Here is a 141,409-nt window from a genome sequence, read left to right on the forward strand (position 1 = left end):
TTCTTTTTAATTCTTTAGACATAGTTTCCTTTAATTCTTTTAACATATTATAATAGCTGACTTAAAGTTTTTGTCTAATATGTCCAATGTTTGTGCTTCTTCAGGTACACTTTCTATTAACTGCTTTTCTGCCCGTCTGTGGGCCATACTTTACCATTTCTTTGTATGTCTCTTAATTTTTTGTTGAAAACCAAACAGTTAAAATAACATGGCACCTGTGGAAATCAGATCACCCAGGTTTGTTTTGTTGCTGTTTTGTTGTTGTTGTTGTTTTTTTTTTGGTCACTTTCCTGGACTAATTCTGCAGTCTGTGTACTTTTTCATGTTTGTCTACTGAATCTCTACTTGGTAAGCTTAATGGTTGCCAAACGACTGGACAGATTTCCATAAATTCCATGAACCAATAAATCACCCAGCCTTTTTGAAGGTCTCTCTGTGTGTGTTGGTGTATGGCTTCAATTCTCTGGCAGGCAGTATGCAACCATGTCTTAACCTTCACTTTATGCTTTTATTGTACAGAGCCTCAAAGTCAAAGGTGAGAGACTACGGCCTTCTCAGATCTCTCCTGGGCATTTGTGTAGCCCTGCACATGCATGTGGCCTTCTAGCTCTCCTGGAATATTCAGGGCTTTTCTGAGCCTTCTATGGGCATCTCATTCCCCAGGTTTTTCTTTTTAATATTTTTGTTAGCAGCAATTGGTAATGCTGCCTCAGGCAGCTGCACTGTGAAACAATTGCTGCTAATTATTTTTGACAATGCTCTGCAGACAGGACTGTTTGCACAGAGTGAGCCCTGAGTTAGGTAAAATAAGACAAGCTCTAAGAATAGAGCTTCTCGGAGAGTTTCCAGACAGGTGGAATACTGACAAATTCTCTGGTGGTGGGGCTTTTGGGAAGTTAAAGCCTGTTTTTGTCCTCTCTAGTGGTGGCTACATTGCTGGTTTTCACAGCTATCATAGTTGCAAGGCTGTTGTTTCTCAAGGTGAGCATGGAGCTGCCAAAAAGGATTGGAACTATAACAAGTTGAAATATCACAAAGCTCTGTATTACTGAGATTAACCCATTATTGTTGAATAAACACTCTTCAAATTTTGCAAGTCTTTGATATTTTCCAGAGTTCTGAAAAAGTTGATTTTGGGCCGGGCGCAGTGGCTCGCGCCTGTAATCCCAGCACTTTGGGAGGCCGAGGTGGGCAGATCACCTGAGATCGGGAGTTCAAGACCAGCTTGACCAACATGGAGAAACCCCGTCTCTAATAAAAATACAAAATTAGCTGGGCTTGGTGGCACATGCCTGTAATCCTAGCTACTCGGGAGGCTGAGGCAGGAGAATCGCTTGAACCCAGGAGGCAGAGGTTGCGGTGAGCCGAGATTGCGCCATTGTACTTTAGCCTGGGCAACAAGAGCAAAACTCCATCTCAAAAAAAAAAAAAAAAAAAAGTTGATTTTGACAGTTTTTTTTTCACAGATATTATTGCTTGAGGCTAGATTTTTTTCCCATTTTTTTATTGCTGTAAAATACACATAACAGGGCCAGATATGGTGGCTCATGCCTGTGATCCCAGCACTTTCAGAGGCCAAGGCAGGAATATTTCTTTCTTTCTTTTTTTTTTTTTCTTGAGACGGAATCTCACTCTGTCACCCAGGCTGGAGTGCAATGGCATGGTCTCAGCTCACTGCAACCTCTGCCTCCCGGGTTCAAGCGATTCTCGCACCTCAGCCTCCTGAGTAGCTGGGACTACAGGCACCTGCCACCACACCTAGCTAATTTTTGTATTTTTAGTAGAGACGGGGTTTCACTATGTTGGCCAGGCTAGTCTCAAACTCCTGACCTTGTGATCCGCCCGCCTTGGCCTCCCAAAGTGCTGGGATTACAGGTGTGAGCCACCATGCCCGGCCCCAAGGCAGGACTATTTCTTGAACCTACCAAGTTAAGGCTGCAGTGAGCCATGACTGTGTCACTGCACTCCAGCCTGGGCAACAGAGTGAGATCCTGTCTCTTAAAAAACAAACTAAACAAAGCAAAACAAAAATCACATAACATGAAACTTTCCTCTTAACGATTTTTAAGTATACAGTTCAATGTTATGAAATATATTCATAATGTTGGGTAGACATCACCACCATCCATCTCCACAACTCTTTTCTTTCTTCTTTTTTTTTTTTTTTTTTTTTTGAGACAGAGTCTTGCTCTGTCGCCCAGGCTGGAGTGCAGTGGCGCAATCTCGGCTCACTGCAAGCTCCGCTACCCGGGTTTACGCCATTGTCCTGCCTCAGCCTCCTGAGCAGCTGGGACCACAGGCGCCCGCCACCACGCTCGGCTAATTTTTTGTATTTTTAGTAGAGACGGGGTTTCACCGTGTTAGCCAGGATGGTCTGGATCTCCTGACCTCGTGATCCGCCCGCCTCGGCCTCCCAAAGTGCTGGGATTACAGGCGTGAGCCACCGCGCCCGGCCAGGATTTGTCACTTTTAAAAGAACTATCTTTTGACTTCATTGATTTTCTCTATAGTTTTTCTTTTTCTTTTTTCTTGTCTTTTTTTTTTTTTTGAGACAGAGTCTTGCTCTGTTGCCCAGGTGAGAGTGCGGTGGCACGATCCCAGCTCACTGCAACCTCTGCCTCCCAGGTTCAAGTGATTGTCTTGCCTCAGCCTCCCAAGTAGCTGGGATTACAGTCGCGCACCAACGTGACCCGGCCTCTTTTCTCTATTGTTTTTCTAGTCTATGTTTTCCTTATCTCCCTTATCTCTGCTCTAATCTTATTATTTCCTCCCTTAGGCCAGCTTTGGGTTTAGTTTGTTCTTTTTCCCCTAGCTTCTTTCTCTCTCTTTTTTTCTTTTTCTTTCTTTCTTTTTTTTTTTTTTTAAAGAGACGGAATTTCACTCTTGTCCCCCAGGCTGAAGTGCAATGGCAGGACCTCGGCTCACTGCAACCTCCGCCTCCCAGTTTCAAACAATTCTCCTGCCTCAGCCTCCTGAGTAGCTGGAACTACAGGCGCACGCCACCACACCCAGCTGATTTTTGTATTTTGGTAGAGAAGGGGTTTCACCATGTTGGCCAGGCTGGTCTCAAACTCTTGACCTCAAGTGATCGGCCTGCCTCGGCCTCCCAAAGTGCTAGGATTACAGGCGTGAGCCACGGTGCCGGCCCCTAGTTTCTTAAGCTCTAAAGTTAAGTTGCTGATTTTAGATCTTTCTTACTGTTTTAATATAAGCATTTATAGCTATAAATTTCTCCCTTAGCACTGCTTTTGCTGCATCTCGTAAGTTTTGGTGTATTGTGTTTTTAATTTTCATTTACTTCTAAGTATTTTCTAATTTCCTTTATGTTTTCCTCTTTGTCTATTAGTTGTTTAAGAGTATGTTGTTTAATATCCACAAATTTGTGAAATTTCCAGTTTTACTTCTGTTCCTGATTTCTGACTCCATCCCGCTGTGATTGGAGAAGATACTCTGTGTGATCCCTATCTTTTAAAATCTATTGGTACTTAATTTGTGGCCTAACATATGGTCTATCCTGGAGAATGTTTCATGTGTATTTGAGAAAAATGTGCAGTATGTCGCTGTTGAGTACAGTGTTCTGTACATGTCTATTTGACCTGATTGGTTTATTATACTGTTTAATTCTGCATTTTTTTACCTTTTATCTGGTTGTTCTATCCATCATTGCAAGGGCGGGTATTGAGACCTCCAACTATAATTGTAGAACTGCCTATTTCCACCTTCAATTCTGTCAGTTTTTGCATTATATATATATGTATATACGTATATATATTTGTATATACATATATATTTGTATATACATATATAATACATATATATTTGTATACAAATATATATACGTATATACAAATATATATGTATAATATATATGTATATACAAATATATATGTATAATATATATGTATATACAAATATATATGTATATACAAATATATATATGTATATACATATATGTGTGTGTATATATATATGTATTTTTTTTAATTTTTTATTTTTTTGAGATGGAGTCTTGTTCTGTTACCTAGGCTGGAGTGCAGTGGTATAATCTTGGTTCATTGCAACCTCTGCCTTCTGGGATCAATGGGTTCAAGTGATTCTCCTGCCTCAGCCTCCAGAGTAGCTGGGACTACAGGCACATGCCACCACACCCAGCTATTGTATTATTAGTAGAGATGGGGTTTCGCCATGTTGGCCAGTCTGGTGTCGAACTCCTGACCTCAGGTGATCCACCCACCTCGGCCTCCCAAAGTGCTGGGATTATAGGCGTGAGCCACCACGCCCGGCCTGCATCGTATATTTTGATGACCTGTCATTAGGTGTGTAAATGTTTGTTATTGTTATATCTTCTTGCTGTATTGAACCTTTAATATGTAATATCATTCTTTGTCTCTTATAACCCTTTTTGATTTAAAATCTATTTTGTCTGATATTAGTCTAGCCACTCTACTCTCTTTTGGTTACTATTTGCATGGAATATATTTTTCCATCTTTTCACTTTCAATCTATTTGTGTTTTTGGATCTAAAATGGGTGGCTTGTAGACAGCACATAAAGGATCATGCGGATTTTTTTTTTCATTCTGCCAATCTTCGTCTTTTGATTGGGAAATTTAATTTATTTACACTTAATTATTGATAAGGAGGGACTTACTTCTCTCATTTTGTTATATGTTTTCTTTTTTATTCAATTCAATTCAATTAATTAATTTTTTTTTGAGACAGAGTCTTGCTCTGTCATGCAGGCTGGAGTGCAGTGGCATGATCTGGGCTCACTGCAACTTCCATCTCCTGGGTTCAAGCAATCCTCCCACCTCAGCCTCCTGAGTAGCTGGGACCACAGGCACGTGCCACCATGCCGGGCTAATTTTTGTATTTTTAGTAGAATTTCGCCATGTTGGCCAAGCTGGTCTCAAACTCCTGATCTTAAGTGATCCACTCACTTCAGCCTCCCAAAATGTTGGGATTACAGGTGTGAGCCACCATGCCCAGCCCATTATGTTACATGTTTTTGTATGCCTTATAGCTTTTCTGTCCCTCTTTTCTTGCATTACTGTCCTTTTTGTATTTTGGAGTAGTAAAATGTTTAAATTCCTTTCTCATTTCTTTCTGTGTATATTCTCTAGCTATTTTCTTCGTGGTTACCATTAGCATTACATTTAACATGATAATCCTGTGTTAGTACTCTAATTTGAATTTACACCAGCTTAACTTCAATAACATACAAAAACTCTGCTTCATTACATACAACACTGTGTTCACCTCTTTTCATTGTAGATGTCACAAAATTACATATCTTTACACATTGTGTGCCCCTAAACATAAACTAATGAAGTGGCCTCCTTGTCTGGGGTAAATACCTGGGTGGGGTTTGTCATCTCACACTGAGAAGATTAACAACACTGTCACACACTCATGATGTGGGTTAAGGAGTGGAAAGTTTAATAGGCAAGAGAAAGGAGAGAGGAGAGCAGGTCTGTCTTTTGTGAGAGAGAGGTGTCCAAAAGGGAAAAGGCGTCCTGTGGCAAACTGCAGCAGATTTTATAGGCAGGCTTGAGGAGGCAGTGTCTGATTTACATAGGGCTCACAGATTGGTTCAACCAGGTGTGACGTTTACATAGCATGTGGGGAAGGTTGGTTGCCCCACCCTAATCTTATTATGTAAATGGGCTTTCCACTTGGACAATGCCATCTTGTCTGCTCCTTACTGTACACGTTGCTGGCAAAGAGAAGAGAAAACGGACCCACCATTTTGATCATGCCTAGTCACAGGTAGCCTTTTTTTAATTGGCACAACTGCCGACATTCACCCCTGCAAGCTTCTAGCTTGGTTTTCTATGTTTGCAGCTCGATTTTACAGGCTGCTATTTGTTAGAAAAGAAAATGATTTGGGGGCTGCTTTTCATTAAAAGGAAAACCTTACTGAGGACTCCCGTACCCTCACTATCTGCCTAAGTACCTTTTTCTTTTTTTTTTTTGAGACGGAGTCTTGCTTTGTCGCCCAGGCTGGAGTGCTGTGGTGCGATCTCGGCTCACTGCAAGCTGCGCCTCCTGGGTTCACGCCATTCTCCTGCCTCAGCCTCCCGAGTAGCTGGGACTACAGGCGCCTCTCCTGCCTCAGCCTCCCGAGTAGCTGGGACTACAGGCGCCCGCCACCTCGCCTGGCTAATTTTTTTTTTTTTTTTTTTTTTTGTATTTTTAGTAGAGACGGGGTTTCACCGTGTTAGCCAGGATGGTCTGGATCTCCTGACCTCGTGATCTGCCCGCCTGGGCCTCCCAAAGTGCTGGGATTACAGGCGTGAGCCACCGCACCCAGCCTAGTACCTTTGTCTTAATTCCTGTATCACTAATATTTTAAAAATACATTAGTCTCCTAAATTATACGGAAAACAAAATACAGAGTTGCAAACCAAAGTTAAAATAATACTCGGTTTTAGGCTAATAATTGTTTTTTTAATGTATTCATCTCTCACATCACATAAAAAATAAAAAGTGGCATTACAAACCTTAGTTGCAATAATGCTAGCTTTTATAATTGTCCATGTATTTACCTTTATTGTTATCTTTATTTTTTTCATATGGCATCAAGTTATTTTCTGGTGTCCTTTTATTTCACCCTGTAGGACTTCCTTGAGCATTTCTTGAAGGGCAGATTCAGTGGTAAGAAACTCTCTCAGCTTTTGTTTATCTGGGAATGTCTTAATTTTTCCCTCACTTTTTTTTTTTTTTGAGAAGGAGTTTTGCTCTTGTTGCCCAGGCTGGAGTGCAGTGGCGCAATCTCAGCTCACTGCAACCTCTGCCTCCCAGGTTCAAGCAATTCTCCTGCCTCAGCCTCCAGAGTAGCTGGGATTACAGGCACCCACCACCAAGCTAATTTTTGTATTTTTAGTAGAGATGGGGTTTCACCATGTTGGCCAGGCTGGTCTCGAACTCCTGACTTCATGATCTGCCTGCCTTGGCCTCCCAAAGTGCTGGGAAATTTTTCCCTCACTTTTGAGGGACAGTTTTTCTGGATATAGAATACTTGATTGATTTTTTTTTTCTTTTAGCAATATATTCTTTTTTTTTTTTTTCCGAGACAAAGTCTTGTTCTGTCACCCAGGCTGGAGTGCAGTGGTGCGATCTCAGCCCACTGTGACCTCCACCTCCCGAGTTCAAGTAATTCTCGTGCCTCAGCCTCCTGAGTAGTTGGGATTACAGGCACGTGCCACGCCTGGCTAATTTTTTTGTATTTTTAGTAGAGACGGGGTTGTACTATGTTGGCCAGGCTGGTCTCGAACTCCTGACTTCGTGATCCGCCTTGGGCTTCCAAAGTGCTGGGATTACAGGCGTGAGCCACCACGTTTTAGCAATATATTCTTGAATATATTGGCCCACTGCTTTCTGGCCTCCAGAGTTTTTGATGAAAACTCTGCTGTTAATTTATTGGTGATCATTTGTATGTGAAGATTGCTTCTTTCTTGCTGCTTTCCAGATTCTCTCTTTGTCTTTCTAAAGTTGATTGTGATGTGTCTCGATATGCATATCTTTGAGTTCGTTTTATTTGGAGTTTGTTAAGCTTCTTGAATCTTTATATTCATCAAATTTGAATCTTTATATTAATCAATTTTGGGAAGCTTTCAGTCATTATTTCTTCAAATATTCTCTCTGCCCCTCTGACACTCCCACAATGCATATGTTGGTCTGCTCCGTGGTGTCCCAGAGGCCCCTTAGACTCTGTTTGTTTTGTTGTCTTTTTTATTTTTGTCCCTTAGACTCAATAATTAACATTGTCCTATCTTCAGGTTCACTACTTCTTTCTTCTAGCTGCTCAAATCTGACTTTGAATATTTCTAGTGAGTATGTTTTATTTTGATTATTGTACTTTTCAGCTCCAGAATTTTTTCTTGTTTCTTTTTAGGGTTTTCATCTCTTTGTTGATATTTCCAATTTTTTTATACATTGTTTTCTTGACTTTCTCCACATCTTCCTTTAGTTCTTTGAGCACCTTAAGACTTTTTTTTTTAAGTCTTTGTCTAGTAGATCTGCCATCAGGTCTTTTTCAGGGACATTTTCTGTTGATTTATTTTTTCTTTTGAATGTGACACACTTTTCTGTTTCTTTGTATGCCTTGTGAATTTTTGTTGGAAATTGGACATATGCATCTAATAAGATGGTAACTCCAGAAAGCCAATTCTTCACCTTCCCCAGGACTTTCTGTTTTCTGTATTTGTTTTTATTTTTTAATTTTTATTTTTTGATTAGTGTAGGTTGTCTCTGTGCCAAGGATGAGCCTGAGGTATAGAGTTAAGGTCTCCTCAGGTCTTTTTTTTTTTTTTTTTTTTTTTTTTTTTGTTTCTGAGATGCAGTCTCACTCTGTCACCCAGGCTGGAGTGCAGTAACGCAATCTTGGCTCACTGCAACCTCCGTCTCCCAGGTTCAAGCGATCCTCCCACCTCAGTTTCCCAAGTAGCTGGGATTACAAGCATGCACCACCACACCTGGCCAATTTTCCTCAGATCTTTTTTGAAACTTTCCCTGGGCAGGCTCAGTCACTTTCTAATTTGCTCCATATATGTAGTCATTTTTTAGTGTCCTAGTCTTTAATGTCTGGTTCCCAAAAGGAGAAAAAGCAAAAATGAAAGGGAGGAATAGAAAGGTCACCAGCCCTTTAAATATCCAGGAGTCACTTCAGCCAGAGAGCAAGAGGCTTGAAACAAATAGGGGAAGTTGCAACAAAAATGGCTTTCCCTGCTTTGTTTATACCTCTGTGATAAGAAGTGGGAATGAGAGATCAGGGCATGGATCCTCCATAATCAGAGGACAAAGTCCTCTTTGCCTACCCTGGCTCCCACAAGCTGTTTGTAAGCTGCTCCAGGAACACGTGCACCGCTGTCTGCCATATGGCTGAGTGGTGGTGGATGAGTAGCTGCTGCTGTGCTAAGAGCTGAAATGAACTAAAATTAACCACAATTTACCATCCTTGCCTTCTTCTGGATGTTGCAAGTCCTTATTAGACTCCGGAGTCCCATAATAGTTACATCAGACAGATTCCGCCAGCACAATTTTTGTCTAGGTGAGAAGCCATATTCCTGGTGCTTCCTACTCTGCCATCTTCCCAGAATCCTCTCCACCCAATTTTGACAATTTTGCTAGTATTCTCATTGTTTTTATGGAAGATTTATTTCAGAGGTCCTTACTTCGCCTTTCCAAAAAGGACAATTCCAGAATAACTTTCACAGTGTATTTAGAATTAATATTTTACCACTTTCAGTGGACTGTAGAAACCTTCCTGCCTTATAGATCCCTTCACCCTTCCCCATTTATGTGGTAGTTATCATATGTGTTACATTTACACACACTGGCAACTTTATCAGACAATGTTATATGTTTTGCTTTTAATCATCAGGTATATTTGTAAGAACTTAAAAGGAGAAAAATAGCCTATTATACATCTACCTAGCTATTTACCACTTTTATTGCTTTTCCTTCATTCCTGACATTTCCAGTTTTACTCTGTTATCATTTCTTTTCAGGCTGAAATAACTTCCTTTAGGCTTTATTTTACAAAGTGTGGCTGGTGATGAATTCTCTTAGTTTTTCTTCCTCTGAGAATCTCTTTAGTTTGCTTTCATTCTTGAAGGATATTTCTACTGGATATAAAATTCCAGGTTGACTGTTCTTTTCTTTCTGGACTTGAAATGTTTTGTGTCACTCCTTTTTTTGCCTCCATGGTTTCTGATGTAAGATCCATAGTCATTCTAATTGTTTTTCCCCTAAATGTGATACGAGTTTTGTCAACCTAAGTAACAGAGAGAGAGAGAGCGAGAGAGAGAGAGAAACTCTCTAAAAAAGAAGCTGTGTTTATTCAGGAATAAGCATTGCAATGGGAGTACAGCTGCCACAGTAAATAATGTGTGTATTCAGACAGGTAAAGGAAGACCAAAAATTTTTTAGGAAAAATGAGGAGGATTACATAAATGTTTTGAGACAATTATCCTTCACTACAAGGATCCTTAATAACAAGGGTGGTGTCACTGCAAGTTTGGACAGGCAGTTGTTAGGCAGATGTCCTTGCAGAAGTATGTTGTGCTGTTGTTGTTAGGTTGTGATGACTTTTGTGGAAGACTGTGATTTTTGCAGAGCCTTTTGTGATAGTTCTTTTTATCAGGCATTTATGCGTGAGAACCCTCCCTTCGTGGGTTCCCTGGCTGTGTTTGTCAGAGTTTTGTTTTTTTGTTTTGTTTTGTTTTTTTGAGATGGAGTCTCACTCTGTCACCCAGACTGGAGTGCAGTGGTGTGATCTCAGCTTACTCCAACCTCCACCTCCCGGATTCAAGTGATTCTCCTGCCTCAGCCTCCCGAGTAGCTGGGATTACAGATGTGTGCCACTGCGCCTGGCTAATTTTTGTATTTTTAGTAGACATGGGGTTTCACCATGTTGGCCAGGCATGTCTTGAGCTCCCAACCTCAGGTAATCCACCTGCCTTGGCCTCCCAAAGTGCTGGGATTACAGGCATAAGCCACCGTGCTGGCCTGTCAGAGTTTTAAACATGAGTGACTCCATTTTGATTCTGACAACTTTCTCTGGCTGTTTTTAAGATAGTTTATTTGGCTTTAGTTTCCAGCAGTTTGGTTATGATGCATTTGGGAGTGGATTTCTTTGGGCATTTACTGTTTGGGAAATTCTGAGCTTTTTGAGTCTGTAAATTTATGCATTTTGCCATTGTTTGGAAGTGTTTAACCATTATTTCTTCAAATATTTTTTAGCGCCAAATATTTTTTTCTACCTCCTTTTCTTTGTAGGGACTCTGATGACATAAGTATTGGATCGTTTGGTATTGTTCCCTGGGTCCCTGAGGCTGTATTCACTTTTTTTTCCATTTGTTTTTCACGTTTGATACTTTTCATTGATCTATCTTCAAGTTTAGTGACTCCCTCCACCCCCATCATCATCATTCTGCTATTGAACCCATCTAGTGAAATTTTTGTTTTTGTTACTGTACTTTTTAATTCTAAAATTTCCATTTGGTTCTTTCTGCAGAGACTCACTATCTTTCTATTCATTTTTTAAGAGTCTTACTCCTGTGTTTTAGGTTATGGTTATAATAGCTATTCTTTAAATTATGGTAAAAAACACAACATAAAATTTACCATCTTAACCATTTTTAAGTGTTGTTGAAAGAAAAACTTTACATAAATAAAGTTTAGCAGAGATTATTTGAGAAAAGAAACAATTCATGAATTGGGAAGCCTCCCAAACCAGTAAGGGTTCAGAGAGCTTTACCTACCAATGGAGGCATGCAGTATTTATAGACAGAAAAAGGAAGTGACATACAAAAATAGCCTGATTGGTTACAGTTTGGCATTTGTCTTATTTGGACATATTGTGGCAGTTTGCATCCCCATGACTGACTGAAAATTTACCTGCTATGATTAGCCCAGACTCAGATACTTGTTACAAGAATATACTCTCAGGAGGCCAAGGCAGGCGGATCACGAAGTCAGGAGTTCAAGACCAGCCTGGCCAATATGGTAAAACCCCATCTCTACTAAAAATACATAAATTAGCCAGGCGTGGTGGCATGTGCCTATAGTCCCAGCTACTCGGGAGGCTGAGGCAGGAGAATTGCTTGAACCTGGGAGGTGGAGGTTGCAATGAGCTGAGATTGTGCCACTGCACTCCGGCCTGGATGACAGATCAAGACTCTGTCTCAAAAAATAATAAAAAAAAAAGAATATACTCTCAAGTTAGGTTACAGTTTGTTTACATATTATTAGATTACGTTATGTATGGAGGCAGATTTAAGCCAAATGTAATTTAACAGTGTACAGTTCAGCAGTGTTAACTATATTCACATTGTTGTGCAAAATATGTGCATTTTAGATTGCCTTTTAGTACAAGTTGGGAGAAAACGGAGGGGAAAAAAATTGGGAAACTCACTCTTGATTTGACAGTTCTTTGACTTCTGGTTTCCTTTCTCCATATTCCTGTCATTTACTTTATACTTTACCATTTACTTTTCAGAATCCTCAGATAGTTGTTCTATGCATTCTGTCTAAGGTTTTAAATTACATTCAGTGGGAGAAACAGAATGAAATGTGCTGTTTCCATTTTGACAGGAATTGGAAATTTCTGTTTTTCTTTTTATTCTTGGGTATTTTATATATATATGTGTGTGTATATATATATGAGATAAGTCATTTGTCAGAGAGATGTATTGTGAATCTTTTCCTCTGATTCTGTGGTTTGATTATTCAATGTCTTAATGGTGTCTTTTGTTGAGTAGAAGCCTTTTATTTTGATGAACTCCATTTTATCATTATTTTTCTTTCGATTAATGCTCCCTGGGTCCCATGTAAAAAAAATCTTTGTTTACCCTAAGTCTGCAAAAATATTTTCCTATGTTTTCTGTTATAAGCTTTATCATTTTAGATTTTATGTTTAGGTCTATGATCTATCTTAACTTAATTTGCATTTGGCATAAAGTGAGAATCAAAGTGGGCCGAGCACGTTGGCTCACGCCTGTAATCCCAGCACTTTGGGAGGCCGAGGCAGGCGGACCATGAGGTCAGGAGATCAAGACCATCCCGGCTAACCCGGTGAAACCCCGTTTCTACTAAAAATACAAAAAATTAGCCGGGCGTGGTGGCGGGCGCCTGTAGTCCCAGCTACTTGGGAGGCTGAGGCAGAAGAATGGCGTGAACCTGGAGGTGGTGCTTGCAGTGAGCCGAGATTACACCACTGCACTCCAGCCTGGGCGACAGAGCAAGACTCCGTCTCAAAAAAAAAAAAAAAAAAAAAAGATTCAAAGTTCATGTTTCCCTATATATTTATCTGGTTTTTCCAGCACTATTCATTGGGTATACTCATATACATTAAAAAATAAAATTTAACTTTAACTTGACTATATTTTGAATGCATTCTCTCATTATTTAATGCTTTACATAAAAATTAAATCATTAAATTTGCTAAATATGTTAACTTTTTCAATATAACTCATTTCCTATACCTTATTTTATACCCTTCAAATTATTATTTTGAGAATGGGTCCATAAGCTCTACAAGATTACCAAAAGTGTTCATGTCACAATGCATGTTAAGAAGCCTTAGTGAGGTGGAAAGAAGGACACTAAGCTTTAGAACATAGAGAACTGGGTAAATACCTGTTTGCTGCTTCCTAGCTCTGTAACCTTGAACATATCACTCAACCTTCATTCATATTCCACACTTCCACAGATTCAGTAAATATCTATTCAGCACTGACCACCAGCCTCTGTTAAATCTTGTGAATTTAATACAGACAGACAATCTTTCCTGTACAGTTTACAGCTGAGTCGGGGAGGCAGCTGAGTCCACAGGCCATTACACAACACCGTGGTAAGTGCTTTGATAGTGGAAGGACAGAGTGCTTTAGGAACTCAGAGGTGGGTCTCCCAACCTAGACTTGTGACATCAGGAAATATTTCAAGATAAGGACACTAAAGTGAGTCCTGAGGGATAAATGGACGTTAGCCCAGCAAAGAGGAGAAGCATGATCCAGGCAGGGGGCTGAACTCTTAAGAGACATAGCATGTTTTGTTTTGTTCTGTTCTGTTTTTGAGATAGAGTCTGGCTCTGTCGCCCAGGCTGGAGTGCAGTGGCGCAATCTCTGCTCACTGCAACCTCTGCTTCCCAGGTTCAAGCGATTCTCCTGACTCACCCTACTGAGTAGCTGGGACTATAGGTGCGCACCACCACACCCCAGCTACTTTTTTTTGTATCTTCAGTAGAGACGGGATTTCACCATGTTGGCCAGGCTGGTCTGGAACTCCTGACCTCAGGCGATCCATCCGCCTCAGCCTCCCCACGTGCTGGGATTACAGGCGTGAGCCACCGCGCCCGGCGGAGACACCGCATATTTGATAAACTGAGAAGAGTCAGCATGGGGAGAACTAAGGGATAGCAGTACAAGGCATACCTGAAGAGGGGGTCATGCTGGAGGGTCTCGGAGGCCATTTTAAGGACATTAGCTTTATTCTCGATCTCCTGACCTCGTGATCTGCCCACCTTGGCCTCCCAAAGTGCTGGGATTATAGGCGTGAGCCACCACGCCCGGCCACGACATTAGCTTTATTCTAAGAGCAATGGGACATCATTGATGGATTTTAATAATTGTTGGGTTGTGACAGGATCAGGTTTAATTAATTAATCAATTTTAAATTCCCTTCTTTTCACAGGTGTTGAAAATTATAAAAATCACTTTGGTTTTGTGAAGAACGCATTAGAGGGATCACAACTGGAGACAGTCACGGGAGTTTGGAGGTTACTGGAGAAATTCTGCCGAGAGGGGGTAAGTGCATGAATTGTGGCAATGGGGATGGGGGTGAATGGATGGATTTGAAAGACAATTAGGAGGTAAACGCAATTAAGTGTATGAGAAACTTTGGGGTATGAAGAAGAGGGAGACTCCTCAGATTTCTAGCTGGACCAACAGGATGGATGGCAGCGCCCTTCACCAGGAAAAAAAGTGAGCTGATGGGAGAACATAAGGTGAAATTTGAATTCATGGGGTTTGAGGTGACTGAGTGAGGATGTCCAACAGACGTTTGGCCATATTGGCCTGAAAATCAGAAGAGAGGTTTGAGATGGAGAGCCAACTGTGCCCATATGGTAAGATGCTATAGGCGGCATTCCTTCTTTCCTTCCGTCCTTCGTTCAAAATCTGTTGAGATGTCCCATAGGCTGGATGTTGGGGATACAGCAGGGAACAAGAACACTGCGTTCGCTCAACCAGTTTACCATCTACCTCTCTGAACTTGTTCTTAGTCTGTAAAATGAAGATCAATGATAAGATTAAGTAAGATGAGGTCGTGTGAGGGTACCTAGCACTTATAATTTTTGTATTGGTTTCTCTTCCTCAGAGCCGAAGGAGGAGATAGTTACTTTTGCTTTTGCAGCCTTTTCCGGGCGGCTTTTCCGCGCAGGCGCCCCTGGACCTCCCAGGTTGAGGGGTGGAGCGGGCCAGAACCTCAGCTGCCTTTCCCGGGGCCGGGACCCGGCCGGGGGAGGACCGAGGCGCGGCGCTGTCCGTGACGTCATCAGGCTGCGCTGCCCGCAGTACTGGACCCGAGCGCGACGGTGCGGCTGGCGGACCTAGGCTGGCTTGTGGGGAAACGAAACTGAGGGAGGAGGCGGCGGCTCTGGCAGCGGCGGCGACAGTGTCGGCCTGACCCCCCCCTCCGCTCCCCGGCAGCTCGCTTTCTCCCCTCAGCGTGAGTGCCGACGCGCGGCCCAGGGGGAGCAAGCGGGCGGGCGCGCGGGCTCAGCATCCTTCTCCCCTCCACCGCCGCCTGGGCCCCCCACCCGCGGTCGTGAGTCTCCTCGCCTTCTGGCCCCTTATGTCTTCCCTCCTCCTCCCACTCCCAACGCCGGCTCCCTGGAGCCTGAGCTGCCGCTGACACACGTCTCTGCGCACACATTCACACGCTCATGTTATCTTCAAATGAAGGGACTGGCCGGGAGACATGGGAGCTTATCTCTTCTCTCTGTGATTAGGGGTGACAGTGCCAAACCGAGGCCCAGGGAGAGAAGACTGCAGAGGGGATTTGAACCCCTTCTGTGCGGAAGCAGCAGGTAGAACCAGGCCGCTTACCTTCCGCTTAGAAGTTCCCTGCCAGAGCATTCTGCTGGCATGTGTGAGTCACTTGAGCTGGGCACTGGTTAGCTGTGTGGCCTTCCCCTCTGTGGCCGCAGTCTTTTCCCGTGGAAGATGATAGGGTTGGATGAGATGATTTGGAAGGCCCAAATCTAAGGTGATGTGGTTTGGGGAGGAGCATCCGCCTCTCCTGCCTTTCACACAACTATTCAACACAGTCCGCTTTGAGTTTGCTGTACTTCCAGTCTCCTCCCGAGTCACTTAAGAATTAAAAGCTTTTAGCGCTTGCAATGGCTAGAAGCAGGCTCTGTGATGAGCCTTCCTTTAGCTCACCCTGGGGGCCTTTTGGGGGTATTTAAGACTACTGCTTAAAGTGAAATGTGGCTTAGCTTGGTCTTGCTTTCTGTTTGCTCAGTGTCTCCGGTTCTTCCCTGGGACAGCCCCTGCCTGTATCTAGTAAGAGGCCGCTTTCTCAGGAAGGTGGCGGTTGTGCATTGGGTTGATTGGCTCTTCCTTGAGTTGGAGAGAACTGAAACGTGATTCAGGGTTTTATGAGGTTGGGAGCATCAGTGACACTTTTGGGTTTCAATACTTTCTTGCTGTACCTCGCCTTCCCTAAGGATTGTTTCCCAGCTGGTCGCCCACCCTGTATTGAGTCCTCTTTTCTGAGTTCTCTACAGCCAATCAGTTGTGTGTAAGCCACACTTTATTCACTACTTCTCTTGCTTGCTCTTTAACTTGATCATTCCTTAAGATTTCAGGGTTTCATAATCACTTCATTCCATCTTATTTTTTTCTCGTGCTTATCTCTCATGTACCTAACCATGGGGATGGATGATTGATGGTGGCATGGTGCCTGTTTCCTTTCTTTCTTTCTTTCTTTTTTTTTTTGCTCTGTCGCCCAGGCTGGAGTGCAGTGGTGTGATCTCGGCTCACGGCAACCTCCACCTCAGCAATTCAAGCGGTTCTCCTGAGTAGCTGGGACTACAGGCATGTGCCACCACCCGGCTAATTTTTGTGTTTTTTTACTAGAGATGGGGTTTCACCATGTTGGCCAGGCTGGTCTTGAACTCCTGACCTCAGGTGATCCGCCCACCTCTTTCTCCCAAAGTGCTGGGATTACAGGCGTGAGCCACCGCGCCCAGCCGGTTTCCATTCTTTTTTGTGGAGGTGGATTTCTGTCCTTAAAATTGTTGTTTTCGTAACTGAGTTCTGTGGTATAGGTACCTCCAGTCCCAATAACTTTCCCACTCTTGTGTTTCCTCAGTCTTAAGTCATTCACTGCTTCCATTCCTTACTCTGCTTAAAAACTTTCCCAATTCTTTCATGTTTTCAAACATTATGAAGTAAACCGAAACCAGTATTTTTATGATATTATGTAATTTCTTAATTGTTTTGGTAAAATAATGCTGATGAAACAGTCATTCTGGGATGGTCCCTTCACCTTGGGAATATTGGTTAATATTTATTAGGTTTTATAGTTCATTTTCAGTGTACATTGTCATGCATGGCCAATATTGCATCAAAAGTGTAGAATAACTACAGGTACCAAGGCTTTTTCCTCCAGTGGCTTGTGGAGTTGATCCATGACTTTCTGTTATCTGACACCAGTGGCCCCCAGGGCTCTCTCAGTCTGTGAGCACCACATTTTCCAGTAAAACAGCTATTATTGAAAACCGACACTTGGCTGGCATCCTTCCTAGACCTCATTCTGAGGAAGAGGCTATTCAAGTGCTGGCACTGGAAGATGTGTAGAGTTGCCACATCTCATCCCATCGATGATTTACACTTTGGAATCCCTGCTGTGATCCCAGTGGCTGTGACCCAGGGGCAGCTGACTGACTGGATTTACGGTTACAGTTAACCATGAAGAGGAGAACTGACCCAGAATGCACTGCCCCCATCAAGAAACAGAAAAAAAGAGTTGCAGAGCTTGCCCTGAGCCTCAGCTCCACGTCCGATGATGAACCTCCCTCCTCTGTCAGTCATGGAGCAAAAGGTACGTGTGTTGTGTGGTCTGAGGCCACTGGCCATCTGGTTCTTTGAACATACAGTGTCTAATCTAGGTGGAGCAGACTATAGTCCACTGACCCTTGGTCCCTTGAGGAAAATTAGGAATACTCTACAGAGAGATGTTGGCTATAGACTCTTTTCCCTTCTGCCATTCTCCTACTAAGAGTGGGGAAACTTGTTTTAAATAAAAAATGGTAGTTTTTCCAGAAGTTGCTTTCTGTTGGTTGTCCTTCAGTAGGTGGCACTCTTGCTGCCTTAAACCAGTTAGAAGTAGTGGTGAGCATTGAGTGCTGTGTGCCCTTAATAGCTGTTAATTATCCTGGGGCTCTTTTGTAAGGGAGGGCCTCTTTTGCTGCGGCCATCGCCATCGAGCCTAATTTTCACTTTTTTTGTATGCATACTGTTTTCTCAGTTCCTTCAGCAGTTGTGGTCAGAAACATCCAACTGTACTGGAGCATTGCTGTGTTCACTGTTTGCATTAAGCGTCAAAGATTTCACTAATCTGGTTGAAACTAGCATTTTGCTTTTCCTGTCTTTTAGGGTTATTCACAGTTTCCATAGATGCTTTCTGAGAAATGGTAAAATGTCTGGGAGCTTGCCTCAAATACCTCAACGTAAATCTGCATTTACCTTGACTTGCCAGCTGTATTAGTTTCCTAGGGCTACTGTAACAAATTACTACAAACTGGGTGACCCAAAACAACAGACATTTATTCTTTCACAGCTCTGGAGGCTAGTAGTCCAAAATCAAAGTGTTGGTGGGGCCATGTTCCCTCAAAGGCTCTTGGGAAGACCTTCCTTACCACTTCTAGCTTCTGCTGGCTGCTGGCATTCCTTGGTGTTCCTTGGCTTGTGGTAGCATAACTCCAGTCTCTGCCTCTACCTTTCCTCTGTGTGTGTCTGTATCCAAATTTCCCTCTTCTTATAAGGACATTGGTCATTGGATAGGGCCGACTGTAATCTAGTATTACATTTGATGTAATCTGGAAAGACCCTATTTCCAAATTAGGTCACATTTACAGGCTTTGGGGAGGATACCATATTCAACCCAGCACACCAGCAGGCTTGCATATTGGATCCTCTGTTGGATCACTGGGAAACTGGAATGAAATTTCGTAACAGATTGGTGACTGAAAGGGTGTGAAGCACCCTTTGAAGGTAGTAGGAAATACAGTTTATTCACAAGTGATAAGCTTATTGAAGGGCAGTTACTCATCAGCTGCTACTGAGAAGCTGGTCCAGAAAGAAGCTTGACAGGTGGTACAGTGAATGGAGCATTGGTGTCGCTGTAGTCCAGGCTAGATAAGAGAGTCACTTGCAGCTTTGTGTGTGGAGGTGTTCATGCCTTTAAAGCAAGCTTGTCCAACCTGCCGCCTGTGGGCTGATGTGGCCCAGGATTGCTTTGAATGGGACCCAACACAAATTTGTAAACTTTCTTAAAACATTATGAGATTTTTGGGGGATTTTTTTTTTTTTTTTTTTTTTAAAGCTCATCAGCTGGCCAGGCGCCGTGGCTCACGCTTGTAATCCCAGCACTTTGGGAGGCCAAGGCGGGCAGATCACGAGGTCAGGAGATCAAGACCATCCTGGCTAACACGGTGAAACCCTGTCTCTACTAAAAAATAGAAAAAAGTAGCCAGGCGTGGTGGCAGGCGCCTGTACTCCCAGCTACTCAGGAGGCTGAGGCAGGAGAATGGGCTGAACCTGGGAGGCAGAGCTTGCAGTGAGCCGAGATCGCGCCGCTGCACTCCACGGAGCGAGAGTCCATCTCAAAAAAAAAAAAAAAAAAAAAGCTCATCAGCTGTCATTAGTGTATTTTATGTGTGGCCCAAGACAGTTCTTCCAATGTGGCCCAGGGAAGCCAAAAGATTGGACACCTCTGCTTTAAAGTCACAGTAGATTCCAGGGTAGGTAGGAATTGAAGTTCCTGAGTAGGAAGGCAAAAACTTATTGCATGCGATGGTTCTGGAGATTCTTGAGGAAAGGGAATTTTACCTCTCACCTGGAATTTGAGCAGCTTGGTGAAGATAGAATCTCCTTGGATAGGGGTATTGGGAGAGACGGCCTGTAAGGGAAAAAGAGAGAGTATGTCTGGGGAACAAGTGATATCTGGTTCTAAGTGGATCTTGGGGGACATTTGCTCTCAAGTAACATCTCTTTGAAGTAAGGAAAGGGCAACTCCCAGATAAAAGAAGGTAAGTGTATAAGGGTAAGGATCCTTCAAGGAAACCGTTCTGATTTAAATTTCAAGTTTTTGTGACTGAATTGAGATTACTCTTCCCCCTTCTCTGGAAGTGGTACTATATGACTCAGTCAGGATTGACTATTGCTGTTGTGTGCGTAGAATGGAAATCCAGGCTGGGCATCGTGGCTCATGCCTGTAATTCTAATACTTTCGGAGGTCGAGGTGGGCGGATTGCTTGAGCCCAGGAGTTTGAGACCAGCCTGGGGAACATGGTGAAAACCCACCTCTACAAAAAATACAGATATTAGCTGGGCATGGTGGCATGCACCTGTAGACCCAGCTACTCGGGAGACTGAGGTGGGAGGATCACTTGAGCCCAGGAGGTAGAGGTTGCACTGAGCCAAGATTATGCCACTGCACTCCAGCCTGGGCATCAAAGCAAGATCCTATCTCAAAAAGAAAAAAAAAAAGAATGGAAATCCAGAGGTGTCCAGTTCCTTGTATGTGTCTGGCAAGAGGCCACTTGGTCCTTTCATTTGCAGAAAATGAGATTGGAGGCAGAGGCAAACCAACATTTCTAGATTTCCCTAGGTTAATTTATTTTAGGAAGGGGCAGCTGTGCATTGACACAGAAACTAAGGGCAGTATCTTTATCAGCAAGACTGCTCCCTGTGCCTTCTTTCCCACCATGCCTAGCCTGGAGCAAAAGCTCAGTAAATAGTTACTGAATAGAACTGATAAAAGGCAACAATAGTATCTTTTCCAAGAAGCTTAAAATACCTCACAGTTTTCATTTTGCCTGTCTCCTCCAGTCTGCAGAAGATCATTTCATTAAGTACTTAGCATTTATATCATCTATGTTCTGTATCTAATTCTCTTAGGTGTCCCCTGGACGGTATACCCTGGTGGTTTGCTGTCTACATATCCCCTGAAGTGTATACGCAGCTTTCCTATTCAAATCATTCTATTAAAGCAGGAGTGTTTCCATTTACTGCAGCCACTTCTACCTGAACATATGTTCAGGTAGATGATTGAAAAATGCTCTTTAGGGAGGACAATTAGAAAAACAAAACAGTAGTTACTATTTCTGTCTGTGTGGACCTTATTTTTTCCTCCTCTGCCAAATCAATGTGATGACTCATTATTAGATCTATTTACTTTAATCAGTGTGTTTATTTTACATTATTCACATGGTAGCTGCATTGCCAGGTCAAAGACTGACGTCTGGCCAGAGTAAAGAAGAAAAGAGATGTTGTTGTCATGGCCACTGTTGCATCATGTGATCTTTTGAGTATTTTCAAAGGAGTTTGAAGGTATTTTCAAGTGTAAATACATTATTAAAAATTTGCTGTCAAATAACTTTTTGAAGTAAGGAGGGGCAGATGAGGTCATTTTGTTCTTTTTGGTTGTTTTTCATGGGGAAACTATGGTCTAGACTCTAAGAAAATTCCTTCTCTCCTTAGCTGTGCATCTAGTGTAGGCTCCTAGCCCTGCTGCAGTCAGTTGCTTTGGAAGTTGCCAGCTTCCTTCACCAGTATCACGTTAAAGGCGCCTTCCTCTCCACCAGGTTTCTTTCCTAAATAGGCTATTTGCCCTGAAACACCATCGCTTTCCTGTCAGCCCAGATTCATGACCTTAATCAAAAGCTTCCTTTATTGGTATCTGTTTAAATTGCTCTAACAAGTTACCATTTGTCTGGCATGAAGGAGAAATTGAGTCTTTAAGTAGGAATGAGTTTATTTCACAACAGTTGTTAAGCAGAATGTGATGTTTATTAAAATTCATAATTTTATTTTTCTGTATCTGTGTGCTGCTCACCTTGGCCATTAGCGGTTGGAGCTGCCCCTCTTTGTGGTCACTGTCATTTTTTAAACATAGTATATGTATTCTTTTTCTTTTTTTAGTGACAGGGTTTCACTATGTTGCCCACACTGGCCATGAACTCTTGAGCTCAGGTGATCTTCCTACCTCAGCCTCCCAAGTAGCTGGGACTACAGGCACATGCCACTGTGCCCAGCTTGTCACTGCCAATTTTAATCTTGGCACGTTTGTCCCATTGCTGTATTGCCATGTGAAAAATTTTGCCAACAGCCAGGAGACCTCTGTTTCCTCTGTAAAGTTGAATCTTTCTTCCTTGTAATGACTTAATAGTGATTTGTATCAGGTGGAGAAGAAATCTTAAAACCGTACATACTGTTTGGGCTCTCTGGTAGGTTTTAGGAGGGGAGCTCCCCAGGAGGTAAATGGGAATGCCATCCAGCTTTGGCAAATTCTTATTGAAACTAATGAGTTGAATAGACTGACCTTATTACTCCTATTAATTTACAACCTCATTACAAAATTATCTGCTCAATGTTTGCTAAATTCTTTATCGGTCTTGAGAAGCTAAGCCTCCTGTTTAGTTCCTGCTGCAGCCGTGACAGTTGTCTCCCTTTCATATGAAAAGAGTAGCCTCAAAGGTCCCTGAGTAAGAATAAGTAGTGGCTGTGGCAGTCTGTGGACATCAGGAATAATCTAGGGAACTTTGGCTTAAAGCATGTCAAGCTAAGAAGTGGTCTCCTATACCACGTGAATAAAAGAAAAAAACAAGACTTATTTGCTTATCTAGCACACTTCTTGATCTTACAAGGAATTGCTTAGTAGGGTGATATTTTACTGCCATTAACCTCACTCTTAGAACCTGGAAAGGACAGTGTACATTAGGTAACACCTTGGGAGGAAGAGTAGGAGGGAAAAATCTTTGTGCCAAAGTCTGGTACTGGAATTTTACACCAGAGTCACCACTGATTTGCTTAGTGAGCCTTCCACTCAAATTTGGTTCTCCCTGTCATTTTTGCCCAGAGATATTCTGAAGACAGAAGGAAACAAAAGATCTCTCTTTGAGATCTTAGGGTAGCAGGAACCCTGTGTGCCCAGGAATGTTATTTGTACTATTTCCGTGCTCATTGTTGGGCCCTCAGGCAAATCTAACAGCCTGGCAACTCTTTAGAGCTGGAGCAAGGGCATACCCTCCTTTGAGAAGGATACCAGGTTTTCAGACTTTTTCATAGGTAGACCTATGAATGTCCAGATTGCTGGTGAAAGGAATAGCAACTGATTTAGCATTGTAGCTTGTGATTAGTCAGGGTCCTGGATCCCTGGGCTGCCCAAGAGGAACTTTAGGGCTGTGCTTAGGGAGCTGCCCACATTTCTGGTACCACCTGTTTCTGTATTAAGTAGTACAGGTTGAAGGCATGAAAGCAACTGAGTGAAGAGAATCCATACCTTTGGAAGTGCAGTTCTTTAGCATGTGGGCACTCTTTTGCAGAGTGCATCTCTCTCCTCTGCGTGGGAGAATAGATGAGAGGCCCTGGAACAGTCTTGAGCCATTTAGAAGGCCTTTCCCCTCAGATTTGCTGCTCTTGGAAGATTTCCCTGGAAAGGAACCAACCTCTTCCCAAGGCTTGGAGTGCTAATCTATTTATTTATAGCTTTTTTTAACCCTAATTTTCTTTTTTTTTTTTTTGAGACAGAGTTTAGCTCTTGTTGCCCAGGCTGGAGTGCAATGGCTTGATCTCGGCTCACCGCAATCTCCACCTCCTGGGTTCAAGTGAATCTCCTACCTCAGCCTCCCGAGTAGCTGAGATTACAGGCATGTGCCACCACGCCTGGCTAATTTTGTATTTTTAGTAGAGACGGGGTTTCTCCGTTTGGGTCAGGCTGGTCTTGAACTCCTGACCTCAGGTGATCCGCCCGCCTTGGCCTCCCAAAGTGCTGGGATTACAGGCGTGAGCTACCGTGCCTGGCCCCTGATTTTCAAACTAATACATTCTTGTGTCTCATAAATGCAGAACATGCAGGAAATAAATGCAAAACAAAAGAAATACCAGTTCACCTCTCAGTTTCCATGGTTACTCATTCTTAGTGGTCTGGGTTTTCTGAGTGGCACACTCTGGCACTCTGTGATGTTTGCCAGATTGGTTCATGTAAGCAAGTCAACTCGATTAAGAGAATTGGACAGCCACCATAAAGGGAAGGGCAGATTTTGTGCCTCTCATACAGGGACATTCTCAACCAAAATTTCTCCTTGCTAACTTATTAGAAGCCAGAATTTTGGTTTTAAGTTTATTCTTTCACACATGTTCACCTGTCTTTTCTTTCTTTTATAAAATGTTGTATCCTTGAAAATGCATATTAACCTTATCTATTAGATTTTTAAGCTCTCTGAGGGTTGTTACTTTTGCACAGTACCCCATTATATGTAGCATGATCTTTTATAGAATAGGTGCTGAACCAGTATAGTAGTCTGATCTTTTAAACAGTATCAGTGTTCTGAACTATGACAGATGTCCTAATTCAACCTACTGGTGGGGAAGCTAAATCATAGCCCAGGAGGGCTCCGTTCTCTGTTAAGATATAGAGATCCCATTCTCATCCTTAAACTTTTGAGGCCTGAACAGCTTGCACTATTTGTAAGAGGAAATGTCTTAAGGAGTCATATACTCTGTAGGTCCTTAGGAAAGTGATACTTGGCTGACACATCTTTACATTTACTACAGTAATCATTTAATTAATTTCTATTAAATGGAAAGCCTCAGTCCAGGTGTTGGGTACAGACTGTGACATAGTTCCTGCCCTCCAGGAGTGACCCTGTCCAGTGGGGACAGCAGGTGGCAAACAATAACTGGCTCTAAGGCAATGTGATGAGTGCTGCGCCAATGACACTGGTGCTACTGGAGCACAGTGGAGGGGATAATCAGTTAGGCCTGGAGTGCTGGGGAAAACTTTGTTCTTCTTGAATGTCAACCCTTAGCAGGTTTTGGTTCTGGGAGGGAAATGGATGGATCACTTAAGATTGGCTTCAGAATTATAATGTATTCTTCAAGTTAGAAATACCTGAATAGTGACCACCTCGGGTCTATTAAAAAATGTTTTACACACTGCCGTCTGTGACTTTCCTTCAGTACTTCTCACAAGCAGCCAAGTTTTGAATCAACACCCTTTCTGAGTGGTGTCCCTTCTTCTTCAAGGGAATTATGCCACATTGCTAAGTCAGTATTTTCATATTTATTTTAAATTTTAATAGATAATATATTCACATGGTTCATAAGTCAAAAAATATAAAAAGATAGCCATTGTAAACTTTCATGCTATAAAAATGTAAATCAAGTTTCACTTTCACTTTCACTAGTTCCAAGTAATTGTTTTGGTATTCTGTCTCCAAATGCTAACCCCTGAATGTGTGAATAATCACTTTTATTGGTCTTGTATATCGTTCCTTCCAAGAGCACTTTTTGCAATTATAAGAAATAAAAATGTTAGCCTTATAATGGAATCGTTGAAAATGGAATCAGGCATCAATGTTTGGATATTGATGTTCAAATAATAACCACCAGCAGATAACAATCATATCTTCAGTAAATACACTTTATATTTGACAATGTACTTTCTTTTTTTTTTTTTTTGAGATGGAGTCTCACTCTTTTTGCCCAGACTGGAGTGCAGTGGCACAATTTCGGCTTACTGCAACTTCTGCCTCCTGGGTTCAAGCAATTCTCCTGCCTCAGCCTCCCAAGTAGCTTGGATTACAGGCATGCACTACCACACCTGGCTAATTTTTGTATTTTTACTAGAGATAGGGTTTCACCATGTTGGCCAGGCTGATCTTGAATTCCTGACCTCAAGTGATCCGCCCACCTCAGCCTCCTGGAGTGCTGGGATTACGCGTGAGCCACCATGCCCAGCCAACAATGCATTTTCAAATACATTATTTCGTTTAATCTTTAAACAATCCTGTGAGGCAGGTATTACCATCTCAGTTTTGTAGTGGAGGAAATTGAAAGGGTGGGGAAGGAAAACTGTTATTTTTGAGCTCCCATTGTGTCAAGTCCATTAGGAACTTTCAGTAGTGACTTGCCCAAGATTACCTAGCTAGTAAGAGGTAGAAAATAGATTTGACCTTGGGTCATTTAATGAACTTTATATGTGCATTGTGTATACTGAACAGTAGTTGAATAAATGAAACTTGGACTTCTGGAGGCTATTTTGTGCCATAAACCTACCTAAACATTTTCCTTTTTCTTTTTCAGCATCTACTACAAGCCTTAGTGGGTCTGATAGTGAGACCGAGGGGAAACAACACAGCTCTGACTCTTTTGACGATGCATTCAAAGCAGACTCTCTTGTGGAGGGAACTTCTTCTCGCTATTCCATGTATAATAGCGTGTCCCAGAAGCTTATGGTATGTCAGCGCTTGGGTTGGGTTTCTCAAGCCCCACCAGCAGAGTGAAAGAAGGGCAATTTGTATTTGAATGAAAGAAGAAAAGTTTGGCCATAGGTTTTTCCTTTGCTTTTCAGCTACTGAAATTTAGCAGAGTGTGACCCACTTCTTGATAGAAGTATCTATCACATTTGTATCATCTATGGGCAGCAACTGCTTAGGCCTGTTTCTGCTGTTCTATCTGGACTGGATCACCTTTTCATATACATAGTAATGAATTCTTATTACTAACATGTGTGAATATACTTCCCTAAACATGGATGTCTGTCAGTGGGTAAAGAAGCTTCATGCTGTGAATTTTTGCTCTAGTAAGTGGTGTCAAAAGAAATGACTAAAATCCTGTTCATTCCCAGATGCCTAAAATAAATGGAAGTATTCCATTTATTCTTTTTCTGAAAGTTATCTTTCCTAACTTTTATACCTAATTGATGTATCACAAGAAGAGTGGTGACTAGGAAGACCTGCTGATATTCCTTAGTGTATGTGCAAACGTTAGAGAGATCCAAGTTTACCTTCTGTCTAGCTTTAGAAATATTATAGTTGGGCCAGGCGCAGTGGCTCACATCTGTAATCCCAGCACTTTGGGAGGCTGAGGCAGGTGGCTCACTTGAGGTCAGGAGTTCGAGACCAGCCTGGCCAACATGGTGAAACCCCGTCTCTACTAAAAATACAAAAAAATTAGCCAGGCATGGTGGCAGGTGCCTGTAATCCCAGCTACTCAGGAGGCTGAGTCAGGAGAATCGCTTGAACCCGAGAGGTGGAGGTTGCAGTGAGCTGAGATCACGCCACTGCACTCCAGCCTAGTTAACAAAGTGAGACTCCGTCTCAAAAAAATAAAAAAAAAAAAGAAAGAAATATTATAGTTGACTCCTCCATTTTCTCTTTGATTCATTTAAGAATGAGAATTGTCACTGCTAAAGCCATAGGTCAGGATTCTAGTTTGCAGGCCACAAGATTTGGGGAAATTAAAGATGTGAAGGCTTGTGACTCAGTCAGCCTGTTTGACCTGGGAGAAGTATTTGTGGCTACCATAGGAATTCCATCCAGCTCTTTAGCTGGTAATACCCCTTTCAGAGGGAATATAGACCCTCCAGGGAAATTTAGATCTTCTTAGGATTGCAGTTTTTTTTTTTATTAGGCAGGAGTCTGTGGGGTTTGGGATTCAAGTCTCTAATCTTTGGGTATATACCTGGGCCCAGTAACTCTAAAGTTTAGTGAGAACTTACAGATAGTTGTGGCATTAAAAACCTGTTTCTGTCCCAGAGTATTATAGTACCTCCCGTACCTCACTTTTTTTTTTTTTTTTTTGAGATGGAGTCTCGCTCTGTCGCCCAGGCTAGAGTGCAGTGGTGTGATCTCGGCTCACTGCAAGCTCCGCCTCCTGGGTTCACGCCATTCTCCTGCCTCAACCTCCTGAGTAGCTGGGACTACAGGCGCCCGCCACCATGCCCGGCTGATTTTTTTGTATTTTTAGTAGAGACAGGGTTTCACCGTGTTAGCCAGGATGGTCTTGATCTCCTGACCTCGTGATCCGCCCTTCTCGGCCTCCCAAAGTGCTGGGATTACAGGCTTGAGCCACCGCGCCCGGCCCCATACCTCACTTTTACATGAGGCAACTTTTTAATCTCTTAAGTGGGCTCCTGCAAAGCCACTTATCCTTGCCTAGTAAGGCTGTTTGACTGGATAAGGGTAAGGTAGAAGTTACAGCTTGAAGCGGTTCCATTTTAAATTATGTTCTCTTTATCAAGTCTACTCTAGATCTATTTCTCACTTAATCAGACAAATTAGCAAATGTCCAATGAGAGATTCATTAAGTACTCTGGGTGCTTTAATTATGGCTATGAGGTCCCTTCTCATTTATCCAATTTCTGGTTGCCCTAGACTTTAACCTCCAGAACAGCCAGCCACTGGGCCCACAGTTATACTGCAGTTATTTATTTATGCTTCTTTTCTTCATTAGGCTAAGACAAACTTTAGACCTTACTCATCTATTTTTCTTAGGATTTAGCACACTGTTTGGCATGTGATGGGGCTAAATAAATGTCTGTTGAACCTAATTAATTGTGCTCCATTGCTTCTCTTTTTCAGGCCAAGATGGGCTTCAGGGAAGGTGAAGGATTGGGTAAATACAGCCAGGGTCGGAAGGACATCGTTGAGGCTTCCAGTCAGAAAGGTCGAAGAGGCTTGGGTCTGACACTCCGGGGCTTTGACCAGGAGCTGAACGTGGACTGGCGAGATGAGCCAGAGGTAAGTGTTAAAGTGAGGAGGAGATGGAAAAGCCACTTGTGTTTTTGGATGCATGGCTTTAAGAAGCCATATCAACAAACTAGAAATCTCCAGAGGCAGTATGAGCAAAGTGGAATTAGTTTTTTTACTTGGAAAGTACTGGGGATATCCAGAATGGAAAACGGAAGGCTGGGGGAGATACGGTGGGATGTGGATTTCCTGTTGCATTATAGGACTGTCTAAGACCAATGGGTAGAAGATGCTTGAAAGGCAGAGTTTGGCTCCATAAAAACTTTAATAAATAGTTACAGCTCTCCACTAGTGGACTAGGATACCTTGTGAGGCAGTGTGCTCTCTGCTGAAAGTGTTCAGGCAGGCCAAGGGAGCACCCACTCTCTCACTGTGTGAGTAACTGGAGTAGGAGCCTTCTAAGAAGATCCTTGTACCTCCTCAGGTTTGTGCCATCCAGGTTCTAAATAGGTGCTTTTTTATGCCACATTGCTTTTCTACTGTGGGTTTAGTCAGCTTACTAGGGTACCAGTTTGTTTTCACCCTGAAGACCAAAGGAAACTCTCATTATCCCTTTTCATGGCACAGATAATGTGAGATTTTATTTTATTCATTTATTTATGTCCTATCTTATTCCACAAAGGATCTGTAGTGGGTACAATAAAAATACCTAAAAATAACATTGAGATATTACCATTACAGAGTTGAAACTAGAGAAAATGGAACTCAAACATCTAGCTTTCTGCATAGTTCCTGTAGTTCAGCTTCAAATGTGGCTCTGAACTCTGGAAAATTGATATTTTATTTGTCTCCCTAATGTTCCAGTTCAGGAAAGAAGTCCCGTGAATCTGCATGTGATAAAAGCCTAATAAGCCTTCTGAGTAAGATTCTGATGAGTGAGGGGCTCATGGGTTCTGGGGCCAGTCTCGCTGTTGCCTTGTAGTTGTGGGCATTGAGACCAGCAGACTGGCAATGCGGAATAGGGTAGATACCTGCTGCTGGTTGCTGGTTGTGGGCTTTCATCTCAGAAGTACCTGATGGTTTCTATGTCTTCATTCGTGTTAAAACAAAAGTCCACATCCTTTCATTGGGGCAGAAGTTGAACTAACTTTACTAAACTCAAAATCTGAAATCACCCTATAGGCCGGGCATGGTGTCTTACGCCTATAATCCCAGCACTTTGGGAGACCGAGGCGGGTGGATCACCTGAGGTCAGGAGTTCAAGACCAGCCTGACCAACATGACAAAACCCCATCTCTGCTAAAAATACAAAAACTAGCCAGGCATGGGACTCACACCTGTAATCCCAGCTGCTAGAGAGGCTAAGGCAGGAGAATCACTTGAACCTGGGAATCAGAGGTTGCAGTGAGCAGAGATCGTGCCACCGCACTCTAGCCTTCCAGCCTGGGCAACAGAGTGAGACTTTGTCTCAAAAAAAAAAAAAAAAAAGCCCTATAAGTAAGTAAAAGTTTGTAAGTAAAAGTTAGGTCAAGTGGGGCCGGGCACGGTGGCTCACGCCTGTAACCCCAGCACTTTGGGCGGCCACGGCGGGTGGATCTCAAGGTCAGGAGATCAAGACCATCTTGGATAACATGGTGAAATCCCGTCTCTACTAAAAAATACAAAAAATTAGCCTGGCATGGTGGCGGGCACCTGTAGTCCCAGCTACTTGGGAGGCTGAGGCAGGAGAATGGCATGAACCTGGGAGGCGGAGCTTGCAGTGAGCTGAGATTGCGCCCCTGCACTCCAGCCTGGGCGACAGAGAGAGATTCCGTCTCAAAAAAAAAAAAGAGGTCAAGTGTCAGTTGGCAGCCACTTCTTTACAGTAGGTGAGTCTGGGTGTCCAGGGGTGGATATCCAATCGTGGGGTTACCACAGGATAAATGCTCAGTGGCTACTGCAGCCTAGGAATGTGGAGGACAGGGTATGACCCTCTGGGTAAAGTCCACTCTGTAGGTAGTTATAATAATCAGACTTCCATAGGGACATTGAGTCTGCTTTTTCTTTCCAAGTTTATGTGAGCTTCTTGTTCTCTAGAGTTTATAATTTATAACCAACTCTATCACCTTTATGCTTAAACATGATGGATTTGACCAGGAGAAGAAGCCATGATTCACTGCCAGTTTCATGGACAAAAGACTTCAGTAATTTTTCTTTTCAACTTTGTCTCTGTTGATGCTGGTTGGCTTGCCCTCAAGACCTTGCATTGTGATACCATTTTATGCCTTTCAGAGCATGTAATATTACTTTTAATCACTTTGCTTCACTTTGCAATGGTGAATCTCTCCTCCACACTTGCTTGGGAGCCAATATGTGAAGCTGCCATGCAGGTCAGCCGCCTGTTCAGGTTTTAGAGTCCATGTTTCTCTATCCTGGTGGCACTTAGCTGCCTGCACAGTAGAATCACCTGGGGACTTCTGAAAACTTGTTCCCAGGCCTCACCTCAGACCAGCAGAATCTTACACTCTGGAGGTGGGTCTCAGGCATCAGTACTATTTTTTATTTTTTATTTTATTTGAGACAAGGTCTTGCGCTGTTGCCCAGGCTGGAATGCAGTGGCACAAACACAGTTTACTGCAACTTTGAAATCCTGGGCGCAAGATATCCTCCCACCTCAGCCTTCTGAGTGTCTACAACTGCAGGCCTGTGCCACCATGCCTGGCTAATTTTTTAGACTTTTTTTAGTAGAGACAGAGTCTTGCTGTGTTGCCCAGACTGGTCTTAAACTCCTAGCCTCAAGCAGTCCTTCTACCTTGGCCTCCCAAAGCATTGGAATTACAGGTGCGAGCTACTGGGCCCAGCCCCAGGCATCAGTACTATTTTATGTTATGTTATGTTATGTTATGTTATGTTATGTTATGTTTGTTATGTTATGTTATGTTTGTTATGTTATGTTATGTTTGTTATGTTATGTTATGTTTGTTATGTTATGTTATGTTATGTTATTTTGTTTTCAAGACGGAGTTTTGTTCTGTCACCCAGGCTGGAGTGCAGTGGCGCAATCTCAGCTCACTGCAACCTCTACCTTGAGGATTCAAGGGATTCTCCCGCCTCAGCCTCCCAAGTAGCTGGGTTTACAGATGTGCACCACCATGCCCAGCTAATTTTTGTATTTTTAGTAGAGACGGGATTTCACCATGTTGGCCAGGCTGGTCTTGAACTCCTGACCTCAAGTGATGTGCCCACCTCAGCCTCCCAAAGTGCTGGGATTACAGGCATGAGCCACCACACCCAGCTGCATCAGTACTCTTTAGAAGCACTGCAGATGATCCTAATGCACTGTTTTGGCCTGATAGGAAAGTAATTGAAAAATTAAGAGGAAGCAGTGATTAGAGATGTCAGTTTTTGTTCTGTCTTAGAATGAATGGGCTAGGAATCCTATTTACCAGTTTCTGGATTGTTTTGTGAATAACACTTTGAAAGGAATCAGGAGATGAGACTCATTGCCATTAAGTCTTTCTGATATACTTATCTTGTCATAGACCTACATTGTATGTGATAACTGCCTGTTTACTTTTCTGTGTCTCTGCTGCTCTGATTACAAACCTCTTTTGCCAAGGGCCATGTCTTATTTAACTCTGCATTCTGAGTGCTTAACACATAGTAGGTATTCATTAAATAATAATGGAACAAATGAAAGAAACCTTAGGTTTGAGAAGTTTCTAAGAATTCTAACCAAAATTGGAGCTGGCTTTAGAAGTTAAACTTTAGAATTCTGGCTCTCACTTCTCATGTCTGACCACTGCATTTGGCTTCAGCAACCTGCACCCTTCTCGGTCTGTCTCAGTCCCTTTTGATTGTTTTGGGGAAGTCCTGATGAGTTGGGGTTTAGCTTTGAGGGTCTGTCATATCTGTCTTACTAGCCTCTCTTTTGTTTGCAGCCCAGTGCTTGTGAGCAGGTATCATGGTTTCCAGAATGTACCACTGAAATTCCTGACACTCAGGAAATGAGCGATTGGATGGTCGTGGGAAAGGTAGGCTTTCAGGAAAACGTACCCTGACTTCTTGGCATTTTCTTGACTTTTCACTTGCTTGAGTCTGGTATGTACATACGCTTGCAGTTTAAGAAAAATGTGAATCTGACCATTCACGTTGGTAGGAATAAAACTGTGTCAAGAGGGAGTGTCATGAGCTTTACGAGTATGCCCCTTGGAGATATGACAGGGTTTTTTCTTTTCTCTGAGTTATTTAAATTGTAAGACAGACAAAATGTATAACCTCTGTCTTCTTCATGGATGCCTTTTGAAGTGGCTTATCATACATATCTGTGTATTCTGATCACTGCTAGATGAAAAGACATTGTCTCTGTCCTCAGAAAGTAATGAGGGAATTGTTACAGAGGGAATTTGTTTAATCTTCTGGAAAATTGTGAGAATAAAGTAGATGGCTACCAAATCAATATGGTCTAGAGGGCAGTTCTCAAAGTATTTGTGCTCCCGGGGATCTCTAAGACCCCTTCAGGGGGTCCACAAAGGCAAAGCTATTTTCATAATGATATTGAAAATTATTTGCACTTTTCACCCTCATTCTCTCACAAGTGTTCAGTGGAGTTTTCCAGAGGCTATGATGTGATATTACAACAGATTGAATTGAAAAAGCAGAGAGGAAAATCTGGCCTTCTGTTAAGCCAGATGCTGAAGAAATTTGCAAAAATGGAAAACAGTACCACTCTCCTCACTCATTTTTTTTTTGGAAATGTTATTTTTCTGAAAATATATTTCTGAAAAATATTTATGTTAACATGAGCCTTTTAAACTGAATTTAAGAATATTTTTAAAATCTGTTTTAATTTCTAATAATATCATTATTTGAATTCTAGATAATAGATAACCTATCTATTATCGATCCCGCATAAACAAAAATTCTTTAGGATCCTCAATAATTTTTATGAGTGTAAAACCTGAGACCAAAGAGATTGAGTTTCACTGGTTTAGAGGTGGCTTCACTCATTTTGGGGTTGCACTTGATACCCCTGTGAGACCCCTTAGCATCCCTGTTTTCTGAAATGCTACCAGGTCAGTGTCTGGTATCATGCATTTGTACTCATCACAGAGTGAGAAGCTTCCTGGTGGAAGGACAAGCTTTTGTCATTTGAGGCATTCCCCATCCTTCTGCCTCCATGCTCCAGGGTTAGACAGCTTGAATGTCTCCTTCCTGTTTGGTGTTCCCAGCCTCAGCATTCATGAGTCTTGTGTCCATATGGTGCTCTACTCAGAGCTCCTGGGAGGGGGGGTAAGGGGGTGCTTCATCTCACAGCCATCTGGAGAATAGCCAGAGGGATTTACGATTTTCTCTTTCCCACCCTTCAGGGATTGATGTTTCTTGGCAGAGAACCAAGTCCCTTCTTGCTCTACTTACTTGGAACCCTAATTTCTTCATTCATCCCCGACAATTGCAGTCACATGTGGTCATTACTTACTGCTTTTTTCTCCCTGTAGAGAAAGATGATTATTGAAGATGAAACAGAGTTTTGTGGGGAAGAGCTGCTTCACAGTGTGTTGCAGTGTAAGGTAAGGTCTCGTGGCTAGAACCAGATAATGAAAGCCTTGTGGGAGGTGATTTGCTGGACTTTTCCATTTCTCCTTTGAGTTGGTTGTGGGAAGCTAAAGTTAAGATTTTTGCTGGAGATCAGATGCATAGCTTGGTTTATATCTGCAAATTGTCCTTTTCCTGGGTGACTGTTCTGCCATGTGGGTGTTGTGCTGTCCCTGTGGTCAGCAGCCAAGAAAGGATCTGCCTAACCTCAGTGGGTCTGTTCATTGTAATCCTGAGAGGGCCTGGTGTAGTAAAAGGTTTGGAGTCATTCCTTAGCATCAGATAGACCAGGATTCAAATCCAAGATCTGCAGCTCTTTGCTGTGTGACCTTGGCCCGGTGGTTTTACCCTCTCTGAGTTTGAGTTTCCTCATCTATAAAATGAGGAGAAAATACTTTTTTCTCAGGGTTGTTGTGAGAGCTAAATGAACTAGTGGGTGTGAAGTACCTGGGTAAATGTTAGCCTCCCCTTGACACTTTTTGTCCTAATTGAGAATCACATTGTGTGTGGGCAGAATGAGCCAGGGAAACTCTGAGGAGGAAATGGGTTGGTGAAAAAGGCAGGCCTCAGACTAGCCTCACAGATTTTATTTTTTGGCAGGCATAGGGTTGGGAATATCCATAAGGTAACTGGAACTCAGGTAATGTGAGGATTTCTTTATCTAGAAAGGAAATTAGTCAGGGGAGTTTGAGAGAAGGGATCGCTACTGTGTGGTAGGTGCCATCAGAAAACCCTAGTCTTGTTTATTTGTTTCTCCTCTCTCTAAGTGAGGTCTAGTCAGGTAAGCCTTCATACCAGAGCTTTGATCCCTTGGAGAGTAGCTGCTGGTATGGGATGGAGAAACAGATTTACTGTAAGGATTAGCAATGCCCAGAGGTGGCTCTGTGTGTAGCAGCGGGTGCCGTTTTTTAACCACTTGCCATGTGCCAGGCACCTGTTTACATTTTTTTTTTTTTTTTAACCAATTTACTGGCAAGGTAATTGAGAGAGTTATTGAGCAGCCTGTGTAGGGTCACACAGTGAGACATTTCAGAGCTGAGATGCCACAGGAATCTTGTTCCTTGGAGGGCTGTGAGTTGGGCTCTGCAGGCTCTTAAGGTCCCTTTCCTATCCTGGAATTCACCTTGAGGTTCTGATTCTCTGGGCAGAGCGTGTTTGATGTCTTGGATGGGGAAGAGATGCGGCGAGCTCGGACTCGGGCCAATCCCTATGAGATGATCCGAGGAGTCTTCTTTCTAAACAGGTTTGCTGACATTTCCCTCCCCTCCCCTGATGCTCCCTGCTCTACCTTTTCAATTGAGCCTAGTACATCTAGTACTTTTCTGTCTTGCTTTATTGCAGGGCAGCAATGAAGATGGCTAACATGGATTTTGTGTTTGATCGCATGTTCACAAATCCACGGGACTCTTATGGGGTGAGAACAAGATTCTGCTTCTGAATTCATGGTGCTAAGAGGGCTTAAGCTTCAGTGGCTCAGCCATTGCCATTTGTTCAATGCTAGGAGAGTATTCTGACTGTGTGATGGAGATACTTTGCTTTGAGCTCCTCAGATAGGGTCCCACAGTGCTTCTGTGGTCCCAGGAGTGAAGCAATTGTCTCCAGGGCTTCAGTCCTGGAATCCAAGCCCCTAACCTTACAGAAGGTAGAGTGGAAGGGTGAATACTGTTTTTATATAGCAAGCTTATTTTCCAAATTGAAACTTGGTGACATCACCTGATTTGGGTGCTGTTTCTGGTAATGAGAGGGGAGTACTGGGAAATATGGTTTGAGTGTTGGATGAAATGTAGGCATTTCAGTGGGCATTTTCATTGATCTATTTAAAATCAGTGTTGTATCTGAAAATCTAGCCTGTGTTGTTGGAATGTGGTGAGGAGGGACATGACATAGCATTTATGAAGCAGGATGGATTACTTAAGTTTATACCTTCTTTGGGCCTCAGCTGCCTCATTCTGAAATGAGCCGTACTAACCTGCCAGAGGGCTAGGGTAGAACCAAAAGGCTCTTTAGATTTGTCCCAGCACTAAGACTGTAATTTTAGACTGGGCCACTTTCCTTCTCTGCCTCTCTGAACAAGCTTTGCGTGGGATCATAATTATAAGGCTTTGGCCCTTTTCAAGAAGTGGTAAAGCAAAATGAGTTTCTACTCTGCTGCATCTCATTTCTCTGAACATAGACTCTCCATAGTGATAGAGAAAGAAAAAAAGGAAATTTCATTCTAGAATTCCCTTCAGGGTTTCAAAGCATTTTTACCCGGTCCTAGAAAGTTACTTTTCTTTGACAGTGATAGGGCCAGGAGCCAGCTATCCCCAAACCTGTTTCTGCTTCACTCACCCTCATTCCATTAGACCCCCTGATTATCCACTGGCTAAAGAAACTTTATTTTCCAAGTTCTTTAATGTTTCAGCTCCACCTACCTAACTGCTTCCTCCTTGCTGGTAAAACTGGCATGTAGCCCCTCCAGCCATTACTCATTTTTCACTCCCAGGTCTCCCTTCCCATTCTCCAGTACCAGCAGGCAGCACAAAAGGGCTGTTGGAATTAGCATCTTGAGAAAATTAGGTTGATATAATGTTGATTTAATTTTCTGAGCTCCAAATGATTTCCTTTAAACCCCTGCCTGGCAGAGGAGCTCTGTCAAGCTGATGGGAAGTCACAGTGTCTTTTTTGGCTTTTGAATACAAATGCCTCCAGCAGCTGGTATCTGGTTATTGCCTTTTGCTGTCATGAAAATGAAGTAGGCACCAGGGTTGTACCATTCAGGTTGAGGGTAGAGATGTTAGTTACATAGGAAAAGGCAGCCGTGTTTGTAATGCTTCAGGCAGCTTCTTGACCTGAATTGATTGTTAGTGGCCACGGAGAATTGCCCTTTCAGAGATGTTTCTCTACGCTTCACTATAAAAAAAGTGATTTCTCTTGAGCCCCTAGTATTTTATTTTCTCTTTTCATTTCCGTTTTCCCCTGAGGACCAGAGTTACAGCCAAGCCCAATAGGCTTGGTGTGGTTTTCAGGCAAGCAGAGACACTAGAGCAGTCCCCAGCAGAAGAGGGAGTGGCTGAAGGCCCAGGCACACACCCATGTTTGCTAGGGTCATGTGGCTCTTGGATCAGGCAAATTATAGACTAAGAGCAGGAGAATTTGAAGCTTGGAATGTGGAGAGGTCAGGAGGAGATAACAAGTGATGGAGAGAGCAGACTGAAGTTTTTTTTTTTTTTTTTTTGAGACGGTGTTTCGCTGTTGTTGCCCAGGCTGGAGTGTGATGGCACGATCTCAGCTCACCTCAACCTCCGCCTCTCGGGTTCACGTGATTCTCCTGCCTCAGCCTCCCAAGTAGCTGGGATTACAGGCATGCGCCACCACGTCTGGCTAATTTTGTATTTTTAGTGGAGACAGGGTTTCTCCACGTCAGGCTGGTCTTAAACTCCCGACCTAAGGTGATCCGCCTGCCTTGGCCTCCCAAAGTGTTGGGATTCCAGGCGTGAGCTACCACGCCCAGCCAACTCTGAAGTTTTTAAGTAGGTCTTTGGTGCTGCAGGTTATGGTAAAGGAGAAAGGGGAGGAAAATAAAGAAGCTATAAGCAAGAACTGGAATAGACGAAGGAGGGAAATTTAGATCCTTGGAGTATATGGAAGCATAGTATAAACTGTTACATTATGTCAGGGGTTCGAGTGCCTGGGAATGTTGTTGAGACAAGAATACATTGTCTGTGAAGCATTGCAGAAGACAACTGAAGGTAGTTCTCTAAGTTTCAGTCCTAGCTGAGGAAATTAGACATCATTTGTCTAATTTCCATTGAGTGTGGAGTGCTGCTGTACTCACCACTGGAAAGAGAAAAACATGGAAAAGGATAAGAGTTTTGACTCTGAGGAAGTTGATCTGATTGAGTACAATATCATCTTGCATTAATTGTTTAATACTTTACAGTTTGTAAAGCTCTTCAATATAGGATACTTTATTTAGTCCTACAACGGCCTGGAGAAATACCTGCATCAGTCCCCATTTATAACTGAGCAAGCTCAAGCTTAATGACTTAAATTGTGTGCTTGTCCTTGACTGCACAGTCAGTAAGTAGCAGGGCTAAGAACCCCAGCTGTCCTTCCTGTGAAAAGACTTCCTGGCCATGACCTATAAGGGCCATACATCTTGAAATCACAGAACGAGGTCATATTCTTGCCCCCTTTTCAGGGGTGAGGTGTTCGCATCGATCATTCTGCATCCTTCTCCCAGTCTTCCTTTGGACCAGTGGTTCACTTAGAGGGCACGGCCAGTGGCAGGGAACCTTGCTTTTCTCTCTTTGCAGTATGTGTAGGGCTTAAACTTGTGACCCCTGCTTCATTACCACCATGCTGACTCGAAGATGCTACATAATGTTCTTGGCAAATACCATTAAGTCTTTTTTGTGTGGAAATGAATATAATCCAAAAAGATGAATAATCGATGGCTCAGGAACAAAGAATGCTGGGGCGGCTTAGTAAGGAAGTGGGGAAAGAACGATTAAGACCCAGCATGCCTGGAGTGGGCTTGTCACGGGATGATGACATTTATTTTTAGCTAAAGTCACTTTCTCCGGAGACTTTTTCACTATTTTGATAAAGCCAGATAGCTATCATCAGAAGAAAGGCCCATCTCACCTAGAAGTGATTGGGTTGTAAACATTAATATGTCTATTTCTTTCTTGGGACAGTTTCCCCTAAAGCTTTCTGATCGTTATCTAGCAGCTGCAGAACTCCAGACCAGCACTCAGCCATGCCGAACCTGTATAGAGGGAAGACTGAGGTCCCTAAGCCCCTTCTGGCTGAGTGTTCATCATGGTCTGAGGCCAACTGTAGTCTTTTGCAGTTACTCACTTGTAGAACTCAATCTTTTGTTGTTGTCACCAGCGCAAATGGTTCATCCTGTCTGCTGTGGAGGGTGGGTAGAATTTCACTGTCTAGGGCTCAGGTGTGGGTAAGAGCATACCTAGCATTTGCGTAAGAGAAGTATAAACATACAATATGGTCCAGTACTGGGTTCAGCATAAATGTGAGGTTAAGAGATAAAGCTAGGCTGGGCATGGTGACTTACACTTGTAATTCCAACACTGTGGGAAGCTGAAGTGGGAGGATTGCTTCAGTCCAGGAGTTTGAGGCCAGCCTGGGCAATATACCAAGATCCTGTCTCTAAAAAAAAAAAAAAAAATTTGTTGAACATGGTGGTGTGTGTCAGGGGTCCCAGCTACTCAGGAGGCTGAAGAAAGAGGATTGCCTGAGCTCAGGAGTTCAAGGTTTCAGTGAGCTATTATTGTATCACTGCACTTCAGCATGGGCTGAGTGAGACCTCATTGCCAAAAAAAAAAAAGAAAAAAAAAAACTGGGGAGAGAGAGCGAAAGCTACTCAAGGGGCCACAAATGTAATTATGCCAAAATTCAAATGATGATTAGTCAGTCCTGAGTTGGCTGGGTGCTCCGAGGGTTGCCTGGAAGCTGCCGTTGCTGCACACCAGTATTTCCTTCCCTCTCTGTCTTGTCAGCTTCTGACTGTGCCCTGCTCCAACCCCACACCCAGCGCTGGGCAGGAGAAGAAAAAGGAGTGCAAAAAGGAGAGAGACCAAATGCAGTGTGGTGTCTTGGATTGGATCCCAAACAGAAAAAGAACATTAGTGAAAATCTAAATGAAGTCTAGAGTTTAGTTAATAGTAAGGTACCAATGTTGGTTTCTTAGTTTTGCCAAACATACCATGGTGTAAGGTGTTAACAAAACTGGAAACTGGGTGAGGGGTACTATCTTGGCAACTTTTCTGTAAATCTAAAATTATTCCAAAATAAAAAGTTATTTGGGATTTTTTAAAAGGTGGTTGGGAGAGCCGAGGAGGAAAGGGAGAAAGAAGACAGAGGCTATGATGGGAAAAGGGAGGTTCCTGTGGCTGGGAGAGGGTGTTAGAGCCCCCCAGCCTTTGGTTGGACAGAAAGACCTGAGTCTATTGGCTAGGCCAACTGGACCCTGATTTAGCTTTGTTGCAGACTGGCTGTGAACAGATTACTTTGTGACTTTGTATCTTGGTGCCTCTTTTCCCTATCTGTATATGTGGAGCATATTCTGTTCAGTAGGACTCTTGAAAGGCAGGATATGGTGAGGAAAACACTCTGAGAGATAAAAAATGTAGTCAGATACCCATAAATATTTTTTTTTGTTTTTGTTGAGACAGGGTCTCGGTCTGTCGCCCAGGCTCAAGTGCAGTGGCGCGATCTCAGCTCACTGCAACCTCTGCCTCCCGGGTTCAAGCAATTCTCATGCCTCAGCCTCCCAAGTAGCTGGGTTTACAGGTGTGCACCCCCACACCTGGCTAATTTTTTGTATTTTTAGTAGAGATGGGGTTTTACTATGTTGGCCAGGCTGGTCTCAAACCCCTGACCTCAGGCTATCTGCCTCTCTGGCCTCCCAAAGTGCTGGGATTACAGGCTTGAGCCACCACGCCCGGCTCCATGAAGATGTTTTTATGAGGAGTCTGAGCCAGGCCTGGTGATGTGATAGGCATTGTGGGTATTTTGAGGGTGGGTGAGGCAATACTAAAGGGTGTTAATCACCAGAAGATACATTTCCTGAGTGCTGTGGCCCTGGTGGGAGCTTTGGATTGTACTTGCCGAAAGGCTTATTTTACTCTCCCTGCATTCTCCTTCCTGTTCCCCATTGAGCTGTCTTGTTTTCCTTCCTCTCCTGTCCTCCACTTGCCTTTGCAGAAGCCACTGGTGAAGGACCGGGAAGCTGAGCTTCTGTACTTTGCTGACGTCTGCGCAGGCCCAGGTGGCTTCTCAGAGTATGTGCTGTGGAGGAAGAAGTGGCATGCAAAGGGCTTTGGAATGACTTTGAAGGGCCCTAATGACTTCAAGCTGGAGGACTTCTACTCTGCTTCCAGTGAACTCTTCGAACCCTACTATGGTAGGGACATTGAGGAGGGTACTAGGAGGTATGAGGGACAGCCCCTCTATGGGGACTTCAGGTCAGAAGCAGTTGTTATCCACATGCCATATTTTCTTTCCTAGGTCTCTTACCATGGGCTTCACAGTTCATGTCAGAATCTTGGTTCCCTCTGGACTATCCCTTTTTACCCTGGGCCTGCAGAATACAGGTCAAACACTCCCTCAGCAGATTCTCATCAAGGCCCTATTAATTCCTCCTTTCAGGAGCACTCTGCTTTTGTGGTAGCAGGAGATAATGAAACTGCCTGATCTCTGGCTGAGAACTGGCAGGGTTATTAACAAATATAAACCCACGCCCATCTCTCGCCCTCTGTGCCAGGTGCAGAATGCACTGGGTTGCAGACAGCTCGGCAACCCACAGCAGTCCCTCTGCTCTATGTTGATTGTAATTTGACAGCAAATCCTAAGTCCTTTCTGAACAGTCCTTATTAAAAAATTGATGCCTAAATGTAGGTGCCTTAAACACAACTTGGGTCTTAAAGAGAAAGTTCCACGAGTTGATGACTTTTGACTGGTCAACTCCTTTGGGGCTGTGTTTCATTATAGCAGAGTACTGTTCTTCCTCCTGGTCCATCACTGTAAGGGAGCCTTGCAGGATGGGCCCTAGTTCTTGAGACACCTGATGCCCGTGTTCACTGACCCAGAGCACTCGTGTCCCAGCTCCTGACATGTATAGGGCAGATGAACTCACTACGACTCTTGTATTCTGACAGGTGAGGGTGGGATTGATGGAGATGGAGATATCACCCGCCCAGAGAACATCTCTGCTTTTCGGAATTTTGTCCTGGATAACACAGATCGCAAGGGTGTCCACTTTCTGATGGCTGATGGGGTAGGTTACCTTTTTTCCATAGACTGATGCATTAAGGATTTGTTATTTTAGAGGTTTGAGAATTGTTTGTTTTATCTGGTTCTTTAGCTGCCCCCAAAGATGGTATTTCACAGTTCAGATTGTAGGGAATGCATTTTTATTCTTTTTGTACATTTTTAAAATGATAATTGTGTAGAGACTGATGTTGTGGATACCTTTGCCTGGAGCAGGGTGATCTTGGTGTTGCTCCTGGTGGAGGCTGTCTATACGTGGTCACCTGTAAGCCTCTCATAGGCTGACAGATGGCCACCTAACCAAAGACGGCAGCACAGGGGAATCCACAGGAGGCTTTTGTCAGGGCTGGGCTACAGTGAATGTTCAAGAGGCCTTGTCTACGGGTAGCTGCTTGAGGCATAGAGGCAAGCCCATTGCAGCTTTGTTCAGCAGAAGCTCTCACCCAGTAATCTGACAATGCAGGCATTCCTTTCTGGAGTGAGCCACCACTTACTCTAGAGGAAGGACAGGCAATGTGGGAGCTGCTCCAGGGTCATATAGCTAGAGGTGAGAAAAGCCTCTGGGACTCTTTGGGTGGCCTCTTAAGCAGTAGCTGTGTGGCTAGTGAAGGAAGGTGGGCAGGATGTCAGCATGATATCCAAAGATGCCTAGGCTCACCAAAGCACTGTGCACAGCAGGGAACAACAGATGACAGGCTTGGGGCTGGCTGTGAGGGAGGGGCTGCTCTGGCTGAGCAGATGTAGGAGTCTGATAGCGCTTATGAGGCAGCTGTTGCCATGCGGCAGCTATAGAGTTGGAAGCTCAAGGGCTTTCTGCTTCAGCACTTCAGCAGTGTAGAGGGGTGACCTGGGCTTTTTTTTTTTTAATTGATCCCATAATCAGGCATGCATTTTGAGTAGCATCTTTAAGTCTGGAAGACACTCCTAAACATTTCTTATCCTGAGTCCTTTAGCTATCACTTTTGTAGAACTGAGTTAGGGACACCTGGGGCGTGTTTAATAGAGGGAGCGTCCTTTTTTCTTTATTTTATTGTAAAAAACACAAATTTGATCATCTTAATCATTTTTTAAGTGTTAACAGTAGTGTTAAGTCTATTCACACTGTTGTGCAACAGATTTTCAGAAGTTTTCATTTTGCGAAACAGAAACTGTACCCATTTAACAACACTCTGCCACCCAATGTCCCCTGGCCTCCTTTACTTTTATGTAAGCCTGACTCTGTCTCCTGCTGGGATCTCACAAGGAGGGAGACCACTCTAGAAATAGCATCACACATTCTTTCGGTAAATACCCTGGCCAGAGAGTCTGCCAGCTGGAGAGAAGAGGCACCGTGGTCTTAGGACAGGAAAGGGGGTATTATAAGTAAAACCTGAGTCAACAGAGAGAGATTACTGTGACTAGGAAAGTTAACTTTTCTCCTGTCATCAGAGTGGGAAGCTGAAGCAGAGTGTTCTCACTGCACTCACTCCCTGGTCTTGTTAGGACTCACCAGAGCATTCGGTTTCCTATGTTGTGGTTGACCTCTGACTAGCCAATATTTTGCCTCTGTTCTGCCTTACTCTTCCCTGGATTCCCATGAGTTAAAACACTTTCTAAACCATCTCCTTGGAAAAGCAGGCTTGGTTCCAACCCCTGAGAATGATAGAGCAGGAAAGTGGAGCTGGTCCAGTAGTAGGCCTGGGTCCTGTGCTTACTCCATCTAACAAGCCCAGTGACCTTCTAAAATAACTCAACACTGAGCTGCTTCTTCATCAATCAGATGGTGATCAGTGAAAACACTTCAAGAACTCTTGATGAAGATGAGGTAGTGATGTTATTCTCAGTTCTTCTCCTTTCTCTTTCCCACCCCATTCCTTGTGCTCTCATTTCAGGGTTTCTCGGTGGAGGGGCAGGAGAACCTGCAGGAGATCCTCAGCAAGCAGCTGCTTCTGTGTCAGTTCCTCATGGCGCTGTCCATTGTCCGGACAGGTGACACTTCCTCAGCTGTCTCCTCACCCCAGGACCCACTTAGAGGCCCTATTGGACAAGAACATGTACAAGGGGTTGGTGGGGAAGTTAAAAAAATCTACTTATATTAGATGACAGGTAGCTAAATGAGTAATTTAGGGAAGAAAGGGCTGTGGAATCCTCAAAGTCCCCTCCAAAGATGGTTCTCTCCCTTAAATTGTCTCTGAGTTTTAACAGACCCAGGTGCTGGTTTCCTTGACTTTGTCATATTTACTCCCAAGACTACTTCACCCATCTCTTGGAATAGACCCATTGGCTGCTTTTGGTGTTTTCTCTCTAATCTAGGAGGCCACTTCATCTGTAAAACCTTTGACCTGTTCACACCGTTTAGTGTGGGGCTTGTCTACCTGCTGTACTGCTGCTTTGAACGAGTTTGTCTCTTCAAGCCTATTACCAGCCGTCCTGCCAACTCAGAGAGGTGAAGCCTTTCTCTCTATATTAGCCAGATTAATTGGCTAAATGTCAGAACAGCAAATCACGGTGCATCTCTCTGGCATGACCTCTTAAGCTACGTTTAAAACCTTTGACTTTAAAGAAGTGATGAGAGCCAACAGGATTCAGCATTCCTGGATCTTTTGGTCTTGTGATATGCCAGTTCAGCCTCTGCCTCCTTCTTCCAAGCCTTATGCTCCATGCTTATGTGAGGGATTCTCAGCTTGGCCAAGGAGAAGGTGACCAATAGTAGGGACACTTCAGGGGTCTTGGGCTGGGAAGGGGCAAGGAGCCGCTATCCAGAGGCACTACTGGGGTCCCAGTGTGACACTGCCCACACACAAGGTGAGAGAAAATGCAACCAATCAGAACTGCTCGGTGGCTTGTCACAAACACATATGTCTGGGCCTTCTCCTGGGAGAGTTTGATTCATTAGGTCTGTAATTTAACAGACTCCCCAGGTGATTGTGACACAGCTCGTCTGTCACAGGGAAGTTAGGAACTACTGCGATAGAGAGTAGAAATAGAGCTTAACAGAGAAGGATTTGAGGGGAACTTTAGCACCACAAAGGGTCCGTGTTGTTCTTTGTGCGTAGGCCTAAGGTTGAACAGGGAAGCCGTTAAGCTTTGTGATTCCACAAAGGGTTGGGGGGAAAGGAATGTATGGGGAGGCAGCCCTTGCTCGGTGGAGTGACAGAGTATCTCCTGCCAGGTATGTGGTGTGCAAGGGCCTGAAGGTGGGCATAGATGATGTTCGGGATTACCTCTTCGCAGTGAACATTAAACTCAATCAGCTGCGGAACACGGATTCTGATGTCAACTTGGTGGTCCCCCTGGAGGTGATCAAGGGAGACCATGAATTTACTGACTACATGATACGGTCCAATGAGAGGTAAGCCAATGGGCTGGTTTTTGCTGGTAACGCGGAGGTCCTAAGGAAGACCAGAGAGTGAAAGACTGAATGGTTGGCTCTTGCTATCACTTTGTCAACCCTGACAAATTGGCAACTGGGTTTGGTCTGCTGGTTTCAGGGCTCCCTGGGACTTTGGTTAGTTACCCTCAGGGACCCCCTTCCTGCTGCCATGCCCTATCCCAAGGGTGGCAGGTAGGTGCCTGGCTAGTAGAGGCCTGCCTGCAGGAGCCTGTGTATAACAGTGAAAGCTGACAGAGCAGCCTGTGTCCCTGGAGGCAGGAGTAATTTCCCTTTAATTGCTGCTGTTTGTAAAAGGCCATCATGCTTGTTGCCTGGTGAAGTCCCTGTTTGGAGGCAGGAGATGAATGGAAAGCATGTGTACAACATGCTTTGGAAGTGCTCAAACTTTTGCCAGTTCTTCATGAGTTCCCCAGCTGGTGATCCAAATGCTATTTTCTGTATCTTCTTTATTTTCCCCACTCCCTGTTAGTGGTAATAATTTAAAGTTGTGACATTTGGCTTAGTTTTCTCAGTGGGCAGGCGTTAGAAAAAAGTGTTTGGAGATAGGCTGGAGGGTTGTATAGTAGCAGTGATTCAATAGAAGGTGCTCGCTTAAGGGGCTAAACAGGTGTTGGAAAGGCCTTAGTTAAGAGTCCAACCTTAAGTCCCCCAGAGAAGTTTGAAGATAGAGGTGGCCGTGGAGTATCATAGAAGGGGAGGAAGTCTTTATCCTATTCTCTCCTGTTTTTCCAGTATTGCCTGGTGTTTTAACTTTCCACAGTACTGCCATATAAGCTCCCTCATTTTGATAGCAATGGTAGGCACCAAAGTGGAGCAGACAGTAAACTTCAGCATGTTATAGATGAGGAAGCAAACAGGCCCAGGGACCTGCCTGGCTAGGGCTTTGTAACACTTCTGAGTTATGCAACATGTCTTTTGGCTGAACAAGTGTGCATAGATGCATGGCAGAACTGGAATTCTTTTCAGTGGTTCTAATAACACAGAGTGTTTAAGCAACTCTATAACCAGCTACTTTTCTTTTTCTAAAAAAGTTGAGGTATAATTCTGTAAGCGAAATGCAAATCTTAAGTGTATAATCAGTTTACAAATGCATATATCCTTGTAGCCTACATCCCTATTAAGATAAAAAATGTGGCTGGGCGTAGTGTCTCACACCTGTAATCTCAGCACTTTGGGAGGCTGAGGCGGATGGATCACGAGATCTGGAGATCGTCTACCATCCTGGCTAACATGGTGAAACCCCATCTCTACTAAAAATTCAAAAAAAATTAGCCAGGCGTGGTGGCGGGCGCCTGTAGTCCCAGCCACTCGGGAGGCTGAGGCAGGAGAATAGCGTGAACCCAGGAGGCGGAGCTTGCAGTGAGCTGAGATCGCGCCACTGCACTCCAGCCTGGGCGACAGAGCAAGACTCCATCTCAAAAAAAAAAAAAAAAAGATAAAAAACGTTTCCATCACCTAAGGAAATTTTCTTGTGCCCCTACTCAGGCAACCCCAAAGTAACCCCTCTTCTGATTTTTATCACCACAAGTTAGTTTTACTTTCGTATTTTGTGTCTGGGATTTTTTCCTCTTCATGTTTTTGAGATTCATTCATATTATGTTAGTTGGTTTCTTTTTCTTGCTGACTAGTATTCCATTCCATTGTAGGAGGATTCTTTTGTCAATGGCCACTTGAGATATTTCCAGTTTGGGGCTGTTACGAATGAAGCTGATACAGACATTCTTGTACAAAGCTTTTGGTGGACAAATGTTGTAATTTCCCTTGGGTAAATACCTGAGTGGGAAATTCTGGATCATAGAGGAGATGTATGTTTATTTTAAAATACCACATAGTTTTCTAAAATGCTGTGTGTGTGTGTGTGTGTGTGTGTGTGTGTGTATAGACACACAATAAAACAATGTATATGTATATAGTATACATATAATGTGTATATTATGGCTGGGCGCGGTGGCTCACGCCTGTAATCCAGCACTTTGGGAGGCCAAGGCGGGTGGATCACCTGAGGTCGGGAGTTCGAGACCAGCCTGGCCAACATGGTGAAACCCCATCTCTACTAAAAATACAAAATTAGCTGGGCATGGTGGTGCATGCCTATAATCCCAGCTACTGAGGAGGCTGAGGCAGGAGAATCGCTTGAACCCAGGAGGCGAGGTTGCCGTGAGCCGAGATCGCGCCATCGTACTCCAGCTTGAGCAATGAGCGAGACTCCATCTCAAAAAAAAAAAAGTATATTATATATAAAAACAATAAAACAATTTATATATATTGTTTTATTCTCCTTCCAGCAAAGTATGAAGTTCTGATTACGTCTTTGTCAGCATTTGGTATTATCAGTCTTTTATTTTAACCATTTGGTGCGATGTAGTGTTATATCATTGTGGTTTCAATATGTATTTCTGTGACAACTAATTATATTGAACCCCTTTTTATGTGCTTATTGGCTATTTGTATATCTTCTTTTATGAAGTGCTTCTTCAAGTCTTTTGAACATTTTAAAAAATTGATTTGCCTTTTTATTAAGTTGCAGGAATTATTTTACATTCTGGATACAAGTCCTGTGAGTAGCTGGAGTAGCTAGGATTACAGGCACCCGCCACCACCCCCAGCTAATTTTTGTATTTTTAGTAGAGACAGGTTACAGCATGTTGGCCAGGCTGGTCTCGAACTCATGACCTCAGGTGATCTGCCCACCTAGGCCTCCCAAAGTACTGGGATTTCAGGCATGAGCCACCATGTCTGGCTGACCTTTGGCTGTTTTTAATTGTTTTTTGTTTGTTTTTTTGTTGTTGTTGTTGAATTGTAGGAGTTCTTTATATATTTCTGGATATTAATCACTTGTCAGATATGTGATTTGAAAATATCTGCGATTCTGTAGGTATTTTTTTTTCCCACTGCATTGATTGTGTCCTTTGATGCACTGAAGTTTAAAATTTTGATGTAATCCAATTTACCAATTTTTTTCTTTTATTCCTTGTGCTTTTGGTGTTATATGCAGGAAATCATTGTTAAATTCAATGTCATTAATCTTTCCTCTATGTTTTTTTTTTTTTTTTTGAGACGGAGTCTCGCTCTGTTGCCCAGGCTGGAGTGCAGTGGCGCGATCTCGGCTCACTGCAAGCTCCGCCTCCCGGGTTCACGCCATTCTCCTGCCTCAGCCTTCCGAGTAGCTGGGACTACAGGCGCCCGCCACCACGCCCGGCTAATATTTTGTATTTTTAGTAGAGACGGGGTTTCACCGTGTTAGCCAGGATGGTCTCGATCTCCTGACCTCGTGATCTGCCCGCCTTGGCCTCCCAAAGTGCTGGGATTACAGGCGTGAGCCACCGTGCCCGGCCTTTCCTCTATGTTTTTAAAGAGTTTTACAGGTTTTTTTTTTTTTTTTTTTTTTGAGACGGAGTCTTGCTCTGTTACCAGGCTGGAGTACAGTGGCACAATCTCAGCTCACTGCAACCTCTGCCTCCCGGGTTCAAGCAATTCTCCTATCTCAGCCTCCCGAGTAGCTGGGATTACAGGTGTGTGCCACCACGCCCAGCTAATTTTTGTATTTTTGGTAGAGACGGAATTTCACCATGTTGGCCAGGATGGTCTCGATCTCTTGGCCAGGATGGTCTCAATCTCTTGACTTCGTGATCCTCCTGCCTCGGCCTCCCAAAGTGCTGGAATTGTGGGTGTGAGCCACTGCACCCGGCCGAGTTTTACAGTTTTGTCTGTTACATTTAGATCTTTGATTCATTTTAAGTTAATTTTTGTATAGAGTATTAGGTAAGGGTCCTTCTGCATGTGAATATTCAGTTTTCCCAGTACTATTAGTTGAAAACACTGCCCTTTCCCCATTGATTGGTCTTGGCATCTGTCATTTGACCATATATATGTAAGAGTTTATTTCTGGGCTATCTCTTCCATTGGTTTATGTGTCTATCTTTATGCCAGTAGTAGACAGTTTTTATTACTGTAGCTTTGTAGGAAGTTTTAAAATTAGGAAGTGTGAGTTCTCCAACTTTGCTCATCATTTTCAAGATTATTTTGGCTATTTGGTGTCCCTTGAGATTCCATATAAATTTTAGGATGGATTTTTCTATTTCTGCACATAAGTGTGTATATATATATATATATAATTTTTAGTATTATAAATTTCCCTTTAAGGATCCTTTAGGGCCAGGCACGGTGGCTCACACCTGTAATCCCAGCCCTTTGGGAGGCCGAGGCAGTTGATTACGTGTGCTCAGGACTGAGTTTGAGACCAGCCTGGGCAACATGGTGAAGCCCTGTCTCTACAAAACGTACAAAAATTAGCTGGGCATGGTGGCTTACACCTGTGGTAGCAGCTACTCAGGAGGCTGAGGCAGGAGGATCGCTTGAACTCAGAAGGTAGAGGTTGCAGTGAGCCAAGATCGCATCACTGCCCTCCAGCCTGGGTGACAGAACGAGACCCTGTCTCAAAAAAAAGGATGCTTTAGCTGAATCTGCTACATTTTGATATGTGTCTTTTAATTAACCTATGGCTCATATATTTTAAATTTTTTCCTTATGATTTGTTCTTTGATTCATAGATTATGTATATGTGTTGTATTTAATATTCAGATAATTTAGGATTTTCAAGATACCTATTAGATTTAGTCACACCATTCTCAGAGAATGTATTCTGTATGATTTTGGTCTTTGAAACTTAATGAGGCTTATTTTATGGCCCATCACATGCTCTATCTTGGTGTTGCTTGGCATAATGTTCTATAAATGTTAATTTGGTCAAGTTGGTTCATAGTGTTTTTCAAATCTTCTAAATCTTAACTGATATTTTGAGTACTTATTCTGTTAACTGCTAAGAGGGTTGTTAAAGTCTTTAACTATGATTATTGAGCTGTCTGTGTCTCCCGTTAGTTTTGTCAATTCTTCAGCTATTTGGGATCTTTGTTATTAGGCACATGCACATTTAAGATAGTTTTGTTTTCTTGATGAATTGACCTTTTATTGTGATGAAATACCCTATTTATTTCCAGTAATACTCCTTGTCTGAAAGTCTGCTTTATCTGACATTAGTATAGCCACATAAGCTTTCTTTAGCTTAGTGTTTGTATGGTCTTTTTTTGTCCTTCTACCTTTGTCTTTATGATTAAATATGTTTCTTATAGACAACATGTGGTTGAGTCTTACCTTTTTGTCCAGTCTGATCTGGATAAAAGTCTCTGCATTTTAATTGGGGTGATTGGTACATTTACATTGAGTGTAATTATTAATGTTTAGCTTTAAATCCCCTATCTTGGTTGTTTGATTTCTATTTATCCTGTCTGCTCTTTGTTCCTCTCTTCCTTTCTTCCCTCTGTTTTGTGGGGGGGGACTAATTCAGTATTTTTTAATAACTAATTCAGTATTTTTAAAATAATTCAGTATTTTTTAGTATTCCTTTTATCTCCTTGAGGTTTTTTAGATGCCTTTTTTTTTGCTATGTTTCAATTGTTGCTCTAGAGATTACAATATGCACCTTTAAGTAATCAGTCTGCCTTCCAAAACTATTTCATTGTTTTATGAACAGTGTAAGAACCTTACAACACGATACATGCTATTGTTCTTTTGTCTTTGTGTTTTTGTTTTTATATAAACTCTACTTTATATTGTTACTATTTTTACTTTAAACCGTTCAGTCTTTTAAAGATGCACACGCATGCACATATATATCTAATTTTTTTAAAAAGGTCCTTGGTATTTACTGACATACTTAGCCTTTCTGGTGTTCTTCATTCCTTCCTGTAGAACCAGATTTCTATTTGGAATCATTTCGCTTCAGCCTAAAGAATTTCTTTTAGCCTGTCTTTGTAGTATAAGTCTGCTGGAGACTAATTCCCTGCTTTTGTCTATTTAAAAATGTATTTAGGCCAGGCATGGTGGCTCACGCCTGTAATCCCAGGACTTTGGGAGGCTGAGGCAGGTGGATCACCTGAGGTCAGGAGTTCGAGACCAGCCTGACCAACATGGTGAAACCCCGTCTCTACAAAAGTACAAAAATTAGCCTGGCATGATGACGGGTACCTGTAATCCCAGCTACTCGGGAGGCTGAGGCAGAAGAATCACTTGAACCTGGGAGGCGGAGGTTGCAGTTAGCCGGGATTGTGCCATTGCACTCTAGCCTAGGTGAGAGAGTAAGACTCCATCTCAAAAAATAAATAAATAAATAAAAATAATGTATTTAGACTGGGCATGGTGGCTCACGCCTGTAATCCCAGCACTTTGGGAGGCCAAGGCAGGTGGATCACCTCAGGCCAGGAGCTTGAGACTGGCCTGGCCAACATGGCGAAACTCCCTTCTGGCAAGAGAATCGCTTGAACCCAGGAGATGGAGGTTGCAGTGAGCCGAGATCGTGCCACTGCACTCCAGCCTGGGTGATAGAGTGAGACTCTGTCTCAAAAAAAAAAAAAAAAAAACTATTTATTTCCCTTTCATTTTTGAAGGATATTTTCACCTGGTATGGAATTTGAGGTTGATATTTTTTCTCTTAGCACTTTAAAGATGGAGTCTTGCTCTGTTGCTCTGTTGCCCAGGCTGGAGTGCAATGGTGTGATCGTGGCTCGCTGCCACCTCCGCCTCTGGGGTTCAAGTGATTCACCTGTCTCAGCCTCCCGAGTAGTTGGGATTACAGGCGCCCACCACCATGCCTGGCTAGTTTTTGTATTTTTGGTAGAGACAGAGTTTCGCCATGTTGGTCAGTCTGGTCTCGAACTCCTGACCTCAGGTGATCCGCCAACCTTAACTTCCCAAAGTGCTGGGATTACAGGTGTGAGCCACCGCACCTGGCCTAATATATTGTTTTATTCTTTCCTCTGCTTCTGGAACTCCAATTATGTTTATGTTAAGCAGTTTGCTATTGTCCCCAATACCTAGATGATCCGGGTTTTTTTTTCACTTTTTTTCCTCTTTTATGTTTCAGTTTAGATTTCTGTTGACATGTCTGTCCTCAAGTTCACTGATTCTTTCCTCTACTATGTTCAGTCTGCCAATCCCAGCAAAATAATTATTCATCTCTAACATATTTTCATTTATAGAATTTCTATTTGCCTTTTAAAAATATAGTTTCTATATCTTTGCTGAAAATCTTCACCTTTTTATATATGTCATTCACCCTTTTTTTTTTTTTTTTTTTTTTTTTTTGAGACGGAGTCTCGCACTGTTGCCCAGGCTGGGGTGCAGTGGCGCGATCTCAGCTCACTGCAAGCTCCGCCTCCTGGGTTCACGCCATTCTCCTGCCTCAGCCTCCCGAGTAGCTGGGACTACAGGCGCCTGCCACCACGCCCGGCTAATTTTTTGTATTTTTAGTAGAGATGGGGTTTCACCGTGTTAGCCAGGATGGTCTCGATCTCCTGACCTCGTGATCTGCCCGCCTCGGCCTCCCAAAGTGCTGGGATTACAGGCGTGAGCCACCGTGCCTGGCCGTCATTCACCTTTTCCAGTAGATCTTTTAACATGTTTATCACAGTTATCTTAAAGGCCCCATATGAGAATTCCAACATTTGGGCCATCTCCGGGTCTTGTTCTGTTGGCCTGTTTTCCCTCTTGTCAATGGGTAGCATTTTCTTGCTTCATTGTATGCCTCATAATTTTTTATTACATGCCAGACATTATGTGTAAAGAACAGTGAAGACTAAAGTAGAAAGGGTGGCTGTTAGTATACATAGGTCGAGTAAGCTTAGTCTATAGTTGAACTGAATCTGGGCTTTGAATGAGCTCACCACTACTTTCAGATTATTTAAGGGTGGGATTAGAAGCTTCCTTTTAGTAGGACTTGGGATCTAAGAACTGAGTGACCCGGTTTTCCTGTTCTACCCTCATCCTTCATTAAGCCCCACATAACTGCACTGTGGGGTAGGGGTGTGGGTTTCTTTCCCAACTCTCCAGCTCCTTCACCAAATATAGATGGCCACTGCTCCAGTTTAACCTCTCTGTCCTGATGTCAGTTACCTGTCTTTTTTGGTAATCCTGAGATCAAATAATTTTTTTTTCTTCTAGCCACTGTAGTCTGCAGATCAAAGCTCTGGCGAAAATCCATGCCTTTGTTCAAGACACGTGAGTGTTGCCCACTTTTCAGAAACCACCTATTTCAAGGGAAGATCTTGCTTTTCTTCCCCACAAGCTCTTTGTTTTTTTCATTTCAACAAACATTTTAAAACACCTACTTTAGCTCATACTCTGCTGTGGTCTCTGAAGGATGCCAGAGAAGCATATGACATGAACCTTGTCCCCAGATACTTTACATTGTCTTTGGGTAGATAAGAGTAACCCAGGAAAAGGATACAGGAAAGGTTATTAACAGTGCATCAGAGGGTGTAGAGTGGCATAGCACAGGTAGAATACATAATGTTCAGGGGACACAGAGTAAAGAGTGATCAAGAGAGGAGAGGTAGGACTGATCAGAGAAACCTCAGGTAGGGGGTGAACATAAGCTAATTCAGCTTTGTGGGGCATGGTGACATCAATTGGGATGGGTTTAGTGTGGCCTGTGTCAGCACAAGAGGAGCTAGAACATGCTGATGGGTGATTGAAAAGGGTGTCGGGGAGGACCCTGGCATCCAGGTGGTCTGGAGGGCACTTTCTCCTTTCCCATTGTGGTAAGAAGGGCAGGTAATCCCATTTTGTGTATGTTTGAGCTCCTGTCTTCAAAAGGAGAGCCTTGCATGTGTTGTAATCACGCTGGGCCAGTGGCAGCATAGTGACTGCGTGTACACTCACATGTTCATTCATTCAGGCCTCCTCTCTATGGGATATGAGGGGTGCACAGGGGGCACTCCTGTGCCTCTTAGAGATTTTAATCACTAACTGGCTTCATATTCCCAGGACACTGAGTGAGCCTCGACAGGCAGAGATACGGAAGGAGTGCCTCCGACTCTGGGGGGTAAGTATCTTCCCCAGCCCATTGCTGCTTCAGGGCAGGGAAGCCATAGAGAAGAATGGGGTTGACTCCCAATCCTGTCACCTTAGGGTCTCTCCACATCCAAAAATATCTGCTACCCTCACAGCATCCCAGAGGTTGACATCTCGGCATTGTTAGTAGTTACCTCCTTGGCCCTTTCACTGCTGGTTTGGCCCTGCAGCTGGGTCAGAAAGGACTAAGGGGTGGGGTGTGGGGAGGTGGGCCGGTGTCAGTTTTGCAACTGGTGGCCCCATGTAGCAGCACTGACAACAGAGAGCCCCAGAGAAAAGGAAGTAGCCTTTGGGGTGCATTGCCACAGGGTCTGAAAGGGAGCAGTGAGTGAATTATCCACCTCCATCCCTGTCAGCCTAGCCTCCTTTGTTGTGTGCCATTCCTCCTCCCCAGTCTGACCCTATCCTCCACCTGCATACACTCATACATGGTCTTGGTCAAAAGGGCATTTGAAAGTCAAAGCTCTTTGCTGTCTTATTTCAGATCCCAGACCAGGCTCGTGTGGCTCCTTCTTCCTCCGACCCTAAATCGAAGTTCTTTGAGCTAATCCAGGTAAGACTGGTATCTGTGGTGGACATAAAAAGTTAGAGATCTGTCTCTAGATGTGGATGGTATCACTGAGGCCCCAGATGCATGGTCTCCAGAGGGCTTGTGCAGATGCCCCCCATGGGCTCTAAGGGGCGGAGCTAAGGCTGCCACAGGTGGGAACCTTTGGTATAGGGTGTTGAATTCCCCAAGAGCACAGTCAGGCCAACGGAAGATTCTCATGTTCAGTACTTGTGCTCAGCATTCCTGCCACCCAAAGGGTGGTTCTGGCTGTGTCACCCTGGCAAGTTCAGGGTCCTGTGGGATTTGCCTACAAAGGAGACATAGAGTGTGGGATAATCTTAGGCAAGGGAGCTGGGCACAGGGTGAAGGGAGCTGCCAGGGAAGCCCACAGCAGGGTTGGCCTAACCCCAGGTTCTTTGTCTTATTTCTGGTGAGGTGGTCCTCAGAGTTCTTTTGCCATGTTTCTTCCTACCACTCAACCTCCAGCTTTTACTTGGGCCTCATTTAAATCTGTCCCAGATCATGGGCAATTGTGCTGGTTTTGTGGGGGTCAGGGAGTAGAGACCGAGGTTCAAGATGCCCTCAAAAGAATAGTATGTGTACATTTTTCTAAATGGGGTAAAGAGATCACTAAACTGTTCCCAAACCAACTGCTGGAGAATCCTTGCTTTTAGTTTTATTGAAGGGGCAGCTTTTATATTCTGGTGACATTTTCTTATAGGTCTGGTAAATTGATCTGTACTTGGGGACTCAGTGTTCTTTCCTTTTCCAGCCTCTCCTGATAGGTCCTCCAGGAACATTCCAAGCAGATGGAAATAGATCCCATTTAGTGCACAGTTAGGTAGAGAAGGGGATGCAGGGGAGCATATTTCAGACAGCCAATGCTTTCTGTCCCTTACCTTGTCGAGCCTGCCCCCAGCCCATATAGGCACCCATACTGTCCCTTCCCCCAACCCGGCAGTGTTTTCTCTGACTCGTGGCTGCAGGGCACTGAGATTGACATCTTCAGCTACAAGCCCACACTGCTCACCTCTAAAACCCTGGAGAAGATCCGCCCTGTGTTTGACTACCGCTGCATGGTATCTGGCAGTGAGCAGAAGTTCCTCATCGGCCTGGGGGTAAGTCTGCAGCTGGCTTCCTGCCCAGCTTGGGATGGTGGATTTGCCCTTTGTGGAATCTGGACAGCTGCCTGCCACACTTGGTACATGTTCTCTTGGCATTAAGTAGCTGTTGCTTTGACACTAGTGAAGGTATTTCTTGAAACTTCATTTCCTTTCTTCCTCTGAGTTTGCCAAGTGTCATTCATTCATTCTTTCATTTGTTTCTTCAACTCTGTGCATTGCTAAAAGGAACACTGCTACTTTTCTTGTGATACAGAGCTTCCCAGGCTAGCAGAGTGGTCAGCAGGCTAATCTGGCTTGAGCCCATGCAGCCATTCCTTTGCAACACGACCACCACCCCATGCCATCCCCTGTCGTGCAAAGACACTCCCTGTCCCTACCCTGGGCCCCCTGGAGTCTAAAATTAGGTGAGGGAAAGCCTTGGCAAGCTCTTTATCTTACTTAACTGGGTAAAGTCATTGCTTTTTCTTTCAACTCTTGACTTGTGTTTCTATATAATTTGATCCTGTCTTCCTCAGTTACTTCTTTTGTGCCCTCTCACACTTTGTCTTTTTCTCATTTTACTTACTCTTTCCTTCTCTGCTCTCTGGACTCTTCACTAAACCCACCTTAGACATATACGAAACTGGATCTTTTTTGAGGGCCACTAATTATGAACTTAGGTCTTTTGAGTGGTGCCCTGCAACCCGTTCCAAGGCTGAGCCAGATCTCTGCTTCTCTTCTGCTGAGGCACTGGAGAACACTACTATCATTATCAGTATAATGGATTTAATCTCTCATAGACATTTTCTTGTGACATGTCCCAGTCCCATCAGTTTGTAGCTGCCAACTAAAAGCTCTTTTGAGAAGTAAGCCTCTTATCCCTCGATCTCCATGCCTTCCTTACCTGGCTGTTTCTCTCTGCCTGTAGAAATCCCAGATCTACACGTGGGATGGCCGCCAGTCAGACCGCTGGATCAAGCTAGACCTGAAGACAGAGCTGCCCCGGGACACTCTGCTATCTGTGGAAATTGTGCATGAGCTGAAAGGGGAGGTCAGAGATGGTTCTGCTCAGGTGTTGGCCCTGCAGCTAGGGGACTAGGGGGCTGCTGAACCTGGCCTTTTGCCCTGAGTTAACTTGGTTACATTGTGTGGTGGCTGACAGGGCCCAGGGCTGGGGTAAGGGTTTATAATGACTCTTTCTCCCCGAGCAGTTGCTCTAAGCCACAGTGGTTCAGGTAAGGAGGAGCGCAGTCTCTGTGCGTCAGAGGAGACCTCGATTGTCTCTGTGCATTGAGGGCCCTGGTGAGTCTACTGGGTATTTTTTAGCAGCTGATTTAGTTTTTGACCAGAGATCCCTTGGGAAACAAGAGACTTGTTATTTCTCAGGAACCATGAGTATGAAATCTATATGGTGACATTCAGAACAGTCAGTAGGAACAGTTGGCAAGGGGGGTAAGCCAGATCCAGGCAGCAGCCTCACTGGGTTTGAGGTTCGAGGGGCCTTATCACCCAATGCCTTGGATCTTACCCTGCTCAGAAGCCCAGGCCAGTCTGATGCTGAGGAGCAGCTGGGAGAGAGACAAGAGAAATATCCTGCATTTAGAGCCCTACCCTTCCCCCAGCTGTAGGCAGAATGGAGCCAGCATGCCATGGTGGGTAGTGGGGGCTGAAGGCTGATGCCTGGCAGAGTGGGCAGTGTACTTACTTATCCTTCTAGGGGAAGGCCCAGCGGAAGATCAGTGCCATCCACATCCTCGATGTCCTTGTGCTGAATGGCACCGATGTTCGGGAGCAGCACTTTAACCAGCGGTCTGACCTGGGCCCCAGGGTAGGGAGGGTGGGGGTAGGCCAGGGCAGCTTGGGAGGACAGTGGCCTCCCAAGGTGTGGCCCCTCATCTAGGCCTTCTCTGCTTGTTGACATCCTAAGAGTTTCCCTCTCCCACCCACTGGCTGGTCCCAAAGTCAGGGTGAGAATTGGAGTTGCCACTTCAGAGTTTGCTAGGGCTTGGGCCCTGGTTATCAGAGATAACAGCACACTCCATTTTGCCACAGCTGCTCAGGTTGAGGTATTTATGTTAAAGTTGAGCAAGAGGATGACCTTGCAGGAAGAGGGAGTACTCCTTGGAAGAAATATCCTGTGCTTGAGTGGTCCCATTTAAGTTGCTCATCTGAGTGGGTGCACTGTGGTGTCCATGCTTTGGGGTGACAGGGCAGACACATACAGTAAAGATGATACTTGAAGTTCTAGTGGAGGTGACTGAGCACAACTGAAGGCACACTTCAGGAAAACCAACCGACATAGTGAAATTAGAGGTCAGAATCCACAGGGGTGGGGCATGAATAAAGACGTCGGTGGAGAAGGGCAGGGCGGGCTTCCTGGGGGACATGGGTGCTGCCTCTTGGAGCAGTCTTGCCGCAGATTCAGAAGGTTCTCCTACTGGAGCTGTGAAAATGCCCTGGGGGTAGGGGTGCTGGTGGAGGCATCCTTGGCTTGCCTCTGAGAGAGACTGTTTGGATTGTAGAATTCAGCTTGCTGAGAAATTTGTGAAAGCTGTTTCCAAGCCCAGTCGGCCTGACATGAATCCCATCAGGTGAGCATGTGGTCCCTACCCTCCATGCTTCTTTCTGGCCAGTACCTGCTGCTCCCGTCCAGTGAGGGATGGGAGGGCTCAGTGGAGGGCACTAGGCAAGTGGGTGTTAGAGACAAGACCATTCTTGCCGTGAAGTTTGTTTGGGGGTGCTAGGTAGGTGACTTGCCCCAGAGCATCTCCCCATCCTGCCTGGCAGTGGGTGAACTTCATTCTGAGGGGTTAAGGCATCCTTGTTTAGGACCCACGTACTTCTGAGAGTGCCAGCCCACCTCATGAATCACCCGTTGCCACTTGAACATTGTTAGCACATCACCTGGCCTTTTAATTTTTTTTCAGGTAAGAAATGGGTGCTGAGGGAATAGGAATTTTGAACATGAAAAAGAGAAGGATGGTTTGGGGGAATGGGACCCCCAGTGCTGAGGGAGAAGGAGGCCAGGGTTGTTTTAATGTTAGATAGTGGGAAAGTTCCAGGACCCTGAGAGGGAAAGGAGGAAGAGAACAGAGTCAGGAGGAGACAGATGGAGGACACACTTTTCCAGGGTAGGCTGAGGTCTGAGGTTATTGCCAAAGGGCACTGCTTAGCCCTGCTCCTGGGGGCTTCATGCAGCTGGAGATTGAGGTATCTATTTACACTTTATCCACATTGTTTTTGTTCTTTTTAACATCAATTTACTTTGTTAAAATTAAATCCAATATTGAGAATGCACTTTATAGATGGCATGTGAAAGTTTCAAAGGAATTTCTGTCTGCCCTTTAAAATGTCCTGTCTGCTAGGTCCTGAAAGACAGCTCCCAGGGGGAACCTTGCCTTCATTGCTTGTGGTTTGGTTGCTGGATTTCTGGGAACCTTCCCCACTAGCAGTTCCAAAGACATGTTCAGGGCCCCCAAGAGCTGAGCATGGGCATCAAACAAGAGCCCTGCATCCTTGTTAGGGTTTCCCCACCCACTGTGGGTAATAGGACTATTACGACTGTTTAGCAGTAACTTGTTATGGAAGGCCTAAAATCCATGTGGACAGACCTGGGCAAGAGCCTACTCCTTTGTTTTCTGCCCTCTGGTGATGGTGAAGATGACTTGGGGTGGGAATGCTGACAGAGACATCTTTGTCTGCCAGATTTTCTTCCTCTTTCTCCCTCCTGTCTTCCAGCATCCAGTTTCACTCCCCAATTGCCCTGACGCAGGCCTGAGGAGCTGCTTGGCAGCTCTGAAACCCAGGGCTTGTCTGTGTAGAACAGCCACGTGGCAGGCTTGGTGTCCTCGCTGCCGGTGGGCTGGGTGGTTTCAGGGAGGGCCTGGGGCAGAAGCCAAGGTCAGGTGCAGTCTCCTGCCTCCCAGCTGCCTCCTGGATGAGAATGTCCCCCAGGAAGCCTTTGTCTTGTCTCTGTCCCTCTACCCGCAGGGTGAAGGAGGTGTACAGACTGGAAGAGATGGAGAAGATTTTTGTCAGGTGAGTGACTTGACCAGTGAAGCTCAGATTCAAGAGGAGGTGGGAGTGCGGCCATGTCCTAGAGTCATCCTCTGTTTCATAGAGATGGGTCAGGGGTGGGGTGGTGAGCTGCCTCCAGCGGTCCCCTCACCTCACCTGCCTCGCTGCAGCACCGCTGCAGTCAAGAGTCCCCCGGCTGAGAGCTGCTTCAGCATCCTATCAGGAGGGAGCCAGGCGGGCTGTGTCAGGCAGAAATACGGGCTCATTGATGCTGTCATAGTTACGATGGGCCCTGCAAGGGGCAGAGCAGCAAGCTGCTTGAAATACCATAAATCCTAGCTCCCGGTGCTGGGAGAGAAATTGAGCCTGGAGGGGTAGAAGGGGCATAAATGCGTCCCCATATTCTTAGTGGTGTGCGGGTGCTCACAGATCTCAGTCTCCTTCTGCGTATGTTTATGTAGAGGTTACATTAACTCTTTAGTGGCCGCAGTGTTGCCATGGGCACCCATGGTGTCAGATCTCACCCTTACTGGTGTCACCCTGAAATCCCTCAAGCAGCAGTGACACAGCAGGGTCATTTGTTACTCGCCTGCCTCCACTGCCTGAGTGGGAATTCAGGGCCTGAATTCTAAACTCAGCATGGCCACCCACTCCCTCGGCTGTGTGCCTCAGTTTCGTCTTAAGTCAAACCAGGATCAGATACTGCAGTTGGGGTGATTTTATTAGTTAGAGACTAATTTTATCAGCCAGGGCCTTTTCTCTCTCTCATGCACATACCTTCTCGGGGAAATCAGGTTGGAGATGAAGATCATCAAGGGCTCCAGTGGCACCCCAAAGCTCAGCTACACAGGGCGTGATGACCGGCACTTTGTACCCATGGGCCTCTACATCGTCAGGACGGTGAATGGTGGGTGAGGAGGGACTGTTCCCGCCATCCCCTCCCCTCTCCCCTCTCCTTGCCAGGTGATGGGTCCAGACCCCACCTGAGCCAGAGCGAAGGGCTCCCAGCTAAGGTGGGTAGCAGCCAGGCTGGCATTTCTCTGAGGCATATGTTAGGGGACAGTGTTCCCTGAGCCTCTTCTGTTCTTCTGTGGGCCCTGGGAGTTGGTTAGGGAATACGGAGAGGAGCTCAACTTGTACATACGCACGTGCTGTTCTCATGGCAGGAAAAGGGCCTTCTCAGTAGACAGCAGCAGATCCAGAAAGTCAAGCTTGGTTTCTGTCCATTTGCATCCCCCTTTCTTCAGAGCGCTCTGGCTAACAGAGTCCTACATCTGTCAGAGTCCTAGAGATGTTACCCTGATGGAGGGTTGGCAGGACTGGGGTGGGGTCATTGACAAGTCATCGCTTAGTCATTCTCCTGGAGCCCCTTTGGGCTGGTGATGAAGGCTGCTGCCTCACGGGCTATTCCCTGCTTGCTTTTGGTGGGAGGCAGGAATAGGACCACCAGGAGTGGAGGAAGGCACAACACCTGTCCTCCACAAGTGCTTTGTGTCCCTTCTGGGCTTCATCCCCTCTTCCTCCCATCAGAGCCCTGGACTATGGGATTCAGCAAAAGCTTCAAGAAGAAGTTCTTCTACAACAAGAAAACCAAGGACTCTACTTTTGACCTCCCTGCAGACTCCATTGCCCCATTTCAGTAAGTAGCTCTCCTCCAAGCCTGCCCTCCTTAGCAGCCTCAAATACTCCTGGAGGATGCCAGCCAGCTGTCCTGGGGCACACCCTGGGTCCTGAGACTGTTGCCCGTGCAGGGGTTCCCCTGAGCACAGGCCTGAGAATACCTGTGGGGATGGCAGCCCCCTGCAGGTGTGGCTGGACCTGGGTAGAGCTGGTGAGGGAAGCACGATGCCTGGACCTGCTAATGGTTACGGGCCTGGCTGTGAAGGCCCATCTGGGTGGCAGCGTATCCCCCCCATGGAGCAGCCACGTTTCCGTGACATTCCAACACTGGCCTGATGGTGGGAACCTGCTGAGGGCCCACAGCCCTGCCCCTTGGCACTCAAGGTCCCAGCTGTCCCTCTTTAGGACCTGGTGTCCATTAGTCAGACTGTTGGTCATAGGCTTCCCCAGCAGCCCTAATGTGCCTGTAATTAGCCACTGACATTTTCTGTCACCACACTACTAATACTGTATATTAGAGAAGCACAGACAGATAAGCCAGGAATATCAGTCACTGTAGGAATCCAGTTGGATGCAATTAGCAGCAACAGCTGTTTGTTGGGAAAAGTTGGTTCTGGGAGGCAGGGGAGTTAGGGCCTACTGGGTACCTTTTGCCTGCCAGGGGGAAGAACCTCAACTAAAGTCATTGACAGACCCCTTCGCCCCACACCCTTAAGAACACGTGACCCTGTGCCATCTGGGTGCAGTCCTGACCTCTTTCCCGTCCCTCTCCTCCCCAGCATCTGCTACTATGGCCGGCTCTTCTGGGAGTGGGGGGATGGCATTCGTGTGCATGACTCCCAGAAGCCCCAGGACCAGGACAAGCTGTCCAAGGAGGATGTCCTCTCCTTCATCCAGATGCACAGGGCCTAAGAGCCTCAGGATGCGCCACCCCTGCAGAATGCCCTGTCATTCCTGAGATGGGGCCACCTGGGGCCCACAGTGCTGGCTTCTTCCCCCTCTTGAAAAGGGACTGGGGAGCACTGCACCTGGCATGAGGAGTGGGTGGCCTCCTCTCCATCCCCTGAAGAGCTCAGGCAGGGCCCTGCAGAGAACACTGTCACGTTCCTTCTGGGACACCTGCCTGGGAACTTTCCCCTGCCAGGACTCAGCCTGAAGGAAGCTGCTCCTGAGGCAGGTATGAGGTCAGTGCCTAGGGCACGTGGGGCCGATGGAGAACATATCAGAGTGGCAGAGCTGTGGGCTCTGCTGTTCTCTCCTGCATGCTGTAGACTCACTTTTCTGAGTTCCATGCACTGCCCTGAGGGTAGCCATGCCCTTGCTTTGCCCAACTTTTTATTGGGCCATCCCTGAGTGGGTAGAGACCTGCTGTCATGAGCTGGCCAGGAGAACCTGCTATAAAAAATCAAGGTTTTGTTTCTTTGAACTTACTCTGTTTTGATGCCAAGTTGGAAACCATTTTCTTGTCTCCATCCCCCACTCATCCTGGCCTTCCCTGGAGTTCTTCCTAGCTCAGAGCTCTGACAGTCCAGCAGGGTGGGAAGGAGGGAGCGTGGACCTCTCGTCCCTGATACCACATTGAGATCCTGGGAGCCCTCTTTTCGTACTGAGTATGGAGTTGTAGAGCCATCCTAGGTCCCATCCCCTTTTGGTCCAAACATTGGGCAGCGCTAGATGGCAGGAAGCAGCCTTGAAGACCCGTCTTTCTCTCCCCCACAGCAGCAGTGGCCCCAGCAGTAACAAAGGGTACCTCCAGGGGTTTGGGTAGCACTGCCCTCTGGCAGTCATGCACCGCTGTCTGCCATAGCCGCTCTAGGGTCTTGGCAGAATTCTGAGCTGGAAGTGCAGCTCCCTTACTACCCTTTCCCTTCCTTTTTCTTCCCTAATAGGAGGTACAGTCTGCTTTTGTTTGTCGTTATGTGGTCACTCCCATTTCCTTTATCTTGGCCGACAACACAGAGAGGAGGGGGAGCTGGGCAGTAGCTTGGGGTGGGGGTGGGCACCTGTGGTTGTTTTTAATGGGAAATACCTCTCAGAGATGTTCATGCAGGCTCCCTAGGGCCCCATCCCAGTGCCAGGCTGGTTTCCATGGAGATAGGGCACTGAGGCACCCGTGAGGTTGGAATCAACTTCACCATGGGGGTCCTTCAGCCAGCATCCAGCTCCCTACCCCCAGGCTGGCAGCAGCACTGCTGAGATGCTGTATTTCCACCCAATTCTGGGTATATCAGTGTGTCTTGCAGAATCTTGGATCATTAAAGATAAACATATTTTTAATGCCTGTGTGGCTCTGTGTTGGGGCTGCTGCTGTTTGTCCTCAGTGCTTTGTGATCTGAGACTGGCTTGGATGAAACAGCTTGAGCCAGAGGTGAAGGGGAGGCAGCTCTACTCAAAGCAGAGGAGAGAAAAGAGGGTTTGTTTAATCGGAGCCTGTCCAAGCTCTTGGGCCCCTGCAGGGCTCCCAGGGCTGCTGCTTGCTGCTCAAGAGGGGGCCCAAAGAAGAGTTGGGGGAAATTGTGCAGCTCCTGTTACAAGCAGGGACTGCAGAATGAATGAACCCACAGCCCCGGGAGGGCAGAGAGGCACCTTCTCCCCTTACATAAATCACACAGCTCACTCCATGGTGGCACTGTGACAATCCAGGATCAGTCTGTGTGACTAAAATAACAGAGGCGTCAGACCAATTAGTGTCACTAGACTTGGGGGAAAGAGGGAGGGAGAGATGGTTTCAATGACCCTAGCCTGCCTCCCCTCCAAGGAGGGCTGGTTCTGCTTGCATGGGGCTGTGTTTGGGGACGGGGGATGCAGATGCTGCAGGCACCTCCCTCTCTGTTCCTGGCTGGTTTCTCCACTAGTTAGTCATCACCCTGGTGCTGGTTGCCCCCCAAAGTCCGCCTTCACTTTGCTGGACTTCCTCACTTTGGCCCCAAGAGTCCTTCGTGTATGGCCTTAGCTCCCTGGGCAACTCCATCCCTTGTTTTTCCTACTTAATTGGTTTCATCTCAGCCATCCACGCCCTTCCTCTGTTCTGCCTTGCTGTAGCCTCCCACCTGCTCCCCTCCTTATTCCTAAGCTAGGAGTTAGAGTTGGGGGGTGGAAGGGTAAGGGGGATGTCTGAGTTTGCTGCTCCTGCCACAACTCCCTCTCTGATCAGCCCCACCCCTACTTCTCACTACAAACCCTACCTGATTTACTGGCCACTGTCACCGTAAGTCTGACTGGTCATTACCATGACTCTTCCTGTCCACTCAGCAGCCTCCCCAGCCTTGCCTGCCTGTCGAAGATGGATTAACTCCGCACTCCCCTGGGATCGCCACATGACCACTTCAAGTCCCCAAGCCGCCCTTCGATGCACAGACTGCATTTTTTCTGCCATAATTACAAGCAATGGCACTGACTGGAGGGCATGACAGTGTGTGGTTGGGGGATGGACAGGTGGCACAATATCTGCTGCTCAACCCCAGCAGTGCCCGAGCCCTGGAAGTAACTCCTACTATTTGGCTTGGAAAGTGCTTCCCACTGTCTCCTTACTTCCCAGTCGAGCTGGGGGCCTTCTCCTCTATTCTGAATTGTAATCCAGAGCTTTCCCTTGAACATCTCTTCTTCCTTGACTCCTGAGTGCCGCCCCTGCTGCTGCTGCCCCTTCCTGCCCCCGCCCCCCACCCTTCGCTAGTCAGACCATGACATTTACTCAGCAGACGGGAAGAGCTTTGTGTTCTTTATTGCCTCTCCCTTGGGCTAAGGGAAGGGCCAGCACCATGTCCTTCTGGAGACCCGGAACCCCCCAACAGGCCAGGGAGGCAAGGCCTGGGCCGCCAGGAAGCCATGCTTGAACACTAGGTTGGGAGAGGAACACCCCAGCACCTTGGTCCTGTTGAGGCTTGAAGTGCCTGCTTGGTCCTGACCAAGGGGCCAAGTGGAAGCCTGTGCTGGTTGTGGGGAAGTGCCAGGCTCACATGGTCCAGTAGGCATAGACGAGTGTCAGGAGGAAAAAGATGGCCACAGACAGCAGCATGTTCTTCCGGTTCTCTTGCCGAAGAAACTTCAGTTCCTTCTCTGGGAGGAAAGAGGGTGATAGGGATAGGACAGGCAGTTTAGGCCCGTCTGTTGTTCTGCTCTGCCTCTCCAACGAGTGGGTACAAACTGCTGAGGGCAGAGACGCACCCTTCCAGCCACCTCCTTACCCATAAAAATGATCCTGCCCTTCTTAATCTGCCCAAATCCTGACACCCTTTTGGCTACAGAACCAGCCTGATAAAGTCCCAGTGCCCAGTGCTGCTCAACTATTGCTCTTTAAATGTGGTTGAGGTTGAGGGTGAGGTGGGTGAGGAGTCACCAAAAATGCCACACCTGAAAGCCAAGCTAGGAGGTGGTGTGACATCGCCAGGTGAGTCTGCTTGCCTGTCATGGGGTTGGCTGTGTGGTGCTCATCCTTCCAGGCATCTCATCCGCCAACCAGAAACTGAGGGCACCTGGGGCCTCCTTGGGCCCGACAGTGGAGGAGGTGCCAGGTAGGGCCGCGTGTTTCCTGAGTCCCTGCCCTGTCCTGGGTGGCCTGGTTGAGCAGAATCTAGGGATGCTAAGATGCAGTTTGTGTCCATGAGGCAGCTGGTCTTGATTCTAGAGGAAATCAGTCCTGCTGCTCTATGGCCACACTTGTATCAAAGTATCCCCTCCAGGTGACACGCAGGTAGGGGGTACTCTGTGAGGGCTAAATTGAGTGGTGGTGTGGTTTTGTGTGAAAACCGCTAAACTTGAAGGGAAACTAATGTCCCATCCCTGTCTGTGCTGGGCAGTGGGAGGAGACACCTGCAGAGCTGCTCTGGGCAGGCCAGACTGAGTCCAGGGCCCAGGGTGCACTGGCCCAGACATGCTGAACTCCAGGAAGGGCTGGTAGGTGTGCACTGTGCCTACGGCATTCATCAGACCAGCGCTTCTGCGGGACTCCCTGCCATTAGAGCCTTCCTGGGGCTGATTCTTGGCCAGGCCTGGTCCCCCAGGGGAGAACAGAACCGACGAGTCTGAGGAGCATCTGTAGACCGTGGTCCTCCCCAGCCTTTAGCAGGGAGCCCACCAGCCTGCCAGCCACCCTCTGGCGCCCCGCTGGGCCTGGCCTCTACCTGCCTCTGCCCCCAGTGCCCAGAAGGTGGCGGCATCGCTCCACCCACAGGAGCCCTTGCTGTACCCAAGTGGGAGGTTCGGCTTCCTTTACCCCTCACTTCCACCGCATGGTTTTCCTGGGAGGGTGTGGTGGGGTGGGCTGGGCTGGGCTGGGCTGGGGCGTGGGGAGAGCAGACTTCCGATGTCTAGGTGAATGAGTGTCTCCTAGACCTGGCCACGGCCACAGCCCTTCATCCCAAAGAGCAGACAGACCCACAGGCCGTCTCATCCTCCCTTAGAACAAAGCAACGAACCCGCTCTCCCGCAGGCTGCTGAGCCTAGCAGGGGTGTCTGCAGCCTCTGGGGGCTGGTTCCCTCCCAAAGAACCCCCTTGCTCCCTGCTGCCTTGTCAGGCCCCTTGGGCGTCTGACCCTTCCTGGCTCTGGGGACTGGAGGCCGGGGTTGGTAACTGAAAGGAACTTTCTTACCATAGTTGGAGGCTTTGTTCATTAGGCTGTTTTTCTCCTTCTCCAGGGACCTCCTGTGAGGGGGAAGGAGTTTCATGGACCAAACCCTTTTCCTTTTCCCCACCTGAGGGGCAGCTGGCATGCCAGTTGGCAGGGCTCGGGTCTTGTTCGGTGGTGGGGGTGCATTGAAGCTAAGATGTCAAGGACCCAAACCCTCTGCCTCAGGCCTACTTTGGGGACCCAGGATAGATACAGGGGGTGGGGGCCCGATGGGGAAGGGTGGGGTGGCTGGGCAGGAGCATTACCTGGCCTCTGGGCTCAGCTCCCGGCTGTGGAGCCTGGAGTTCACGGCCTCCAGGTCTCTCCGACACTGGGACAGCTTCTCCTCTAGCCCATCGATCTGAAACAAAGGCCACAGAGAGGTGGGCTGCCGAGGCTTCTAGCTCTCAAAACACTGGGACTGGGAAGCAGGGCCTCCGGGAGTCGTCTTGGACAGGTGTTCCCCCTCATTCGTTTTGGCAGGGCAGGGCACCCAGGCCTATCTTCCCTGGAGTGTCTTTGTTTTGCTGTCCTCTGCCTCCACATGGTTCAGCTCTGAACTGCATAGGACAGTGGCCTGAGCCACACTGGAAACAGTAGTGGGTGTTGCCCAGGGTCTCACAGCTGTCCCAGCCCTCTGGGCCAAGCACAGGTTGGGGGTAGAGAGGAGCAGCCCCTTGGTCTGTTGTCTCCCCAGCACGATGCCCCAGTTGGGCGCACAACAGGAGCAACCAGAACCCTGAACACCGCACGCACCTGCCCCACGGGTGTATCCTAGAGTGGCGGAGATGCTGTGAAGAAACTGGCTTCCAAACACTCCACACATGTGGGGCCGGGTGATTAGACATCTAGGGGCAACACAACGGTGTTTTTCTCATTGACATACTTCATCTTAATAACTTAGTAGTCCAAGTTGTAAAAATATACATTTTTCTGTGAGAAGCAAAAATTACTGAGAAAAATGCTCAAAAACACCTTTCTTCCTTTCTGACTTGGTTCTTAAGCAAAAACTTTACCTACCATCAAGGTAGCAAAATAGTTAAGGTATCTGTTTTTTCCATTTGTTTGATTAGAGTTTCAGAGAAGTGTTCTTGGGGAAATACTTGAGTTGTGGAGAAATGTTTAATAACATACTGGACTGGGTTGTCCAAACTTGGGTCCTGGTACCATGCATTTGGCATTGAAAGTCCATCTCCCTGTGTCTGACTTAGTCTCCAGGTGTTTAGCTGGCCACCTCTCTGGCTGGGGCGAGCCTGGGTGTCAGTGGGTGGAAGGGTTCAGGGGGCTCTGCAACCCTCCCAGCAGCTGACTGAATAGTGCCTCGGAGCCCCATAATGCTCCATTTCCCATCTCTGACTTCACTCATTCTCACCACTTCCCTAGGAGACATGGCAAATAAGACCTCTATTTCACGAATGGAAGAATGGGGGTCCCCCAAATGGAATGACTTTCTGAGAAGTCAGGGTGGGGCACCCCTCTCCTTATCAGTCTCAGCCAGTTCTCTGCCCCATTCGCTTCTGGAGTTAGCCCCTGCAGGGTTAGTAATCAATAACTGCAGGTAAGATCCCTGCCTCCCACAATGGCTGGTTAGAGGGTAGCAGGCATTCTGGGGCTGGGTGTCAGGAGAGTCGCATTCCAAGTCTCTGGACCTTCTGCCTCTCTCCCTGGCCAACACCCATCTCAGCCACTTCCATGTCAGCCACTTTTCCTTCTTCCCGAGGGAAGCCTGGCATTGACACACCATCCACCCCCTGCCCTGCAGCCCCACCATTGCCACCTCCAGCCCTATAAGCAGGGCCCTGTGGGGGAAAGCGACCACAGACCCTTGAGTTAATTGCCTGGTTAACTGTGTCGTTTCTCTGCTAATGGGCACCCAAAAGGAGGGCTGTCCTGGGAAACAGACCCAGCCAGGAGATGGGGCTGTCCCTGGGGAGGCCAAAGGCCTACCTAGAACCTGTGCAGCAGGGAAGTGAACACTGGGAAGCCAGACTCAGGGAAGAGCGGCAGCCCCATGCCAGTGCCTCAGGCCACCATGTGGCCTCCCCTTTATAGCAGCACCCCCAGCACACAGCCCAGCCCCTCAGTACCCTGAGACTCAGATTCCACTCAAGAGCACAAATAAAGCTTAATTCTTGATGCTCTATCTCCTCCACCAGGCTTCCCTGCTGCCCTTGGCTGTGGCAGGGGGGTGGGGGTTGGGGGGCAGGGGACGGGGTACATTCCACCCTCCTTCTCCTGGGAAATTAACCAGTCCTTCCTTCATGAGGCTGAGTATATTCTTTGTTGCCCTTCTGTTTGTGTCTAAACGTTATCTTCCCAAACTCTAGGGGTCTCTAGATGGTGCCAACTGGCAGCCCGTAGGTCAGGTCTAGCCCACAGATTGGCCCATTCCACTTATATATGTGACCTGCCTGATCCCGGCAGAGGCCCAAGTCTAAAGCTCCTGTCCTAGAAGGAAGAGTGACCATCTGTCTCCTCTTTGTGCCCACCACAAGGCCTAGCCTGCTGCAGTCTTTGTATTTTTAGCCACAATGAGTGGAGTTGAGCTTGGGTGGGACTGAGGGGCTAGGACAGACAGTTTAGGTCTCATGTAGCAACTGGAGTCTGAAATCCTCCCTTCCTCATGTCCACAGAAGCTAGAAAAAGCTAGGAGGAGGAGAAGCAACTAGACATGCACATAAATTATACGCTTTGCAGATTGCCCAGTGCAAGTCTTAGTCCTAGGTGAGATTTCTCCTTACAGTCCTTGAGCCAGGCCTTGGTTTTCCATGTCATTCTGGGGAGGGAGCAGGTTGGGGATTTCCATCCCTGAACACCTCTGGAAGGCTACCAAGTGCCCAAACAAGTGGTAATTGCCCCCAGAGCAAGGCCAGGAACTCATGCTAAGCAAAATCTTAAAATTGAGGTTGGCAAACCACAAGTGGCCAAGCCAATCTGCTATCATGCTCTGGGCAAAGCCTGCGGAGCTGGCAGTCGGGGGCCTTTATCTGAACAAGCCCAATTTATCTGCAGTTCCACTGAATATTCCCACTTTCATTTGCCACTTTTTAATGAGGCTTAAACGGTCGAACACAAATCAAGGTTTTAGGGACTCAAGTTCTAACCTCCCTCTATGAATATTTATGTCCTGCTGACAGCTCTTGCTGATTCCCTTCTAAATAGCAAGTTCCCCTTCTTTATAACCCAGCTGCTTGATGTGGGCTGAGTGAGGGGAGGCTAAGACTGTCAAGAGGCTCTTCAGAGGCCACAAACCCATCCTCAGAAGGTGACCCTGCGGGGTCCCCAGCACTGGGCCTGGTTCGGGAAGCTGACAATCAAACAAACACCCTGCAGCATTTGCTGAAGCAGGAGCCAGCTGTCAACATGAGTGGAGAGACTCTGGGGGACCTGGCTGCAGAGGCAGGGAGGGAAGGTAGGTCCAGATGCCTCTTTTAGTTGTGGCTGGGGTCAGGAGTGGTGGCTACAGAGCAGAGCTGACACAGCAGGATGGGCCTGAAAGGTGGGAGAGGACCCAGAAAGTAGGTCTTAAAGGAAGTCTCGACTTGAATTTTCAGCCAGCTCTCAACTACATGCACCCGGATTATACACTTTGCAGACGACCCAAGGCAAATGTGCAGTCTTTGGTTAGCTCTGTCCCTGCCACCGCCAGGCTAAAGGCAACGCAGGACAAGATAGCCAGGACCAGGAGAGAAGACGTGGGGATTAGGACCAGATAAGAAGACAAATGTCAAGAAGATTCTAGAAGTGTAAGGGCCAGAACTGGGCAAACAGTCGGGAGCTCAAGTGCCCAGAAGCCTGGAATGGTGGTTCCAGGTAAGCGAGTGGTAAGGAGCATGGGCTATAATCAGTGCCCCTGGCTCTGTCACTCACTTGTGGTATCACCGGGCAACTCCCTTAGTTCTGTGCTCAGTTGACTCACGTGTAAAACAAAGATAACCACATTTCATATTTCAAAGAGTTTTGTGAGGATGACATGGAGCCATACAGGTAAGATGCCCAGAACATGCTTTACAAGGTCAGAGTTCAGTAAGTGTTTGCTACCTTTATTATCAGAGAGTGGTTTGCACTGGATCTTTGGAGAATAAAAGAAAACCTGGTTTAGTCCATGGCAAGAGTAAGAGAAGGTGACAGAAGCAGGGGTGTGGCTGGGCGCAGTGGCTCATGCCTGTAATTCCAGCACTTTGGGCGGATCACAAGGTCAGGAGATCCAGACCATCCTGGCCAACATGGTTGAACTCTGTCTCTACTAAAAATACAAAAATTAGCTGGGCGTGGTGGCGCACGCCTGTAGTCCCAGCTACTCAGGAGGCTGAGGCAGGAGAACTGCTTGAACCCAGGGGGTGGAGGCTGCAGTGAGCCGAGATGGCACCACTGCACTCCAGCCTGGGTGACAGAGCGAGACTCTATCTAAAAAAAAAAAAAAAAGCACGGGTGTGAGGTGGAGAGGAATCTCCATGAGTTGCTGACTGGCAGCACAGGGAGGAGGGCCCCTCTAGCTTGGATGTGCCCATTCCCAGTCCATGAAGAGGTTCAGCAGGGAGGGCCCCCAGGATAGATGTCAGAACAACAACAGGCCACAGGCCAGCTCGCTCCGCTTACTCCAGACATGGCACGGTGGGAACTTTGCAATCCTGCCCTGGGACAAAGCTGGGGTGGGCCTCTGGAGCCAGGGCCAGGTTGCAGATGTGGCACTTGGTAGAATCCTAGCCTGAGAGGCCTGGAGCCATGTCCAAGGTGGAACAGCCTCGGGGCGGTCTGGGCATCAGTGGGCATCTGAGGAAATGTGGAACAGCAGGTGAGGCCCAGCAGCCAGAGCCAGGGCTCACTCACACCATGGTTCTAGGCAGCCTAAAGAGGCCCCATGGAAGGGATCCGACCAAGCCCAGTAGGAAGGGAAAGTTATACTCTGAAGGCCACGGGGGCTCCCAGGACTCCTGCCCGACAGGCTGCATAGTAGGGCCAGCTGGCAGGAAGAGGCATGGCTGGCTCAGGGGCCAGGACTTGCCTGGAGCTATCGGGGCAGCACTTCTGGCTGTGACTGTGACCGGCAAAGTAGAGAAACAGCCAAGGCAGAGACCTAGACGGCACTCAGTCAGGCACAGTGTGGGGGCAGAGAGCAGGTGCCCCCTGCTGTACAATAACATTAAGAACCACCCGTGCATTGTATTTACACTCAGAAAACCAAGGTCAATTTTTACATAGGGAAAAAGAGCACTGTGTCCCAGTCACTAAGATGAGTCAGCAGGGGGCACAGGGCTGCTATCTGCAGGGGCTCTGGGGACCCCAGGAAGTAAGAGAGGCGGTGGTATGAACCCACTGTAAGCCAGCACACTGTGCTTCCTGGCATCTGGCCCAGCCTGAGCCCTTGGGAGGCGCTGTGTGAAGCCCTGTGTGAGCGGTCCAGGGGCCCAAGGAACAGGTTGGCGAGTGTGAAGGGTGTCCTGGGGGAAAATCTGTTCTTTACCCAGAGACCAGCAGTGGCTAAAAACTGCCTGGGGGGATGGCTGGGGAGTCTGCCTAGGCAGGGGAGACACAGAGCACAAAGGAAGAAGGGAGGAGGAAGGAAAAAGAGGCATATGAGGCAGGGAATGGAGAAGGAGCATCCCTCAGGTAGACAGGTGGGAAAGGCCCCAGGGGAGGCCTTGGGGACTGGGACCCAGCAAGTCCGTTCTTTTAACAGAAAAGCCCCGTAGTGATGCTGCCTAAGTTAGTATGAGAACTGCTGCTTCTCAGTATCAGAGCCTGGGGCAGGGAATTGAGGCCTGCTGGGTGGAGGAGTGAGCTCAGTGAGGAGACCCATGAGACCAAAGGCCCTCCACAGAGGGGATGTTCTGTGCAGAAGAATAAGAAGATCTAAAGTCAGCCCAGCAGTCAAGGCTGCAGAGGCTGTGTTGTAGGCCTGAGGGGTGCTGGGGACAAGGCCCTAGACAAGGGCCATCAATCCTGCTGGCAGGTGCCAAGAGCAGAAAGGGCTTCTTCATGCCCAGCAGCAGGGGCAGGGACTCTTCCTGCAGCCTCCCTGAGAGCCCGTCGGACAGATGCAGCTCCAAGCACCTGGGCCTGGAGTTCAGCAGCCCCCAGGCAGATAAGCAAACTCTCCTCTGCAGCCTGACTTGGGGAATATCACCTTATTCTGGGAGCTTTAAGGAAGTCTCCCTGGGGTCCTATATGCCATAAAACCACTGTGTTAAGAGAAACTGTAAAATTCGTCTGAAATCCCCGCGAGGCATCTTTTCAGGAGTGTAGGCCCTCTCAGAATCAGAGCCCCACGGAGGCCTCACTGGGGGCAGGGAATTTCATGCCAGCTCACGCACAGATAACTGCCCCAGCATCCTGGCCAGGTCAGCTGATGGGGTGCCAGTTCCAGGGCTAGCTGCTGTTGGGGGCCTCATATGCAGCTTTTCTTCTGCCAACAAGCACGAGACAGTTCGAGCCACAGGCTCGAATGCCACTGCATTCTCCTACTGAATGGTGCGCCCACAGAGCATCTAGACAGCCAGGGAGGCGGCTCTCTGCCCACTCCCTAATGAGCTACTGTCTAGGGCCAGACCTTTTTCTGGGAAAGGGCAGAAGGCACCCCTGGGGCCTGGCGCTGGGCCACACAGGCCACTCTGCTTTCTGATTTAGGACGTTGTTTGCTGTCTCTCCAGCTTTACTCGGGAGCTTCTGGCCAGCGAGTGACAGGTTTGCTACAGGGTCAGGCAGTGATCATGGGGCATACCCTGCACCTGGCTGGCCAGGTCCTTACTGGGTACTGAGACCTTCCAATAAAGAGCGTGGTGCCAGGGTAGCTGAGCCGAGCCAAGTCACGGAGTCTCCAGTGTCTGCATGACAGCATGAGTGTAAGCAGCCTCTGGAAACCAAAAGTCCCAGCAAAATGGAACCACAACAGTGACAGCAGCAGCAACACTTCTGTAGTCTGTGCTGTGTGCCAGGCACTGACCTACACGCTTTACACCGATTAACTCGCATGCTTGCAAGAACCCTGTGAGGTGGGCGGTATTATCAGCATCCACGTTTGACAGATGAGGGAACTCAGACATAGGTAACTGTCCAGGGTCACACAGGCACTAAGTCCGGGAGCTAGGCAGCCAGGTGCCCTTAACCACCATGCCACATGGAGAAGGCAGCGCTCATCAGCTCTGAGGGACTCCTAGCTCCTGGGCACAACCTTCACACCTTACCCCTGGAGCTGGGCAGGTTGTGGGCAGCTTCCTGTGTCTGCAACTGCCCTGCAAGGAAGGGCCCATCTGCATCTTACAGAGGTGCAAGCTCCCGTGCAGAGGTTTTCAGCACCTTGCCCAAGGTCGTGTAACTGGGAAGGGGCAGAATTGAAGCCTGAATCTGGGTTTTTCTGCTTCAGGGCTTATGCTCTTTCCACCACTTCAAGCTCTTTCTCCAAAATCCCTCATGAAAACATTCAGGACAAAGAAGAGTTCTGCAGAACAGTCATTCCACATCCCAGCTGAAGCCCATCTAAGCTTGCTGATCTGGCTTCAACAGATTCTCTACTCGGAATAATCTTGTACAAGGCTCTCCTCAGTTTCTGTCTACATAACAGATACTCTCTGTGAGGGAAAGCCTTGATTGAAATTTGTTTGCTGAGACAGAGGAGACAGGAGCCCAGCGTCTGCCCTTACACTGGGCCGACTCAATGAGCTTCACAAACATCCCAGGCATCTTGCCCCAGATCACCTCGACTGTCAAAGCATCCTCCAAAATTCACACAAAACAGACCCAGTTTGGAGAAGGAAAAAGGTGGGCTATTTGGGCCTGATAAACCCTTCTTTCCCCAGCAGTACCGAAGCCTTCCCTTTCACTTGCTAATTCACAGCCTGGAGAGTGGTGTCATCTGCAGCCCCAGCAGCCTGGGAACTGGATTTTTGAAAATCCACTCATTTTCACACGTCAGGAGACCCCAGGACATTTATTATAATGGGTAAAGCCGCCAAGTGCCTGCCCAGATGGTCTCTGGCAGGAGTGCAGGGGCTTTCCATCTGGGGCCTTCAGGCTCCACAGCAAGTCACACGGGGTTCTTAGGCCTCAATTTTCCAGGTGACCAGCCTCAAACCCCAAAGGGCCCATTATCCCCACATCGTTTAGGGGATGTTTTTCTGTGGAGGCAGAAAAACCTCCGCATATGGCTTCCCACATCAACAGGCCCTGTGAGGATTTCTCTCGCAGGTTGTGCAGCTGAAGACGGCAGACCTTCCCAGTTTTTAATCAATGAACAATTTTCAGGAAGAGCAGGGAGAGCCTAGGGGCTTGTCGCTTGCCTGGACACACCCCCATGCCAGGTCGGAAAGGCGAGGGGGCCGCTGCAGCCCACGCGAGTCCCAACGCCTTCCCGCGCGGAGACGGAGGCCGAGCCAGCCCTGCAAGTAGCGCCCGAGTCAGTCCGCGCCGGAAGACATCAGCTGTCCCTGGGCCGGAAGGTGGTGTGGGGTTTGTTTTCTCTTCTTTCCCCCCATATCTACTTTTTGATAAATTAGCAAAAGCTTCTTCATCACTGAAAGGCTCAACGCAGTTTTCAAGAACTGGCATCCACCCCGAGCCTTATGAATTCATTAATTAAGATGCTGGCAGACAGCCACTCCACACACGCCGCCATCCAGCCGCGCTAGGTAATGAGGTTTTAGTCTCCTGACCCCCGTCAAGTGGCGCAGAGCCAGACGCAGGCAGCCGCGAGAAATCACCTGCCCAATGGCGACCTGTCGCTCTCGCCTGGCAGCAGGTGAGGCTCATTTAATGGCCAGCGGCCCCTGAACAGTCCTCTGCACGCTGTGAGCCTTTCTCCCAGCCCCTGGCTTGGGGTTCAGGGTTCCCAGCAAGGTGGCGTCTAACCGCCTGCTTTACCGTGACCTCCTCACCTCTGACCACCCACCCACTCAACTGGGCCCAGACGTCAGGATGGAAGGTTCAATGCCTCCTCCTGCCAATCGAGCCAGTTCAGCAAATATTTATTGACAGTCCACTCACCTGCTCCTAGCCCTTGTCTCAGGAAAGTGGGAGGTTCCCCTGAGCCCTGTGCACAGCCTGCTCCAGAGCGGAGACCGTCTTCAGCCACACTTGGTGCTTCTGCCCGCCCTGCCCCACGGAGGCTACTGCAGTGGCTGGCACCATACAAATAACCACAAGCGTCAAGCCTTCCGGTGCTCTTCTGGCCTAGGCCATTCTCTCCCCTCAGCCTACCACTTCTCATGGTCAGTGATCCTGCCCTCTTTTTTTTTTTTTTTTTCCGAGACGAAGTTTCGCTCTTGTTGCCCAGGCTAGAGTGCAATGGCGCGATCTCGGCTCACTGCAACCTCCACCTCCCAGGTTCAAGCAATTCTCCTGCCTTAGCCTCCCGAGTAGCTGGGATTACAGGCGTGTACCACCACTCCCAGCTGATTTTTGTATTTTTAGTAGAGATGGTGTTTCACCATGTTGGTCAGGCTGGTCTTGAACCCCTGACCTCAAATGATCCACCTGCCTCAGCCTCCCAAAATGCTGGGATTACAGGCATGAGCCGCTGCGCCCGGCCCCTACAAATTTCTATAAGAGGAAAAGTCTACTCCCATTTGCTTAAGTCATTGAGGTCAGTTTTCCGTAACTTGTAGCCAAAAGCTTTCCAAACTGATAAACTTTCTGTACTAGGGGTCAGATCCAACCAAGTTATCCACTTTAGGATACCGGCTAAGACACCACACATCTGTTAACTGAAGACCAACTGGTCACTGAAACATCTAAAGACACCAGTTTGAACAGTCCAGCTACAAAAGAAAAGTGCAATGACCAAGGAACAGCTCATTACTATCAGAGATCCGAAAACACAGACAGGTTTTACATCAGTCAAAATTCTCCTATCAGTTTAGACTGAAATTCAACCTTTCCTTCCTCCCACACAACATTAAAATCAGTACTGGGTGGGTGATTTCTCATTTGAACTATAATTTTCTTTTCTTATTAAGAATGAAATCTCAGAAGCTAAAACTCACAGTTTTTTCCAACTCTGAGATCTCATATGGTGGCAAATGAATTGGATAAAAAGACCTCAAAAGGAACCACTTTGAGGGGGAGGCTAGAGGGTGCCCTGGTTGTCCTAAGAGGTGACTGCTTATACAGCTGGCCCGAGCCAGCCCTAGGGGTGAGTGCTGCCTGCTTGGTAATTGCTCCATTACAAGTGGAGACTGTTTGCAGGTGCTGAGCTCACTCACTTGTGGGGGTTTTATTGCACTTGTCAGATTAACAAACATTTTTGATTAAATCACCACTTCATTGGCTCTGAGCACACGACTTTTAATAAGAGGACAATATCTACTGCTACTGAGCATCAGTGCACATTCAATACTCAGACCCACTGGGGGCAACTGAGAAGCAAGGTGGGGAGACAGCCAGCCAGATGTCAGGCTTTTTCCAAGGCACACGGTTACAGATGTCAAATCTTCGAATATCCAAGCAAAAAGTAAACTTAGGGACCAAGATAGCAAATATAAATATCTACAGTGGCATGGAGAAGGTAAAACAATGGAATCTGCCCCAGTATAAGGCACTTGGAGAATACATGCCCCAAGTTTAAAAACGTAAAAATCCGGCCGAGTGTGGTGGCTCATACCTGTAATCCCAGCACTTTGGGAGGCTAAGGTGGGTGGATCACTTGAGGTCAGGAGTTCGAGACCAGCCTGACCAACATGGTGAAACCCCGTCTCTACTAAAGATACAAAACTTAGCTGGGCGTGGTGGTGCATGCCTGTAGTCTCAGCTTCTCGGGAGGCTAAGGCACGATAATTGCTTGAACCCGGGAGGTGGAGGCTGCAGTGAGCCGAGATCATGCCATTGCACTCCAGCCTGGGCAACAGAGCAAGACCTTGTCTCAAAAAAATAAATAAATAAATAAATAAATACTTAAAAATCTGTGTCAGCCAAACAGAAGACATCTGTGATCTGTATTTGGGCCGTAGTCAAGGAGTTGGTAACCCCGGGTGAAATTCAAGTCCTTCGTGTTATAGATGAGTGAACGAAGGCTGAAGAACGAGGTTAACTTAGCCATGGTGGAAGGATGCAAAAGAAATACAAAGGCTGGAGCTACCGTGTATTGATTACCAATCCGGTGCCAGGCACGTGCTGGGCACTTAACGCAATGTCTCATTTAATCCTCACAACCACACTGTGAGGTGAGGTGCCATCTGGAGTGAGACTACAGGCTGTCTGTGAAAACACACTGGTCTCTTCTTCCATAGTGAGCAACCAGTAGCTGGCTATGTGGCCTCCTGACTGGTGATCGCATTTCCCTGGTCCCTTGCGGTCAGGTGGAGTTTTAGTTCTTGCCAATGGAAAGTGGGCAGTTTGGGCCCAGGACAGTGGGTGTGCTTCCTCCATTCTCCTCTTTCTCTGCCAGTGGACACATCAGTGGGGTATGCCCTGGTTCCACTGATAAGGTGACAAGATCCCAAGAGATGGTGGAGCTACAGAGGAAGGGAATCTGGCAGAACCACCATAGACCTGGTACTCTAGACCAGGAGCTGGCAACTAAGCCCTGTGGCCAAATGGTCTAATTAATGCCTGTTCTTGCAGATACAGCTTTAGTGGAACACTGACACACCCACTCATTTACATATTCCTGCATTTACATACTCCTTAGCCTGAATACAGTTGGTTCTTGTTATTCCTGGTAGCTATGTCCTATAAAGTTGCCTCTAATATTGAATTAGCAAATACCGAACCAGGTTAGGTTCCTGCAAGCCTATGGACACAACATTTTTGCAACCTTGTTTTATGTGTGATTCTGTTTAAAGTGACCTTATTCAATATACATTGTTGATTCATTAACACTGGACTCACAACCAACAGCACGTATTGTGCTGTTACATTATGAGTTACATCATGCCTGAACAGTTTATCTAAGAAACCTGTTTTCTTCTACAACATATCACAGCCTTCTTGGACTTGGGAACGCCAGACAGCACTTCAGCCCTATGCTTGGGGTTGGGGGTCGGGGGTCGGGGGCACTTTAAACAGCGAAATCAGGCAGTGGCTCACACCTCTAACCCCAGCACTTTGGGATGCTGAGGTGGGCAGATCACCTAAGGTCAGGAGTTCAAGACCAGCCTGGCCGACATGGCAAGACCCCCGTCTTTACCAAAAATACAAAAATTAGCCGGATGTGGTGGTGATCTAATCCTGGCTACTAGGGAGGCTGTGTCGGGGGAAGGTGGGGGTGAACACTTGAACGGGAGGTGGAGGTTGCAGTGAGCCAAGAGTGCACCACTACACTCCAGCCTGGGCAAGAGTGAGATTCTGTCTCAAAAGCAAAACACAGCGAAATCACCAATAAAAAACACGAGAATGAAAAAAACAAAAAACAAAAACAGGGCACTAAATAGAACACAATAAGGACCCTTGTTTACAGTAGGACAGCTGAAACAAGGCAGGGCATCATCACCTGTTCAACTTTAGCTGAGAACATGGACCTCGAGCGACTCAAATTTTTTCCCACTGCTTTGCATTTGCCACAAAAGCACTGTGAGTACTGATTTTGGGGTTACAAATACATTTTACCCATTAGGGAAATTCGCAAATGTGGAAACCGTGAATAATGAGGATCAACTGTAGTTGCAACCCAGACCATTTGGCTCTTTAGAAGAGACCATGTCTCTTCTAAAATAGTTACTATCTGACCATTTGCAGACATCTGCTGCCCTTTGCTCTAGTCTGTTAGAAAAAAACTCACTTTCTTGTTCTTGAAGCCACTGAGTTTTGGAGTTTCTCTGTTACTGCAGCTTATTGTACCCTAATACAGGTTATAAAGTCCGTCTGTGTTCTTCCCGCCACACAGTGCCATCTCAGTCACCACTCATAAACCATCCTCTTCACATTTCCATCAACCTTTTTCCTACCAAGTAGGCCAATATTTCTCAAGGGGTGCTACTAAAACTACCCGCATCACCACGGGGTGTGTGTGGCTTGTTAAAAAAAAAAAAAAAAAAAAATGCAGATTCTGGCCGGGTGTGGTGGCTCATGCCTGTAATCCCAGCACTTTGGGAGGCTAAGGCGGGCGGGCAGATCACTTGAGGTCAGGAGTTCAAGACCAGCCTGGCCAACATGGTGAAACTCCGTCTCTACAAAAATACAAAAATTAGCCAGGCATGGTGGCACGTGCCTGTAATCTCAGCTACTCGGGAGGCTGAGGCACGAGAATTGCTTGAACCCAGAAGGCAGAGGTTACAGTGAGCCGAGATCACGCCACTGCACTTCAGCCTGGACAACAGAGCGAGACTCTATCTTAAAAAAAAAAAAGCAGATTCCTTGTTAAGAATGCACATCAAAGTCCTACTGAATTAGTCGGGGTGTGGGAAGAGTTCAACTCTCCATTTTTAACAAGCCCTGTGACTCTATGCACGCTAAAGTTTGAGAATCACTGAACTTACTAGTAAGCCTGAAGAAGACTATGACCCTGTACCTCTCCTGCAACCTCCAGGAGGATGCCCTAAGGGAAGGAAAACAGGGGAAGCAAGATGAATTTCCAGGAAGACCACCTGTGCTTGATTCCCAGGCTCCACCACTTCCACCATCTCAGCCTGGGTTCCACCTGAAACCTCAATTTCCTCCTCTGTACAAACCTCACAGGCTTGCAGTGAGGATTAACAATGCAATGAAAGTAGCACATAGCGGTTGCTCAATATGCATGTTTTCTTTCCCTTCTATATGCAGCAAATTATTTTTAAGCCATTCAGTGACATCACCAATTCCAGAATTCTCTTTACATATTCCCAAAGTAATTTTGAAGGTACAAGCTTCCCTACTCTGGAGGAAAAATTTCCCCTTTTAGAGGATATTTAAACCATTAATAATATACACCAGAATGGGCTCCCTCATCTTTGCGTCCTAGCCCTTTGGGAGTTCCCCTCAGATTCTACAGGTCCCTATTTCTCTGGGGTCTCCCTCACCTCTGTACCCATCCCTTTTGTTCTGTGTCCCCCGCTCTGAGTTCCCTCACTTCTATGCCAGGCCGTCTTTGGGGCTCCCCTTCACTTCCATGTCTCTTCCTCTCTAGAGATGCCCTCGAGTCTGGTTCGCCCATCCGGCACCTCCTCGGGCTCCCTCGCCTCCGGGAACCCCATGGGCCTTCTCACCCCTCCCGTCCCTGTCCCCAAACCGCGTCGCCCTCTCTTCCTACGCTTGGCTCCTCCTCCCACCTATAGCCCAGCCTATCCCTTATCCCGCGGCCAGGAGAAGGCAACTAACGAGGTGGCCCAACCCCCACTTTTCCCCTCACCTCTAGAGCGACGCCCAGATTCTCCCGCTTCTTTTTAGTCATGTTACTTGCCGGGATCCCCCAGTCATCACTGGACGCGCCCACCAAGTCGCTATATGCGCATGCTCAAGTCTTCGTGCTTCTCCCTCATTGGCCACCGAGGCAGCGGGAGGTGGGGCTGCTGCCGTCGCCATCTTGTTGAGGGGCGCGGCCGGCTTGGTGCGGACATGTTTATGAGGGGCAAGCTCTAGCTTGGGACCTCAGCCTAGGTGTGTGGAGGGAGGAAAAGTCGGTACAGGGAGGCAGAATGAACAGCCCGGGAGTGGACCTGCCCCTTTCTTCCCCAGTTTTAAGCCGCTTTGCATCACTGAGAGCCTTTTTTAACCCCATGTTCTCTTTCAGTGTGTTTTGTGTTTCAGCGACAACCCCGTCCCTGTTTAGGCCACGCCCCCCATTCAAAGTCTGTCCATCCTTCAAGGCCCGTGCTGGAGCCCTGAGCTTCTTGGCCAATGGAATCTGATAGTGGCCCTCTATTGTTATTTCTCCTTTGTGTCTTGACTTCTTTTTTTTTTTTTTTTTGGTTTGTTTTATTGTAAGAACAACCTACAAACATCACAGAAAACATATAACTGAGAAGCAGCATCCTTTATTCTACCAACTTTATCAGTTCCTCTTTGCTTCTGTTTATTCCTCCCAGGCTTGGCCTCACACACAGTATTTTATATTGTTGTAATCCTACTATACTGTACACCATAGACCCACGGCCTTTGAAATGTTTTGACTGTGACCCAAGATAAAAAAAATGTATTTTATACCATGTCCCAGTTACCCATGAAACCAAAACCAAAGTTTCACAGTAAGTACCTTTACCACCTGTGATGCACTCTGTTGTTTTCTATTCTTGCCTATTTAATTAAAAAAACAAAGTCGGGCACGGTGGCTCAGGCCTGTAATCCTGTGTCTGGAGTTGGTTCCTTCCAGTGGGTTCTTGGTCTCACTGACTTCATGGTGAGTGTTACAGCTCTTAAAGGTAGCACGGACCCAAAGAGTGAGCAGCAGCAGGACTTATTGTGAAGAGTGACAGAACAAAGCTCCCACATCATGGAAGGGGACCTGAGTGGGTTGTCACTGCTGACTGGGGGATGGCCAGCTTTTATTCCGTTATTTGTCCCCTCTTACAGAGCACTGACTGGTCCATTTTACAGAGCGCTGATTGGTCCATTTTGCAGAGTGCTGATTGGTGCATTTACAATCCTTTAGCTAGACACAGAGTGCTGATTGGTGCGTTTTTACAGAGTGCAGATTGGTGCATTTACAATCCTTTAGCTAGACACAGAGCGCTGATTGGTGCGTTTTTACAGAGTGCTGATGGGTGCATTTACAATCCTTTAGCTAGCCACAAAGTGCTGATTGGTGCATTTACAATCCCTAGCTAGACACAGAGTGCTGATTGGTGCATTATAAACCTTTAGCTAGACACAGAGCGCTGATTGGTGGGTTTTTACAGAGTGCTGATTGGCGCATTTACAATCCTTTAGCTAGACACAGAACGCTGATTGGTGCATTTACAATCGTCTAGCTAGACAGAAAAGTTCTCCAAGTCCCCACTCAACCCAGGAAGTCCAGCTGGCTTTACCTCTCAATCCTAGCACTTTGGGAGGCCGGGCAGATCATGAGGTCAGGAATTTGAGACCAGCCTGGCCAACGTGGTGAAAGCCCGTCTCTACTAAAAATACAAAAATTAGCTGGGCGTGGTGGTGGGCGCCTGTAATCCCTACTACTTGGGAGGCTGAAGCAGGAGAATCACTTGAAACTGGAAGGCGGAGGTTGCAGTGAGCCGAGATTGTGCCACTGCACTCCAGCATGGGTGAAAGAGTGAAACTCCACCTCAAAAAAATAAATAAAAACAAGTTGGTGGTAGGACACCTCTTAGGTTTATTTCATGACCCCTTAATGGAGGTTGAGCTGCAATTTGAAAAACACTGCCAAGGATGTTTTTCTGTGTTTTTGAAATTATCATTTGCGGTGGCCTCATGTGCCACCAAGTGAGTCTCTCCCATTCTTGCATTGGACATCATTTTATTGAAAGTAATTCCAAATATTGCAAAAGCAAATCTTTCCGTGCACACAGCTCTGTCCTCTGGATTCTTTCTTTAAGATAAATTCACAGAAGTAGAATTACTAGGTCAAAGAGTATGAGACCAGAATCAAAGCTCCTTATTTCCTGACCAGTTATCTCTGTTGGTGCCTGTGTTTTTGTGTGTGAATAATAACTCCAACTCAGTGTTAGGGGGAAAAATGTTTTCAGATCTGTGTTCTCTTCTTGATAGAGACATTGAGTGATGGAGCTGGAAGGTGCCTGAGATACCATCTCTCCTGGCTGCCTGACTGAGGCCCACAGAGAGAGAGTGTAGTAAATTCTATCTGAACAGGAAGCAGGCTGTTGAGCAGTTGTTTAGTGCAGTTCTCAGCTTAACACCCAGCACAGGAAAAACTGATTCAAGAACATTGTCCATCAACTGTCAATCAACATTTATTGTCAGAACACTCGTCACAGCATTGGTTCCAATCCCAGAAAAACCAGACTCTGTGCTTCCCAATTATCACAGGCACCGGCCCAAGGGAGGTGAGAAGAGGAAGAAAAACACTGTGTTCTTTGAGAAGTGGCTCCTTCTTCATTTGTTTGGCACCAAGAAAAAGCCACAGAGATCTGGGTGCGCCTCATGTTGGTCTCTTGTCCATGAAATGATGAGCAATCTGTTGTCTGTCTTCCTGAAGAGCCTCATGTTTTCCCAACCAAACCTTGTCCCACAGGTCTGATAATGGGAAGAAATGCTTGAAGTGGTGTTGGAATGAGAGTCTATGTGGGTTGTAGTGAAAGGGGAGGCTTTTAGAGGGAGATCAACCTGGATGCCAATCCCAGCTCTGCTTCTTAGCAGCCTGTGATGTGAGGCAAGATACTTCAGCCCCGTAAGCCTCAGCTTCCACATCTATAAAACAAACACATCATATCAAACTCATAGGGTGTTTGTGAGAAGTACTAAGTGGCGGGTGCTGTGGCTTGTGAGTGCCCAGGAGAGGCTCAGCAGGACTGATGAGGCTACTGCCAGCTTGTTGTTATAGGGTTTTGTTTAGCAATTGTTGCCATGGGTATTTTTTCTTATTATTTTGTTTTCAATTTCTATCAGCTTTGACACTATTGTATCTGTTGTTATAAATTTGGGTCAAATACTTGGGTGGTTTCCTGCTATCAAGGGTGCATAGTTCACTGCAAAAAGGCAGCCCCTAGCAAACACAAGCGTTTCTCTGTAAACAGGAGATGCCCTCTCCACCTGTCTATGTGTCCTTCCTGCTGAGACCATCAATTACGGGTTTCCTTTGCCCCAGACATCGCAGACAATAGTGACCTGCGTGGTGTCAGGGAGGATGCGAGCGCTCCAGGTACCCCACTGAGGTCCTTTCATCCCCCGGGCACAGAGACCCAGCTTGGATTCCCATGGAGGCTGTTTGCTGAGGCTTAGAGCAGCTTGACTTGCCTCCATGTTGGAAATTCTGCCCGTGAGCAGATGGATTACTGTGGGCCAGCTGTCTGTCTGTCTGTCTTTATTACCCCAGGGAGCTGTGGTTCTGAACCTCCTATTGGGGGTTTTAGAACTAAGTGTTTCAGGAAAGTAGAATGCTGCATTGAGAACTGGAGAACTGGAGTCGTTCCTGGCTAACCCAAGTTCTCACTACGTGACCTTGGGCCGGTCAAGCCTCCTCTTTGGCTCTTAATTTTGTCTGCTTAATGGGTACAGTGGGGAGAACGAGACAGTCACCCTAGGTTCCTGTTTTTCATGACCTTGTTATGTGTAAGACATAACGAGGAAGACATAAAGCTTCTCGTTAGCTGTAAGGGAGACATATAAAGTAAGAACTAACGATTACCTCAAGATCTCTTTAATCTAGTTAGAGAGACAGACTGGCAACATGAAATAGGGCATGCCAGACATCACATAATTAAATGCCAGCTGTCTGGTACTCACTGTTGATGCATTAGGAGTGCAGAAATAAGAGAATGGGGTGGGTATTTGGGGATGGCTTTGTGGAGGCTATGGGTCCAGGAGGACAGATGAGATTGCATCAGGCAAAGATGCAGGAGAGGGCATCCCAGGTGGGAACCACAGGGCTTCCTGTGCCAAGGAGGGGCGCCCTTTCCAACTTTGCACGAAAGCACTTAATACACTAGCCACATCCCTGGCTTATTTGTCCTAGAGACCCTGGGAGACTATTTCCTCTATCCCATGCCTCCTTCTGGGCTTGCCTGAGCTGTCCCCATCACTGCCCAAAGGGAAGCTTTTCAGAGCAGGAATGAGGGAGAGTGGCATTGCTGACTGTCAGAAGCATTTCAGGCAGGAAATGAAGAATTTTGTAGGTGGTTAAAAATACTGTGAAAGCTGATTTATGTTTGCATTTTGTTCCAGGACAGCAGATTATATCCCAAGTTCTGAGGCAAAGGCAGCAGCGCCTTTATGGCCTGCTTGGAACAGTTTTATGTCTTAGTGAGTTTTATACATTTCAGCTAAGCCAAGATGCTAGAACTTTTTTGTCCACATACTTCACTGGGGAAAACTCACATACCACTCCTTGCACCCAACCTCATGTCACCATGCAAAAAGAAGGAAAAGGAAGGAAGGAAGGAAGGAAGGGGAAAAGAATGTGCTTGCTATTTAGTTGGTATCCAGTTTTTAGTTAACGTAAATCAAATTGTAGACAGTGAATCCACATGAAACTGAATTAGACATCCAGTGACATGAAAACCAAAGGATCTCTATATATTGTTGAATATGCAGACCACTCCATCCTCAGCACTTTTTTTTTTTTTTTTCTGTCTCACTCTGTCACCCAGGCTGGAGTGCATTGGTGCAATCTCAGCTTACTGCAACCTCCGCCTCCTGGGTTCTGGTGATTCTCCTGCTTCAGCCTCTTGAGTAGCTGGGATTACAGGCACCTGCCACCACGCCTGGCTAATTTTTGTATTTTTAGTAGAGATGGGGTTTCACCATGTTGGCCAGGCTGGTCTCAAACTCCAGACCTCAGATGATCCACCTACCTCGGTCTCCCAAAGTGCTGGGATTACAGGCATGAACCATCGTGCCCAGCCCACCCTGCGGTATCCTCTTGATGAGAAGAAATTTCTATCAGACATTGGTGCTGAGCTAAGCCCTGTGGTCTTTCCTGGCATGCTGATATTCTCTTATCCTATGACTGCTGTATCTTTTGTAACTGATCATGTTTCCCACTTTGTTCATGAGGAAGCTCAGAACCAAACTTGTTCAGGGACTTTGAGCATAAGTTTCCAGGTACAAGAATTTTCCCTGGCTTTATTTGATTTTTCTACCCATGTTTTCCCTCTGCTCTATCCCCTTACTATTTTTATCCCACTATATTGTGTGCATTTTGGTAAGCTACCTCAAATCCTTTTATGAAACACAAAGGAGCATAAATAAATCAATAAATAGATCCTGTGTTTGTAAATATGGCACTTTGTTCTTTCTACAGCAGTGTTTATATCCATTAACTCTGTGGGTCCTCACATACCTCTGTGAGGAAAGTAAGGCAGGCTCCATTGCCCCAATTTTCCAGACATGGAAAAGTTTGCAGAAGATACTCACCCCCTCCCTCCTTATAGAAGACCATATGAGCCTCTCTGAAGAAAACAAGAGTAAGAAACTAACAGCCTATTAGGTGACTTCTTAGTAGATATAGATTGAGGAAGGAGAAAACCAAGGTTGCTGTTGCCCGTTGGAAAGGATACAAATTGAGCTGACCCAGGCTTCAGAGAGTCCCCCAGAGTTCACATCGGTGTTGCCATCTCCCCCTCCCACCCCATCTTCTTATAACAGATCCACTCCCACTGTTCACATGGGTGGCATATGATCTAAGCGGGGCAGCCAATCATAGAACCACATGTCCCTAGCCATAGTGATTGGTTCAGAAGGGAGGACTCATGATCTGAGCTAGGCCAGTAAGAATCCTTTCCTGAGATTTGTTTCACCTGTAGCTGGGAAAGGAAATCCCACCTTAGCTTTGGTTGCAGAGCAGCTGACGTGTGATCCTGGAACTGCTGGCAACAGTGTTCTCTTCCTGAGAAAAAGCTCATGGAGTATGAAAGAGGGCAGGCAGCCAGCACAGGGCAGCAGCAATGAGAGACGATGAGGAAGACTGCCCTGGGGGTGCTTGTTTGAAACTTGAATTCCAGGTGCCTTAGCCTCACTTTTGCCCCTCGGAGAGTGGAGGCCAACAAATTCCCTCTTCTGAGTGAGCTACTTTGAGCTGAGTTACTTCATTTACAGCCCACAGATTTTTTGATTCATGTAGTTTTTAGACTGAAGGAATAAACCCAGAAGTTTGCTTCTCTGCTGTCCAAGTTTTGGTTTCCCAGCTCTGTGGGTCTCAATGTTCAGCTTATCCAAGAGGTCTTAGGCCCTGGGAAGTAATCATAATAATGTATCTGTCTACAACTGGACCACAAACAAAGGTACTAGAACCTAGTTGTTCATCAACTGTGTGACCTTGGGCAAGTTATTTAACCTCTGAGCCTCAGTTTCTTCATCTGTGAAACAGAGGTCATAGTAGCAGCTACTTCGTAAGGCTCTTGTGAGGGTTACACATAATAATCCTTTTCAGCATATGACGCTATGCCTGGCATCTAGTTAGCACACCACAAATATAGTTCAATTATTATGGATAATTTTATACACAATATCCCTCAAACAGTTCTATGAATAAGGCAGAACAAAGATTCTCATATCTGTCTGGGCAGCGAAGACTGTGATGCTCAGAGGGCCGTGACCCACTAGGTCACATAATAAGTGGAAGATTCTGGATTCTGGACACCAGAATCAAATCCGGAGTCCCCCCACTTTGGACTTTGCTTCTCAAATGGCATTGTGTTTGCAACTGTCAGAAGGCCAATTTAATAGCTTATAAAGGGCACTGTCCCTCCAGGGACAGTGTTTATTAGAGAAGCCAAATTCTGGCCAGAATGCTGCTTGGTGGGGACAGAAGATTGGCCCTGGAAAGGTGCCCAGAGAAAAGACTGCTTAAGCTGAAGTCCCCAGGCACCCCTAGCCAGTGTCGGCACACCCTCCTTCTCCCCTTCTTCTCCCTCGCTGTCAGCTCCTTGTACCCGCACACTTTACTTATGAGAATTCTAAAAGACAGACGGTCAGAACCAGAAGCTAATATAGAGATCACTGTAGTCCATTCAGCATTTATTAAACAGGCATAATAGATGTAATGATGAACCAGACACAGATCAAATCTCTCATTTACAGATGAGAACCGCGAGTCCGGGAAGGAAGGTATCTTCCCTAAGGTCTACTGTGAATTAGTAACTGCGTTAGGCACCTTCTAGAGAATATTTGCCTAGCTCACAATAGGCCCCCTTTCCTGAGGTTTGTGTGATCCCACCTACCCGGTCACAGCTGATTCGATCAGAAGAACACACCTGACCAAAGCTGAGCCAATCAGATTTTAACTCCCAGGAATCTGACCCTAGGATGAGATGCTGGTCTTAGTTAGCCCAGGGAGGAAGGGGACAGAATGACAGTATGGTTATATCAATGGTCCGATTCTTGGTTCCAAGCCTTGATTGTCCTACGAGAGCACCACCCATTCCTTACAACACATCTCTCCTCTTCATTTTGGGAGTTTTGAAGTTATTAAAGTTATTGATTTCTTTTCCTTACAACCAAAATAACCTAAATTAAGATTGTGGCCAAGCTTGGATTAAAACCCGCCTCCCAGCTCCAAGACCCATGTTTTTCCATCATGCTGACTGGCAGCAAAGACATCTCCCCATGGATTTTTCAGAACTCTGTTCTTTAAATGTGACCTTGGATACACCAAACAAACTCATGCCATCCAAAGGCTGGAGGTAGGTGGCGGTGGGGGGTGGGGGTGGGGATAGATGGTGGTGGGGGGTGGGGGTAGATGGTGATGGGGATGGGGGTAGGTGGTGGTGGGGGGTGGGAGTAGGGGTAGGTGGTGGGGGGTGGGGTAGTGATGTTGGGGGTGGGGGTAGGTGGTGGTGGGGGTAGTGGTGTTGGGGGTGGGGTAGGTGGTGGGAGGGGTGGGGGTGGGTGGGGGTGGGGGTGGAGGTAGGTGGTGGTGGGGGGTGAGGGTAGGTGGTGGTGGGGTGGGGGTAGGTGGTGGTGGGTGGGAGTAGGTGGTGGGGGGTGAGGGTAGGTGGTGGTGGGGTGGGGGTAGGTGGTGGTGGGTGGGAGTAGGTGGTGGTGGGGGGTGGGGGTAGGTGGTGGTGGGAGTAGGTGGTGGTGGGGGGTGGGGGTAGGTGGTGGGGTGGGGGTAGGTGGTGGTGGGTGGGAGTAGGTGGTGGTGGGGGGTGAGGGTAGGTGGTGGTGGGGTGGGGGTAGGTGGTGGTGGGTGGGAGTAGGTGGTGGTGGGGGGTGGGGGTAGGTGGTGGTGGGAGTAGGTGGTGGTGGGGGATGGGGGTAGGTGGTGGTGCCGGGGTAGGTAGTGGTGGGGGTCGGGGTAGGTGGTGCTGGGGCTGGGGGTAGGTGGTGGTGAGAGGTGGGGGTAGTTCTGGCAGGTGTCAAGTTCTTTGTTCTCTAAAGCAATTACCTTGGGGTGGGGGAGTGATAAATAACAACAGGATGGTGGCTACAGTGAGGCCTTCACCAGCTGCGCACCCAGGGCAGGTTACTTTTCTCAGTTTCCTCCTCTGATATTTATCTTGTATGTGTAAAGTGCTTAGAGCAGTGTGCAGCAATGCAAGCTATTTATTATGTGAGTAACCTGCTTTTTAAAGATGGCATTTTCCCACAAAACCTTCCTAGACCCTTAGGGTTTAGCTTTCACTCACATCTCTCTAGCTACTGTAATTCCACCCTGGAATGATTACATTTTCAGCATAAAAACAAGTCACATTCAAAGCCCAAGTGTGATAACCACATGAAAAGCAATCAGTCTCTGTCCTTTGATACACCTTGATATGAGGGCTGTACCTGTGATGAGGTAGTTGTCTCAGCGTATATATTCCCTAGGACAGGAGCTGACCAGCTTGATTGAAGTTTTTCATGAAACTTTCATTCAACAATTATTTGCTAAGTGCCTGGGCTAGGGGACAGGGGCTGTCTGTATGGTGACAGATTAACAGATAAATACAATACCAGGACTGTGAAAGAGGCAAGTGTAAGGAGCTATGGATGCAATGAGTATATGGACCCAGTTGAGATGGGGGCATTAGGGAAGGAGGCCCAGAGGAAGAGAAAGATGAGTAAGAGTTAGATGGGCAATGGAATTTTACACCCACAGATCAGCAGACACCTGCAAAACCAAGTGGGTACAAAAGTCTGGAAAGCAAATCAGCATTAACTAGCAAAGTTGAAGATGCATTTGTGCACCAGTTGAGGTATATGAGCGTGAATTTTGTTGCAACAGCAAAGAATCAAAAACGTAAATGTCCATTGTATTCATTAGCTACTGCTGCAATAAAGCTGTGTAACAAACAATCCTAAGAATATCATTGGCTTATAATGACAAACATTTATTTCTTGCACACAGGAGTGCAGGTGAGCTGGGGTGAACTCACGTTCACATTGGCTACAAGTAGCTCTCATTTGGGGACTCAGGCTGAAGAGACAACAGCTTACTGGGAACATGCTCTTCTATGGCAAAGGGCAGGACCGCAAGATGCCAAACTAAACCATAAAAGCACATTAAAAACCTCCATTTGCGGCCAGGCACAGTGGCTCACGCTTGTAATCCCAGCACTTTGGGAGGCTGAAGGGGGCAGATCACGAGGTCAGGAGTTCAAGACCAGCCTGGATAACACAGTGAAACCCCATCTCTACTAAAAATACAAAAATTAGCCAAGTGTGGTGGCATGCCTCTGTAGTCCCAGCTACTCAGGAGTCTGAGGCAGGAGAATTGCTTGAACCCGGGAGGCGGAGGTTGCAGTGAGCCGAGTGAGACTCCATCTCGAAACAACAAGAACAACAACAAAAAACCTCCTTTTGCACACATTCTTTAGCATTTGCCTGGTTAAATTCCATTAGGCCAACCCCCAAGTCAATGGGATGGGGATATATTCTCCATCTACTCTGTACATCAAAGAGTTTCAATGTATAGTCCTATATAGTCCTGGAGTAAAGAATTGGGAGTGATAATTCAACCGTACCATGAATAGAAGAATGGATCAATAAACTGTGGTGTAGTCATACAATGAAATATTATACAGCAATGAAAACAAATGGTCTAGATCGGCAAACTATGGCCCATGGACCAAATCCAGCTTGCTGCCTGTTTTTGTAAATGAGGTTGTATTGGAACGTGGCCACATTCATTCATTTACATATTGTCTGTATCTGCTTTCGCACTGTAATTACAGAGTTGAGCAGCTGCAACAGACTGTTGGGCCCACAAAGCTTAAAATATGAACAATCTGTCCCTTTCCAGAAAACTTCACCGAGCTCTGATCTAGATCTACACATATCAACATGGATAAATCTCACAAACATAATGTTACATGAAAAGACAAGTTGCAGAGGAATGTAAACCAGAGGATCCCATTCACTTAAAGTTCGAAAACATTCAAAATATTCAAAACAGTGCTACATACTGCTTGTCTTAGTCCCTTTGTGCTGCAATAACAGAATGCCACAGGTTGGGGAATTTAAGAAAAGAAATGTATTGGCTTGCAGTTCTGGAGGCTGGGAAATCCAATATGAAGATGCCAGCAGATTTGGTGGTTCTGATTTCAAGATGGCGCCTTGAATGCTGTGACCTCCAGAAGCGAGGAAGGCTTAGTCTTTGCATGGTGAAAAGTGGAAGGGCAAAAGAGAGCCAGAGGGGGTTGAATCTGCCCTTTTATAATGGCATGAACCCACACATGAGGGTGGCCCAATCACCCCTTAAAGATCCCACCTCCTAATATCGTTACAATGGTAATTAATTTTTCAACATGAGTTTTGGAGGAGACAGATATTCAAACCACAGCACGGCTAACTTTCAAACCTGTGCTGTACTAATGGTAAATATAAAAAGCAAGATAGTGACAGCTCCAGTCACTGGAGAGATAGATGTGCCTAGGGCAGGTGCCCAGGGGTCTCTATTGCATGGGTAATGTTTCCTTTCTTAAGCTGGGTGGAGGTGGTAGTGCATGGGGATTAATTTTATTGTTATTTATACCTTTCATATAGGTCCTAAATATTTATAATATTAATAGAAAAAAAAACTTAGAAGAGGTAGGAGAACACAGAGATGGGGAAGGGTGTTCCAGGCCCAGGCTCCAGGTTGCAAGGGTGGAGGCATGAGAAAGGCGAGGCATGGCGTGCACAGGGAGGAGGGAATGGAGAGAGGAGACTAGGAGGACAGCTGGGTCTTTGGGCCATTCTAAGGAGTCTGATTTCATACCAAGGCCAAGGGGAGCCCCGGGGCAGCTCTGAGGTTTTGCGCCATCGTGATCAGATTTGCGTTTGAGAACAGTCAGCCTGGTTGCAATAGGGAGGGTGGTGGGGAGCAGGGCTGCAACACGACCCCAGAGGGAACACCTCCTTAACATTTGTCCCTGAGGTGCCTCACTCTCTCACCCTACTCCTGGCCCTGGCATGCCCTCCCTCCTGAAGCCTACACGGCTCCCTCCATCCCCTCCTTCCAGTCTTCGCTCAAAAGTTGCCTTCTCCACAAGGCCCTCCCTGGCTACTGTCTTTAAATTGAATCCCCTCTGAATTTCCCTTATTCTCCTTGCTTTTTCTTGATAGCATTTCCTGTATATTTTGCTTATTTGTTTTGCTTATTGTCTTCCTCTACTAGAATGTAGCTCCTTCTCCTCACTGATGGATCCCCAGGGCCTAGCGTCGTGAAGGATAATAGGAAATGTTCACTAAATATTTGCTGAATGAATGAATTTATAGGAACTCCAGAACTGACAGGAAGGTGTCACTTTCTCTTGCTGATCTCAGCCGCCTGGAAGATGAAAGCAGCTGTCTGGCCTGATTCAGGGATGGGGCTTGGCTCAGAGCAGGCAAAAGAAAGTCAGCAAGACGGGTGAGGGCTTTAAGAGACTCCTCTGGGGTGAGGTCTCCATGTCTTTGGTTATCAACACACATGGTGTGGTGTGGAAGAGCATGGACCCCAGGACTTATATCCAGCCCTTCCCGGCCAGCTCTTGCTGGTGGAGAGAGGGCTGCCCCCTGCCCCCCTCCCTCCTCTGCCATGTTCCTGCTCCCAGCACCTGCCTTTACCTGGGCGACTCCTGTCATGGAATTCTGACCTCTCCAGTCCTGCTTAGCTAAACTCCCTCCCTCTTCCAACCAATTTCCCCCTTTTTGGGATTCCTATACACTGAAACCTGTACTGTTCCACTCAGCCCAATGATGAATGCAGCCTCATAGAGTTCTCACGTTGTTTTGTGGGTGTGTTTTGTCTGCAGCCCCACTTCCGGCCTGCAAGAGCAGACCCCCATCTCCTCCTGTGTGCCAAGAAGCCCACAGGGCGAGGGGCCCCCATTGATGCTCAGTAAACCCTCATGGGGAGAGGGAAAGGTGCTGTCATTTCCATCAGACATGTGCAGCGACTAGCATTTCTTTTGGGCTTCCCATCAAGTGGCACTTGCCTACCCCCAAATCCCCGCATTTCTTCTGATGGGAAACACATGCTTTCACCTGTGCTGTCACATTCCACCCTCCAAGAACCCTGGCAAGTGGGTGCTTTATTGCCACTTTCCAGATGAGCACACTGCCGCCCGGAGAAAGGCAGGAGCCTGCCTAGAGCTGCACAGTCAGTCGGAGGCACAGTGGGTCAGAGCTGGCGCTGAATTCCTCGGGGCTGAGGGAGAGAGCTCCCTCGTCCCCTTCTCTGCCAGCTGCGTCTTCGCAGCTAGTTCAGAGCCTTCAACACCAGAAGCCTCCGCTCTGGAGGGGAAGTCAGAGCCTGAGCTGAGCTGTGTATATGGCAGTGAACAAAGGCTCAGGGGGCTCTTCCTAAATGTCTCGCTGGAGGCGTCAGTGTTTGTATCGGTGGCCTCCTGTCTCCCTGCCTCCTCTCTTTGAGCTGAGTAAGGAATCAGAGAGCTCTCCTCCCACCTCCTGCCTGCATCCCCTCCACGAGGACACCTGCTCAGGCCTGGCTTTAGCCAGATCACTGCTCGGCTGCTTTACACGGCTCTGCCTGCGGGGAAAGTTCAGGCTTCTCATCTGACATTCCAAGCATGCCTTGATCCGCCCAAGCTCACTCCTCCAGCCTCCACCCGCCTTTCCTCACCCTCACCGCTCAGTCCCTCTGCTCTCATTCCTGTAGGGAAGTTGTGTGGAGGTGGGATGTGGTTATCCGTGACCACCTGAGGGGCAAGGAGCAGCCCTGTGGGTAGGGGCCATGCCTTTGTGGCTCAGAGGTCATTTGCAGTGCATCCAGGAAACCTTCCCTTTGTCCCGTCTGATGCATACTCCCCTTTCCACACCCGGCTCCCCCTCCTTCTTGGCCTGGAGTGCTGACTTCTCTGCATCCAAGGGCTCCCTTGCCCTCTGGTTGGCAGCTGGGTTTGGAGGAAGGGAGGAGAGTGAGGACAGGGAATTTATTACCCCAGCTCCCTCCCCTCAAGGTCACCACAGGGTGGCCGTGTCCCTCTGACCCCGCTTGCAGCTGCTATCAGGCAGCTACTCTCAGAGGGGGCTCCCCACTCTTGCTAGTCCTAGGGTTCTGAGGCTCCCCATGTTGGTTTCCCTAAACCCTGCCTCCATCTTTGTAGAGATCCTTTATTCAAGTCTCCTCACGTTACACAGGGTGAGGCTGCCATCACAGTGCTACCAGCACCCTGCATGAATCCAGTGCTGGCCCCTTGAGGAAGAGCTGAATCCCCAGACAGGAAACAGGGACTGAGACAGCAGGGTCTGTGGGTAGGAGGGCACGGCTGCCGCTTCCTGGGCATCCTTCTCCTGGAATGGAGGCACCCCTTGGTGAGGCACAGGCAGGAGCTCAGTAAACTCCACTGACTATCTTAGTGCTTGCTGCTTCCAAGCATGGAGCTGAGTGCAAACACTGAAAGCTGCTCCTTCCACTCCTCCCCTAGGAAGGGGAAGCCGCCCTGAACCACCAATGGGGACCATCCAGTGCACTAACAGTCATCTCCAAATACTTGGATCACACACCCCAGTGGGTAGACTATTTCTGAGGATGTGCGGCATATCAGGTCAGGGTCTCAGCAGGAGGTAGATGCCACTTTTATATTAGGGTAATACTAGCAGATTTCTTCACAAAGGACTCTTTATAAAGGTGCGAGTGCAGGGGAGCCAGGAGGGACAGTGCAGTAAGCAGGGGCTGGCTGCTTCAGGGCTGTGACCGCCACGAGGGGAGCGGGTGCTGAGGCGAATTTGGAAGGAGAGTCAACTTGTAAGCAGCTTCCAGGAAAGAGTTGCCTGCAGTGCCATGCAGGGATGGAGCCCTGCAGGGTGGAATCAATTCCCCAGCTGCACTTTGCCAGTGTCCTCTGATCTCCCAAGTCTCCCCTTAGACAAATCCTACCTGACACCTGAGGGCAGGGTGCCCGGGTGATGGGGACCACGCAGGGCAGCCTCAGAGCAGGGTGGAGGAGGTGAGGAACCAGGGGTAAGCAGGAGATACTCAGCGTGTATCCCTAGCAAATGTACACTTATTTATTAGTAAATTCTAAATGTGCAATTGTGCTAATATGTGCATTATAAAGTACACAGAAAAAGGGGCATTCAAAAGCATGTGGTAAAATAGATAGAAGTGGAAGTTCTATTCCATTTCTTCTGCCCCCAATAGATTCTTTCACGCCCCGTGGGGGTGTATTTTTCCTGCTTTGAGGAACACCAGGTTAAAAGGCCAGTGCCCTGAAGGAGCACTCTGGGGTGATGGGAACATGATCTTGATCTGCATGGTGATTATATGAGTGTATACACATGTGAAAGGCGCGTGTGGCCGTGTCACACTGCACACCGATCTGGGACCAGTGGGTTCCCTTTTCTTCCATTGTTCATCCAGGAGGTGGGGCTGCCTGTAGCTCCAGGGCTACCTCCCTCACTGTCTTTTCTTCTCACTCCTCTTAGCCCATCCCTACAAGGCTGAAGTGGTCCAGCCCAGAGTGCCTGCCTCCCTGGGGAGGCCTAGCCACCTTGTTCGCTGAGAGTAATCACGAGTCACATGTATATAGCTCTTCCTATGTGCTGGGAGCAGCCTAAGCACTGAATATGCATTCACTCATTTAATCCTCACAACAGCCCAGTGAACACTGGTACTGTCTTTACTTTCATTTTACAAACGAGGACACTGAAGCACAGAGAGGTCAAGTGACTCACCCAAAGCCACACAGCATGTAGAGTAGAGCCAGGACTTGCCCCAGGACCTGTGCTCCAATCCACGTTGTGTAGCTTCTCGTCTTCCCCAGGGCCAGAAAGAAAGTTACACTCGGGGCCTGTTCCCTTGAAGCCAATCTCTTTTTTCTTTGTCATTTTTCCCAAATTCCAGTTCTTTTCCTCTCACGTGGCAATCGGGGTGGGATCGAGTCCAGGCCAGGGCTATCTTGGCGGCACTGTGGTAATTAATGAGCAGCGCCCTAGGGCAGGCAGCCTGGGAGGCAGAGTCAGGCCCTGGGGCTGCGCCTTTCTCCCGGCCAGCCTGGAGGTGGGAGAGGTTTCTGTTTGCCCAGACAACCCCCAGCAGGCTGGCTTCCTTCTCACCCTCCCTCCCCACCACCTGCAATGAGTTGCTACCCTAGCCCATGAGATGCACCACAGCCTTCCAGGCCCAGCAAAACCACACTCCGCCTTGTAAATCTGAGAGCCCGGATTCCCTCACTGCAACTCCGGGAAGGCAGGAGCCATATCTATCTTCCTCAGTGTCAGGACCCGACACCTTCCTCAAAGGTGCTTTGGGACACAGCATATACCAATGACTGCTAGACTCTGTGGAGGAACGTTAGAATGTTCTCAAAGGTCTTGACAATGTTCTGTGGGCCTGGTGGGTCACCAGAATTTCCCAGCAGGTGAGTTTCATGGCCAGAATTCTCCAAGCGTCCTGGGGTGTTTGGGGCTGGCTGGCATCTTCCTTTCCTTTTTTTTTTTTTTTTTTTTTTTTGAGATAGAGTCTCACTCTGTTGCCCAGGCTAGAGTGCCGTGGCAAGATCTCAGCTCACTGCAACCTCTGCCTCCCAGGTTCAAGCAATTCTCCTGCCTCAGCCTCCCGGGTAGCTGGGACTATAGTGCGCACCACCAAGCCCGGCTAATTTTTGTATTTTTAGTAGAGACGGGGTTTTGCCATGTTGACCAGACTGGTCTCGAACTCCTGGGCTCAAGTGATCCGCCTGCCTTGGCCTCCCACAGTGCTGGGATTACAGGCGTGAGTCACCATGCCCGGCAGCATCCTCCTTTCTTTCTGCAGTGTTTGCTGAGAGCTCTAGCAGCCTGATGAGCCCCCTCCCCATGGGCTGGAAAAGAAAGGGTGAACCCCGGCTCATCAGCAGCATGAGATGTGGGATGCAGCAGGGTGATGCTTGAGAGGCCTGCTTCCCCAGCTGCTGGGCACCATTCGTGCCCACCTGGTGGGGGAGAGCCTGCGGGGCATGGGTCTCACGACAGCCTCGCATCAGAAGGCCCTGAGCAGACTGATCTCTGTAGCCTCACAAGACGGGTCACTTCCCTCCTGCGCTTCCAAGCCTTTACCTGAGCTGTTTTCTTGTCCCTTAAGTCTGTTGGTATTGAAGTCTGGGCTGCCTGACAGCCCTGGCAGGCAGCCCAGAGGCCAGCGCCCCAGGCAGACACTCTCTCTGCCATATTTATGCAGCTTCGCGGCCGCTGCGATTGGGTGGCATTTGTGAGCACAAAAGAGAAGACTCGGGCATTCAGAAGGCCCTTTCAGCAAAGGGCGCCACAGGCCTGCTGGCTGGAAATTCTCCTGAGATCGGTTGGAGTCTATTTGCAGGCGTGCAGGCGTTTCTGTTTGCTTCTTCACCCTGGCCTCCTGGGCACTGGGGGGAGGGGGGGAGGGGCAGGCCTCTGCATTCGGGAACAGGAAGGAGGGGGTTGGCACAGAGGTTTCTGCCAGAGCCTCCCTGCCTGGAGGACCTGGCCTTGTGGTCTTCCCCAGGCCCATATGCACTGCTTGCCTGCTCTCTCACCAACAGGGTGATGAGGTGGCATCCACAGGGGTCAGTCCTCTACCACCTGGCCTCCCCCTCCCTGCCTCTGCTGCCCGCTGAGAAGTGAACAGAAGCTGCTGCAGTGTGGCCGGGAGTCAGCTAGGAAGGGCCAACCCCCTTAACTGGTGCCCTACGTGACTGAGGCTCCTTGGTCACGTCATCATCTGTGGTACCCAGATCAAAGGTCCTGCCAGCGGTGCACCAAGCCCTCCTCTTGGCAGGAAGCAGCAGACTAGAGCAAGTGAGGGAGAGTTGAAGCTGGCAGAGGGGGGGTTTTCCCAGACAACAGCCTGTCCCGTGCTGCTCCCTGCCAGCCCCAAATCAGGAGTCCCCCCACCCCCGCCCCACCGTGTTTCTAGTCCTGAGAGCAATGGGCTGCGGGATGGAGGCTCTGAAAATTCCACACAGGTATGGTGCCCGGTCCCGGCATGCCCTGTGGCCGTCTGTTGTTGATTTTAAATCTGTTCGCCCAGGAGTCCCAGTTCAGCTCAGCAGACAGCAGTATTTGCTTATTAATTTGTTTATTGATTTACTGGGCTGTACTTGGGGCTTCTCCCGGGAAGGACTCCAGACACGCGTGTGCCACCCAGCATCCAGCCATCCGTCAGACTCAGGTTTGGGCTTAAGATGCCACAAGGCCTGGAGCGGGTAGGCCTGGAGCCAGCGCAAAACTCCCGGAGGACGGACTGGGCCATGGGGCACTGGAGGACTGAGGGCAGTCGGGGAGGAGGGAGGCTGCCTGCAGCAGCTGCAGGACACAGGCACGCTGTACCCTGTGGGAATGGCACTCCTGGAGTTGTGCAACTGGGCACTCCTGGTTTGGGCCTCTCCCTATAGAGCAAGGGGAACACATGTCTTCTCAGGAGGGCCCTTCTCTGTCTCAGATCGTATTTAAGAGGCCTCCTTCCAGAGGCAGGGGATGGAGGAGAAAACCAGTCCAAGGTCTTCGGTGCCCCAGAGGCTCAGATTCATGTCTTTGGATGGGTTTTCCAACGTGCCAGGATTAAGTAAGGCGAGGGGTGTTTCCAGCAACAATTCTCTCAGCTCTTGCATAATAATGCTACATTTTTTTTTTTAAAACCTCTGAGGACACGTCTGTGGCTTTGTCGCCTTTTTGAGGCATATGCTGACTACAGATTGTGGCAGCAGGATGGAGGGGAAGGGAGGAGAAGCGGGAGGAGACCGCAGTGTCAGAACAGAATTCTGTCACGGATGTAGAAAGAGCCTTGCCTGAGGACTTGTAAGAGTGAGGTGGCTATGAATGTGGACTTGGCATGAGGCAGACCTGGGGTGAATCCTGGCTCCCTCATTTATGAGCTGGGCAATCTCAGGCAAGTTACTTACCCTCTCTGTGCTTCATCTTATCCATAAAGTGAGAGTCAGCTTGTCAGCCTCATAGGACTGATGTGAGGGTTATAAACGAGACAATGTAAGAAACACATTAGTATATAATTAGTTGCTACCTCCTTATCACACATGTAAGATGGGAGACGTGATGCTTCCTGATGGAACTCTCATCCCTGAAATGAAAAGAGGGCCATGTCTGAGTAAACCCAAGGCTTCCTTTTTCAGATCTGCCTTTCTCTTTGGCAGCTCTGGACTTCCCTGGGCCTCCCTGGTGCTGTTATGTTTCCCTTTCCCTCCATGTCCAATATTAAAACCTCCTGATATGTCTACAAGCCGGCATGGATGAACAGGAGGCCTTGGAGGATGCTGGGTGTGGACACGGGTGCTCAGGTCAGGAGAGGGAAGGGGCGGTGGGTGCCCTCAAACCCCTCTGCCTTGTGAGAGTGGAGCATGCGGGCTGAGGAGTCTCACTGCCCAGGCTCCACTCCCAGCCCTGCTGGGCACTGCCGTGCATCCTTGAGCAAGCAGCCTAATCTCCCTGTGCCTGGTTTCTGCATCTGTGCAAGGAGGCTATGATAGTACTGCACTTAGCTCGGAGGGTCGTGAGGGTAAGCCAGCTAATGCGTGTTACACACTTAAAATGTGAAGCACCCGGTACATAGTTCCAAGTCCTCCCCAACATCTGCCGTCATTCCTACCCCTCCCTGAGCACGCCACACTCAAGCCATGTCCAGTCGTGGCCTCTTTGTCTTTGCACTTGCTGTTCCTTACCCAGGAACGTTCTTCTTCCCAACCTGTCTAAGTCTTTCTCATCATTCAGAGCTTTGTTCCATTCACTTTGGAAAAAATCTTTCTCAGTCCCTTGGGATAAAATTTCTCTGTCTCTCTCTCTCTCTCTCTCCTGCTCCTGAACGCCCCAACTCTCTGCATATATCTATCTCAGTTATAGCACTTTCTTCCCTTTCCCTCCACCTCCCACCAAAGGCTTCCCCATTCTTCGGGACTTGATGTAGACGTCACTCTCTCCAGGAAGTCTTCCTAGATCCCCTCCCACTGATCCCTCCCCTGTGTTTCCTCCCACAATACTCTGTGTCTACACATCCTCACCACACTCTGATGGATGGGTTGGTCTGTTTCTTTGTGTGCCTCCCCCAGCTGATTGTGAGCTTCTAGTGATGCGTCTCTATCAGTTAGCTTTAGCATGGGCTGTAGGTCATGAGTAGTACAACCCCAAATATTGGCTCATGCAATTTAGCCGTTTTATTTCTTCTTCTCTCGAAAGTCTGCAGTCTGGGGCTGGTTGGTGGCTTTGTTTGATATGGTCCTCTGAGGCCCAGGCTCCTACTATCTTGTTGTTCTGTGAGGGGTGACTTCCATCTCCTCACAGTCCAATGTGGCTGCTTCAATTCCAGCCATTTCATCCACTTTTCAGTCACCTGGGGGAAGAGTGAGTGCCAGCCATCCCTTAAGGAGTTTCAGAAGCTATCACTTGACGCTTTGCACTGTATTGGTCTGAATTTAGTGAGAGGGCTATGTCTAGCTGCAAGAGAGGCTGAGAAATCTAGTCTTTATTCTGTATGGCTATGTGCCTGGCCAAGAATTCCAGGACTAGGGAAGAAGGGGAGAGTGGAATGGGGACAACCAGTATCTCTGCCATAGGGCCCTTGCCTCATTCATCCCTATGTTGTGCCCAAGCCACCCCACAGCACATTACCTGGCACATAGTAAACACTCCATGTTTGCAGAAAGAAAGGCCTGTATTGACAGTTACAGCACATGCATTTGCCTCCTTGACTGGAGTAGGTGTGTGGCGGCCGCTGATTGATCCATGTGTTCACCTCCCCAGTTCACTCATTCAACAAATATTTGTGCTTCTTATGCACTGGATGTTGTTCTAGATACAGGGATGAAGCCATGAATAAAAGAGGTAGAAGTCTGTACCCTGGGGCTCACATTTCAGTGGCTTCTATAGTGATAGCAAGCACTGTTCGGCCAGGTGAGGTGGCTCACGTCTGTAACCCCAGCAATTTGGGAGGCCGAGGCAGGCAGATCACTGGAGGTCAGGAGTTCGAGACCAGGCTGGCCAACATGGCAAAACCCTGTCTGTACTAAAAATACAAAAATTAGCTGGGCATGGTGTGGGAACCTGTAATCCCAGCTACTCGGGAGGCTGAGGCAGGAGAATCGCTTGATCCTGGGAGGTGGAGGTTGCAGTGAGTCGAGATCATGCCATTGCACTCCAGCCTAGGCAACAGAGTGAGACTTGGTCTCAAAAAAAAAGCAAAAAAGAAAAAAAAAAAGCAAGCACTCTTGGCAGTACTTTCTTTCTTTCTTCATTAAAAAAAAAATTGAAACAGGATCTTTCTCTGTTCCACAGGCTGGAGTGCAGCGGTGCAATCACAGCTCACTGCAACCTTAACCTTTAAGGCTGAAGTGATCCTCCTGCCTCAGCCTCTCAAGTAGCTGGGACCACAGACAGGTGTGCACCACCACACCCGGCTAATTTTTTGATTTTTTTTTTTTTTTTTTTTGAGACGGAGTCTTGCTCTGTCACCCAGGCTGGAGTGCAATGGCGTGATCTCAGCTCACTGCAACCTCCACCTCTCAGGTTCAAGCAATTCTTCTGCCTCAGCCTCCCGAGTATCTGGGACTACAGGCATGTGCCACCACACCCGGCTAATTTTTTGTATTTTTAGTAGAGATGGGGTTTCACCGTGTTAGCCAAAATGGTCTCGATCTCCTGATCTCGTGATCTGCCTGCCTCGGCCTCCCAAAGTGCTGGGATTACAGGCGTGAGCCACTGCGCCCAGTCAATTTTTTGATTTTTTGTAGAGATGAGGGTCTCGCCATGTTGTCCAGGCTGGTCTCGAACTCCTGGGCTCAAGTGATGCTACCGCCTAGACATCCCAAAGTGCCGGTGTGAGCCTTACAGGTGTGAGCCACTGCGCCCGATCCAAATTGCTTCTGACGACTAACTCGTGCAAGCTGGGTCCCCACATTAGCCACCTCTGTCTTACAGGCGAGGAAACTGAGGTACAGAAAGGTCAAATGACTCACTACGGTCGCACGGCTTATGTGAGGCAGAGCTGGGTTTGACCTGGGTGGTCTGCTGGAGAGCCCACCATCGCCTCTAGCACCCTTGCGCTCCGGTGCCCTCGCTGCATGCCCTGCCCTGTGCCCTGCTTTCCTCAGTTAACAGAGCCACAGATATTTCCCGTAGTTTCTGTCATCACCATCTGTGGTGGCTCCACAGGGAAGGGCGAAGCAGAGCAGCTGCAGTCTGCAGTAAATGGGGGGAAAGGAGGGGCTTGTGCTTCCCTTGTGGGGTCAAGAAGGATTTGTGGGCACTTGCCTAGGTAGGGCCTGTGGTGAATGGAGCCGGGGCCCTCCTGGCCTGGCTGACATGTTCTCACTGCCCCTCTTTGATTCTCCCCCTGGGGCCTGCCTGCCTTCTCAGGCCCTCTCCGAAGTCCAAAGGGAGGCTGCAGGGCCTCAAGCCCTCCCCACCTCCCTTGTCTTATCCTGTGACTGACTTCCAGACCTCAGAGATGCCTTTCCACCTCAGCCAGGGGAGGCGTGAGGGTCCCCCACCCACACCTCGTGGAGCACATCTGTTTTCCCAAACCTTTTCCTAGCCCCAGGGAATGGGAGAAAAAAGACAAGGGGGAAAAAAGAGCTCTGGGGGAAGGAAAGCCCACCAAAAATGAGATGCTGGGGCTCACGTCTCTGCTACTTCCTGACACCTCACCTTTCCCCAGCGGCCTGCTGTTGTCCTTCAGGGGAGCGGGGCTGCCCCGCACACCTGCTCCATTACTGGGAATGTTACATTGCACAGGGGAGGACGCTGGGGCTTGAGAAGGGCGGGTCCCTGGCTCCACCGGCTAGTCAGTGGAAGGGTAGAGATTAAAATTCTGCCCCTGGTGTGGGCGGGGAAAGAGCGGAACACAGCTGCCCATTTTGCAGATGGGCAGATCGAGGGCTAGACATTTAGTTAAGTGACTCTGCCCATAAACCACAGGTTGCACAATGAGTCAGGAATGGAACTTGTGTGGGGGGGGCACTCTCAGTCCAGGGTGGGCCTTTCTGATTTCACCTCTGGCCCCACAAGTTTGGTTTCTGAGACCCCAAGGATCTTAAAGCATCTAAGGTAAACTTGTGGACATCAGTAAGTGCTTGTGGCCAGGTTGGTTCCTGGCAAGCATTGTGTGAAATGCTGTGGAGAATAAAAAAGAAAGGGCTGGGTGAGGTGGCTCACGCCTGTAATCTCAGCACTTTGGGAGGCTGAGGTGGGCGGATCACAAGGTCAGGAGTTCGAGACTAGCCTGGCCAACATGGTGAAAACTTGTCTCTACTAAAAATACAAAAAATTAGCCGGGCATGGTGGCGGGCACCTGTAATCCCAGCTAGTCGGGAGGCTGAGGCAGGAGAATTGCTTGAACCTGGGAGGAAGAGGTTGCAGTGAGCCTAGATTGTGCCACTGCACTCCAGCTTGGGTGACAGAGCAAGACTCCGTCTTGGGAAAAGAAAAAACAAAGTCAGATGTGATTCTCATTGGTGGTGGTGGTGGTGTGTTTCCAATTAAGTTGGTGAGATGAGTACTTGGAAATAGGAAACTCTTCGAACACTGACTATTTCAATATGTGGTAACGCCCCTGAGTGCCTTGAGAGCTCGGATGGATCAGAGCAGTTAAGAAAGCTTCCTGGAGGAGGAGGATTTGAGCTGGACCTTAAGAAGTGCTAGGAACTAAACTGATACCTGGAGGATGAAGATGAGGGGGAGCGTGGGAGTGGCAGCTTGAGTCAAGGCACAGAGGTAGGTCTGAGGTGGTGTGTGCCAAGTACAATGCAAAGCTTGGTGTGACAGGGGTGGCCTTGCTGGAGAGGAGTGGGCAATGACTCTGGAGGGGAAATGAGGGGTCAGATGGTGGAGGAGTTTGGTAGAGCAGCAGAGGCATTTAGACTTATTTCTGTAGTCCAGGGAAGACTGACATTCAGTGTGGGTGGCTGCAGTCTCCACTCCTTCATTCGTGGCAGACATGGATCATTGATCACTGCACTCTCCCTGCTAAACCCACACAAGGCCTCAGAGATCTGTTCCACCCAGAGCTCCAGGCAGTCCCCACCTATGGTCTGCCGTTGAGAGGAAACGTCATTGTTGTGGGTAATTGGGAGCCCCTGCATGTTCTTGAGCAGGAGAATGGGTGTCAGAACAGGTTTTGTGTTCCTGGATCCTGGGTGAACTGCTTGTCATGATCCCACCAACCTTGACTCAGTTGCAGTGGGGGATGGACCCTCTAAAGACCCCAGGGTAGTGGGGTCTCTGACTTCACCCTGTAAACTCACCTAGTCCAGACCTGTCCCCCTGGGGAGAGGGCCCAGCTTTCTCATTGCAGAAACCGGGCAGAGGCTGGGGGTGGCGGCTCAAGCCTGTACTCCTAGCACTTTGGGAGGCGAAGGTCAGGAGTTTGAGACCAGCCTGGCCAACATGGGAAAACCCTGTCTCTACTAAAAATACAAAAATTGGCTGGGAGTGATTGTGCGTGTCTGTAGTCCAAGCTACTCAGGAGGCTGAGGCAGGAGAATCACCTGAACCCGGGAGGTGGAGGTTGCAGTGAGCCGAGATCACGCCACTGCCCCCTAGCCTGGGCAACACAGTGAGACTCCGTCTCAAAAAAAAAAAAAAAAAAGAAAAAAAGAAACTGGGCAGAGACAGAAGTGGTCACGCCACTCAGGCAAGATTAAATTCTGAATGAGAACCTGGTTGGCTGCCTTCCTGCTGAGGGGAAGAGGAGGAGGCCAGGGTTGGGTGGGCACCGCCACCGATCCAGATTCTAATTTAGTGAGTTTAAATGCACCTTTAAAATGCATAGAGGCCCAAACAAAACTCATCTGTCATGGTTTTCAGGGTGAGAAAGATCCATCTATCCACCACCGATATGTATCTGAGTGTGTGTGGGTGTGTGTGTGTGTGTGTGTGTATATATATATCTATATATATATATATTTAATGTATTTTTTTTTCTTCCCCCAAAGTAAGTATCGATTCTCAGTGACTGTAAACAGGCCATATGAACGCTCTCAGGCATCCCACCCTCTGATTTCAACCATGCAGATAGGACTCTGAAATGACATTCTGCTATGGTTTGGGACATGTTAGTCATTGCTGATGTGTGTGTTTTTGTGTGTGTGTTGGAATGGGTCAGTGAGAGGCACAGGTACCGGAAAGGTGGAAATAAAAATGGAGTCTTTCCACCTTCTGGGAGCTGCCATGGCCACCGAGTGGATGTATGCATCAGTTGTGGGTCTTGGAGGCTGGCCAGGGGAGAGGGAGCTTCCACTTGCCTGGAGTGGGGAGCTGCAGGGCCCCCGCTTTGCAGGCCCCTGGACCCCCACCCCCCCTCCAGACTGCAACTTTGTCCCCATCTGGGGAGGCTTGTTGATAACCCAGCTCCCTGGTGAGTGCTAGGTCCGTGAGCGGCTGAGAGATATGTTTATTTCCTTTTAATATTGTTCAGGGTTCAATTTACCCAGTGGCATGCGAATAAATAAATAAGAAAACCAAACCTTTGACAGGGGGAAATATGGCGTTTTCCTCCTATATTTCTGAGTAATATCTCAAAACTTTTGTGAGTCATGAGGGCCTGCAGTGTTTGGCTAAGGAAAAGAAAAAAAAAACATGGAAAAGAAAAACATCTCATTTCCTATATTTGTCAACAGTTTTATAGCAAGTGGAGAATATTCCATATAATGTGGCCCCATGCACCATCTGTGCCGACACCAGCTTCCCCGAGGTCTGTGGCTGTGTCTGAACTCAGGGAAGTATAACCTGTATAATTGTATCTCTGTAAAGGAGGCTGTTTTCTACTGCCCAGAACCCATTACCCACCAAATCTCCTGACACTAATCTCCTAGGCCTCAAAGATCTGGGCGTGGGGGTGGGGAGTTATTGCACAAAAATCGTTCAAATGCTCTGGCTCAGAACATAGCAGCAGTTAAGAAAAGAAAAAAAAAAAGGCAAATGAGGGAGAAGCTGTTACAGGCGAATGAAGTAGTAGGAGGCAAGAGCAGCGAGGTGAGGATGACAACTATGCATTTGTCATCTGTGTACCTGTAAGACTTTGCTGAGACCCTACTGTGTGCAAGGCACTGGGCAAGGCATGAGGAGAGCAGAGCAGATAGCAATAACAGCAGCAACAACACTAGCACGGTAATAGTCATAATAAAGTGGCCACCTCCTAGGCACTTACTAGGAGCTGGGCACGGTGCTAGGCCGAGTGGCTCAGAGTTGAGCGGCTGAGCTTCTTGTTCTCAGGGAGTTTACAGTCTGGTAGAGAAGTAGGGATTGGGCTCAACTGCCTGCTGAAAAATCCAAGGAGAGTTCTGGTCTTGAAGGATAGTTGAGACAACCTCAAATTAGGGAAATTTTAGAAATTTTGAAATTCAGGTTCTGATGAATGCTTGCAATTTCAACACTGTCTTTCTAAGGGACTAAGGGCCAAAGTGACCAGGAACACTGATAATTTAGGCTTTCATGGGGTAATCTGCCAAATTTATCACAGATGGGATGGGCAAAGGAGTGAGGAGAGGAGGGGGCTGGGGAAATATGGCTGGGTGAAAAGGGGACATTCAGAGCTCAGAGAAAGGCGGGGGCAGGAAGAGGAGAAGGGGGTGAGGAGACATCTGACCACGTGGCTGTGAAATGAATCAGGCCTGTGGCATGCAGATAACAGAGCTGGGGGATTCCAAGTCCCCCAGCCCAGGGCGCAGTTTTGGGAAAGGAACAGATGGGGGCAGTTGGCTGGCCAGGAGGCGGGTGCAGTGTTAACTGAGGTCTTCTGCATCCTGAAAGGAATCAGTGAAGGTGACTGAGAGTGGAATTGCTCCTTCGGTTGCAGGACAGAGTTTGAGGATGTGCTTCCCAAGGAGGGAGCAGGGAGAGGCAGGGGTCTGAGTGGAAACCAAGCGGTGGGTGGTGGGTGGAGGGAGATGGCGGGGAAATGCTGTCCTCAGCGGGCTCCCTATCTCAGGCCTGACTGGTGGATGACAATGAAGAGCCAGTTGGGGAGCTGTCCACACCTCGGGTGCTGAGAAGAATTCCTAGAAATAGCTCTTTCTGGTCCATAGAAGTTGAGATCCTCCTACACAGTGGTTCTCAAAGTGCAGTCCCTGGGCCAGCAGCCTCAGAACCAGCTAGAAACCTGCTAAAAATGCAAATTCTCAGGCCCACCCCAGGTTTACTGAATCAGAATCTGTGTGGCGGGTGGGGGGAGATTGTGCACAGCAATCTTTTTTTGCTTTTGGTTTTTTTTTTTGAGACAGAGTCTTGCTCTGTCACAGGCTGGAGTACAGTGACATCATCTCTGCTCACTGCAACCTTCCCCTGCCGGGTTCAAGCAATTCTCCTGTCTCAGCCTCCCGAGTAGCTGGGACTACAGGTGTGCACCACCACGCCCGTCTAATTTTTGTATTTTTAGTAGAGACAGGGTTTCACCATATTGGTCAGGCTAGTCTCGAACTCCTGGCCTCAGGTGATCTGCCCGCGTTGGCCTCCCAAAGTGCTGGGATTACAGGCGTGAGCCACCGTGCCCGGCCAGCAATCTGTTTTTAACAAGCCTTTCAGGAGATTCTGATGCCACTCACTTTGGAGAACCACTGTTCTCAATAGCTCTTCCTGTCCCCAATCCCAGGGCCCCAGTCCTTCCTCCACAGTGCACACCCTGCACACAGCTCTGCCAGGCACTCAACCCCTGCTTCTGAAAGCACCAGAAGTTCGTTTTCTCATCCATGCTGAGCTCCACGAGGGAGGGCAATATCCTACTCAACTCTCTAAACTGCAAGTGCCTGGCACAGACCCTGGCACACAGTAGGTATGCAGGAAATCTTGTTAATAAGCAGATGGAAGGATGGATGGATGAATGCTAGAGCAGCAGCCAATGTGGTCTTTTAAAAACATAAATGAAATCAGGTCACTTTCTGGCTTAAAACTCTCCAAAGTCTCCCAGCATTTTTAGAATGAAATCCAGCTCCTTATTATGGCTGATGGCCCTTGGCCTGGACCTTGTGGCCTCGTCACTCTAATTTATCCTGCTGTCCCCCTCCGCTGCTGTACTTTGTCTCCCAAATACCCCCAAGCTCATTCCCGCCTCAAGCCTTTGCACACTGTACCCTCTTCCTGGAGTGCTCTTTACTCATATTGTCACACAATGGGCTTTTCTCCCTTTTCTCAGGGCTTGACACCTCTTCAGAGAGGCCTTCCCTGACTACCCACCTAAAGCATCACCTCCCACCCTGTTCCTTTGCCCTGTTGGTTGGGTCAGTTGTTTTCCTCTTCATGGCATGAGTACAGGTGCCAAAAGTGTACTGGGAGGCATGTCCCCCATTTCCGTATGTCCCTCCCAATGTCCTTCCACAGAAAAGAAAAATAACCCTTCATATACACAACTGACATTACCTCAATTTTTGAAAACCTTCCTGTATTTGGATTTTAAGTAGAATCATTGTGTATACTTAGCAGACTCAGCTTTAAGATGAACTCGCTTCTAATCATCTTGTTGCCTCCGAGTCCCCTTTGGATAGGACTACTGGAACACTCACGGACCAAGCCCCCTTAATCCTACCATGGTGGAAGTTATGGACCTGGGGTGAGAGATATTGGCCACTTGGAGTGGAAACCAGTTGTGGGCCAAGACTAACACGTTCAGAGAAATGAGGGAAGGATGAGTGCTTTGAGACTGGAGTGCAAGGTGCATTCTGGTTATTCAGAGAAGGCATTTACAATGCACTGGGAAGATTTTGAAGGGATGAAGACAACTAAGATAACCATAATAATAGTTATCCTGTATAGTGCTTGACTCCATGCCAAGCACTGTTCTAAAAGCTTTGCTCATATTCATTTAATCTTATAAGAACCCTCTGAGATGGGTGCTGTTTTCACCCTCATTTTACAGGCATGGAAACTGAGGCACAGAGAGGTGAAGTAGCCTCTGCAAAGTTCCCCACTAGTAAGAGGTTGAGGCAGGATTCCAACCCAGGAAATCTGGTTTGAGTCTTCCCCATCACCCTCTACGGCTTCTCTGATAAAGACATCAGCAGTACCCTAAGGTCTTTTCAGTTTCCCAAGCCTGTCCCCATACTCCAGCTGGCTCTCAGTGCGTCTGAGGTGGCCAGGGTAGGCGTTTCATCTCTGTTTCCTTTTTTTTTTTTTTTTGTTTTGAGACAGAGTCTTGCTCTGTTGCCCAGGCTGGAGTGCAGTGGCATAATATCAGCTCACTGCAACCTCCGCCTCCTGGGTTCAAGTGATTCTCCTGCCTCAGCCTCCCAAGTAGCTGGGATTACAGGCATCTGCCACCACGCCCGGCTAATTTTTGTATTTTTAGTAGAGACAGGGTTTCACCATCTTGGCCAGGCTGGTCTTGAACTCCTGACCTTGTGATCCACCCACCTTGGCCTCCCAAAGTGCTGGGATTACAGGCATGAGCCACCGCGCCCAGCTCATCTCCATTTTCTAGGTGAGGGTGCTGAAGCTGGTTAAGCAAACCACCCGAGGCTCCACAAAGAGGAAGAGGCAGAGTAGGGCTCAAAGCCCTGCCACCCAGCCTGCCTGCCTGCAGGAAAGCCTTCGGGGTCCCTGTGCCCCAACCATAGACCCCACGCCCTGGCCGCAGGCAAATAGAGGACATTTGGGGAATGACAGTGAGAAGCCGGCAGGCAGGCAGTGTCCTGCTGCTCTCCCCCAGCCCACTCTCTCCCAGTCGTAAGATATATTTAGTGCCAATGGAGAAACAACACGAATCGGGTGTTTGTCTGTAGCCCCTTCTGCAGATCCATCACAGAACGGCGCTTGGTGCAAGATTTTGCAAACAGCTTGAGATTACTGAATTAATTAGAATAAAATTAATCAAAACACCCACCACAAAGGAACCTTAGCGTGTGGAGTGTGACTTGGGTGAGGGAGGAGGCGCAGCAGAGAGAGGGCATGGCAGTCTGGACTGGCTTCCTGCCTGGAGCCTGCTGGGGCAGGCTGAGAGCCTGAGGGGTGGGACCTAGATTCCCGCCCGTGCTCCCACATCTTCCCCAGCCCCCGCGTCTGCACACTGGGTCTCTGTCCAGGCAGTACATTCTGTGGAGACTGAGCTTGGATCCTGGTGGGTGTTGGGCTGAGCCTTTAAGGAGGTGATGAACGGGAGCGGGGTCACCTGGCAGACAGTGCAACAGATTAGAGATCAGAAGACCCAGGACTCTGAGCATCATTATCCAGTTTTCCAGGATGGATAGTTTTCACTTTACTCACCTGCTTGTCCTTGTAAGTTGTACAAAACAGACCAAAGGTTAAGAGCATGAATCCCGGGCTAGACAGCCTGGGTTCAAAGCTTGGCTCTACTGCCTACGAGCTATGTGACCTCAAGCACTGACTAGCTGTGTACTCTCTCCGAGTCTTGGTTTCCTCATTTGTCAAATGCGGGTGCTAATAGCACTTCCCTTATGAAAACTGGTATACAGCAGTTGCTATGAAGGTACAAGCTGTTATCGTCAAATCTAACCAGTCAAGGGGCTTTGTCCATCTTCCTTCAACTTGTCTTTACATTTCCTTTTCCTTCCTGCTGCCGCTATCTCAGTCAGGCCTTCATCACTCCATTCCTTCATCCCATAAACATTTATTTATTTATTTATTTATTTATTGAGACGGAGTCTCGCTCTGTCGCCCAGGCTGGAGTGCAGTGGTGCGATCTCGGCTCACTGCAAACTCTGCCTCCAGGGTTCACGCCATTCCCCTGCCTCATTCTCCCGAGTAGCTGAGACTACAGGCACCCGCCACCACGCCCGGCTAATTTTTTGTATTTTTAGTAGAGATGGGGTTTCACTGTTTAGCCAGGATGGTCTTGATCTCTTGACCTCGTGATCCGCCCACCTCGGCCTCCCAAAGTGCTGGGATTACAGGCATGAGCCACCGCGCCCGGCCCCATAAACATTTGTTAAGCTCCCACGATGTGCCTGACACTAGACCAGAGCTTGGGGATGAAAAGCTAAAACCCAGCCCCTGCCTTTGAGGGGATCAGAGTTCAGGGGATGCTTCACAGAGAGCTTTGAGTTGCAGTTCTTGGGGCATACAAGTCTGGGAAAGGCATTCCAAGCAGGGGGAATGGCATGTACAAAGCATTGCCACCAGAGTGAGTGTCCTAAAACACGAATTTGATCAAGTCACGTAAGTTACGTCCTGGTTCAAGAACCTGTAATCAGCCTTGTTAGCTCATTGTAGTCAATATTGTAGTCAATATAAAGCCCTTTGCTTGGGTTTCAGTCTTCCCAAAATCTGCCTTCCAACACCTTCCTTCAGCTGGGGGACTTAGTGCCAATCTCCTTTCCTGTAAAACGATAGAGTTATCATGGAACTTAAATGGTTATGTGTATACACCAGGTGCTTGGTAAGTGAGCCCCTCCTCCCCTGCCAACACACACTAAGGCTGCTTGGTCTGGTTCTCTTTGTTTCAAGTTGTGCAGGAGGCAGCCCCACGCAGAGTTCAGAGCACTGGTCCTGGAGTGGGCAGAGCAATTTCTCGTCCTGGCTTTGCCTCCAATGCAGAACTCCTGTGCCTTTTCCAAGGGGATCCTCCCTTTATTTCTGCATCTGCAAAATGAAATGTGGAATTTCTCAATAGGGGACACTGTGGACAAGTTGGGGGAAGGAATATCCCATGCAGGGTACAACAATTTAGCATCCCAGCAGCCCCACCTCTCCCAAACATTGAGGCAACCACCCCTCGTATTTCCAGCCCCACTCGCCCTGCCCCTTTCATGATCCTTTCCAGCTCTTACCTTCTAGCAATCGCCGACTCCTTGATTCTCGGTCTAATGCCTCCAGGGGACTCTGCTTTCTGCAACCCCTAACTCCCAAACTAGAGGAGTTTGAGGCACACATAAGGCAGGAAGCAGGAAGCCAGTGATAGACTCCTGGTGGGAGCAGAGAGAGCCCAGGCTCACATTTGGCTCTGCCACTTACCACTGGCTGTGTGATGCTAGGAAAGCTACTTAACCTCTCTGAGCTGCAACACTAGGCTCATGTGTAAAATGAGTGGTGATGGTAAAAGTACCCACCTCATAGTGCCATGGTGAAGGTTAAATAAGATAATAAATGTAAAGCACAGACCCTAGTATGTCATGAAATAATAAAAGGTTTATTGGTTCTTCTTGGGCAAAATTGAACTCTCTCAACTTTCTCATCAAATAAGGATAACAGTGCCACCCCCCCAGGAATGTGGTGAGACCAAAGTCGATAATCCACACCCATCCCTGGCATGCAGTTTGGTCTCAGCACAGCACATAACCGGTGGGAGTGTAAATGATTCAGCACCTTTGGAGGTCTGTTTGTCATATCTTTTAAAATTACAAATGTGTATTCCTCTTGTCCCAGTAATTCTATCTCTAGCTATTTTTCCTATAGTTTTATTTCCAAGTGTGTAAAATAACTTATGTACAAGATTTATATTAATAAATGATTGGAAATAACTCAAATTTCCATTCACTGAGAACCAGTTAAATCAATTATGGGACGTAAATACACTGGAATACTATATAGCTTTAAAAAAGGAATTAGGAAGTTCTTTCTGTACTCACACAGAAAGATCTCCAAGACATTTTGTTCTAGAGAAAAAGAAGAATGTGTTTGGAATGACTGCATTTATGTGCCTGTCTGTGCATAGACTATCTCTGGAAGGACTCATAGCAGATTGGTGACAGCGGCTGTTGTCTTCAGAGAGGGAAGCTGGGGCACAGGAAAAGAGGAAGGCTTTTGTGGATTTGGAACCATGTGCGTATAAAAGCTATTGATATGTATAAAGCCAGGAACTGTAACAAGGCCAGGTCTGAAGTGAGCTCTCTACGCTGAGAGGATGATGTGAGGCTTGGCTCCCCAAGTCTCAGGCATATGGCCTGTTGCTCTTGCCATCAGCACACACTTGCAGGGGCTGAGAGGGGGGCTTAGCTGGGGACCAGGAAGTGCTCTACCCCTTTGGGGCAGGCAGCAGCTCGGTCCAACCCTGGCACTTTGGGAGGCCACTTTCCCTCAAGGGTTTCCACATGTTTGCACGTAAACTGGGGCTGTGGTACCAAGTGCCTGATTGCTCTGCCTGGGACCGTGCCACCCAAGGGTTTTATGAGTGTGACTGGAAAAGGAGAAATTATCACAGATGGCCCTAGCCCTGTGCCTCTGCTGTCTGCCTGGAGCAAAGGAGCTGCTGCTGTACCTCTGAAGGAATGAGGTTTCCATCTCTGAAGCAGGATCCAGCCCCTCAGAGGGAAAAGAGGGAGATGGATGGAGATGTAGAGTCTGTGGCGTCAGACAGACATGGCTTCAAATCCCAGCTGGGCCACTCACCTGCCGTGTGGTCTTGGGCAAGGCATTTAGCCTCCATTGGCCTCAGTTTCCACATCTGTAACGTGGGCACAATCACACTCACTTCTCAGGTGGTTGTGAAGAGAGAAGGTAGGCTAGGCACAGTGGCTCATCCCTGTAATCCCAGCACTTTGGAGGCAGAGGCAGAAGGATTACTTGAGGCCAGGAGTTTGAGACCAACCTGGGCAACATAGAAACACCCCACCTCTACAAAAAATTAAAAAATTAGCCGAATGTGGTGGCTCATGTCTTTAGTTCTAGCTACTTGAGAGGCTGAGGCGGAAGGAGCTCTTGAGTCCAGGAATTGAAGGCTGTAGTGAGCTATGATTGTATCACTGCACTCCAGCCTGGGTGACAAAGTGAGATGCTGTCTCAAAAAAAAAAAAAAGAAAGAAAAGAAGGAACAAAGGTACATTTGTGAAGTGCATTAGCACAGAGTAATAACTGAGGGAGGGATTTGGGTGCAAGCGGTTTATTGGAGAGTGATCCTGAGGAGCACTGGGTGGGGAAGCCAGGGGCAGGAGGGAAGACAATAAAAGGTGTGTGAATGAGCAGTTAGCCTCCTGGGTACAGGGCTCAATCCTGCTGAACCTCTGCGAGGCTGTGCAGAACAAGCCTCAGAGCTATCTCAGAGGGACCACTGGGGTATTTATATGCCAACTCCCTACAGTCATCAGGTTGAGGGCTGCTCTGAGCCATTTACACTCCTTGTGCTTTCAGCCTGCGTGGAGCTCAGGGCAAGGACACTGGAGTGATGGGGTAGGGGTGTGGGAATCAAAGAAACTTTTCAGGCAGGGAAGAGAACCACAGATGCTTGGAGTCCAAGAGCCAGGCATGGGACTAGTGAGTGCCAGGGGTATAAAGACGGAGCACCGATATACCTGCCACAAGTGCTTTGGCATGTGCCGGGCACTGTTTTAAGCACTTTAAAAATGTTAACTCACTTAATTCTTACTAAGAATCCACAATGAGGTGGATGAAGACAGAGACATAGAAAAGTGGAGAAACTTGCCCAAGCTTACCCACCTAGAAGGAGGAGTCGAGAGTTTAACCAAGGAAGTCTGGTTTATTGGGTCTAAAGGGGCTTAGAGACCATGTAGGTCAATACCTTCATTTCATGGTGAGGAAATCAAAGACCAGAGAGGGCAAGCAATTTATCTAAAGTCACACAGCTAGCTAGCGACAGGACTAGGACTTGAACTTAGATCTCTGTTCCTTCCTTGACACGCCCCCTGCTTAGCCTTAGCCTTTTCTCCTCTGGGTTGCCAGACTCAGGTGGAGCTGGGCTGTGGGAGGTGGCTTTCTGCAGAGCACTGGGTGCTGCAGTGCGGAAGCCAGGAGGCCATTAATCGGCCGGGAAGGCGGGCATAGCACAATCAGATTATGATCTTTAAGATGCATGCTTTGAATCTCAAAATCAGCCAAGGAATCAGGCCCCAGAGGAGGTGTGTGTCGTCTGTCCCTGCTTTTTAACCCCAGGCTGGCATCAAAGAGGAAAAGATGAGCCGGGCTCACCAGGGTGTGAAATTTCCTTTTTGTCTCCTGGGGTGGGGAGGGAGAGATGAGAAATTGCGCTGCATCCCATGTGTAATTATAGGCTCTAGAATTTCTTGGGGATTATGTTGCTCAAAGAGACTCAGTAGGCTCTGTGTGGTATTGCTGGGCCCCGGTGGACATGCCTCTCAGTAGACTAAGGGAGACTAGGAGCGGTGTGTGTGTGTGTGTGTGCCTCTGTGTGGATGAATGCAAGGAGAAACACAACTGACAAAATGTAAATTAACTCTTGCAGCTTCATATTTTTCAGAAAAATCAGAGCAGGGGCTGGCTGTCTTCACCCAGAGATAAACTTCTAGAATCTTTGCCCTTGAGTTACCAGGAGGTGTCCTTGCCAGACTCTTAGCAGGTTGCTGCGGACATGTCTGGCAAGACAAAGGTGACCGACTTGTTCCTGTTTTCTAGGGACTGCCCAGTTTTAGCAATGAAAGTCGTACGTCACGGGAAACCTCTCAGTCCTGGACAAATCAAGATGGTAGGTCACCCTAGGCCTGACCCTTCAGTCCCTACCCTGGCCAAGCCTGGACCAAGAAAAGCCAGCTGTGTCAGAAGACTGGGCTGGCAGTGGCTGGATAAGGTCACAGGCAAGTGCAGGCCATCCAGCTAGGTTCCAAATCCATCTCTAATTCTCATCTTGGGATCCCCTGCCTTTATCTGACTGCTCCCTCAAGTAAGGTCACACCCCAGTCAGGGGCCCTTCCTGCTCTGGGAAGGGGTGGTCCATGATTCCCTCATGGGTCTGGTGGGTCTGGCTGGCAGAGCTGTGTGCCTGGGGTGAGATGAGGGCAGGACCAGTGCTGAGGCCAAGCTATAAGTGCTGTGCAACTTGGGAAAGTCCTTTTCCTTCTCTGGGCCTCAGTTTCATAAGGGGTTGGGCTGAGAGATTGCTGTTTTTTTGTTGTTGTTGTTGTTGTTTTTTTGTGGGGGGGGAGGAGGAAGATTTATATTTAAATTATGAAAGTAATACAATTGTTAAAAAAATTTAACAGTACATAATGTAAGATGAGAGGTTAAAGTCCCTCTCTGCTTCTCCTTATCCTGTGGGACAACCATTGCTAACAGTCTCTTTTTATCTTTCCAGACATTTTCTATGCATATGCAAGCATGTGAGTATATATAGCCTTTATTTAAAATGTAACACAAATGAGACTGTACTTTACATGCTATTCTGCAACTTGTCTTTTCTGTTTAACAATATATCCTGGACATCTTTCCATGTCCCCATGCACATAAATCTCCCTCATTCTTGCTGCAGAATGTTCTGCGGGAAGGATGCACTCTGGTTTGTTTAACCAGAACTGCTGGTTTCCAAGGTCCCTACTAGCTCAGAGCCCACCACCCAGGCAAAAAGAAAAGCTGGAGGGGGCTGTGGAACATGGCTGGGGAATATTAGCAGATTCTCAGACTAGGAAGGCTGGGTGTCTGCCCCAGCTCTTCAATGAGAGACGTAAAATGATTTAGAGATGGGTGAGGAGGAACCAGTAACTCCTAGGTCCGGGAAATTAGGCATGGGGTGGGGGCAGGGGCTTCTAAAGATACACGGAACACCCTGCCTGGCACCGAGGTAGGGCCGCAGACACAAGGCTCTCTGCTAATGCAATGTGACGGGCCTGCAGCCCCTAGTAAGTTTTTCCATTTCTTTGTCTTTCCTGAGAGAGGCTCATGATTATCGCCTTCCAGGTCACCAGGAGCAGAGCACAGAGGGACAACACAGCTTTTGCGCTTCCAGCTGGCTCCCATCAAGAAGTTAGAAGGGAGCCTGCAAACACATTTCCTGCTATCATCTCTCCACCCCAGAAAGACTTTCCCTGGTAGAGCTGGGGGAGGGGAGGCGGGCAGCAGGCCCCGCAGGAGGCCCTGGGCAGGAATGATACCCCACCTTGCCAGCACTAGAGGAGGGAGGAGGAACAGCCACGGCGCAGTCAGGTCCTGGGGGCCCTGGAAGGTGGTTGCTGAGCAGCCCGTGGGAGGCATGGATCCGCCAGCTCACGGCGGCAGGGGCCGCCCAAGTCCTAATGAAAACATCTAGCTCCTGGCAGGGCGCAGCCGTCCCATCGCCCGGCCTTCTCGGCCACCTGGGAAAGGATGGGCGCCGCACGCGTATACCCAGCCTGCCGGGTTGTGCGCGCAGTGACATCGCTTTTCTCCCGGCAGGTGCATCCATCTCTCTGGGTCTGGATAGATAATACAATCTCTCTGCCCACACCCCATTTGCTGGGAGACATCCTGGGCTTCTCCATTTTTTATGGGCACACTTAGCTTGGAGGAAATCCAGAGGTCAAAGCCGGAGCAGACGCTCCAGTCACCTTGCCCGTCCGGGCGCGCAGCCCTTCCGAAACGGGCTCACCCTAAATTACGGCGATTACACTGCAATTCGCAGCGCGATATTACTTTGATACACTACCTGCTGCAGCCTGGCCCGGGAGGCGTGCATTATTTACCAGGGAGGCTGTCCGTGCTGCGCACCAGAGGCGACAGCGCTCCGCGGGGTCCCTCCTGTCTTTACAGCCCCGCCTTCGCCCGCGGTGCGGGGTCTGGAGGCGGGGGGGTCATTGGAGCAGCCCCGCTCTCTCGGAGTGACCCTTTCCTGACCGCAATATAGCCCGGAGAGGACCCAGTGGCGCAAGCGGCAGCTGGCGATGAGGTTGGGGGTTGGTAGGTGGGAACAAGTGCTGAGCCCCGCAGCTCCTCCTGGCTCTTAAGGACACCCAGACCCTCCTTAGCCGGCCTATAAGGGCCGTTGTTGCGCGCGCGCTGAGAACCACACAGAGGGCCTGACCAGGGGTGCAAGGCTGGTCCCCGGCCCCCGGCCAACTGTTAAAACGGCTAGCAGCCGGCTAACCCCAGGCTAACCCCATCGGCAGACTCCAGGATTTAGCCTGTGGCGGCTGGTGGCGGAGATGGAGGGAACTCAGGCTACCCTCTTTTCCTCGGGCCATGGAAGCTGCGTGCGCTTCAGCTGAGGCCTGATTTCGCCGTGGCTGGGCGCTGGGGCCGGAGTTGGGCCCGGCTTCTCTCCGGCTCCCCCATTATGGCTTGCCATCAGCATCTAGATTGCAGGTTACTTCTGCTTTTATCCAAAGCGGTCCTTAAGGGAGATGGATTTCTGATTGAAATCCAGTCATTTGGCGCCGTGGCTCAGAGGGCCCATCGTGAGCACACTTGTAGGGAAATTGCCCTGGGTCTGAGAGGAGGGGCGGGGTGGGGGAGGAGACAGGACCCGCAGGCCCTGCTCTGGAGCCTGTGAACGCGCTGCTGCGAGGACTTTAGCGGATGTGCTCAGGTCGGTATCCGCGGGAGTTCTGGAGGGAAATCCGCTCTCCTTCTCCAGCTCCCTGGGATTGATGGAACCAGAAACCTCAGGCAAGGGATCCCCAGAGGTCACTGCGTCCAGTCTCCAGCCTCAGACAGTGTCTGGGTAGTGGAGGAGGGGCCGAATCTGTAGGACGGAGCTGTCTGCTTTGGTGGGTGAAGGAGGGTGAACTTCAGGGGTCTGGGTTCAGATGTGGATTAGTTCCAGAACTAGTTCCTGTTACTCACAGACGGGGAGAGGTCATGGTCCCTGCTGAACGCATCTGGCTGTGTTCAGTCCTGAACTGCCCTGGGCTCCTCAGCAGTGTGCACAGGGGTCTGGCCTCCAAATTTCTTGTTAACAGCCCATCAGGAGCTGGAGGAGCTGGCCTGGCCTTCAAGGTGTGGAGGGGCTCCTGGAAGGAAGCAGATGGGCACAGGGAAGAGAAGAATGACAAATCCATGCTTTCCCAGTGCTGGGGAGAGAATATGGTGGTGGGGAGGAAGCATGGAGACCAGAAGCATTCCCAGGAATGCTTCTGGTATCCCAGAAATGTCAAGAGCTCATTCTGCCAGCTCTTCCTGGGCCAGCAAAGAACATATATATCCTTTCTCCATCCACTTTGGGACCTGCCTGAGATGAACATATGTTTTAAAAGGAATCCCAATTGCTGCAGGAGCAGATGGTGCTACAGGGGCAGGCAAGGGCAGGAGAAAGAATACTGGCTGGCAGTAGGGTAGGAGTCCTGGGCTCTGCCTCGCCCCTTCCTCTTACCAGTCGTGTGAGCTGTGTGGCTGCGGGCAAGTCACTCCCCGGCTCTGCGCTGCCCCATTTTCCTTGTGAAGAATGAGTGGGTCCCCTGTAGCATGCAGGATGAGCTGAGGCCTCACTGCCCTGCGATGGAGAGGACAGAACACTCTCTCCATCAGCAGGGAAGACAGATTTTCCTATTTATTAGCCCGTTCAGCTGGCAGACATGGGGACTGTCCTCTAGGCCATGGGGTGGGGAAGAGGGGGACAGAGCCCCACACCAGCCACCTCTGTGTCCATCCTCTGCCTGTGGCTGTTTGCCTGATTGATTCGTTTGGTGGCCTCCCTGGCTGGGATTGGGTCCCTGTGTCCTCCTGCACATTTGCCTCTGGTCCCTCTCTGTGTGGTCAGGAGGCGGAGCTCTAGGTGTAGGGGCAGAAGAGACTGGAACATCTGTCTGTCACGGATTGACTCTTGGGCTTGGTAAGGATCTTAACAACCACCAGGTCCGACCGCCACCTTGTGCTCCGGGCCCCTCCCCAGAAGCTCCCCCTGCAGTGGGAGGCTCACTGCCTCTCGCTGAGCCACTCCCAGAAAGTTCACCTTTTTCTGGATCCCAAGTCGAGTCCCTTGTGTCATCTCTCATTCATCCTAGCTCTTCTTGTTGGCCTAGGTGTGAACTCCATGCCCACAGGACCACCCTTCAGATGTTTCAGGGCAGTGATCTTGTTCACCGCCCCCAATCCACCTTCTTGGGGCAAAACCTGCCTAGTATCCTCCCTGCTGCTTCCCAGTCCCCTCACGCTGTAGCTCTGACAAGAATTGATTGAGCTTCCATCAGATGTCAGAGGCCCTGGTCTCCAGGGAGCTTCTAGTCTGGGAGATAGTCTTCCTAGGACCTAAGGAATGAATAACAAAATCACACAGGCATTTGGGACTGTTGGATTTCCGACTGGCATGGCTGCTGGTCTGGAAACCTCCTCAGAGGTGAGTGGGTTTAGTCGTCTTCCAGGGAGAGAAGTCTTGCTGTTCTCTCTGAAACAGCTATGCTCCCCCCTCCTCAGAGACTGTGGGACTACTGGGTGCTCCGATGGGGCTGGTGCCTGATCCGGAGAGAAGTGGGAGAGAATACTTTCCAGTTCTTCCCACCTCCATCCCCATCCATCCTGGTGTGGGTACCACAGAAACCTGAGGTCCAGGGGGAAGCTTTCCACAGTGGGGAAGCCACCTCAGCATCTTCGGTCCCCAGGGCACCTACTTTTTCTCCTGACTTCCAGAAGATGTTCCCAGAGGGGCTGGTCTATGCTGCAAGAGTGGGCCCGTCACATCTAGGCCTCCACCCCACCCCCAGCTCTTAATTTATTATTAACTCAGGAACTGACTTTGAAATTATGGAAGGCCGTGTTGTTTCTTTCCTCTGCATCTCTTATGGTCCCCAAAGGGAGGCAAGCTGAGAGTGCCAGATAAACAAATATGCAGCGAAAACCCTGTGGATTTTTGGTTCTAGCAAGGGGAAGGAAATTAGCTGTAATAAGCTGCTGTTGCCTCACTGGAAAGCCTCCAGCACAGACCCTCGGAGGGGCTCCTGGGCACCCTTCCTCTGCTGTTCCCACTTCCCGGCTGCATGGCTGGAGATCTCTGTCTTCAGTTTCCCCTGCAGGGCAGGGCCTCCTCCCCATCCTGTCCTGTGACATCACTGATGGAGATGATCAATATCCGGGGCCTGTGAGGAGGAGGAGGAGGAGGCTGCAGGCACACAGAGAAGTGGTTCCTGGCCTCTCCCCCAGCCATTAGCTTGAATGGTGGTAGTAGAGGCAGGTGGGAGTCAATTTCCATTCTCCTAGAATTACTGGAAGGCAGAGGGTTATTTGGAAGTTTCTGAAAGGTGTGAGGTATTCATTGGCCCTCACACAAAAGGATCAGCAGGCTCTGGTCTTTCCTTTTTCCTCTCCTGAGGAGAGCCAAGGGCTAAAACCCTTAAGTGACTACCCCACAGCAGCAGCTGCACTTAGGCAGAAAAAGCTTGGGCTGTGACTGGAGCCCTGGAAGGAACTGGTTCTAGCCCTTTGCTGGCTAACTTGGCCCATCCTGATCTGGCATTGGGCTTCTCTCTGGCTTCTAATGCAAAGAACATAACTCAATCCAATGGCAGATATGACGTTAAGCATTCATTGAATTGAGTGGTTAGGTTCCCCCACAACTTGCTGTGTGACCTCTGGTGAGTCACCTAACCTCTCTGGGCTTCACATACTTTATATGTAAAAGGAGAGCAGGGGTGAGATGAGTGCACCATTTCCGAGACCCAGGAGTAATCATGATGGGACACATGTTTTATAACCGTGGCCTAAACGCTGTTTCCGTCATGTCCACCAGCCAAAATGTTGGACCATCTTCTGTAGCCTCACTCACCGATAATGCTATTACATGGAAGGTTTTACAGCCAACAGGACAGTCATGAGCTTTCACTACTAATAATTATCTTTGTGATTTAAAATTTTAGCAATAAGATGGATTCTTACCAGTATTACTATGTATTAGTCTGTTTTCACATTGCTATAAAGAACTACCTGACACTAGGCAGTTAATAAAGATAAGAGGTTTCATTGCCTCACAGTTCTGTGGGCTGTACAGGAAGCATGGCTGGGAGGCCTCAGGAAGGTGGATGGGAAGCAAGCACCTCTTTACATGGCAGCAGGAGAGAAAGGGCCAAGGGGGAAGTGCCACACACTTTTAAACAACCAGATCTCATGAGCCAGCACTAGGGGATGGTGCTAAACCACCAGAAACCACCCCCATGATCCAATCACCTCCCACCAGGCCCCCCCTCCAACACTCGGGATCACATTTCAACATGAGATTTGGGTGGGGACACAGAGCCAAACCATACCACACCGTATATTTTTACTTTTTAAAAAATTTTTCCTAAGATTTTTCCCTTGGAGAGACAACAGGTTGTAAGAGTGAAGAATGTGAGCCCAGGAATCTGTCTGCCTGGATTTGAATCCTGGCTCTGCCACCTACCAGCTTTGTTATCTTGAGGGTGTCCCTTCACTTCTCTGTGCCTCCGTGTCCTCATCTATAAAGTGAGAAAAATGGCTGGGCGTGGCGGTTTACGCCTATAATCCCAGCACTTTGGGAGGCTGAGACGGGTGGATCACCTGAAGTCAGTTCGAGACCAGCTTGGCCAACATAGTGAAACCCCGTCTCTACTAAAAATACTGTAGTGCCAGCTACGGGAAGCTGAGGCAGGAGAATTGCTTAATCCCAGGAGGTGGAGGTTGCAAGGAGCCGAGATTGCGCCACTGCACACCAGCCTGGCTGACAAGAGACTGCATCTCAACAACAACAACAACAACAAAAAACAGTGGGGAAAAGTGGGGAAAATAATACAACACAAAGTTGCTGTGGTCTGAAGGGCTTAAAACAGTACCTGGTGCATAGTTAGTGCAAACTTATTAAGTGTTGAGTGTTATTACTGTCAATGATAATAACAGAATGCCTTTGAACCCTTCTCAGGAGAAGCAGCCTTTTTATTTCATCATGTTGGCTCCTGCATCTTTGCTAGAGTGATCAATTAGAGACATATACTTTCTGAAATTCTGAGGGCGCCCAGTGGGATGACCTTTAAGGTATACTTCCAGCCAGAATGTTGGGGGCAGTGTGTGTGTGTGTGTGTGTGTGTGTGTGTGTGTGTGTGTTTCTGGCTAATAGTATACACTGGTTAACTGAGAATAGCCGATTCCTTTTAGTTTCATTCTCCTACAGTTGAACATTGATTTGAAATGCATAAATTCTGTCCCTTGCCTTAGCGGGGTTATTAATATTCCTTTCTGAGGAGGCCATAAGGTATTATCAGCAGGCGCCGTGGGTAGGCTGTCAGAAGGGTGAGTCAGTTCTTCCTCTTCCCCTTGCTTCCACATCTGTAAAATGGGGGCAATAACACCTAGAGGGCGTGGGGGCTTTCCATCCTCACAAGGAGATGTCAGATGAGATGATGGCTCCAAGATAACTTTTTAAACTCTAACATGCTGGTCACCCAAAATGGCATATCCTCCTCACCACAGAGCCTCTGCACCCTGGGAACCCTTTTTCAGGACAAGATGTCACCTTATCCCAGGTCCCTGGAGGGGAGGCCCAGGAGGTAAAGGATTAGGATATTGTTTTGTTCCTTGCATTCTTTTCTGATCTTGTTTTATCTTAAAAGTTAAAACAAAGATCCAGTTAATGGATAGTCCCATGAATTCAGACTTCAGAGGTCAGGTGTGCCTGTGTGTATTGTGGCTTCCCAAGGGCCCGGCTTTGACCAATGCCCTTGTAACAAGCATCTTAGTTCCCAGAGCTCATGTCTGCACAACACCACACACTTTGTGGATGTAGACGTTCATTCATTTGACAAATATTTATGGAGAAACTGCCAAATGCTGTTCTAGGCACTGGGGAGATAGCCATGAGTGACACAAGGTCCCTGCCCTCGTGGAGCCCATGCTGAGAGGGAGAGAGACTGACAACAAATAGGAAGATACATAAAAAGGATTTTTTTTTCATGATGATGAGTGCCTTGAAAAAAAGAAACCAGGGGAGTGTGATAGAAAGTGACTTGAAGGGCAAGTGTCCTTCCTTGGGTGTGGTCAGGACAGGACAGATTCTGCTGAATGGGCCACTTTATGTAACAGAGATAGTCCCAAGTCCTTTCTCTTTAATAGAAGTACTACTGCTACCATGCATAAGGACAATGACAGTAATTAACAGTTACTACTTGCTGATGCCACACCCTGTTCTGAATGGTTAGAAGAATTGAATCCTGGCCAGGTGCAGTGCCTCATGCCTGTAATCCCAGCACTTTGGGAGATGGAGGCAGGTAGATCTCTTGAGGCCAGGAGTTTGAGACCAGCTTGGGCAACTTAGTGAGGCCCAATCTCTAAAAAAAACTTTAAAAAAATTAGTCAGAAGTGGTGGTGCGCACCTGTAGTCCCAGCTACTTGGGAAGCTGAGGTGGGAGGATCCCTTGAGCCCAAGAGTTCGAGGCTGCAGTGAGCCATGATCGCACCACTGCACTCCAGCGTGGGTGACGGGGAAAGACTCTGCCTCAAAATAAGCCACAAAAGGGAATCAAATCCCCCCAACAGCCCAGGTGGAGGGTATCATTATTATCCCCACTTTACCAGTGAGGAAACTGAGGCACAGAGAGGTTAAACAACATTGCACAGCTAATAATGAATGAAACTGGAATTGGAGGGTCCTGATCAGTTTGAGAATATTGGTGCTTTGGGGGTGTATTGTATGAGTGTTTAACTGCCATTTGAATAGTTATGCTCCATTAAGTATTCTTCATTCAATTTGACCCATTTTCAAAATGAATTTGGTAATTTGTAAGTTTTATCTCATTTGAGTGAAGAGGGCTTCCTTTGGGAGTTGGGAGGCGGGTGGCGTAGGAAGGTTTGTAGCTTCCAGGATGGTAAAGGTAGAGAAATCCTGAAGTCGTGGAATAGGAGAGCTGCAAAGGCTCCATTTGGGCCTGGTGACTTACTGTGTAGATTGAAAAAGAGGGCCCAGAGAGGGACTAGAGTCACTCAAAGCCACATGCCATACACACTGTGGCCCCCTTCCCTCCAGCCTTCCGCACATTTTGAAGAGCATGTCAGATTCTATTAAGAGTAACCAAGTGCAGCGCTCCAACATGGTTTCGGTCTATTTATCCAGGGACATCACAGCTTTGGAGGCAACAAACATGCCCATTTGTTACTATTTGCAAAGATGGTGTACACCAAACATGGGCTTTCTGTAAACAAATTAAAAAGTAATAAAGTGGCCCCATCTGCCCACTAGAGCAATGTGCTTCCATTTTAATGAAGCTTGCTATAGAAAAGCCATTTGATGGCTTGTCAAAAGCGTGAATGCCTGTGGCTGAACATGGAAGTGTGCTGTGGTGCAAAGACATAGTCCTTTCTTCCTCCAGTATGCACGGGGCACCTGCTGCACCTGCTGCGAGGACCTGGTCCTGCCCCCAGGCCATCTGCTACGCCAAGGAGACCCGGTGTGTGGATACAATACAGTTAAATATCAAGGTCAGTTATCACAAGAGGGTTCACGGGCCAAATGAACAGTAATAATAACAATACTATTTAATCAGTGCTGGCTGATGTCAGTGCTGGATACCTTCTGTTTGCTCCTCCAAATCCACTCTCCCCCCTCTTCTGCCCTGCACTGTGCCCCGGGAGGCTGACTCTGTGGATTGCATCCTGGGACCTTCTCTGGGTGGTGTTACCCAATGATGGGAGACTGGAGGGAGGAAGGTGAGTGAGGTTGGGGTAGATATTTTAGGATGGCAGTGGCTGCCCCCTCAATGTCCATGGTACCTGTCATGGCCCCTTGCCTATAGCATAGTTTTTTTTTTTTTTGAGACAGAGTCTCACTGTGTCGCCCAGGCTAAAGTGCAGTGGCACAATCTCGACTCACTGCAACCTCCAGCTCCCAGGTTCAAGTGATTCTCCCACCTCAGCCTCCCAAGTAGCTGGGGTTACAGGTGCCTGCCACCATGCTCAGCTGATTTTTGTATTTTCAGTAGCAACAGGGCTTCACCAGCTTGGCCAGGCTGGTCTTGAACTCCCGAACTCAAGTGATCCACCCACCTCGGCCTCCCAAAGTGCTGGGATTACAGGCGTGAGCCACTGCGCCTGGCCTACAGCATAATTTTGTCTCTGGGTTCCTTTGACCGCTCCCTCCCCTTTCCTCTCTATCCTTCCTATGGATGGCCAGCTCCCCAGCATGGTTGGCCCAGGCGTTCTGCACTGTTCCTTGTTGCTTTCCTCAACCCAGCCCACACCGTTCCTTGTTGCTTTCCTCAACCCAGCCCTCACCTATGCAAACAACCCCTTTGGTAAACACCTGAACAGTTCGAATGACCCATCTGTTTCCTGCCAGGACCCAGGTTAACACAGACTGCCTGAGCTAAGCCTTCACAGAATTAAGTGTTCTCCACCCTCAAAACAACTCTCTGAGGGAGGGGATGTTATCAGCCTCATTGGTGGATGAGGAGACTGAGGTTTAACTTGCCCAAAGTTGAGGAAGTGGCAGAATTTGAAGCCAGTTCTTTCTGGCAACAGAGAGAAACTCTTAATCACTGCGTTGACTGCTGGAGAGGAACAGTGACTCCAGTCCTGGGTACCTTCAGGCACCTCCAGGAAGGGGATGGCCCATCTGTTAGGCAATCATTGATTAACAAACATTTATTGAGCACCTATTATGAGCCAGGCACGTGCTAGATGCTAGGATTTAGAGATAAAAGGTAGCTCCCCTTCCTCTGGAGGAGCCTACAGCTTAGACTTCCAGCTTTGCTAGCACGCATGTTAGCATGACCTAGGGAATGAAAAGGAATCAATGCCCTGCTGCCCCACCACCAGCCAATTGAACCAGAGTCTCTGGTGGTGGAGCCTGGGCATTGCTGAATGAGTGACAAGATTGAGGGCTTGAGTGGAGGCCGGGCTTGAGTGCAATGAGGGCACAGAGAGGTTGACACAGTGTGCAGCTGGGCCGACTGGGGAACACGGGCTGGCTCTGAGGGGTTTGGGAAGACAGAGGCTGGCAGAGGTGAGTGGTCTAGGCTAGGGGAGGAACTGGCCTGCGAGTTTGCAATTATTTATTCAACAGACACAAAGTGGGCAGCCCCTGAAGCTCAATAAACCCCTGTGTTTTCTGTGTGGAGATGGTCTTTCAGACCCCTACACCGCGGGGGCTTCCCTCTGGGACTCCTAAGAAGGCTGGGCATTGGGGAGCCATCCACACTCCTTCCTGCCCCCTGAAACTGGCGCAAGCTTGAGAAAGCTGCTGGCTGGGGCCAGGGGCAGGACCAGGGAAGAGAGTATGTCCCTAACATAAGCTCCATCAGCCCCCACCGCCAAGCATGGACTCCATGGCCCTTACCAGGTCTTTCTAGTTTCTACCAGGCCCTTTAATGCTCTATCCTGTGGCCCACCTATCTGCAAGAAGAAAGGAATTTGTGAGTAAATGGAACATCCGTTCCCTCCCTAGAACACCCATGAGGTCAGTCTTCTTCCAGGAGATAAATGAGGTGACTCCCAGGGAGGAGACTCAGCCCCGTCCTCAGAGAGCCCCAGTCTGAGGGGGACACAGCCCTGCCTTCTACAGCAATGACCACCCTGTCCCAGTGGAGTCCTACGCCAGCCTATCTAGAGGGCTGGAGGCCCTAAAAGAATGATTGGTGGCCTGAGGCCTGCCCAGGGAGCAGGGTGAAGCCTGACAACGGATCTCTCCATGTCTGTCTCTCCCTCAGGACTGGGGTACAAAGGGAAGGAAGAATGGAAGGAGGAATAGCGGGAGCCAGGCAGGACAGACTCAGCGCAAACTTTCATTTCCTTCCCCCCCAGAGGACAGTCCTTACTTTGGCTGTTCCTCTGGGTACCCTCTGTCCTTCCCCCTCACCACCCATGGCCCTTCTCCCCTCAGGACCAGTTAGTTACACACCAGGTCCCTCCTCCTCCCCAGGGTGAGGCTTGGAGGCCTTGAGTCAATCCCTTTCCCTGACACCCTGACGCCTCCCCCTCACCCACCATGTTGCAGGGACTCCAGCAGCTGTTGATCATTGAGCCCATAGCCTGTGCCTGGGGCTGTTTGAAACCTTGTCCATAGGATTGTTTAATCCTAACAACAGCACTAGGAGGTGGCGGCTATGTCTTTTTTTTTTAACAACTAGTAATCAATTTATTAAAATAGTTGACCTAAGCGTCTGCAATGGTGACTTCAGCCTTCACTCCTGGGTACATTACTAATGGAAGTAATGAGCTGATAACCTCGGAGGACGGTGCAAGTCAATGAGTCACTTGTGGGTTCTTATCTGGAAGACATCCTGCATCTTAGAACCTTCACCACAAGTTTTTGTTGTTGTTGTTGTTTTGTTTTTTTTGTTTTGAGACAAGGTCTTGCTCTGTTGCCCAGGCTGGAGTGCAGTGGCACAATCTCGGCTCACTACAACCTCCACCTCCCGGGTTCAAGCGATTCTCCCACCTCAGCCTCCTGAGTAGCTGGGACTACAGGTGTGCGCCACCACGCCTCGTTAATTTTTGTATTTTTTTGTAGAGACGGGGTTTCACCATGTTGGTCAGGCTGGTCTTGAGCTCCTGGGCTCAAGTGATCCACCCGCCTTGGCCTCCAAAGTGCTAGGATTACAGGCGTGAGTCACCACGCCCAGCCCACCACAAGTTTTTCTTAGGGTGATTCTCAAAGTCCTGAGAGGCATCAGAACTGGTCCTGTCACTTTCGAGAGTCCTTTCATTGGTGCCTCTGATCAAGTCAGCACACACCTCCAGGGATTTTTTTCTTTGCAGCTGGTTAGGGTAATTCTAATTCGGTGATTTGCCACCTCTGGCTCCATGAGTGTTTCTCTGGTGTCCTTAAAAGCCACAGCTGGGCGGGGCGTGGGGGCTCGCGGCTGTAATCCCAGCACTTTGGGAGGCCGAGGTGGATGGATCACTTGAGGTCAGGGGTTCAAGACCAGCCTGGCCAACATGGCGAAACCCTGTCTCTACTAAAAATACAAAAATTAGCCGGACATGTTGGCAGATGCCTGTAATTCCAACTACTCGGGAGGCTGAGGCAGGTGAATCACTTGAAACTGGGACATGGAGGTTGCAGTGGGCCGAGATTGTGCCATTGCACTCCAGCCTGGGCAACAGAGCAAGGCTGTGTCTCAAAAAACAAAACAAAACAAAACAAAACAAAAAAACACCACAGCTGCCGTGCAGCTTCCTGACCAACTTGTTTCTTGGTGAGCGAATAGCGGTGACTTGCAGCAGGAACTGGCGGACCAGAGCTCTGTAGCACCCATAACCGCATCTTCCTGAAAAAGAGGCTTCTATTATTATCTTCATTGTATAGATGAGGAAACAGAGGCACAGAGAAGCTAAGCGACTTACCCAAGGTTGCAGAGCTGGTAAGCTCTGGAGGTTGAACCCAGACAGTCTGGGCAGAGCGCCTGCTCACTGTCCTGCCTCTCCTCGGAAGTTTGCCAGTTGGATGAGGTGCTGAGGGGAGGCCAAGGCTTGGAGGGATGGAGTTGACGGAAGCAGGAAGGAAGGAACTCGAGCTGGAACTTGTTCCCAGGAGTGCTCGCATATTCTTCTGCTGGAGACTGAGGGATTGGGGGTTGAGGCCGCTCTGGCCCGGTGTGGACAAGGAGCAGCACGGGTTGTAAATTAACCGCCCTCTGAGGCTGGCGGGTCCAACCAGCCTTGCACAGATGGCAGCCCACGATCAGGGCAGAAAAATCTAGCTCAGCTCCATCTGGAGCCAGGGTTAGCCTCCCTTCTGCCCCTCTCCTGGAGGGGAAGATGAGTCATACTGGCTTCAAGTTGCCCTGGGATGGGCCAAGAGGAGTGGACCAATCCTCTTCAGACAGCTCTCTGGCCATGCACCTAGCCCCTACCCCACAGCTGAATCTGTAGGAGACTAAACCGCCACCCACCCAGATGCCACCTCTAGAACGCTGATTTTCGTGTATTAGTTTATTTAATCCTCACAACAGGCTTCTGTGGTGGGGACTGTTGTTATTCTGGTTCTACTACAGGTTCAGGGAGGTTGAGTCACTTGTCCAAGGTCACATAGCTCCAGCTAACTCTGGAACCAGTGTTCCTGACCACTAGGCACTTACCTCTGCATCCCGCAGCCTTGTCGAGCCAGTTCATGCAGCTGGGATTGGGCCTCAGGTTTTTCTCTTGAGTGTCCTGGCCCACGTGGGAACAGAGCCCTGAGACTGGGGTCCTGGCTTTGTGTCCAGCTCTGCACCCTGCTCCCCATCTTGCTCCCCTCAGGGACTGGTTGTGGTTTGATCTCAGATGTCTGCACCTGGGTCTGCAGGTGCCTGAAACAGCCTGGCATGGTGGTTCAGAGCTTGGGCACTGGAGCGCCCATACACCAGCCCTGCTATGTGGTCCTGGGCAAGTTACCTAGCCTCTCTGGGCTTCAGTGTCCATTCCTGCCAGGTGGGGATAATAATCTCTGATGGGGCGGCCCAGGCGTCTGAATTTTTTAATCAGCACCCTAGGTGGATCTGATATCCATGAAAGTCTGAAACCTCTGGGGAGGGGAGGGTCAGAGAATCGTCTGGATGCTGGTCAGGGGGGAGCAGATCTACTAACCCTAAGATTCTCTGACCTCTCACCCTCTATCCTCAACAGGACACTAGGAACCCCCTCTCCCCACTGTAGTGCTGGCCTGTGAGTTGAACTTTCCACAATTGCCCAAATCTCTCCTATATGACAAGGAGCCCCCAGCCATTCTGGCCACAGCACCCAGTCCCTCTCCTTAGGAAGAAGGTACAACCCCTCTAACACAGCCTTGCAGGAGGGTGAGTGGGCGTGGGTGTGCATGTGCATCTCTGTATGTGGGGGTCTGTTTCTGCGTTTGTATCTCCTCTGTGTCTCTGCACTTGTGTGTGTCCCTGTATCTGTGCACACGTCCTCTCAGCAGGCAGCATCTGGTGATGAAGCAGTTGGGGCTGGTGCTTCTGCTGGGAGTGGCGGCAGCTCCCTTCCACAGCTCAGAGCCCTCTTGGCCCCCTGGCTCCCCACATCCCGGGGGCCTGCACACCTGGTTTCTGGCTTCTGAGCACTCCTAAGCTGAGGCTGCTTTCCCTTAATTATTTCCTGCCTGAGTCCTGGAGCAGCATCTTTAACTATTTACTGCACAGAGTGCAGGCTGAGGCGGCAGAGCTGGGAGCTGCAGAGGCCACTCGAGTGGGCTGAGGTCCTGGAGCAGAGTGGAAGGACCACAGAGTCCACGTTTGGGACCTGCCTCCTGTCTGGTACGAGCTGTGTGACTTTGGGGCCCTCCTTGAGCTTCAGTGTCATCATCTTTGAAATGGGGACATTAATAACTATGTCATGGGTTGTTATGAGGAAATGAGAATTCAGAGCCCATGGTCTCATCGGGGAGATCAAATCATCAAATTACAACACAACGTGCAGTGAGGGCCAAACTGTTCGTAATAATCGTAAGCGACTTTTACTGAGGGTTTCGTCAGCGTCACACACTGGGCTAATCATATTACAAGCCCTCACTTGATCCCCACATCGACTCCATGAATTGGCCTCTATTATTTCTCTGTTTTACAGATGATGCCACTGAGACCCCGATACGTGAGATGACTTGCCCAAGGTCCCACAGCCAGTAATTTGAAAGCAGGCAGTCAAACCAAGGAGGAAGCAGGGAGCAGCTGTGCCTGGATGGGCAAGGGTGGAGGACTGCACAGGTCAGGGAGCTTGTTCTGGCTCCTGCCAGGGGAGTCGTGTCAGAGCAAAGGTCCAGAGACTGTGGGGTGGGGGTGGCCTCGCATCCCAGTGGGGTGGGCTGTGGCTCCTCATCAGGAGAGGCTGGTTGTGGTCCTGAGCATCCCTCATTGCTGAGGGTAATAAACCTGCCTGTTTATCCCCCTCCGAAGACGCCGTTTTGTTACTCTTCGGTTCTCCCAGCACCATAGCGCCAATAAGCCCCGTCTTTATGGCCAACAGCAGACACATTGAGCTGGTTAGGGACGCTCCCTCGCCTGGTGTTTGCCCAGCATCTAAGAGGAGGCCTGGGCCCTATTCTTACTCCTCTGTAGCGGAGCTGAGCGCCTTCTTTCTTTTTTAATAGTTCCACTCTGGGAGCCGAGTCCCCTAATCTCTTTTCCAATCTTTGGTTACAACACTTTATTAATTCCACAGTCATGCAGTGTGTGAAAGGTCTCCTGGTTCCTGGGAGTGTTGGCTGTGATGACATCATCCTAGAAGTCACTGACTGGATTGGCAATGGGGCTGATGCTCATTGAGTGCCTGGCACGCTGTGTCCTGGGCACTGGGCTACACAATGGACAGTGAATACTTCCCAGAGACAACCCTACAAGATGCATGACCTTGGGCAAGTTACTTGACCTCTGTGGGCCTCAGTTGCCTTATCAGTAAATTGGGGATAATAATAGGACTCACTTCCCAGGAATAAATGCCTTTCTCCAAGTAAAGCAACTTAGAGTAGGGGTATCTCCACAGACCAAGCCCTAGAGAGGCGATGGGGATAAGGCTTGGGGGCTAGAGATCCTGCCCAGGTTTTAGCCAGGATTTAAATCCAGGCCTCTCTGGCTCCTAAACTCATCCTTATTTCACCACATTTGTTGGCATCCAATCCAAGATCTTCCTTCTCTAGGAAAGGCAAAACCCAGCCTGGAGGGGCGCAAAGCAAAGGCAAAACTCAGTCTGGAGCCACTTCCCCAAGAGCACACTGCAGCAAGCTAGGAGGCCGTGTGGGACAGTGCCCTGCATGGGGAACAGCCACTTCCCCTCTCTGGGTGTCACTTTCCTCACCTGTAAAATGGGTGAAGGGGTTGGTTGGACTTGAAGGGCTCTAAGGCCCTGCTGGTTCCATATTTGAGTGGTAGAGCCTGAACTTAAATAACAGAGATTCGTCATGGTAGAAGGAACCATAAAGCTGAGCCCGCTTAAACTGCTGGTCCCAGAGCTCTGCACACTCCACAGACCCATTGTGTTTGGCTTGCAGGGCGTTTTTAGAATTTACATTTGAATTTGTTTACACAGGCTGCTGTCTCTGGGTTCCACAGCTGGGTCCGCTCCCTAAAGCCTCACACCAGGTCTCCTTACACCCTTCACACCCTTATCTCCTTGGTCCCTGATCTGGTTCAAACTCCTCGTTGCTCAGAAACCAATAATTATTATTGTTATGGAGCTCTTCCTATGGGTCAGACGCTGTTCTAAGCCCATTCGTATGATCTAACTCATCTAACCCTCACAGCATGCCTCTATGCAGGTATGGTTATGAGCCCATTGTACAGATGAGGAACACAAGGCTCAGGGCAGTTAAGTAATTTGCCTAACACCCTAGGGCAGGACCAAGGCCGGAGAAGGAGCATAATTTACCAAATTGGCAAAATAGATTATCCTGATTCACTGTGCCCTGCTCTGTGCATAAAACCGCCTCAGCCAGGGCAGGCATTTCTGGGGGGCTCCCTCTGGCCCTGCCCTTTGGGGTATGGTAGAAGGAAGGAGAAGAAAAGGTATGTTCCCCAGTTCCACACTCTTTCCACCAGACAATGACCACCCTCTACCCCGCCCAGTCTCTCTGGGGGTCCGACATCCTAGCGGCTGCAGAGGATCAAAACAGTGAGTTAAAAGCAAAAACCCGCAGCATTTTCTTCACAATTCCCTCTGCCTCTTGAGGAAGAAGGCGCAAGTGTTTGCAGGAGCTTTCAAGTTCTCAGGAACAGAAATGAGATGCTGTCATGGCTCTTCCTCTACGTCTGAGGCCCTGGGTGCAAAGTGCTATTATTAGCATTGCCTTCACTATCTTCCAAACAGGCTTCCCCTGGAAGAAGTAATTAAATGCATTATTCTATGCAAAATAAAAGCACGTATCCACATTTGCAGGCTCTGACACCATCCCACTCATTTTGTGATTTTTACAGTTGGGAAGCTTTTTGGTTGCATCCCATCCAAAGAGGGCGATTCGCCCTGGCACAGGGCCCGTGGAGGGCAGAGGGCAGGCCCTGGTGAGAGCCTAGCAGTTGGATGAGGTGGTTTGTTTATGAATTTTGAGGCTGGAAATTGGGGCCATGTGAGAAATGGATGGACTGAAGTATCTGAGCCGGGCAGGGCTGAGCCAAATCCCTTCAGACCAGATGGAGAATGAGGATTGGAGGGGTTGGCCACCAGCCCCCAGGTGACCCAGCCTTGGGAGATGCCCTATCTCCTCTGAGCTGGGCGATTCCTAGCAAGAAGACTCCTGTCTGAATCTTGCCTACTGGAGCTGGAAACTGAGCTCTCTTCCCTCCCTCCCTCCCTTCCTTCCTTTCTGACAGAGTTTCGCTCTTGTTGCCCAGGCTGGAGTGCAATGGCACGATCTCGGCTCACGGCAACTTTCACCTCCCAGGTTCAAGTGATTCTCCTGCCTCAGCCTCCCGAGTAGCTGGGATTACAGGCATGCGCCACCATGCCCAGCTAATTTTTGTATTTTTAGTAGAGATGGGGTTTCTCCATGTTGGTCAGGGTGGTCTCAAACTCCCGACTTCAGGTGATCCACCCGCCTCGGCCTCCCAAAGTGCTGGGATTACAGGCGTGAGCCACTGAGCTCCTTTCTTAATTCCTCCCTCTCCTTTAGCCTCCATAGCAAATCTGTTTCCTAGCCTTGCTTGTTTGATTTATTCAACAGTTTCAAATGCATCTGCTTTTCTCCCTGGACGCCAGGGCCTTAGTGTGGTCCCATTGTAACAGGAGAACAGTGGCTAAGGGCACAAGGCTGTGGAGTAGGAGCTGGGGTCTGAATCTTGGCTGTACTGTTACTTGCGCTGTGACCTTGGACCAGGGTTGCTAGATTCAGGAAGTCAAAAATATAGGATGCCCATTTGAATTTAATATGCAATGTTTGGGATATATTTATGCTTTAAAAAATTCCTTGCTTGTCTGAAATTCAAATGTAACTGCTCATTCTGTATTTTATCTGGCAACCCTACCTTGGACAAATTCTTTAACTTCTCAGTTCCCATGTCTATAAAATAGGGATAATAATAGCACCTACTTCAAAGGTGGTTCTGAGGGTTAAATGAGTTAAAAATATATAATGCTTAGAACAGGATGATAATGACCATCTCACTTAATTAGTGTATTAAGAAGTGCTTCATACATTGAAAAATGCCTTGCAAATGCTATTGATGTGTTATTTTTGCAGGATCTTCCCTCTCCCCTGACTTCATCAGAGGCAGCAAACCAGCGAAGTGCGGGTGAGGGAGAAAGAGGTTAGACCTAAGGGGAGTTTCCTGGCAGGAAGGATCAGTCACATCTCTCCTGCACAGGAGCCCGAAAACTTGAAGATGCTGCAAGCTGGTGACATGTGGGCTGGGGAGATGGGTGGTGGGGCTGTAGCATGCAGACAGTGACAAGCTCTCTAGGACAATGAGAATGAATGAACTGTGACTACCCGAGCCAGAGATGAGTCACACAAACACCGCCAGGCTGGCTGAAAGAAGCCAGATACGAAAGAATGCGTAACATGGGACTCTATTTTTTTTTTTTGAAATGGAGTCTCACTCTGTCTCCCAGGCTGGAGTGCAATGGTGCAATCTCGGCTCACTGCAACCTCCGCCTCCTGGGTTCAAGCAATTCTCCTGCCTCAGCCTCACGAGTAGCTGGGACTACAGGTGCGTGCCACCACGCCTGGCTAATTTTTGTATTTCTAGTAGAGACGAGGTTTCACTGCGTTGGTGAGGCTGGTCTCAAATTCCTGACCTCGTGATCCACCCACCTTGGCCCCCCAAAGTGTTGGGATTACAGGTGTGAGCCACCGCATCCGGCAGGACTCTATTTATATAAAGTTAAGAAACAGGGAAAACCGAACCATGTTGTTGAGGGAACACACAAACAGACAAAGGTAGGAAGTGACTGCCTGGGACCTCTGGGGAAGAGAAGGTCAATGGGAAGGGATCCGCAAGCTGCTGGGTGCTGGCGAGGTTCTGGTCCGTGACTGAGGTGGTGGCTACTCTGCTTTGAAATAATGTGTTAATGAACCATTTGTTTCATGCCCTTTTCTGGACGTGAGATTTATTCCACAACGCTAAAAGGTTACGGGAGAGGGAAGAGGGTCACGCTTGGGAAGCGCCTGAAGGTCACCTTCTTCCTGGAAGGCACCTGAAGTTCTACCTTCTTCTAGAGAAGGCCTCCAGGGAAGAGGTGGAAGCCGACCTTTCCGTGCCCCCAAAGTTAGAAAGTGAAGCTAGACAGCGGGGCAGCCTGCGTGATGCCGGCCTGAGTCAGACTCATTAAGATTCCTTCTCAGTCTGCCCTGGGGTCCACAGGGCAAAGAGAAACCTGTGAACTGTGCAGACAACTGGGTTGAGAGAGAAAGACTGGCAGGGAGCGGGGAGAGAGGTGGAGGTGGGGAGGAAGACAGGTGGGGTTGGGAGGGGAGACGGAGTGGGGAAGAGAGAGGGGGAGAGAGGCTGAGGACCCCAGGCCAGCGCGCCAGGTCTGGATTCTTTAGCCAATCCATTCTAATGACAGCTCTTCAGTGTGCCCCTCCCTGCCTCCCCCCAGGAGCAGGGATAATTACTGGAGATAATGATCACTTAGGGGGCAGGGGGCCCTTTTCATTAACCCCAGACCTGGGATCCAACTGCCCTTCCCGAGGAGTCTGCCCTTCACCCCATCCTGCAGGGCCCACTCCTGCCAGCCCCCACCTTGGGCCGTGCCACTGGCAAGTCCCTGTGCCTGTCTTCACCTTAATTCCTGGGTGAGTGACATTTAAGGGCGAGCTCTTCATTGGGCCATAACAATTTACAAGCCAGGCAGTGTTGGGTTGTTCTGAGGCCCGCGGGGAGCGGTGGCCCTTTATCATCTGCCGGGGTGAGGGGACCCAAGTGATGCATGGCTCCTCATTAAAGCCCCGCCAACAACACCAGGGAAGTAAAACATTTTAGCAACCCATTCACTTTTCATTTCCCAAGCCACCCTCCGTGTCAGGAAAGCCACTTCTGACTTAGGGCAGCTGGGAAGCACAGAGGCCTTTAAATGTCTTATTTATATCTTCCCATCCCTCCCTCGGGGCGCCGTCTAGGGCAGGAAGCCAGAAGGCCATCCCCTTCATGCTCCCTGAGCTGCTCCCCATCTCGCCCCTGAGAACAGTCACCCCAGAACCATCTCTTGCTGGGGTTTACAAAGTGCTTTCATTCACCCATCGCATCTTTACTGAACTCCTCAAGGTCTGTCGGTAGTAAGTGCAGAGGCTGGATTTGAACTTAGGCATCTGGGGCACATTTAAAGCCAGACCTTCCCACAAAGAGGTGAGACCAAGCAGGGGGAGCTCAGGGGAGGTGACCTAGGGTTGGCCCTGAAGCTGGCAGAGGTGTGGAACGGGGATGCCCAGCGGCCCTCCCTGGGAGACAACTCATTTTTGCAGGAGAAGTGGGGGTGGGTGGGGAGACTGAGTGAGGTTCTTTCTCACCTCAAGCTTCACTACTGTGAGGCTCTGAGATTTTCTCTTTCCATTTGTGCCTCTTTCTGGCTTGTTCTCTCTCCCCTGTCTTTTCTTTTTCCCCCTCACCACTCCCCTACTTCCTTTTTGTCTGTCTCCATCTCTCGGGCATTTTCTAGAGAAACAGCCCGGTGAGCTGGGGAGAGGAAGTGACGTGGTCTTGACCTGCAAGCACCCGGCTTCACAGCCAGCTGTGCCACTGCCCCTGAGTCTGGACATCTCTGAGCTTCCTCCGTTTCTCACGTGTAAAGTGGGTCTAGGCCGGGCGTGGTGGCTCACGCCTGTAATCTCAGCACGCTCAAATGAGTATGGGACCCTGGAAAGTCCTGGAAATCTCCTCTTCTCCTCTTGAGAACTTTTAACATCAAGAAAAGCCCTGGCTGGGCGCGGTGGCTTATGCCTGTAATCCCAGCACTTTGGGAGGCCGAGGCGGGTGGATCACGAGGTCAAGAGATCGAGACCATCCTGGCCAACATGGTGAAACCCCGTCTCTACTAACAATACAAAAATTAGCTGGGTGTGGTGGCTCGTGCCTGTAATCCCAGCTACTCGGGAGGCTGAGGCAGGAGAATCGCTTGAACCCGGGAGGCGGAGGTTGCAGTAAACTGAGATTGTGCCACTGCACTCCAGCCTGGGTGACAAGAGTGAAACTCCGTCCCCAAAAAACATAAAACATAAAAAATAGCTGTCTTTCCTTTTCAACAGTGGCTGCAAAGATGAGAAGCCCAGCCCAGAAGAGGTATCCAGTGGATGCTGGTACCGGAGGCAGACCTGGCCCACAGTCCATTACAAATCCAGGATCCCCTTTCCTCGGTGTGGAGTGTCTGGCTGAGAAGTAGCTGCCCAGCCAGGAACCCCATTTTTCAGACCCTTTTGTGTATAGGTGGGGCCGAATTTCTAGTTCTCCCCTATGGACTGTGTGCAAGGCGTGGTGTGCTGCTTTCAGATGGAAGGATCAAGAATTGGTCTTTTCCTGTCTGGCGGCTGCACAAGAAGTCAGAGTTTTTCAAGGGGGCAGAGCCGGAGGAGGGAGGGAGCCAGGGGAGGCCACCCTGACAGCAGTGCCGGTGCTGCACACCCTGACAGCAGTGCTGGTGCTGCACTGTGACTGAGCAGGAAATGAACTTTCACAGGCTGAGCCACTGAGATGGGGCTAGCCTCTTACAGCAGTGGCGTTACCTCTTCTTTTTTCCATCCCTCCCTGGCGACTGTCTTGATACCTGTCTGGCTGTCCAGGCCTCGTGATCTGGAGGGAGTGCGTCCCGTTCCCTCTGACCTAGGCCCTTGCCCTGACTCTACAGTGGGCCAGATGCAGCCATCTTGGCCATTAGGCTCAGGGCAGACTGAGGTCTTCTTTCCAGGCGCCAAGTGCAGTCCCCACCTCAGTGGATGCTGACAGGACACTCTGGTGGCCCAGGAGGTCTTGCTTAGTCATACGATCCTCTGTGGATTGGTGTATGAGGACCCAAGCCACAAGGGACTTTAGAAATCCCCCTCTCCCTCAGGAGCACCCAGGGAAAGAGAAGCTACCATCCGTCAGTGCAGTTAGCCTCAGCCCCACATCCTCTCTGACCCTGGCTTTTGTCTTCCGGGGGCTCTGTGGGCCTCCTTGTGCAGCCTCCCCATGGTGCTGGGCTGGGGCCTCCTGCATTTCCATGGTTTTTATGATCCTGCCTTCTCCCAAGGCCTCCCTTAACCTCTGCCTTGCTTCCCCTGACCTTTCCCCACCTCTCCCCGATTTCTCAGCTCTGTTCCCTGCAGCCCGCTCCAGGTCCTCCCGAGGGGATGCTGTGGCACAGACGCCTATGTCTTCCTCGGAATAGAAGCACAGCCAGAGACTCAAAGAGGTCATCTCCAGGGGTGAGCTTTCTCTTTGCCTCTGTCTTAGCAGAACATGAAGTCCCTGGAGGGAGACCACGGCAAATTGGATAAAAATCTCTCCGTGGCAGATTCACTTTCCTGGGATTAGCCCGACTCTCACGTTGGCCCTCCCCAGATGGACTCTGCCCTGAGTCATTGGTACCTGATGGCAGAGTGGGCAGCAGCTTTCCTCCCTTGACCTTCTCTCTCAGGCCCTGCCTCATCACCCTGAGTCCTCAGCACACTCTCTACCCCTGAGCCCACCCTCTCCCAACTGGAAGCTCCCGATCCTCTGCCACAAACCATGACCCTGCCCTTCCTTCTGAACTCTGAGTGGCATTAATTGCCTCGAAACATTTCTTAGGCTAATCTCCCAGACTCTGGTCCCTGTACTCTTCTTCTGACAAGGCGAGGGCTCGGCTCCAATTATCCTGAGGCTGTGTTGAGGGGGTAGACATTGGAACAACCCTTCTGCCTCTAATCAGCTACCGGAGCAGCACAGGTGAGTGATTCACCTGAAGATTCTGAGCCAACAGCATAGCCTCTGCTCTAAGGGACCTCATGCAGGAAACAGACAGACAGATAAGGGCAGTGAAGTATTCTGGTACATGTGGTACTGTGAGGCCCAAAGGAGAATGGCCAGTTTCACTGGGGAGGGGCCGGGCTCAGCAAAAACCTCACTAAGAAGAGGGAGCATGGAGCTAAGTCTTGAAGGATGGCTAGGTGTCCAGTAAATGGAGGAGACAGTGGTGGGGAGGGTGTTTCAGACGGAGGGCACAGCCACTGCAAGGCCCTGGAGGGAGCGTTGAATCCCACACGTGGAAGGGCCAGAGAGAGGAGATGGGGAACAGACAGGGTGAGAGGGCCTTGCCTCCCTCCTGAGGGGTCTGGCCTTTATCCTGAGGGTGGTAGGAGCTGCTGAGGGAGTTAACCCAAGGAGTGACCTGATCAGATTCGTTGGTTTCCTCTGCCCCGAGGTCTTCTTACTTCTATCCCAACAACTGAGCTAGCCCCCTGCCCCCAGCTCAGGCCGGCACACCATAGGTGCCCAGCATGAGTGCATGGACACCATTCATGTCTCTCACCATTGTCCCTAAAATCAAACCCACAGTCCATGGAGGCTTGCCCTGCCAGCTCCTGAACAGCTGGCTGACCCACTCCGACGCCGCGGGCTTACCTTGGAGTAGTGCCCAAGCTGGGTGTTGCTTTATGAATTGGGCTGTTTTTGCCACCTGGGGTGGTGTCCCCACTCCCCACCCCATGCCACCCCCTACTCTTCCTCTTACCTGGCTCCTTCTCATCTGGAAGGTCTTGGCCACAGTATCACCTACTTGGAGAGACTTTCCTGAGTGTAAAGAAGCCCCCACCGCCAAGATTCTCCCACGATGACGCCCTTTTACTTTGTAGCACCGAAGCTGGTTTGTTGTTATGTAATTGGGGTTTGTTTGTGGTCTGTCTCCTCCATTAGGCTAAAACCTACAGGGCACATAGCTTTTGTCTTCCACTGTGTCTTGGGGCCTGGCACAGGGTAGGGTACCAGGACCAAGTGTTGAAGGAATGAATGAGGCTCAAACCTCTGCTCAGACTCAGGGATCCTTAAAGATAGGAATCTGCCTCCCTTTTCAGCCTGGGCCCCCTTCAACCCCTGCACAGGGCACGGACTGCTTCCGCCCCTCTCCCCTTTCTCCTAGGGTCCCTTTGCTGCAGGCAGAGCTGGAGCTGGAGCAGAAGTGTGGCTGAGGCCACTGAGGAGGCATTCACAACTCAGACCTGCAGCCTCCTCCCACCACAGAGCTAATGCTGTGGAGCTGACCACTTGGCACCAGAGATCTCCAGAGAACCCTGCCAGCGCCCTGAGCTTATGGCCTGGCCTTAAACCTGCACCACTGGCTTCAAAAGTGCCACATCCTCTCCGTATCTTTAAAGATAGCACAGCACCTGCCTTCGTGAATCCATTTCAGTGAAAGCGTGGCTTAAAAACCAGAGCTGTACAGCAACATACACACACGCC

General features: G+C 48.3%; 3 protein-coding genes across 4 annotated transcripts; 2 read left to right on the top strand and 1 right to left on the bottom strand.

Annotated features, from left to right (window-relative positions):
- Positions 1–14,900: 14,900 nt before the first annotated feature.
- On the top strand, positions 14,901–64,782 carry CMTR1 (cap methyltransferase 1). 2 transcript variants are annotated; one of them, XM_054490844.1, is made up of 24 exons: positions 14,901–15,229; positions 17,473–17,611; positions 25,879–26,030; positions 28,158–28,316; positions 32,186–32,278; positions 33,743–33,814; positions 34,988–35,082; positions 35,181–35,253; positions 40,554–40,752; positions 41,507–41,625; positions 43,490–43,586; positions 43,911–44,043; positions 44,770–44,949; positions 52,987–53,043; positions 53,812–53,869; positions 54,383–54,451; positions 55,435–55,566; positions 56,480–56,602; positions 57,269–57,360; positions 58,074–58,142; positions 59,542–59,589; positions 60,363–60,475; positions 61,099–61,207; positions 61,968–63,465. In XM_054490844.1, the coding sequence occupies exons 2-24, from the start codon at positions 17,479–17,481 to the stop codon at positions 62,098–62,100; spliced, it is 2,508 nt and encodes an 835-aa protein (XP_054346819.1). In that variant the 5' UTR covers positions 14,901–15,229; positions 17,473–17,478; the 3' UTR covers positions 62,101–63,465. The 2 variants fall into 2 exon arrangements, with proteins under 2 accessions (XP_054346819.1, XP_063522247.1); XM_063666177.1 differs by lacking the exon at positions 61,968–63,465 and adding an exon at positions 64,441–64,782 and having other exon boundaries at positions 15,046–15,229.
- Positions 64,783–64,893: 111 nt separating this feature from the next.
- On the bottom strand, positions 64,894–81,143 carry CCDC167 (coiled-coil domain containing 167). Its single transcript, XM_054490845.2, has 4 exons — positions 81,049–81,143; positions 67,061–67,155; positions 66,777–66,829; positions 64,894–65,244 (listed from the first exon to the last, which is right to left on the bottom strand). Exons 1-4 carry the CDS (start codon positions 81,088–81,090, stop codon positions 65,141–65,143), a joined length of 294 nt encoding a protein of 97 aa, XP_054346820.1. The 5' UTR covers positions 81,091–81,143; the 3' UTR covers positions 64,894–65,140.
- Positions 81,144–105,800: 24,657 nt separating this feature from the next.
- LOC129039028 (putative uncharacterized protein FLJ45825) lies at positions 105,801–117,504 on the top strand. The gene is made up of 5 exons (XM_063666920.1): positions 105,801–105,987; positions 109,615–109,700; positions 115,881–115,950; positions 116,557–116,581; positions 117,156–117,504. The coding sequence occupies exons 1-5, from the start codon at positions 105,801–105,803 to the stop codon at positions 117,502–117,504; spliced, it is 717 nt and encodes a 238-aa protein (XP_063522990.1).
- The last annotated feature ends 23,905 nt before the right edge of the window (positions 117,505–141,409 follow it).

The sequence above is a fragment of the Pongo pygmaeus genome, chromosome 5 (genome assembly GCF_028885625.2).
Source record: "Pongo pygmaeus isolate AG05252 chromosome 5, NHGRI_mPonPyg2-v2.0_pri, whole genome shotgun sequence".
NCBI classification, from domain to species: Eukaryota; Metazoa; Chordata; class Mammalia; order Primates; family Hominidae; genus Pongo; species Pongo pygmaeus.

Coding starts and splice junctions, on each gene's coding strand:
- CMTR1 (XM_054490844.1), top strand. CDS start 17,479: ATGAAGAGGAGAACTGACCCAGAATGCACTGCCCCCATCAAGAAACAG. Junction 33,815..34,987: donor ACAGTGTGTTGCAGTGTAAG/GTAAGGTCTCGT, acceptor TTCTCTGGGCAG/AGCGTGTTTGATGTCTTGGA. Junction 57,361..58,073: donor GAGCAGCACTTTAACCAGCG/GTCTGACCTGGG, acceptor TTTGGATTGTAG/AATTCAGCTTGCTGAGAAAT.
- CCDC167 (XM_054490845.2), bottom strand. CDS start 81,090: ATGACTAAAAAGAAGCGGGAGAATCTGGGCGTCGCTCTAGAG. Junction 66,830..67,060: donor GAGCTGAGCCCAGAGGCCAG/GTAATGCTCCTG, acceptor TCCCCCTCACAG/GAGGTCCCTGGAGAAGGAGA. Junction 65,245..66,776: donor GAACAAAGCCTCCAACTATG/GTAAGAAAGTTC, acceptor CTTTCCTCCCAG/AGAAGGAACTGAAGTTTCTT.
- LOC129039028 (XM_063666920.1), top strand. CDS start 105,801: ATGGCCACCGAGTGGATGTATGCATCAGTTGTGGGTCTTGGAGGCTGG. Junction 109,701..115,880: donor GTGCGTCTGAGGTGGCCAGG/GTAGGCGTTTCA, acceptor CCTGTTTTCTAG/GGACTGCCCAGTTTTAGCAA. Junction 115,951..116,556: donor GTCCTGGACAAATCAAGATG/GTAGGTCACCCT, acceptor TTATCTTTCCAG/ACATTTTCTATGCATATGCA.